This window comes from Aotus nancymaae, unplaced genomic scaffold (assembly GCF_030222135.1).
Source record: "Aotus nancymaae isolate 86718 unplaced genomic scaffold, 86718_ANA_hifiasm-v0.15.2.pri h1tg000210l, whole genome shotgun sequence".
NCBI classification, from domain to species: Eukaryota; Metazoa; Chordata; class Mammalia; order Primates; family Aotidae; genus Aotus; species Aotus nancymaae.
The window spans coordinates 91,093-211,966 of NW_026988625.1; the positions used below are offsets into that span (position 1 = coordinate 91,093).

The 120,874-nt window shown below is 53.8% G+C and overlaps 7 protein-coding genes across 23 annotated transcripts; 3 read left to right on the plus strand and 4 right to left on the minus strand.

Annotated features, from left to right (window-relative positions):
• Window positions 1-10,146: 10,146 nt before the first annotated feature.
• Window positions 10,147-26,327, minus strand: LRRC74B (leucine rich repeat containing 74B). Its single transcript, XM_012466532.3, has 9 exons — window positions 26,188-26,327; window positions 24,670-24,812; window positions 24,154-24,286; window positions 23,025-23,231; window positions 20,252-20,361; window positions 19,139-19,254; window positions 16,838-16,916; window positions 14,827-14,922; window positions 10,147-10,892 (listed from the first exon to the last, which is right to left on the minus strand). The coding sequence occupies exons 1-9, from the start codon at window positions 26,324-26,326 to the stop codon at window positions 10,737-10,739; spliced, it is 1,179 nt and encodes a 392-aa protein (XP_012321955.2). The 5' UTR covers window position 26,327; the 3' UTR covers window positions 10,147-10,736.
• An 856-nt stretch (window positions 26,328-27,183) lies between these two features.
• On the plus strand, window positions 27,184-38,962 carry LOC110567458 (P2X purinoceptor 6-like). The gene is made up of 3 exons (XM_064371912.1): window positions 27,184-27,400; window positions 27,976-28,126; window positions 38,781-38,962. Exons 1-3 carry the CDS (start codon window positions 27,237-27,239, stop codon window positions 38,835-38,837), a joined length of 372 nt encoding a protein of 123 aa, XP_064227982.1. The 5' UTR covers window positions 27,184-27,236; the 3' UTR covers window positions 38,838-38,962.
• Window positions 38,963-42,994: 4,032 nt separating this feature from the next.
• Window positions 42,995-48,207, plus strand: SLC7A4 (solute carrier family 7 member 4). 2 transcript variants are annotated; one of them, XM_012466528.3, is made up of 4 exons: window positions 43,289-44,372; window positions 44,845-45,485; window positions 45,747-45,855; window positions 45,961-48,207. In XM_012466528.3, exons 1-4 carry the CDS (start codon window positions 43,391-43,393, stop codon window positions 46,134-46,136), a joined length of 1,908 nt encoding a protein of 635 aa, XP_012321951.1. In that variant the 5' UTR covers window positions 43,289-43,390; the 3' UTR covers window positions 46,137-48,207. The 2 variants fall into 2 exon arrangements, with proteins under 2 accessions (XP_064227934.1, XP_012321951.1); XM_064371864.1 differs by lacking the exon at window positions 45,961-48,207 and adding an exon at window positions 42,995-43,089 and having other exon boundaries at window positions 43,351-44,372; window positions 44,845-45,840.
• On the minus strand, window positions 47,360-60,064 carry P2RX6 (purinergic receptor P2X 6). Of its 6 annotated transcripts, none has more exons than XM_064371867.1 (12): window positions 59,787-60,064; window positions 59,062-59,212; window positions 57,332-57,403; window positions 53,116-53,191; window positions 52,833-52,926; window positions 52,670-52,750; window positions 52,459-52,593; window positions 52,250-52,359; window positions 49,347-49,440; window positions 49,177-49,242; window positions 48,924-49,001; window positions 47,360-48,834 (listed from the first exon to the last, which is right to left on the minus strand). In XM_064371867.1, exons 1-12 carry the CDS (start codon window positions 59,948-59,950, stop codon window positions 48,528-48,530), a joined length of 1,428 nt encoding a protein of 475 aa, XP_064227937.1. In that variant the 5' UTR covers window positions 59,951-60,064; the 3' UTR covers window positions 47,360-48,527. The 6 variants fall into 6 exon arrangements, with proteins under 6 accessions (XP_064227937.1, XP_012321946.1, XP_012321947.1 ...); XM_012466523.2 differs by having other exon boundaries at window positions 49,177-49,253; window positions 52,452-52,593; XM_012466526.2 differs by having other exon boundaries at window positions 48,568-48,834; window positions 52,452-52,593.
• A 12,626-nt stretch (window positions 60,065-72,690) lies between these two features.
• THAP7 (THAP domain containing 7) lies at window positions 72,691-75,087 on the plus strand. The gene is made up of 4 exons (XM_012466522.2): window positions 72,691-72,987; window positions 73,410-73,565; window positions 74,072-74,212; window positions 74,423-75,087. Exons 1-4 carry the CDS (start codon window positions 72,908-72,910, stop codon window positions 74,973-74,975), a joined length of 930 nt encoding a protein of 309 aa, XP_012321945.1. The 5' UTR covers window positions 72,691-72,907; the 3' UTR covers window positions 74,976-75,087.
• A 1,688-nt stretch (window positions 75,088-76,775) lies between these two features.
• Window positions 76,776-92,575, minus strand: LZTR1 (leucine zipper like post translational regulator 1). Of its 2 annotated transcripts, none has more exons than XM_012466509.2 (21): window positions 92,376-92,575; window positions 91,861-91,923; window positions 88,860-88,916; window positions 87,132-87,211; window positions 86,569-86,677; window positions 85,858-85,941; window positions 85,048-85,105; window positions 84,308-84,447; window positions 83,021-83,222; window positions 82,482-82,637; window positions 81,946-82,056; window positions 81,176-81,268; window positions 80,911-81,006; window positions 80,661-80,826; window positions 80,204-80,373; window positions 79,905-80,061; window positions 79,070-79,196; window positions 78,832-78,981; window positions 78,105-78,210; window positions 77,938-78,018; window positions 76,776-77,671 (listed from the first exon to the last, which is right to left on the minus strand). In XM_012466509.2, the coding sequence occupies exons 1-21, from the start codon at window positions 92,573-92,575 to the stop codon at window positions 77,555-77,557; spliced, it is 2,523 nt and encodes an 840-aa protein (XP_012321932.1). In that variant the 3' UTR covers window positions 76,776-77,554. The 2 variants fall into 2 exon arrangements, with proteins under 2 accessions (XP_012321932.1, XP_012321933.1); XM_012466510.2 differs by lacking the exon at window positions 92,376-92,575 and adding an exon at window positions 90,543-90,655 and having other exon boundaries at window positions 91,861-91,880.
• An 886-nt stretch (window positions 92,576-93,461) lies between these two features.
• AIFM3 (apoptosis inducing factor mitochondria associated 3) lies at window positions 93,462-107,064 on the minus strand. 10 transcript variants are annotated; one of them, XM_012466518.2, is made up of 21 exons: window positions 106,957-107,064; window positions 101,391-101,604; window positions 101,058-101,167; window positions 100,753-100,862; window positions 100,630-100,674; window positions 100,305-100,401; window positions 100,110-100,222; window positions 99,183-99,269; window positions 98,666-98,757; window positions 98,431-98,561; window positions 98,199-98,314; window positions 98,028-98,099; window positions 97,872-97,935; window positions 97,190-97,266; window positions 96,962-97,079; window positions 95,542-95,640; window positions 95,211-95,286; window positions 94,794-94,898; window positions 94,163-94,183; window positions 93,880-93,944; window positions 93,464-93,825 (listed from the first exon to the last, which is right to left on the minus strand). In XM_012466518.2, the coding sequence occupies exons 1-20, from the start codon at window positions 106,985-106,987 to the stop codon at window positions 93,905-93,907; spliced, it is 1,818 nt and encodes a 605-aa protein (XP_012321941.1). In that variant the 5' UTR covers window positions 106,988-107,064; the 3' UTR covers window positions 93,464-93,825; window positions 93,880-93,904. The 10 variants fall into 10 exon arrangements, with proteins under 10 accessions (XP_064227956.1, XP_012321937.1, XP_012321941.1 ...); XM_012466515.2 differs by having other exon boundaries at window positions 93,880-94,183; XM_012466516.2 differs by having other exon boundaries at window positions 93,809-93,944.
• Window positions 107,065-120,874: the final 13,810 nt, after the last annotated feature.

Here is a 120,874-nt window from a genome sequence, read left to right on the forward strand (position 1 = left end):
AAGAAAGGAAATTCTGGCAGGAGTTTAGGGAGCAAGAAAAGCCAATGGAGGGACACCCTAGAGTGGAGACCTCCCTACTGCCCAGGCGGCTGCTCTGCAGCCCTCTCTAGTCCTGGCCTTTCCTGCAGAGGGCTCTCCCTGAGGCCAGCCCTCTATGATGGGCCAGAACACCAGGTTCCTGGCACAGCCCCCCACACCTGGCTGTGGGCCAGCCTCGGGGATGTGAGGCATGCTGGGCCCCGTGAACCAAAGGCATTGACGTGCCCACACCAGCTAGCTGCAGAGGTGTGCTGCTGCTTTTGTGTTAGTATCTTTCAATCCAGTCCCTTTCGAGAAGAGAGAGCTTATTCCAGGAACGTATCCGTTGTCTTCACCAGGAGTTGCCCCACTGTGTCCCATCTGAGCTCTCAGGAGCCAGAACCTACTGACTACGGTGTGTCCAGGTGGTGGTCCTATGGCCACTGTCCTCCCCAGCCACCTGCCCTCAGCAGTCAACAGGATGCAGTCTGGTGTCCACACTGCCCATCTGCTCTTGTTCTTTCCTTGTGGCAGCAAATTGGGTCCAAGAAAACAGATGGAGCTGAAAGAGTGGGAACGTACATGCCCCATGGGCTCTTCTCCAGAGGGCTAGCAGGGCTCAGGCTCCCTCCCCGGTCCTGACAGCCCGTGACTGCATCTTCCTGTTACAGTGGGCACACCTCACGGACTCAGGCTACCAGATCCAAGCAGGATTCTGTGCTGAGTGCATGCTGGACCACAGTGCCCAGCACAGTGTCCAGGGGGTGGCATAGCCCATGCCACAATGCTCCCTTGGCAGGTGTAAGCAGGCAGCGCCTTCCCCGCTCGGGGCTCGTCCTTTGACTGGAGAGGCACTGTTGCATTCTCCTTCCCTGCTCCAATCCCAGACCTGACACGAGCCCAAGGGCTGGAAGTTTCTTTCTTGCCTCTCTGGCTGCCTCCGTTGAGCCAGTTCTGTCTTCAGATGAGTCTGAGGGGCTGCTTCTCATCCCAGATGCTGGACTTGGACTGCCCTCCATTGACACCTGGGCACAGGGCCTGGTTTCCTGCTCTCATGGTCTTGGAAATGAAACGGTGCCCTTTGTTTTTCTTCCCACTAGAAGTCTCCCTGCCTCCCATCCTCAGGGCTCTGCTGGCTGCTGGGGCAGCTGAAGAGCTGAGATAGACCTAAGTGCTGGGTGGGTGCCTGGGGGCCCTGAGGGTGTGGCTGATGAGACTGCTGCTTCGAGCCCTGAGTGGGAGCTGGGCTTCCCGAGGTTCTAGTGATTCTCCTGCCTCAGCCTCCCGAGTAGCTAGGATTACAGGTGCCCACTACCATGCCCGGCTAATTTTTTGTATTTTTAGTAGAGACAGAGTTTCATCCTCTTAGCCAGGCTAGTCTCGAACTCCTGACCTCAGGTGATCTGCCCACCTCGGCCTCCCAGAGTGCTGGGATTACAGGTGTGAACCACCACGCTTGACCTGATGGTTTCTTTAAACCCAGACCAAGCCAGGCGTGGTGGCTCACGCCTGTGATTCCAGCACTCTGGGAGGCTGAGCGGGGAGGATAACTTGGAACCAGTTTGAGACCATCTTGGGCAATGTAGTGAGACCCCATCACTATAAAATCTTTAAAAGTTGGCCAAATGTGGGGGCATATGCCTGTATTCCCAGATACTCAGGAGGATGAGACAGGAGGATCACTGGAGCCCAGGTGTTCAAGGCTGTAGTGAGCTGTGATCCTGCAACTGCACTCCAGCCTGGGTGACAGAGCTGTTGCTGAGCCCCATCTCAAAAAAAAAAAAGAAAAAGGTAACTGACAAACCACAGCTATTAAGACTTGGGAATCTGTTATGTTAATGGGTTGCCTTTTTTTTCCTTAGATGAAGTTTTGCTCTTGTTGCCCAGGCTGGAGTGTAATGGCGTGATCTCGGCTCACCACAACCTCCGCCTTCCAGGTTCAAGCGATTCTGCTGCCTCAGCCTCCCGATTAGCTGGGATTATAGATATGCACCACCACGCCCAACTAATTTTGTATTTTTAGTTGAATGGGGTTTCTCCATGTTGTCCAGGTTGGTCTCGAACTGCCAACCTCAGGTGATCCGCCCGCCTCGGCCTCCCAAAGTGCTGTGAGCCACCACATTGGGCCTTTTTTTTTTTTTTTTTTGAAGCAGGGTCTCTCTGTCACCCAGGTTGAAATCCAGTGATGCAATCATGACTGGCTGCAGCCTAAAAGGCCTGCCCTCAGCTGTTTCTCCCACCTTAGCCTCCCAAGTAGCTGGAACCACAGGCGTGTGCCACCACACCCAGGTATTTTGTATTTTTTGTAGAGATGTGGTTTTGCCGCTTCACCCAAGCTTGTCTTGAACTCCTGAGCTCATGTGATCCACCCGCCTCCGCCTCCCCAAGGCCTACGATTCCAGGCGCAAGCTTCCGTGCCCAGCCTAATGTATCGCTTTTAGGTGAATGAGGTGATGCTTCAGTAGCATGTGAGCTTTGATTCCCAATCTGATGAATGTCCACAGCCACAGCCTCAGTCAGCCAAAGCTCCTGGGGCTCCTCAGTCGTTTCCAGCAGCACAGAGAGGTCTCAAGACCTATCAGCAACATAGCAAGATGCTGTCTGTCTCAAAAAAAAAAAAAAGTTAGTTGGGTGTGGTTGGGTGCACTTGTGGTCCCAGTTACTCAGGAGGCTGAGGCAAGAGGATCACCTGAGCCCGGGAGGTCGAGTCTGCAGTCAGCGAAGATCTCACCACTGCACTCCAGCCTGGGTGACAGAGTGAGACCCTTTCTCACAAATAAACACACCAAAGTCCACAAGAACTGAGACAGACTGAACAGGGCTCACAGCCTACATTTAAGGTGTCACCTATAAGGTGAAAGTGAAATGAGAACAGACCAGAATAAATGCTGCGGAACTATGATATTGCAAAAGAATTTAAAACATCTCTGTAGGCAACAAATAGCAGAAACAGGATAAAAAGAAAGAGCCAGACAAAAACTATAAATTATAAAATGATTAGTACTAATGATGATACAAACCAGACAGAATAGACAGAGAAAAGGCAGGTGAAACCATTAACTGAAAAACATAAAATGATTTATCTACAATCATAGAGGCTCACAGAAAATAGTTAAGATTAACTTTATAAATCACAGCAAGGAAAATAACATATAAAACTAAAAAATACACAAAGAAAGGATGCCATTGGTAACATGAGAACAGATCTGTTCTGCTGTGTTGACAGAAAAAAAAAAGGAGAATGAGAGCAGAGTATGTCTGCCTATTAGGGTGAAACCTATGAGGAAGACACTCTTAAAAGAGGAGAATAACAAACTAAGTAGAAGAGAGAAGGCTGAGTGAGGTGGCTCATGCCTGGAATCCCAGCCCTTTGGAAAGCCAAGGTGGGAGGATTGCTGGAGCCCAGGAGTTCAAAGCTGCAGTGAGCTGTAATTATGTCACTGCATTCCAGCCTGAGTGACAGAGCTCTTTAAATAAAAAAACAAAAAGTTTATTATTGCCACATTTGAGAACTTCAGCCTAGAAAGTTGGAGCATAGATTCAAGTTGTTTTAAATATACACTCTTGGCCTGGCGCGGTGGCTCATGCCTATAATCCCAGCACTTTGGGAGGCCGAGGTGGGTGGATCATGAGGTCAGGAGTTCAAGACCAGACTGGCCAACATGGTGAAACCCCATCTCTACTAAAAATACAAAAATTAGCTGGGCATGGTGGCTTGTGCCTGTAATCCCAGCTACTTGGGAGGCTGAGGTAGGAGAATTGCTTGAATCGGGACCCGGGAGGCGGAGGTTGTAGTGAGCCGAGATCTCACCACTGCACTCCAGCCTGGGCTACAGAGCAAGACTCCATTTCAAAAAGAAAAAAACACTCTTAGTTAGTGGCAGTTATAAAATGCTGTTTCTGTTATTTTATTATTTTTTGAAACAGGGCCTTTCTTGTTGCCCAGGCTAGAGTGCAGTGGTGAGATCACTGCTCACTACAGCCTCAAACCTCCTCAGGTTTGAGGAGGTTTGAATAGCTGAGACTACAGGCACGTGCCACCACGCCCAGCTAATTTTTTTGTATTTGTTGTAGACACAGGGTTTCGCCATGTTGTTAGGGTTGGTCTCGAACTCCTGGGCTTGGGCGACCTGCCTGCTTCAGCCTCCCAAAGGCTGGGATTAGGTGTGAACCACCACATCTGAGCAGAGATGCTGTTTTTAAGAGAAAAGAAGAGGCAGTTCCTAAATGGTTTACCAAGAATTGCTCCTTGTAAAAAAATTGAGATGGGTCTCACTGAGGCTGATCTTCAACTCCTGGCCTCAAACAATCCTATCACTTCGGCTTCCCTGGTCACAAGAATTTATATTAAAACAACATAAGCTATTGGCTGTCTATACATCATTCTTTGTATCATAAATTCAAGAAACAGGAATACAATGGGTTAAGCTAGTCAGAAACAAAATGCCTTTAAACAATTGCCCCCACGTATGGATACAAAGAGTGTTACTGAAGTCTCATATTCATTTTTCTTTTTTTCATTATTATAATTATCATTTTGTTTTTTGTTTTGTTTTGGTTTGGGTTTTTTTGAGATGGAGTCTTGCTCTGTCGTCCAGGCTGGAGTGCAGTGGCACAATCTCAGCGCACTGCAACTTCCACCTCCCGGGTTCAAGCAATTCTCCTGCCTCAGCCTCCCAAGTAATTGGGATTACAGGCATGCACCACCACACCTGGGTGCATTTTTGTATTTTTAGAAGAGACAGGGTTTTACTATGTTGGCCAGGCTGGTCTCGAACTCCTGACCTCAAGTTATCCACCCACTTTGGCCTCCCAAAGAGCTGAGATTACAGGCGTGAGCCACTGCACCTGGCATATTATTATTATTTTGAGACAGGGTCTTGCTCTGTACCCCAGGCTGGAATGTACTGGCAAGGTCATAGCTCACTCCAGCCTCAACCTCCTGGGCTCGGGAGTATAGGTGTGTGCCACCATGCCAGGTTTTTTTTTTTTTTTTTTAAGTTTTTGAAGAGACGAGGATCTCCTGATGTTGCCCAGTCTGGTCTCAAATCTCCTGGACTAAAGTGATCCTCCCACCTTGGCCTCCTGAGTCTGGGATTATAGACATGAGCCACCATGCCCTGCCTGAAGTCCCATATTCATGTCTCTGGGCCTGATAAATTCTGCATACCTCACATAGCTCAAAGTGCTCTGAGCTATTTTTATTCTTCTCACTTTTTTAGTGAGTGAGTTTCTGGCTCTTTCTCACTAAAGAAGGAAGAGGGCACATCCCTGTTCAGGAAAGTGCCAAGTTGGGACTCAATACTCATTTTGAAGGATTTGGAACAATGATCTGATTCTTCCTTTTTTTTTAAGGTAGGATCTCACTATGTTGTCCAGGCTGGACTCAAATTCCCAGGTTCAAATATCCTCTTACCTCAGTGTCCTTTGTAGGCTGAGCCTACAGGCAAGCATGCATCACCATACCCAGTTTGATCCTTCCATTCTTTTTTTCTTTTCTTTTTTTTTTTTTGAGACAAGTTCTCATTCTCTCAACCAGGCTGGAGTGCAGTGGTGCCATCATCACTCACTACAGCCTCAAACTCCCAGGTTCAAGTGATCCTCCTGCCTCAGCATCCCAGGTAGCTGGAATGACAGGCACATGCCACCATGCCCAGCCAATTTTTAAAAATGTTTTTTGTAGAAACAAGCGTCTCACTATGTTGCCCAGGCTGGTGTGGAACTCCCAGCTTCAAGTGATACCTTCATCTTGGCCTTCCAAATTTCTGCAAGCATCTGCCAGTGCACCAAGCCTGATTCTCCATTCTTTATTTTTATTTTTATTTATTTTTATTTTTATTTTTATTTTGAAACGGAGTCTTGCTCTCATCCAGGCTGGAGTGCAATGGTGTGAGCTCAGCTCACTGCAACCTCTACCTCCCAGGTTCAAGCAATTCTCCTGCCTCGGCCGCCTAAGTAGCTGGGATTATAGGCACCCACCACCCAGCTAATTTTTGTATTTTTAGTAGAGATAGGGTTTCACCATGTTGGCCAGACTGGGCTTAAACTCCTGACCACAAGTGATCTGCCCACCTCAGCATCCCAAAGTGCTGGGATTACAAGCACGAGCCACCATGCCTGACCTGATTCATCCATTCTTAAAGATAGTCTTTACTTTCTTGAATATCCACTGTGTATTCACTTCTGGGAAAAGTACAGGAGGAGACACGCAGTCTTACCCCCAGCTCATCACTGGAATCCAGCACCCCATTCTGGCATCTCCCTAGAGGGTAGTCAAGCAGGCCCTTAACTTTCCCCTCTGAGAGAAGAGCAGAGAAGAGAGAGGGAGCTCCCCTAGTGGGATAGGACACATGAGGTTCAGGAGTTGGGCCTTTTCTGTGGACTTTGGGGCCCTCTGAACAGTGCAATCAGGTCTGCCCTTAGAAGGATGCTTTGGCGCAAGGAGGAGAAGCAGGGAGGGAGTTCTGCAGAGAGCCAGGGAAACCAGAGGAGGCCACTGCCCTGACTGCCCCTTCTCCCCAGGAGGGTGAATCCTTTTGTATTAGTCAGCTCCAGGCACCATTTAAAAAAATACCATCGACTGAGCAGCTTAAACCACAGACATTTATTTTCTCACAGTTCTGGCGGCTAAAAGTCCCAGAGGCCTCTCTTCCTGGCTTGCACACAGCCACCTTTTCACCATGTCCTCCCACAGGGTTGGGGGAGATGGCACTCAAGCTCTCTGGTCTCTTATAAGGACGTTAATCCTATTGGATCAAGGCCCACCCTTACAGCCTCACTTAACCTTCATCATCTCCTTATAGGCCCTGGCCCCAAATACAGTCACACTGGGGATTAGAGCTTCAGCATCTAATATTGAGGGGGACACCATTCAGTCCATAGCCCTCCCCTTCCTCAGGGCTCCAACCACATCATGCACAGAGCTCAGCCATAGCCTGCATCACACAGCGCTCTTCAGTACAGTCAAGCATTGCTTAATGACTAGAATACATTCTCGGAAATGCATTATCAGGTGATTTTGTTGATGTGAGAACATCATAGATTGTGCTTAGAACAACCTAGATGGTGCCGCCTACTGCACACCCAGGCCACATGGTACAGCATATTGCCCCTTGGCTACAGACACGTACAGTAAGGATTTTTGTATCTAAACACAGAAAAGCTACGGGAAAAATATGGTAATCTTATGGGACCACTGTTGTATATGCTCTCTGTCTTTGATCAAAACATCATTCGATGCCGTGTGACTACAATATTTGTTTTTCCTTTTTTTTTTTTTTGAGACAGAGTCTCACTCTGTTGCCAGGCACCAGGCTGGAGTGCAGTGGCACAATCTCGGCTCACTGCAACCTCTGCTTCCCGGGTTCAAGTAATTCTCCTGCCTCAGCCTCCTGAGTAACTGGGACTACAGGCGCACGCCACCACGCCCAGCTAATTTTTGTATTTTTAGTAGAGACCGGGTTTCACCATGTTGACCAGGATGGTCTCGATCTCTTGACCTCGTGATCCGCCCTCCTCAGCCTCCCAAGCTGCTGGGATTAAGGCGTGAGCCACCGTGCACGGCCAATATTTGTTAGAATCTGATTATAAAAGTAACACATATTTTTACAATAGAAAGTGTGGAAAATCTAAAAATGAAAAGAATGTAAAATCATCTATAAACCCACAGCCTAGAGAGAAACATTATTAATATTTCAGCGGGGCTTTTTTGGTCTTTTTCTCTTATGTGTATATATTCATACTTTTTTTTTTTAGACAAGAGTCTCACTCTGTAACCCAGGCTCGAGTACAGTGATGCAGTCTCTGCTCACTGCAACCTCTGCCTCCCAGGTTCAAGTGATTTTTGTCCCTCAGCCTCCTGAGTAGCTACATCATATTCATACTTTTTTTTTTTTTTTGAGATGGAGCTTCGCTCTTGTTACCCAGATTGGAGTGCACTGGCACGATCTTGGCTCACCGCAACCTCCGCCTCTCAGGTTCAAGTGATTCTCCTGCCTCAGCCTCCTCAGTAGCTGGGACTACAGGCATGCACCACCATACTCAGTTAATTTTTGCATTTTTAGTAGAGACAGGGTTTCACCATGTTAGTCAGGCTAGTCTTGAACTCCTGACCCCAGCTGATCCACCCGCCTCGGCCTCCCAAAGTGCTGGGATTACAAGTGTGAGCCACCACGCCCAGCCTATATTCATACTTTTTAAAATACCACTAGGCTCAATCAGTGTGATATTTTTAACAGCTTTCTTGAGATATAATTCACATACCATACAAATCACCCATTTAAAATGTAAAATTGAGTGGTTTTTAGCATATTCATAGACTTGCAAATCACCACAATCAAGTTTAGAACAGTTTTATCACCCCCCTCAAAGAAATCCATATCCTTTAGCTGTCAACCTCCAATCCCCCTATTTCTCTACATCTAGGCAACCTATAATCTACTTTCTGCCTCTATAGATTTGCCTGTTCTAGATGTTTCATATAAATGCAATCATACATGTGGGCTTGTGACTGGCTTCTTTCATTTAGCATCATGTTTTCAAGTTTCATCCATTTTTAGCATGTTTCAGTATATTTCCTTGTTTTCAAAACAGTTTTATTGAGATGTCATTCACATACCATACTGCTCACCCATGAATAAAAGTATATCATTCGATTGCCTTTTGAATATGCACAATTATGTGGCCATCACCACAATACATTTTAGATCCTTTTTATCACCTCAAATTCTTTTTTATTGCCAAATAATATTCCATTGTATGGATATACCACATTGTATTTATCCACTGGTGGGCATTTTCACTCTTAGAATATTATAAATAATGCTGCTATGGATATTCATGTAGAAATTCTTATGGGGACAAATGTTTTCACTTCTCTTGAGTATATACCTAGGAATGAAATTAATGGGTTATGTGGTAATTCTATGATTAAGCTTTTGAGGAACTGTCAGATGAACCAAGTGATTTAGTTACTTATTTTTAAAAACAGGGCCTTATTGTAGTGCCACAGCTAGTCACCTACTCCTAAGCTTAAGCAGTCCTCCTACATCAGCCTCTGAATGGCTGGATAGCTGGGACTGCAGGCACGTGCCACTGCGTCCAGCTGCCAAGTGATTTTTTTCCTCCCAATTTTCTCACTTAACATTAATCATGTGTATTTTCATGAATTGTTAAGCGTTCTTTGACTATGTGGCTTTTAGCATTTAACTCCAAATTTGAGTTGGCCAATCCCCTATTATTGGGGGTGCTTCCAATTTTCATTATGAGAAACAGTATTTCCATGAGCATCTTTTTTTTTTTTTGAGACGGAGCTTCACTCTTGTTGCCCAGGCTAGAGTGCAATGGCACAACCTCGGCTCACCGCAACCTCCACCTCCCAGGTTCAAGCAATACCCCTGCCTCAGCCTCCCAAGTAGTTGAGATTACAAGCATGTGCCACCATGCCCGGCTAATTTTGTATTTTTAGTAGAGAAGGGGTTTCTCCATGTTGGTCAGGCTGGTCTCGAACTGCTGACCTCAGGTGATTTGCCCACCTTGGCCTCCCAAAGTGCTGGAATTACAAACGTGAGCTACCATGCCCAGCTTTTTTTTTTTTTTTTTCTTTTTTTTTTGAGACGGAGTTTCGCTCTTGTTACCCAGGCTGGAGTACAATGGCACGATCTCAGCTCACCGCAACCTCCGCCTCCTGGGTTCAAGCAATTCTCCTGCCTCAGCCTCCTGAGTAGCTGGGATTACAGGCACGTGCCACTATGCCCAGCTAATTTTTTGTATTTTTAGTAGAGACGGGGTTTCACCATGTTGACCAGGATGGTCTCGATCTCTTGACCTCGTGATCCACCCACCTCGGCTTCCCAAAGTGCTGGGATTACAGGCTTGAGCCACCACGCCCAGGCTTTTTCTTTTTTTTTTTTTTTTGAGACAGAGTTTTGTTCATTGCCCAGGCTAGAGTGCAATAGCGTGATCTCCACTCACTGCAATCTCACCTCCAGGGTTCAATGGATTCTCCTGCCTCAGCCTCCCAAGTAGCTGGGATTACAGGTGAGCGCCACCAAGCCTGGCTAATTTTGTATTTTTAGTAGAGATGGGGTTTCACCATGTTGGTCAGGCTGGTATCGAACTCCTGACCCCAAGTGATCCACCCACCTTGACTCCCCAAAGTGCTAGGATTATGGGTGTGACGCACTGCACCCGGCCCCATGAGCATCTTTAGGCATCAATCTTTTATGCATCCCTGGTTGTTTGTCTAGAGCACATTAGTGAAATGATTGGATCAAAGGGCACAGGCAGTTTTAAGTCTCTCAGTGCATAATGATAAACTGCCTTCCAAAAAGGCTGTGCCCATTTGCATTCTCAAAATAGAATGTGCACTCCTCCTTTTAATAGTTTCCTGAAGTCGCCAGAATATGAACATGGGGAAGGCAGGGACTTGCTTGGGCATCTCAGATACCATGCCCATCTCAATATGCCACACATAGTAGGGGTTTGTGTGACATGAATGAGTGAGAGCACAGGAAGGCCCAGATGAGTGCAGGGTCCATGGAGCCAGGGGAGGGTACAGGTGTGTGAGTCGTCGCGAAGGCCAGCTCATAGGACTTAGCACACAGCTGACATAGGGACTCAGTGCAGACACAAGTGGTAACAAGGTCTCGGGAGTCAAAGAGCTCCTGACCCTGGAGGTCGAAGCAGCTGATTGGAGATGAGGAAGCCACACTCCAAGATCACTTAGGGACAGATAATGGCAGGGCTGGTCTGAAGACTGGCAGCAACTCCTTTTTATACTCCACTTTGCGAGCACCAGTTTTTATGCAGAGCGCTGGAAGAATTCTCTTCACTGAGTTAGCAAGGTCATCAAACTCTGTGTTCACCTGGATATCCTGAAGAGAAACCCATGACAAGGATGAACTTTGCTACTGAGAACTTGACCATTTTTTATTCACACACACACAAGGTCTCAGAGAAGCTCCTTCAGGTGGCTTCTCTCCTGTGGATGACAATCTCATACTTGGAAACTAGTAAGATCCAGGAGGGAAGGAGACAATGGGGAACATTTAGGGGCCTGCTGTATTTATTTATTTAGAAATGGGATCGTATTCTGTCACCAGGCTGGAGTGCAGTGGCTCAATCATAGCTCACTTCATCCCTGAGCTCCTGGACTCAAGCTATCCTCTCGCTTAAGCCTCCAGAAGGGCAGGGTCTACAGGTGCCCACCACCATGCCCAGCTATGCTGTATTTTCAGATCTGGGTGCTGGTTACATAGACACCTATGCTCTGTGAAAATTCTCCAAGCTCTATGCTTAATCTTTGTGCATTTTTCAGCATAAATGTTGTTCCTCAATTAAAAACTAAAAACCTCCAGGCATGGTAGCTCACACCTGTAATCCCAGCACTTTGGGAGGCCGAGGTGGGCGAATCATGAGGTTGGGAGATCAAGACCATCCTGGCCAACATGATGAAACCCCATCTCTACTAAAAATACAAACAATTAGCCAGGTGTGGTGGTGGGTGCCTATAGTCCCAGCTACTCAGGAGACTGAGGAGGGAAATCATTTGAACCCAGGAGGTGGAGGTTGCAGCGAGCTGAGAGTGTGTCACTGCACTCGAGCCTTGCAACAGAGCAAGACTCCATCTCAAAACAAACAAACAAACAAACAAACAAACAAACAAACAAAAACTAAAATCCAAGGGATAGTGAAGAACAGAACTGGCACTGATTGAGTCTTTCTCTGTGCAAGCCCTTTCCCTTAGGTCTGTCGTCTCAGCTTATGTTCATGATGGCCCTGGGGGGTAGACGTTAGCCCCATTTCACAAAAACACAAGTCTGAGCCCAGGGAAAGATTTTCCTTGAACTATAAGTCTTCAAAACTATTTCCCAGAAAGCTCAGGATAAAACCTGGGCTAGTCAAATTATACTAGGAATAACAGACAACGGTTAAGTAATAGAAAATAGAATATTCGGCCAGCACTTTGGGAGGCCGAGGCGGGTGGATCACGAGGTCAAGAGATCAAGACCATCCTGGTCAACATGGTGAAACACCGTCTCTACTAAAAATACAAAAAATTAGCTGGGCATGGTGGCGCATACCTGTAATCCCAGCTACTCAGGAGGCTGAGGCAGGAGAATTGCCTGAACCCAGGAGGCGGAGGTTGCGGTGAGCCGAGATAGTGCCATTGCACTCCAGCCTGGGTAACAAGAGCGAAACTCCGTCTCAAAAAAAAAAAAAAAGAAAAGAAAATAGAATATTCAGTTCAGGCTAATTGTTTTCTTTGTTGTTTTGGTGGTTTTTTGTTGTTTGTTTTTTTTGAGACAAAGTCTCACTCTGTTGCCCAGGCTGGAGTGCAGCAGCATGGTCTCAACTCACTGCAACTTCTGCCTTCCGGTTCAAGCGATTCTCCTGCCTCAGCCTCCTGAGTAGCCAGGATTACAGGCACAAACCATCACATCTGGCTAACTTCTGTATTTTTTGTACAGACAGGATTTCACCATGATCTCGAACTCCTGACCTCAGGTGATCTGCCTGCCTCAGCCTCCCAAAGTTCTGGGATTACAAGCATGAGCCACCATGCCCAGCCCAGGCTAGTTATTGATTGATTGTTTATGATTCTTTGACTCAAAATCTTGTCCAGGATCCCACATTGATAGACACAGGATTTGTTCCCAAGCCTGAACTGATTCCAAAGCCCACGGCACTTCCATTAGACTAGGGGCTTCTGATAATGACTATACACTGTGTCAAGTAAGTGTATATTCTAGAAGGATAATGCCATATGTCATTCTGTTTCTTTTAGAATGACAGATCCGGTGCTCACAGGAATTCGCAGACGAACAGGCAGTTAGAAGGAAGTAGTAAGGGTGTTTGATACTGGTTGTCCCAAACCTGAAGAACTGGAACTGCGCACACAGTTGTTTCCTAATTTCTGGAAAGGCTTTGATTCAAGTCTGGGTTGAGAAAAATCAGAGTTAGAATCAGTACTGATTTGGCCAGGCGCGGTGGCTCACACCTGTAATCCTAGCACTTTGGGAGGCCGAGGAGGGTGGATCACCTGAGGTCAGGAGTTCAAGACCAGCCTGGTCATCATGGAGAAACCCCATCTTTAAAAAAAAAAAAAAAAAAGAATCAGTACTAATTTGTAACTCAACTTTTTTATTTTTTTGAGGCGGAGTCTCACTCTGTCACTCAGGCTGGAGTGCAGTGGTGCGATCTCAGCTCACTGCAACCTCTGCCTCTCGGGTTCAAGCAATTCTTCTACCTAAGCCTCCCAAGGAGCTGGGACTACAGATGAGTGCCACCACACCTGGCTAATTTTTTTATTTTTTTATTTTTTTATTTTTGGTAGAGACAGGTTTTCGCCGTTTTAGCCAGAATGGTCTTGATCTCCTGACCTCGTGATCCACCCACCTCGAGCTCCCAAAGTGCTGGGATTACAGGCGTAAGCCACCACGCCCAGCCTGTAACTCAACGTTTTTTGTTTCCTTTCTTTTTTGTTGTTTTTTAAGACAGAGTCTGGCTCTGTTGCCCAGGCTGGAATGCAGTGGCACAATCATAGCTCACGGAAGCCAAAAGTCCTGGGAACAGGTGATCCTCCTGTTTCAGTCTTCTGAGTACCTGAAACTACAGGTATATGCCACAGGCTGGGCTAATTTTTTAAAAAGGTTTTTGTAGAGATTGGGATCTTGCTGTGCTGCCCAGGATGGCCTTTAACTCTGGGCTTCAAGGGATCCTTCTACCTCAGCCTCCAAATGTGCTGAGATTATAGGTGTGAGCCACCTCACCTGGCACTTTTTCTACATTAAAAAATCCAAATTTGCCAGGTGCAATGGCTCACACCTGTAATCCCAGCACTTTAGGAGGCCGATGCAGGTGCATCACCTGAGGTCAGAAGTTCAAGACCAGCCTGGCCAACCTGGTGAAACCCCATCTCTACTAACAAAATACAAAAAAATTTTAGCCAGGTGTGGTGGTGCACACCTGTAATCCCAGCTACTTGGGAGTCTGAGGTAGGAGAATCATCTGAACCTGGAAGCCAGAAGTTGCAGTTAGCTGAGAAAGTGCCACTGCACTCCATCCTGGTGACAGAGTGAGACTGTCTCAAAAAAAAAAAAAATCAAAATTGACTTGAGACATGAGAGACCATGGCACAAGGATCATTTGAGTTCAGAAATTTGAAACCAGCCTGGGCAATGTAGCAAGCCCCCATCTTTACAAAAATAAAAATAAAAATAGCCAGGTATGGTGACTGGTACCTGGACTTCCAGCTACCTCAGGAGCTTAGGCAGGAGGAACACTTGAGCCAAGGCATTTGAGACTGCACTGAGCTATGATCACACCACTGCACTACAGCTGGGTGAAAGTGAGACCCCAACTCAAAAAAAGTGGCAAAATTGAATGAAAAGGGATCCTAATCTCTCTCACAGGCACTCAAGTGAACCTTCCATCACCACAGTCCACCTGCAGACAGTTGGGGGAGGGGGCAGAGGGCAGCCCTGCAGGTGCTGCACTTGCAAATCTAAACACCAGTGGACAGGGAGCATCGTGACCAGACACCCACTTATCCTCTCTCAGTTAATGAAGAACCCAGGCAGTGGCTCCAGGTGAGATCCCACGTGACCTCCAGTCCAGAGGGGGCAGAGCCGAGTGGCCCCATGCCCTGCATTCAGGTCCCTGTTGCAACTCTGCCTCTGCCACGCCGTGTATCTGGGCAGGGCTCTTGATTTCTCTAACTCTCACTTTATTCCTCTAAAATGGAGATGATGATACCTCACAGGAATGTTGGTAGGATCAGAAACCAGGTTTATAAAATGCTCTTACAGAGAAATCCAGCAGTTCCAGGGCAGAGGCTGGATTGTCCGGGACAGACTTGAGGAGACCAAAGCAGCCTTCACTTCGCATGGGATTCCTAGACACCTGAGAAACACACACACAAAGCTGCGAGAGGCCAGGTCCGGGGAAGCCAGAGAGCAACGTGAAAGGGAAGAGGGGGACTCCTCATCTCTGAGGACACAGCTAGGATGGCCCCACTGTCTCAGCTCAGAAGGTGTCTCTGTCAAACAGACAGAATGTTCTGGTGAGGCTGTGGGGCCAGGGGAGAGAGGAAAGGAGATGCCTCTGAGTGATACAGACATGCAAGACAAACCTTTGCCTTTAAGAAATTGCCTGCTGGGGAGAGGGGAGGGAAAGGAAGCATCATCAAATGCGGTGTGATCAGCACACTGAGCGAGTGTGCGCCAGCTCCCCTGGGAAGGAAAGGCTGGGAGGGGAGGAAACCCTTGAGCTGAGCTTCCCAAGTGAGGTGGGCAGAGCTGGACACTTCAGTAAGAACAGCAGAGGAGCAAAGGAGGGGGTGAAAAATAGTACTCTGTGTGTGTGTGTGCATGTATGTGTGTGTACTCTGAGCTTGGGGTGAGTGCACTGAACTTGGAAAAGAGGGGCTGGCAGAGCCCAGATCCCCCATGACATGCTATGTTACTTTTTTTTTTTTTGAGACCAAGTATTGCTCTGTCACCCAGACTGAAGTGCAGTAGTGAGATCTCAGCTCAGTGCAACCTCCGCCTCCTGGGTTCAAAGGATTCTCCTGACTCAGCCTCCGGAGTAGCTGAGATTAAAGGTGTGCGCCACCACATCTGACTAATTTTTTTGTGTTTTCAGTAGAGACAGGGTTTCACCATGTTGGCCGGTCTGGGCTCAAACTTCTGACCTCAGGTGATCTGCCTGCCTCAGCCTCCCAAAGTGCTGGGATTATTGGCGTGAACCACCACACCCAGCTCCCCATGACATGATGCTGCAATCAAAAACTAAGTTTATCCAGAGGGGATAAAACTCCAACCATTTTAAAGCAGGGCAATTTTCTGGTTTAGAAAGGTCGCAGCTGGGAAGGAAGGGGTAGCAGGTGGGAAGGAAGGACTGCAGCCAGGAATCCTGCAAGTTCACAGAAGCTGAGAGGGGAAGTGAGAAGAGGGAGGAGCCAGCAGGGTGAGCTCCTGCAGGAGGTGGGAGGAAGGGTGTGGGAAAGGGAGGGACAGTGGGCAGGCTCTGGGCCCCACCTAGTGACTTAGGAAGAAGGAGCCCCCACCAGGAGGCAGCCCTTAGAGGGGGGCGATATGTTCAGGTTGGACTGTCACATTGACTTTGGGACATTTAGAAGACTGTCTATGAGGCAGCTGGAAATACAGGTCTATGCTTCAGAGAGGTCTGGGTTCCTGTGGGGCAGGGAGCAGGGGAGGGGAGCTATGGGAGAAGACCAGGTAAGGCTGGGGTGGGGAGCTGAGGGATGGCAGAGCTGGATGTATGCACCCAGCTGGCGATACTGTCACTTAGCATGTACCTGATGTGGGCACAGTGGTCCCCTACAGACCTGCTCCCGCCTCAGCTGACTCCCTACCCTATCTTCTGCTCCCTGTCCTGCTCGGCACTCCTTTCTCATCTGCAAACCCGGGGGAAGGAACCCCAGCTGGGCGCACCAGGCTTCAGTTCAGCCTGAGCAGTGGCCAACAGAACACCTGGGTAGGGCCAGGGTCCCAGCAAGGCCAGGGAAAGGCAGGGAAGAAGATGAGGGAGACACAAGGGGTGCCCAGCCACCTTCAGCAGAGCAGCACCCCAGCCCGCAGAGTAGGAAGGGCAGCATTAAGGTGTGGGGGAGAAGCTGGGAGGGAAGGAAGAGGAGAGGAGGAGGGCCAGGCCTCAGATGCAGGGTGAGTGGCAAGAGAGGGAGCCTGTGTGCACCTGCTGGCTGCCCCTGGGTGGGGGCCATGACACAGGGATCTGTCTGGGTTGGTACAGGGCAGGTCTATGCTGGGATCTCAGCCATCAGGCTAGCACTCACTACCAGAATCCTCAGCGTCTGGTTGGCCCGGAGGCCCAGGCCCAGGCTCAGGGCTCCCATCGCAGAGATGCGGTTGTTGCTGCAACAAAGACAACAGACACCTGTGTTGTGCAAGCTTCCTAGCAGCTGTGCAGAGCTCACTGCCCTGGGTGCCCACTGGAGCTGCCATTGCAGCCACCAGGTTGGGTCTCTCAGTCCAGCCCTCCACTCACATGCCAGGAACCCTGGGCAGGTCAACGTGTAAAAGGTGGAGATGAAACCGTTCAGAGGGATCATGCAGCAAACACACCTACAGCATCCCTGTCCTGGTGGACACCAGCTGCCACTCCCTGGCCCTCTGAGCTCTGCAGGGGCTCCCATGTGTTCTGCCCAGCTGGCACTTCATACCTATCACCGTGACAATGTCTATTTCAAAAAGTCACCTAGCTTCTGTCCAAGGCCTCTCCACCTCCTGCTGTTCCCAAACTCCAGGCCTCAGCACCGCCCTGGGCTGCTTTGTCTCCAGAGCCAGTCCCATTTCTCTTTCACTTCTCAGACCCCAGCTCCGGCTGCACCTCCATTTTCAGCCTCTGGGGCTGCCCTTAGTCTTAGCTCCTCCCATGGGAGGAAAGGTGAGCAGGATTGAGTGGGGCCTCCTTGCCCACAGGGGACTGCCCCTGGGGAGGGTCTCAGCCACAGCAGCCCATGACCTCCTTGGCCTCTGGCCTATGACCTCTCTGGCATCCACCTCTTTTCTTCCCTCTGGGCTTATGCCACCCCACTAGGCTGGGACTCCACCTGGCCTGGAGGAGCCCTTCACACAGGGCATGCTCCAGTAACCACGTGCTGAACAAAACAGGCGCCGGGGCCCACTTGTCAGGCTCCTGCCTTGCCCCATCCAGACTAGGCTCATTTTTCTCACTCTGTCACTCAGGATGCAGTGCAGTGGCATGATGACAGCTCACTGCAGCCTTAACTCCAGACTCCTAGGATCAAGCAATCCTCTCACCTCCACCTCCCAAGTACTAGGAGTGATAGGTGCATGCCACCAGAAATTGACAATTTTCACATTTTGTGTAGAGATGGAGTCACGCTATATTGCCTAGCCTGGTCTCAAAATCCTGTCCTCAATGGATCCTCCCACCACAGCCTTTGGAAGTGCTGGGATTACGGTGCTGAGCCACAGAACTTGGCCTTGGCTCCTCTTCTACAAGGGAGAAAAGCTTCATTGGAACACCCGCCATGCACCAGGCTCTGCTGAAGATGCTTTATACACTGTGTGGAATTTGCAGCCATCTGCCTGTGCGTAGGAATCACAGGTCACTATGTAACAATGATGAACTCCCCATGACTGTAATTTCAGCACTTTCAGAGGCTGAGGTGGGAAGACTGCTTGAGCCCAAGAGTTCGAGGCCAGCAGGAGACTGTCTCTACAAAAAATAAAAAATTAGCCAGGCTTGGTGACATACTCCTGTGGTCCCAGCTACTTGGGAGGATGAGATGGCAGGATTGTTTGAGCCCGGGAGGTCAAGGGTACAGTGAGCCATGATCTCATCACTGCACTCCAGCCTGGGCAATAAAGCAAGACTCTGTTTTTTGTTTGTTTGTTTGTTTTTTGAGATGGAGTTTCGCTCTTGTTACCCAGGCTGGAGTGCAATGGCGCGATCTCGGCTCACCGCAACCTCCGCCTCCTGGGTTCAGGCAATTCTCCTCCCTTGGCCTCCTGAGTAGCTGAGATTACAGGCATGCGCCACCATGCCCAGCTAATTTTTTGTATTTTTAGTAGAGATGGGGTTTCACCATGTTGACCAGGATGATCTCTATCTCTTGACCTCGTGATCCACCCACCTCGGCCTCCCAAAGTGCTGGGATTACAGGCGTGAGCCACCGATCCACCCACCTCGGCCTCCCAAAGTGCTGGGATTACAGGCGTGAGCCACCACGCCCGGCCCGCAAGACTCTGTTTTAAACAAACAAACAAACAAATAATAAACTCCAGTGATAAGGATGACAGAGAGCCAGGTGCAGTGGCTCACACCTGTAATCCCAGCACTTTGAGAGGCAAGGCAGGTGGATCACAAGGTCAGGAGTTCAAGACCAGCCTGACCAAGATGGTGAAATGCCGTCTATACTAAAAATGCAAAAAATTAGCCGGGCATGGTGGCAGGCACCTATATTCCCAGCTACTCGGGAGGCTGAGGTAGAGAACTGCTTGAACCCTAGAGGTGAAGGTTTCAGTGAGCCGAGATCACGCCACTGCGTGGTTCAGCAGCAAGATCATGGAGCGCGTGATTCCTGGGGTGGCCCCTTGGGGATCCTCACCTCATGTTGAGTTCCTCCAACACGTTGTTGGTCTTGAGAGCCTCACCCACCGCAGAGGCTCCAGGATCCCCAAAGCCATTGTATGAGATGTCTAGAACTTTAAGGAAGATGTTTGCCTAGAACACCAAAGAGTGAAGTCAAGGGACCCTGTCTGACAGTGGAGCAAGCCACGGTGCCACAGCCTCAGAGACCAGGAGCCCTGAGGTGCAAAAATCAGGGACAAAGGGTAGAAGGGCAGAGGCTCCAAGGAAGGGTCAGGACGGTGACATCCAGGTTCCCGGTGGCTGCAGCTTGGATGATGGCGACCATCAGAGCCCAATGGCCCAGAACACAACAGGAAAGGGCCGGTGTAGATGTGAATAGCCCTCAGAGAGACTGGGAGGGGAGTATGCGGAGCAGCAGCAGGCCCCAGAAACATTGATCAGACTCCACACCCACTTAATGGCTCTGGAGGGCAGGGATCCCAAGCCCCAGTGAACGGCTGTCAGATGAAACCTGCCCAGGGTACTGTGATGGGGAGAAGGGTGGATGCTCTGGCAAGACAGTGTGACGTGCCATCTTGTGGGGCAGGACCTCAAGGTCAGCCCCTGTATCAGGGCAAGACAGCAACTGCCATGGCCTGAGGAGGACTCCACAGGGTATCTGGCACTGGGGACATTGCAGGTAGCTTGTGCCACCCTAGCATCAGCTTGAGCCCCACATTCCTGAGCCCTATGAACCACAACATGCAAGGGAGCAGGTGGATGTTCGAGAGGCTGTGCTGGCATCCACAGGTGCAAGGCGTCATCTCAGGAAAGCAACTGTGTAAGCCCAACAGTGAGCGTGCGTCACCGGACCGCATGGATGTCCCTTCCCAGCTGGTGTCTATGGTGTCTGGGGAAGGTGCAAGACATTCAGCAGTGACCCTTCAGGAAATGATGTGACAGTGAGCACAGCATATTGTAGTCACTAAGTGAAGCCAGGAAAATTAAAATCACCTAAAGAAACAATCTTTAAGCTGTGATTAGAAGATCCAAAGTTCATTTCCAAAGAGCTGCAGAGACAGAGAGCTGGTCCCTGGGAGACCGGCCCCAGCAGACAGGCTGCAGGGCTGGCTGGGTGGGGGCTCCGTACCTCCAGTCCCCTGGCAAATGCCACAGCTCCTGAGCCTCGGAGGTGATTCCAGCTCACGTTAAGCTCGGCGAGTCCTGTGTTTTCTGCCAGGGCTGGTCCGAGTGTCTCCCCTTCAGAAACACCAAGAGAGACCTTCTGACTCGCTCTCTTCACTCCTTCAAAAGATCACACTGATGCCCGCTGCGTGCCGAGCCTCTGCTGGGCAGGAGGGTCACAGACATGAAACCAACATGGCCTGCCATGCCCTTCAGGAACTCACATTTCATGGGGAGATACAAATCCAAATGAATGGGATGTGAGCCATTCATGTGGACTGCAAAGGGGGAGGCGTGGGAACACAGTGGTGGCTAACCTGTCTTGGGGGTAGTCAGGAAAGAGGACAGAGGAGATAACCCGGGACTGAGGAATTCCCAACGGGCGTCTGTGCACACACAGTGGAGAGGAGGCACAGGGACGTGCAAATGGCAGAGGCACCTGTGGAAATGCACTCAGGCCTGGAGCTGGGGCCGGGAACGGGGAAGCCAGTGAGGTGAGGCAGGAGTAACAGGCACTTGAGAGATACGGAGAGGCCTTGAGTGCCAGCCAAGGTAAGGGGCTTAGGCAACGCATCCAAGTGGCAAGGAGTCAGGGAGGGCCTTAGGAAGTGATGAGGCTAGATTAGCATTTCAGCAAGTTGCAGGTGTCCAGGATAGACTGGGCTGGGTGGGGGCAGAGGCAAGAGGTTGGGGGACCAGGTGGAAGGCTGGTGCCATAGGCTAGGCAAGAGGTGACAGGGCTGGCACAGTTGTGGTAGAGAGGAGATGGGGGTGGTAGAGAAAGGAAGGTGAAAGCCAGGCAGTGGTATGTGCCTGTGGTCCCAGCAACTCAGGAGGCTGAGGCAGGAGGATTTCTTGAGACCAGGAGTTCAAGACCAGCCTGGGCAAAAATATGGAGACCTGGAGATGAAGGTGGAGCAGCATAGTCAAACAGAACCCTCCAGCAGTCATCCCACAACCCTCACAGGAACACCAAAGCAAACAGTTATCACACAAGAAAGCATCTGCATAAGAAACAAAACCCAGCTGCACTCACAGTACCTGCTTTTAACATCAAAACAGGGAAACAGGCACTAAAGAGGGAAGAAAGTTAGTCTTTTTTTTTTTTTTTTTTTTGAGATGGAGTTTTGCTCTTGTTACCCAGGCTGGAGTGCAATGGCGCGATCTCGACTCACCGCAACCTCCGCCTCCTGGGTTCAGGCAATTCTCCTGCCTCAGCCTCCTGAGTAGCTGGGACTACAGGCACGCGCCACCATGCCCAGCTAATTTTTTGTATTTTTAGTAGAGACGGGGTTTCACCATGTTGACCAGGATGGTCTCGATCTCTTGACCTCGTGATCCACCCGCCTCGACCTCCCAAAGTGCTGGGATTACAGGTGTGAGCCACCGCGCCCAGCCCGAAAGTTAGTCTTTTTTGTTGTCTCACTCTGTTTCCCAACCTGGAGTGCAGTGGAGCAATCACGGCTCACTGCAGTCTTGATGTCTTGAGCTCAAGCGATTCTTTCACCTCAGCCTCCTGAGACTACAGGCACAAGCCACCACTTGGGGCTAATTTTTAAATTATTTTTTGTCACCACTGCGTCTCGCTATGTTGCCCAGTTTGGTTTCAAACTACTGGCCTCAAGCAATCCTCCCCCCTCAGCCTCCAGAAGTGTTGCTGGGGTTACAGCTAGCCACAGTGCCCTACCAAGCCTCACTTTTAATTTCACTGACTTCTGGCAATAATTTTCTTAGAAGGCAAACTGGTTCTCTGGAAGTTACATGCCATGGCCAATTCTCACAGGCCAAGGCTCATGTCACCCCACTTGCTCTAAACTGCTTGAGACAGAGCAGTGCTTCTGAAACGTTGCAGGAAAGACAATTCTCCTGGGGCATCCATTAAAATGCAGATTCGCCAGCATTCCCCTAAGAGTTTGGTTCAGCAGGTTCCAGGGTCAGCATCTGCATGCCTAACCCAGGGTCCCAGGTGGTCGTTACTATTATTGGACCATTTGAGGAGAGGCAGGTAGAAGTGCAAATTCCTGGCAAAACCGACAGCCCCTGCAAACGCTCAGGGACACGAGAAAGAGTGATGAGACCAAGGAATCCCAACCATATCTGCTACCTCATTTGGAATAAAATCTTCACCCTTTTTGCCATGACCTACAGCCCTGCAGACCCGTCTGCCCTCTCCACCCCGCAGCCTGGACACACTTTCCTGATGCCCTAGCCTAGTCACACTGCTGTCTGCCAGTCTGGGAAACAGGCCCACACGCTCACTATTCCTCTGCCTGAAATGCTCTCCCTCTGATCTTGCCATGGCTGTCTCTTTCCCACTCTGCACATTTCAGCTTAAATGTCACCTCACAGAGGCCTCCCCAGCCACCTCTTTAAAGCAGGGGGTCCCTGTTCTTCTCTAGAAGCATGCAGTATTTATTTTGCAGCACCAATAGTGACTGAGAATGTTGTTGTTAGCATGTGCTCCCTGAGGTCAGGAACTTGGTTTTGTTCAAGGTGGATCCCCGGTGGCTAAGTCAGTGCCCAATACATACAGCAGTGGGCAATGAGGTATTTGTGGAAGGAATGAAGAGTTCTGTGTGGCTGGAGTGGAAGGGGAGTGGGCCAAGGTGGCTGTGTGGGGAGCAGAAGTCAGAGCACATGCTCCCTGGTGATGTGCAGTGAGGTCCTGCCAAGCCCCACCCACCCCTGCCCCAGGAAGCTGAGCTTTCATGACCTATGGTGCCCTGGGCAGGTATTACCTGCTTGGTCATTCAGCTGGTTATAGCTCAGGTCCAGGGACTTCAGGTCTGGGTGGGCCAGCAGGAATTCGGCAAGGTGCTGGGCCGCCTGCTCCTCCAGACCATTCCCTGACAGTTGCATCTTCTGCATGGCCCGGTTCACGGTGAGGGCAGCACAGACGGCCTGCACTCCTGCCACTCCCAGCTGGTTCTCCGACAGGTCCAAATCTGGGGGACGAAACGGCTCCTTTATCAGTGGGATACAAAGCCAGGCACCCACCTCCTACCTCTTCTGCTATCCCCTAAACCTCCAGGTCTGAGGCAGAGGAAGGGGCCTTACAGGAGAACGGTCCTAGTGTTGTATGGTGGCTGCGGCTCCCAATGACTGGGTTCCCTCTGGCCCCTGACCTCCCCCCGCCGTGTGCGCATGAGCTTCTGTGTCAAGCGGTTAAAACCGCCTGTCTCCTGGTACTGTAGAGACAGCAATGGTGAAGGGGCAACCATCACATTGATGACTGTGTCTGGCAGTGATATCACCAGCCACTTCAAAAACCCTCACTGCCCCACTGCCAGGATTGGCAATAATAGCCCAGGTGGCAGTGCATGGAGCACTTACATAGGTCATACGCTGCCGACCACTTCAGGAGTGCATTTCACTTCATGCTTACCACAGCCCCGAGCCTATGAGGTACTGTTGGGGGCATTTCACAGATTGGAAAGCTGAAGCTCAGAGAGGTTAAGCTGCTTGCCCAGGTATCCAGCTCTTCAGTGGCAGAGCTGGCATTTTGGATCCAGCCCCACCAAACTCCCACATTACCTACCTGCTTCTTACAATGCCTAACCCCCAATCCCTGTGTGGATTCAGGTACTGAGAGTCTACCATGTGCTTGGTGAAGAGGAGATGCTGGCCAGCAAGGGAGGGGAGTAATGGGGTGGGGTGGGTGAGGAAGGGACTTGTATCCAGCATTGTCTGCACAGTAGAGGGTCTAGCTCCACCCCACATGTCCCCTCCTGTGATGAGACCTCTCCTCTATCCACCAGCAACACCAGCAGGCCCTAGGTGACACAGCCCAGCTTTCGGGGGTAGAGGCTCATCCCTGAAGAAACGGAGCACTCACACTTGCCCACCTGCCCCAGGCCCAGCACCTACCACAGATGCTGCTGCTTTTGCTCAGGGCAGCTGCCAGGGCCTCTGCACCCGCCCCACAGAGCCCATTGTCTCGAAGGTCCAGCCGCTTGACATATGGATTGGAGCTCAACGAGGAAGCCAGAGCACGGGCGCCCTGGGATAGACAGAGAAAACACACTGGCCAGTATTCTGGCTCATGCTCCAGGGCTCAGCTCATTCTGTATCCTCCACCTGGAAAGTCCTCCCCTTCCCACCTGCTTAAAGAACACTTGCTTCTCCTTTTAGGCTCTGCACAGATCTCCTCCCCACCCCCAGCTCTCCCTGACCCCCCAGCAGGTTAGGGGCCTGCAGGCTCCCCAACCCTTAATGTCACCTGTCACAGCCTCAATCCCATCTGTCTCCCAGATGTGGGGGATGGGGCATTTCTGGCACAGGCAGAAGCTGGGGAGTGTGGGACAGGCTCAGGAGCACTCCCATGGCTGCTGTCTTCCAGGGCCTCTCCCTGGAAGCCTGGACCTAGTGTCCCTCCAGTGGTACCTGGGGCCCCAGGCCACGGTGCCGGAGGTTCAGCTCTGGGGCGCTCCCTTGGCACAGAAAGCAGGAGACGGGCACAACGCTATGGATCTGGCAAGACCTCAGGTAGAGGGTGTCCCCAACCAGTTCTCCAAGCCCATGGGTGCCTGGTAGGAGACAGGGAGACAAATGTGAACCCCTGCATGGCTACAGCCACCTCCCTCCTCCCCTGCCCTGTGTCACTACCTGGCCTATGTTTTCCCTCCAGAAGCACTGCCTCCTCTGCTCCTTGGGACCACTGCCCCCATATGACAGATGAGGACATCAAGGCTCAGGCAACACAAATCTTTTCCTTAAAGTCATACAGCTATGAAAGAAAGCTGGACAACTTGGGCACAACAGTCAAACAAAAAAGTATTTAAATTAGCTGACATGGTGGCCCCCTGTAGTCCCAGCTACTCAGGAGTCTGAGGCAGAAGGCTCACTGGAGTGCAGAGTTCAAGGCTACCATGAGCTATCATCCTGCACTGAAGCCTGGGTGACAGAGCAAGACCCTGACTCTAATAAATAAATACATTATTTATTTATGTATTTATTTATTATTATTAAATATGAGCCCAGGCAACCCAGTGTTGCTGGTTGCTGTAGAAACCGTGGCTGGCCTGTGCTGAGAATCCCACAGCTAGTAGTAGCTAATCCTGCCAGAGTCAGGCCTCTGCCTGTCTGATGTCAAATTGCACGCTGTGTCTTTTAACCTGGATTGCAGACCACCAATGTTTTGTAAACATTTTACGGGAGAAAAAACTGAAATAGTTCTAAATTCTAAGCCGGGTGCAGTGGCTCACACCTGTAATCCCAGTACTTTAGGAGGCTGAGGTGGGCGGATCACCTGAGGTCAGGTGTTCGAGACCAGCCTGACCAAAATGGTGAAACCCCATCTTAAAAAAAAAAAAAAATTCTATTCATCTATTTGTTTGTTTGTTGACACGGAGTCTCGCTCTGTCGCCCAGGCTGCAGTGCAGTGGCACAATCTTGGCTCACTGCCACCTCCACCTCCCGGGTTCAAGCAATTTTCCTGCCTCAGCCTCCTGAGTAGCTGGGACTACAGGCTCGCACCACCACTCCCGGCTAATTTTTGTACTTTTAGTAGAGATGAGGTTTCACCATGTTGGCCAGGCTGGTCTTGAACTCCTGACCTCGTGATCCACCTGCCTCGGCCTCCCAAAGTGCTGGGATTACAGGCGTGAGCCACAGCGCCCGACAAGTCTATACATCTATTAGCTTAGTTTTTCCTGTGGACTGGGAAAACCCAGCTCTGGTCCCATTTCAGGGCAGACAGTCTGGTGCACTGTCTAGTGGTATTTTGCATTTTAACCTAATGCTTCTGGGAGCTCTGAAGGGAGGGCAGGGAGCTGGAGGCGCCCCGCAGAGGGGTACGTCTCCAGCTGGACAGGGGTGTCCTGCCCCCTTGACCCCAGCCCGCCTCCCCCACTCCTGCGGGAGAAGACCCCAAACGGGAGGAGTCGGGCCTGCCCCCAGCACCTTCCGTCTCCAGGTCGGAGTCCGAATCGGCCTCGGAACCCTGCTCCGCCTCAGGGACCCCTGAAAGACACCCACAGGCCGCTGTAGCCTCTTGCTTCTGCTCTTCATCCTCCCCAGATCTCTCGCAGGAACCCCTCATGGTTAAGACCCTTTCGCAGTCTCAGATGCTGAGGCGGCTACCTCCTGGCGCCTCACCCAGAGCGCTGCCCGGGGATTTCGGCGGAATCTGCGGCTGCGCTGACCAATCGACTGTGGCGTCCATCGACTGGCGTCCACCACGGCCAATAGCGATGCGCTCCCCCGCGGCGGTCGCCCCGGCAACCCGGTGTTGTTGGTTGCCGTAGAAACCGTGGCTGGCCTGCGCAGAGGCTCCCGGCCCTGGCGGATGACTGCCTGCTGCAAGGACCCTAGACGGGGTTAGGCGCTTTGCGGCGTTTATCTTCCCTGCCTCCCTAGGCGGTTCCAGCATCGCCCCCCTTTCACGGACTGGGAAACACGCCTGACTCCAGAGCTTGTGTTTTCCTCACTGCACTTGGGGACAGCGTTTCAGGAGGGCCTGGGGAACTGCGCAGAGCCAGGTCACCCCTCTCAGTCTGTGGCTCTTAATTGTCTTACATGCGCCTGGCCTTTGCATATGCTGTTCGCTCCCCTGGGAACCTCCATCCCCATCTTTGCCTGCTTGTTGAACTTCAGAATCTGCAGGTGTCAGCTCAGAGGTCACTTCTTCCTGAAGCGTTCCTCAACACCCTCCCAGCCCCTCTGCTGCTGCCCTCAGGCACTGATAACCTCTCACAGCACTGATAACAGCTGTCCTTGCCAGAGGACAGAGGACAGGGGCAGAGCTGCTGTTTTCTGTGTGTCAGGGCCCAGCAAAGGGAATGAAGGGAGGGTGGGAGGTGCAGGGCAGCTGGGGTTAGGGGCTGAGGACTGGGTGTTGGAGGCTGGATCCTACTCTAGTGGAAGTGTCCCTTTAAGAGCAGCTGGCCTGGCCTGGCTCGGGCCCTGCTTTGCCTCATGTTCAGCTTTGCCTGCAGCTGCCATGCCAACTCATGTGCCCGCAGCTAGCAGGAGCTGGCAGCATGGGCTCCCCAGGGGCCTCGGTAGGCTGGGGGCTTCTGGATTATAAGACGGAGAAGTGTGTAATGACCAGGAACTGGCGAGTGGGCGCCCTGCAGAGGCTGCTGCAGCTTGAGATCATGATCGATGTGGTGGGGTAAGAGAAAAGAGCTTTGCCAGGCTGGAGGGGCAGGGGAAGAGGTGGGGGTGAGGCTTGGTCCTGCTGGGTTGAGGGTGAGGACTGGGCTCTTTAGGGGCTGGAGGGGAGGGGGCCAGATTGGGATGGGGTGGGAGGTAGGTGATACAAGATGGGAGAACAAGAACAAGCTGTGAGTTTGTCCTGTGTGCCCACCTGCCTCCTTCCCAGACCCTCCCCAGAACCTCATCCAGGGGGCACAGGATATCGTCCTTAACATCTGTGAAAACTGGAGCACTAAGCCCCCAGAGAGACCACCAGCTGTAGCTCGGGTCAGGGGAGCTGGGTCTAGTGAGGCTGGGGTGGTGCTGGCTGGTGAAGGTGATTGAGGGCACTGGCTCTCTGGTGCATGGCTGGAGCTTCTGTCTTATTCAGGGGGTCTGGGGTGGGAAGTGAGGCCAGAGAGGAGGTGGGGCTCTCGATGCTAGGCTGGGAACCTGTAGGGTGTGGGGAGAGAACTGAGCATGTGGGACCCAGCTCTGCCCCTGTCACTACACGCTGGGGACACACCACACTGCCCATCTTCTCCTCTCCAGGTGGGCTCTCCTCACCAAAAAAGGCTACCAGGAGCGGGACCTGGACCCCCAGGTTTCCGTCATCACCAAACTCAAAGGGGTTTCTGTGACTCAGATCAAGGAGCTTGGAAACTGGCTGTGGGATGTGGCTGACTTCGTGAAGCCGCCTCAGGTAGGGGATCTGGTGCTGCTGACAGGGCTGCAAGTCCTTTGCCCACTGAGAGCTTGGACCCCTGCCATGCAGCCAGTGTGTGTGAGAGAGAAGCATGTGATGCCAGAGATGGCTGGGGGGGTGGGGGCGGTCTCAGGAAGGGCTTCATAGAGGAGTGGCACCTGGACAGGGCTTTCACGGATGTGTCAGAGGTTTTTCGATAGAAAAGGGGACAGATCGAGAAGCCAGGCCAGAGAAACTGCACTTCCGAAGGCTGCCAACAGAAAAGAAGTGGGTGTCCAGGACTAATGGCTTGAGCTTGAGAGTGGTGTGGGAGGGGCATGGTGGGGGGACTGGAGCCTGGAACTTCCTGCAGCCCTGCTCCCTCACCTGGGGCACCATGGTCAGGTGCTCCTCCTCTGCTCTTCTCGGCTGCGTTTCCCTCCTCCTTCCACCCAGCTCATCCACAGCCTCAACTTCCACCCCTGCTCTTCTGATGCCCAGGGTGTAGCCCCCGTGGCCACCTGCCCAGAGCACAGCTGTCTTCCAGATGCACACCCACATGTCCAAAGATCAGTTGTTTCCCTCTTCTGGCATGGTTTCTGTGACATCCCCTAGTCACGAGGGCTGTGACATCCACCAGTGCCTCAGCCAGACCCAGGACTCAGCCTCAACCCCTTCCTGTCCCTTCTCACATTTTTCACTGCTGCCCATGCCATGCCTGCATGAGTCTGGCCTCCTAGAGGGCCACTAGATGCCCTTCTCGCCCACTCCCTACTGCTCAGTGCACACCACGCAGCAGCCAGGCTGAGCTTTCACACTGGCCATCATCAGAGCCTGCAGCCCCTGATTCTACCCTCAGGAGGCGCCCTGCCAATGATGGTTGCCACCCATCCCTCCTAATCCTGATGGCTCCCACTCCCAGCACCCTCTGCACAGCCCTCACCTTCCCTTCCTGGGCATGCAGTCCCCAAATTCACAGTGCTCTCATGAACAGCACTGGAGGGTCAGCCTCCCCTTCCAACGTCCTTGGCCATCCTTTGACCACAGGTAGCTTTCTGTCTTCTCACCTGTGCTCTGCCATGCCAGTGCTGCCGTGTGTAGGATGGGAGACTCACCTCCTTTCCATCCTGGGTAGATGCCGGGCCCAGCTCTCCCCTGGATCTTCAGTATTAAGCAGCAGGCTGTTGGAATATTCTGGTTGAAGCCAGGTATGGTAGCTGGAGCCTGTAGTCCCAGCTACTTGGGAGGCTGAGGCAGGTGGATCTCTTGAGCCCAGGAGTTAGAGAATGCAGTAAGCACTGATGACACCACTGCACTCGAGCCTGGATGAGTAAAGTGAAATGCTGGGCACCTGTAATCCCAGATACTCGGGAGGCTGAAGCAGGAGAATCCCTTGAACCCAGGAGGCGGAGGTTGCAGTGAACCAAGATTGTGCCACTGCACTCCAGCCTGGGTGACAGAGTGAGACTCTGCCCCCCACCCCAAAAAAAGATATTTTGGTTGAGCAAATGAGAAAGAAACTTGTCTTAAGAGATGGACACAGGCACGAGGCTTCCTGGTTTCAGAAATGGCCAGAACCCCTGCTAGCCTCCCATCTCTGCTTCAATCTGCCTTATGGGGGGACAGCATTAATGACTTGATGGGGCCAAGATCCCTTCCCTCATAAACCAGGCTGTGGGCTGCCGGACTTTCCAGTCAATGCGAGCCCAGCCAGGCCAACCTTGAGACTTGCCTCCTGGAGAGAGAACGTGTTCTTCTTTGTGACGAACTTCCCTGTGACGCCAGCCCAAGTTCAAGGGCAGATGCTCAGAGGTGAGTTTGCCCAGGAGCCTCCCAGCAGCCCCTTGTTCCTCCATCGGCCCCGGGTGGCCACCCGTGTTTCCCTTTCTCCTTCCCAGGTGGCTGAAGGCTCAGCATGTGCTTCATGCTGGCTACATCTTCGTGTGAATCATTTCTTTCAGTCTTCACACATCACCTGCCTGGTAGGAATGCCCATGATCCCCATTTCAGAGGCGAAGACTGAGGCTCAGTGAGGTTGACTCACTTTCTCAAGGCCTCCCAGCCTGTGGGTAACAGGACAGCAGTTTCCGTGAGGTGTCCAGGCCCTCCCCATCCTGGTCCTGCCTCTGGGTACTCTCCAGGTTGTTAGTGTGTTACCCAGAGCTGGGCACATGCTCAGGGAGGCTCTAGTAGGAAGAGTAAGCAGTGGCATGATCGTGGCTCTCTGCAGCCTCAAACTCCCAACTGGTCTTCCTACCTCAGCCTCTGGAATAGCTGGGACAACAAGCATGCATGACCACGGCCAGATAATTTTATTATTTTATGTAGAGATGGGGTCTCACTATGCTGCCCAGGCTGCTCCCAAACTCCTGAGCTGATTCAATCCTCCTGCCTTAGCCTCCCAAAGTGCTGGGATTACAAGTGTGAGCCACCATGGCCAGTCTAGGACATGTTTCTTGAGAGACACAGATATCTTTTGTTCCTGTGTAGTAAGAAACCAAAGTTATAAGCTTATACTTATGTTCAGCAATTAGTGTTTCTGTGCTATATCTTATCTGGAAATGATCTAGATATTCAACAAATAACCATCTTTTTTTTTTTTGAGGCGGAGTTTCGCTGTTACCCAGACTGGAGTGCAATGACGTGACCTCGGCTCACTGCAACCTCTGCCTCCTGAGTTCAAGCAATTCTCCTGCCTCAGCATCCCGAGTAGCTGGGTTTACAGGCACGCACCACCATGCCCAGCTAATTTTGTTTTTGTATTTTTAGTAGAGACAGGGTTTCACCTTGTTGACCAGGATGGTCTCAATCTCTTGACCTCGTGATCCACCTGCCTCGGCCTCCCAAAGTGATAGGATTATAGGCAAGAGCCACCGTGCCCGGCCCAAATAACCATCTTTTAATTTAACTTAGTATAACTTTAAGGTTCTAAGTTACCAAAAAGATTTTGGAATATTTTTTTTTTTTTTTTTTTTTTGAGACTGAGTCTCAGTCTTATCGCCCAGGCTAGAGTGCAGTGGCGCAATCTCAGCTCACTGCAACCTCTGCCTCCAGGTTCAAACGATTCTCCTGCCTCAGCCTCCTGAGTAACTGGGATTACAGGTGCCTGCCACCACGCCAGTCTAATTTTTTATTTTTGGTAGAGACCAGGTTTCACCATGTTGGCCAGGCTGGTCTGAAACTCCTGACCTCAGGTGATCCACCCACCTCAGCCTCCCAAAGTGCTGGGATTACAGGCATGAGCCACTGCTCCCGGCCGAGAATTATTATTATTATTATTACTGAGACAAGGTCTCAATAATAGTGGGAGTTGGCTGGAGTGCAGAGCACAATCATGGCTCACTGTAGCATTGAACTCCTGGAAATTATTTTTAAGTAGACATATTTTATAAAATATAATCATTATTTAAATAGTATGTCTAGTAATGAGTCAAAAATTAAAATTAAAAAAATAAAAAGTTATTTATAGCTGGGCACAGTGGCTCCTGCCTGTAATCCCAGTACTTTGGGAGGCCAGGACAGAATTGCTTGAGGCCCAAAATTTGAGACCAACCTGGGCATCACAGCAAGACTCTGCTGTACAATAAAATTTTTCTAAAAATTAGCCAGGTATTGTGGTACACACCTATAGTCCCAGCTACTCAGGATACTGAGGCGAGAGAAGTTCAAGGCTGCAGTGAGCTAGTTAGTCCCCCTACTGTTCTTCAGCCTGGGCAACAGAGCCACACCCAGTCTCAAAAAATAATAACTTATTTACAGTTTTTTCCCATTTCCACTTATGTAAGTTTAGTTTGTTTAACTTTTTTTTTTTTTTTATGACAGAGTTTCACTCTTGTTACCCAGGCTGGAGTGCAATGGTGTGATCTCGGCTCACCGCAACCTCCGCCTCCTGGGTTCAGGCAATTCTCCTGCCTCAGCCTCCTGAGTAGCTGGGATTACAGGCATGCGCCACCATGCCCAGCTAATTTTTTGTATTTTTAGTAGAGACAGGGTTCACCATGTTGACCAGGATGGTCTCGATCTCTTGACCTCATGATCCACCCGCCTCGGCCTCCCAAAGTGCTGGGATTACAGGCATGAGCCACTGTGCCCGGCTGTTTAACAATTATATTTGAATTGTGAAAACTTCATGAAACATTATTAGACAAAGCTAATCATTATCTTAAGTTTTATTTTGCCAGCAATTTTTATGACATGCATATTAGGCAAATATCAAACATTATTGAAGTAAAGCACCTAAAATATTAAACATTCAACACTTTTTTAAAGCTCAGATGTACATACTAAGGGTTGTTCTAGTTAATACCTTAGATACCTTTTTTTTTGAGTCTGGCTCTATTGCCCAGGCTGGAGTGCAATGGCGCCATCTCAGCTTACTGCAACCTCCGCCTCCCAGGTTCCAGTGATTCTCCTGTCTCAGCCTCCCAAGTAGCTGGGATTATAGGCGCATGCCACCATACCCGGCTAATTTTTAAAAATATTTTTAGTAGAGACAGGGTTTCACCATGTTGGCCAGGCTGGTTTCAAACTTGTGACCTCAAGGGATCCACCTACTTGACCTCCCAAAGTGCTAGGATTACAGGCATGAGTCACCCAATCCAGCCCAATTCCTCAGATACTTAAGTTTTAAAGATATGATAAGATTTACACTTTCAAAGAACTGATAAAGAATGTAGATTTTCTCCAAGAAGGAGTTTAGGGGCATATTTTTTTGGTCTCAGAGATCTAGAATAGTGTTCATGATTTCTTTTTCCTAAGAGTACAAAAGTCCAATAGATTTGTTTGTGGTTGCAGCCTAAATATGGTAATGCCTGGAGTTGATGAGGTTTGATTACAGAGCCCCAGGAAGTGGGAGAATTATAAGGTACAGTGAAGCAAGCCTTGCTGCTCAGAGCCTTTGTTAGGTCTATTTCCTGGCTGTCATAATTTACATCTCACCTGTGTATCTTGCGCCTGGAGAACAGGCAGGTGTGCTTTCTGTAAATTTTTCAGGAAAAGGAAAGTTAAAGCAGGCAGCTGGGCATTGAAAGGATATTTGGAAAAGTTTTAGGTCAAAAATAAATTTGGGGCCGGATGTGGTGGCTCACACGTGTAATCCCAGCACTTTGGGAGGCTGAGGTAGGCAGATTGTGAGGTCAAGAGATTGAGACCATCCTGGCCAACATGATGAAACCCCATCTCTACTAAAAAAAAAAAAATACAAAAATTAGCTGGGCATGGTGGCACATGCCTGTAGTCCCAGCTACTGGAAAGGCTAAGGCAAGAGAGTTGCTTGCGGGAGATGGAGGTTGTAGTGAGGCAAGATTGTGCCACTGCACTCCAGCCAGGCGACAGAGCAAGACTCCGTCTCAAAAAGAAAGAAAGAAAGAAATTTGGGCTGGGTGCAGTGGCTCACACTTGTAATTCCAGCACTTTGGGAGGCCAAGGCGGCTGGATCTCAAGGTCAGGAGTTCGAGACCAGCCTGACCAACACTGTGAAACCCCATCTCTACTAAAAATACAAAAATTAGGGCTGGGCGCGGTGGCTCAAGCCTGTAATACCAGCACTTTGGGAGGCCGAGGCGGGTGGATCACGAGGTCAAGAGATCGAGACCATCCTGGTCAACATGGTGAAACCCAGTCTCTACTAAAAATACAAAAAATTAGCTGGGCACGGTGGCGCGTGCCTGTAATCCCAGCTACTCAGGAGGCTGAGGCGGGAGAATTGCCTGAACCCAGGAGGTGGAGGTTGCGGTGAGCCGAGATCGCGCTATTGCACTCCAGCCTGGGTAACAAGAGCGAAACTCCGTCTCAAAAAAAAAAAAAAAAAAAAACAAAGAAATTTGCTGAGCAGATAGGGCCAAGTTTTGAGGAGGGTAGGTTTAAGTCAGGGGCCCAGATATCCGAAAGCTCTTCTGGGGGATCAGGGACAGGAACTTAGAGGTTGAGTGGAGCACAGGTGGGTGAAGAAGGAGAATTTACAGAGGGTACGGATTTTAACTTTTTTTCTACATCTGATTTCTGTTCTTTAATCTTGAGGAAGATTAAATGAAGTCCCTAAAGCTAGCCTATATATATATATATATATTTTTTTTTTTTTTTTTTTTTTTTTTTTTTTTGAGACTGATCTTGCTCTGTGGCCCAGGCTGGAGTGCAGTGGTGCGATCTCGGCTCACTGCAAACTCTGCCTCCCAGATTCAAGCGATTCTTCTGACTCAGTCTCCCAAAAAGCTGGGACTATAGGCTCGTGACACCACACCCAGCTAATTTTTGTGTTTTTAGTAGAGATAGGGGTTTCGCTATATTGGCCAGGCTGGTCTCGAACTCCTGACCTCATGATCCGCCTCTCTCAGCCTCCCAAAGTGCTGGGATTACAGTCGTGAGCCACTGTGCCCAGCCCATTATATTTCTTTGTGACTTCTTTTTAATTTGATCTTTCTCTATTTACCAATAGGACAGTTTTTTAAGATGAAAGCACTTTTTTGTTTTTTTAGTTTAGAGATGGGGGTTTCGCTGTGTCGCCCAGGCTGGAGTGCAGGCAGGATCATAGCTCACTGAAGCCTCAACCTCCTGAGCTCAAGTGATCCTCCCGTCTTGGTCTCCCACAGTGTTGAGATTGCAGGTGTGAGCCACCACACCTGCCAATAGCACTCTTAAAAATACTTGTAGATTCGCCAGGCGCGGTGGCTCACGCCTATAATCCTAGCACTTTGGGAGGCCGAGGTGGGTGGATCACCTGAGGTCAGGAGTTCAAGACCAGCCTGGCCATCATGGAGAAACCCCATCTTTAAAAAAAAAAAAAAATACTTGTAGATTCAAAAGTCTAAATCTTCAATGTTATCTCTACTTTAATTGTGATTCAAAACCAATAAGTCTTTTTATGGCTTAAAATCAGTATGCCTTTTCTGGCTTAACTGTAGACACAGAAGAACATCCCAAACAGTCTGGAAAAGATGCAATCCCCCTCCAGCTCCAAAGTCTTTCTCAAGATAGCCTAAGCAAGCAAAGATCCTAATTGTTATCAAGACAATGAAAGCTGAGACAAGTAGGACAAACTCCTCGGAGAGCTGGAACCGTTGCACAGAGACAGTGTCTCTGATTCCTGGGCAGCTGGCTAGCAGCCTAGCAACGACTTGTCCCCCAACCCTTCCGGCTGGCAGAAACCAAAGAGAGTATTTTCACTGGTCACAGAGCTGTGTTCTCAATACATAAAATGAGATGAAAGGAGAATCTTATTTTCCTCCTCATGATGAACCACACAAAAGAGAGAGACATGGAAAACAAGCCTTTTTTTATGGGTCAACAGCCACTGTGTATGCAGAGCCAAATACCAAATTCAGAAGTGTGAAATCATCAAATAATTCTTTTTTTTCTTTCTTTCTTTTTTTGAGACAAGGTCTCCCTCTGTCACCCAGGCTGGAGTGCAGTACTGCAATCATGGCTCACTGCAGCCTCAAACTCCCAGGCTCAATCAATCCTCCCACCTCAGCCTCCTAAGTAACTGCGACTACAGGTGCCTGCAACCACACCGGGCTAATTTTTGTATATTTAGTAGAGACGGGGTTTTGCCATGTTGACCAGGCTGGTTTCGAACTCCTTTCCTCAAGTTATCCAGCCACCTCGGCCTCCCAAAGTGCTGGTATTACAGGCTGGAGCCACCTGTTGGAACTTTACATTATTCCAAGCCTTGGGAGGAATGTGGCCATGTGGCCTGAGGCATGGAGCATGCAGTTGCAACATCTGCTTTTTCCTCTAAATGGTTAGAAATGACTGAGCAGCATCAGATGTAAGATGCCCTTGAGGAGGGAGTCTTCTCCTAGAATATTGAAACAATTTTCCTTGGAATGTAGCAAGCTGTACTAATCAAATCTAACATACTGGATTTGTACAGAAGATGTTGCAATCCTGCTGACACCGTTTCTGCCTCTATGAGTGAAACCTTAGCTTCTCCATTTTGGAGCAATGATCTCTGCCCTTTGGAAGCTGTTTCCTGGGTGTCCATACTGGAGCTTTGCACTAGAATAAAAATTGTATTTCTTTTTCTTTTGTTTTTGTTTTTGTTTTTTGTTTTTTTGAGACTAAGTCTCACTCTGTCACCCAAACTGGAGTGCAGTGATGCAATTATAGCTCACTGTAGCCTCAAACTCCTGGGCTCAAGTGATCCTCCCACCTTGGCCTCCCAAAGTGCTGGGATTACAAGGATGAGCCAATGTGCCTAGCTGATATTTTCTGAATCTCATCATTTAAGGTTGACACAAGAGTCACAACTCAAAGAATCAATTCTTACAAGTGGTTTTCTCCTGCCAGTTTGAATTTGGAAAGGAACAAGGAAAAATTTTACCCTCCACTTTTAACCAAGTACTACAGACAGAGATTCCAGAGAGTTCACTTGGGTAAAAATTCCTACCTTCTGTGAGCTTTTATTTCTTCTTCAAGGATCCCATCTTCAGGCTTGAGAGGATCCCATCCTTGTCACCAGAAACCATAGGGGTGGCAAAACTCCACTTTTATCCCCAGAGTCTCAGCTGAGCCCAAGAATCAAATTGACACAGGGCAGGTTAACAGGAGAAAAGCATACACATTTATTTATATGCTATTCTACATCTGATTTCTGTTCTTTAATCTTGCTAACAGAGTCCCTAAGGCTAGCCATTATATTTATTTATAAATAAGGGGTGCTGGATCAGGCTCAGTGTAATCCCAGCACTTTGGGAGGCCAAGGTGGGCAGATCATGAGGTCAGGAATTCGAGACCAGCCTGGCCAACATAATGAAACCCCGTCTCAACCAAAAATACAAAAAATTAGCCAGACGTGGTGGCTGGCACCTATAATCTCAGCTACTTGGGAGGCTAAGGCAAGAGAATCACTTAAACCCAGGAGGCGGAGGTTGCAGTGAGCTGAGATTACGCCATTGCACTCTAGCCCGGGCAACAGTGAGAGACTCCATCTCAAAAAAATAAAAATAAATAAACAAATAAATAAATAAATAAAGGGTGTTGGAGTGCAGTGGTGAGATCATAGCTCACTGCAGCCTCAAACTCCTGGGCTCAAGCTATCCTCCTACCTCAGGCTCTCAAGTAGCTGGGACTACAGGCACATGCCACACACCCTGCCAATCTAATTTAAAAAGTTGTTGAACCAGGGTCTCACTATATTGCCCAGGCTGGTCTTGAACTCCTGGACTCAAGCAAACCCCATCTCGGCCTCCCAAAGCACTGGGATTACAGGAGTGAGCCACCACACTCAGTCCCACAAATTTATTACAAGTTTTTTACATGGCTTGTGAGCCCTCATAAGAACATATGAAGACCCAAAGAAGCAGTTAGAGTTTGTTGCTTATATACTGAATTGGACAAAGAATAATAAGTTATGAAGAAGCAACTAAATTATGTGGAGAGGCTTAAAAGATAAGAGTATTTTAACGAGGTCTGTACAGAATTCTCTCATTTCAACTTCTCATCCTTGAGGATAAGAATGTTGCATTTTTTTTTTGTTTTTTTTCCGAGATGGAGTTTCGCTCTTGTTACCCAGGCTGGAGTGCAATGGCGCGATCTCGGCTCACCACAACCTCCGCCTCCTGGGTTCAGGCAATTCTCCTGCCTCGGCCTCCTGAGTAGCTGGGATTACAGGCACGCGCCACCGTGCCCAGCTAATTTTTTGTATTTTTAGTAGAGACGGGGTTTCACCATGTTGACCAGGATGGTCTCGATCTCTGGACCTCGTGATCCACCCGCCTCAGCCTCCCAAAGTGCTGGGATTACAGGCGTGAGCCACCGCGCCCAGCCCAAATGTTGCATCTTTCACATGACAACTTTGTCTCCTGCATTTAACAAATAGCACAGGCCAGGTGGGGTGGCTCGCACTTGTAGGGGTGGCTCCCAGCATACTGGGGTGGCTCCCAGCACACTGGGGAGGCTGAGGCAGGTGGATCACTTGAGGAAATGAATTTGAGACCAGCCTGGCCAACATGGCAAAACCCCGTTTCTACTAAAAATACAAAAATTAGCCTGGTGTGGTGGTGCACACCTGTAGTCCCAGCTATTTGGGAGGCTAAGGCATGAAAATCACTTGAACCCAGGAGGTAGAGGCTGCAGTAAGCTGAGATCACACTACTTCACTCCAGCCTGGGTGACAGAGCAAGAATCTGTCTCAAAAATAAAAATTAAATTAAAATGAGCTGTTGAGCCATGAAAAGCCATAGAGGAATCTCAAATGCTATTAAGGGAAAAAGCCAGTCTGAAAAGGTTATATACTCTATAATCTCAACTATATAAGATTCTGCAAAAGTAAGACTAGACTATGAAGACAGGAGAAAGATCGGTGGTTGCCAGGTGTTAGCAGGAAGGGATAGGCAGAGCACAGAGGTTAATGAAACTTTAGGGCAATGAAACTACTCTGGTGTGATACAATAATGGCATGTATATATGTCATTACACATTTATCTAAGCCCATAGAATGTCCAACCAGAAGAGTGAACCCTTATGTAAACTATGGACTTTGGGTGATAATGATGTGTCAATGTAGGTTAATCGATTGTAACAAATAAACCCCTCTGGTGCTGGATGTCAGTACAGGGAGAGGCTACACACGTGTGGGGGCAGGAAGTGTATGGGAACTCTGTACTTTCTGCTCTATATTGCTGTGAACCTAAAACTGCTCTGAAAACTTTTTTTTTTTTTTTTTTTTTTTTAGATACAGGGTCTTGCTATGTTGCCCACGCTGGAGTGCAGAGGCTATTCACAGGTATGATCAAGCACACTACAGCCTTGAGCCTTCTAGGTTCAAGCCATCCTCCCAACTCAGCTTCCTGAGTGGCTGGGTCTACAGGCATGTACCACCATGCCCAGCTAATAAAGTCTATTTTTTAAAAATCACTGTATCATAAATGTAAGTGTTTGTGGACTCTCAATTCTCTTCCATTCATCTCTGTGTCTACTCTTATGTCAGCACCACCATCTTGATTACAGTCATTTCATAGTCAGTTTAGAAATCAAAAACTATAAGTCATCCAAATCTTTTTCAAAAGTATTTTGGCTATTCTGGATCCCTTGCATTTGCATGTGAATTTTGATAATTTTTGCAAAATAGGCAGCTGGGATTTCAGTAGGAATTGCACTGAATCTATGCAGTTCCTGAATCTATAGACCAGTTTGGGGAATACTGCTATTTTTTTTTTTTTTTTTTTGAGACAGTGTCATACTCTGTCACCCAGGCTGGAGTGTAGTGGCACAAACATGGCTCACTGCAGCCTCAACCTCCCAGGTTCAAGTGATCCTCCCACGTCAACACCACCCCTCTCTCCCAGGAGCTGGGACCACAGGCACATGCCACCATGCTGAGATAATTTTTTAACTTTTCATGGAGCTAAGGTCTCCCTATGTTGCCCAAGCAAAATACTCAAGTATTTTGACTATTCTGGATCCATTTTCATATGAATTTTTTTTTTTTTTTTGAGACAGAGTCTCACTCTGTCACCCAGGCTGGAGTGCAGTTGTTCGAGCTTGGCTCACTGCAACCTCTGCCTCCCAGGTTCAAATTATTCGATCTGCCTCAGCCTCCTGAGTAGCTGGGACGATAGGCACATGCCACCACACCTGGCTAATTTTTGTTTGTTTTTTTTTTTTTTTGAGACGGAGTTTTGCTCTTGTTACCCAGGCTGGAGTGCAATGGCGCGATCTCGGCTCACCGCAACCTCCGCCTCCTGGGTTCAGGCAATTCTCCTGCCTCAGCCTCCTCAGTAGCTGGGATTACAGGCACGCGCCACCATGCCCAGCTAATTTTTTGTATTAGTAGAGGGTTGACCAGGATGGTCTTGATCTCTTGACCTCGTGATCCACCCGCCTCGGCCTCCCAAAGTGCTGGGATTACAGGCTTGAGCCACCGCGCCCAGCCTAATTTTTGTATTTTTAATAGAGATGAGGTTTCGCCATGTTGGCCAGGCTGGTGATTTTTATATATTAATCTTATATCCTGCATCTTTGCTGAATTGTTTATTAGTTCTAATAGCTTTTTTCTTTTTGTGGATTTCTTAGGATTTTCTATACATAAGATCATGTCACTGGAACTAGATACAGTTTTACTCCTTCCTTTCCAGTCTGGATTCCCTATATTTCATTTTCTTGCTGACTTGCCCTGGCTAGAACCTCCAATACAATGTTAAAATATTGTATTGGTGGTGAGAGTGAACATCCGATGTTAATCCTGATCTCAGGGAAAAGGTTTCAGTCTTTTACTATTTGGTATATTTGCCATGGATTTTTCATACATGGTTTTCATTGGGTTAAGGAAGTTTCCTTCTATTCCTGCTTTGTTGAGTGCTTTTTATCTGTCAATTGTGATGATCATGTAGGTTTTGTCCTTTATTCTACTAGTATGGTGTATTATACATTGATTTTCTTCGTTTTTTCTTTTTTTGAGACAAAGTTTCACTCTTGTTGCCCAGGCTGGAGTGCAATGCTGCGATCTTAGCTCACTGCAACCTCTGCCTCCCAGGTTCAAGTGATTCTCCTGCTTCAGCCTCCTGATTAGCTGGGATTACAGGCATGCCACCAGGCCCAGCTAATTTTGTATTTTCAGTAGAGACGGGGTTTCTCCATCTTGGTCAGGCTAGTCTCAAACTCCCAACCTCAGGTGATCCGCCCACCTCAGCCTCCCAAAGTGCTGGGATTACAGGTATGAGCCACATTTGGTTGAAAAATATCTGTATTGGTAAACCTGTGTTGTTCAAGAGTCCACTGTGTTTTGCTGGGGATTTCTACATCTATATTCATTTGGTCTGTACCTTTCTTTTTTTTTTTTAAATATGGGGTTTTACCATATTGGTCAGGCTGGTCTCGAACTCCTGACCTCAGGTGATCTGCCCACCTCAGCCTCTCAAAGTGCTGGGATTACAGGCGTGAGCCACCGCGCCTGGCTGTACCTTTCTTTTCTTGTGATGTCTTTGCCGAGTTTGGTGTCAGTGCAATCCTAGCCTTGTAGAATGAGTTAGAAAGTATTCCCTCCTCTTTTTTTTCCTGGTGGTTTATCTTCACTGCATCACTGTGGGGTTCCTCTGTGTAACTGCCTCACTCAGTAGTGGGTGAAATATGCAAACTGGAAGTGTACAATTTACTGCATCCACCATACTTAGTCTCGCTTATCCATTGTATGCTGGTGCCTGTGACAGAGGATGTGGTGTCACACCTTCTCCAGGTAGATAAAAAGTCAAAATTCCAAAACACTGGACACCAGCAATAAGGTGGTCATTGGTAAGGCCTTAGGAGAGCTTCCATTACAAAACTGCCTAAGCCTCCAGCCAGAAGTGCCTAGATTTTTGTGGCAACATTTCAGGACAAGGGACTTCTGCTCAGGCAACACAGGGATGGGGTAAGGGAGATATCATCCCACAGGAAGTGGGAGCCGTCTGAGAAGTTCTTCAAGACAATACCAGCCAAATATTAGGAGATATTGGCATTCTAGCTGAGGCAGAATGTTCCAGGTTGGCACCATCTTGTCTGAGTGTCCATCATCCTGTCTGTCAGCAACCCAACAGGCTGGAGAGGCTACAGGTGCCCCTAAGATCCTATTTCACAAACTGTAGAAGGCTGAAAACACCTCTAGTATAGAGCGTTCTGGGGAGGCTAGGAGCCGTGGTTCATGAATGTAATTACAAGGCAAGAAAAACGCTTGAGTCCAGGAGTTTGAGTTCACCCTTGGCAACAGTGAGACTCAGTCTCTAAAAATAATAAAATTTAAAAAATAGCCAGGTGTGTTGGTGCATAGCTGCCTGCTTGGGGCCTGGGGCACTGGAATGCAGTACTCAGGACACAGTGGCTCCGCTGATTAACACAAGTGGGGATTTGCTATTGAGGTCCTGTAGGGCCCTCCCGGCCTGCCAGAGGCGCCTAGGCTACCAGGGGCTACCACTGGCGTCTGCGGAGCCCTAGTACCCCACGGGAGGGCTGCAGGCTGGCCCCTGAAGCTGCTTGCTCCCTTGCAGAACGAGGTAGCTGCAGGCTCAAAACAGCGAGTGTGTGTTCCCCCAATTCACAGAACTCTCTCAAAAGGCTGCAGTCTCTTGCCAACCTGTGAAGGTGGCTGACTGCCACCCATTGTAAGAGAGAGGTCAGGGACTGCCCCAGGCCGCTCTGCCAGACCCGTGTCTTTAACTCACTGTGCCTGAAGCTGTAGCCCCCACATCATGGTGCTGTAGGGCCTGGCTGGGGCCTAGCTGGGTGGGGTTCATGTGCTGGCGTGAGGAATCAAGAAGGGTGTCTGCTGCAGTGGAAAGAGGGTGGGCTGCGGACTTTCAGACGTGCCCCTTAGCCTCCCTCAGGTGACCTAGGCTAGTCACTTAGCTGGCCGTCTGACCTTCTCCATCTGTGCACGAGTCACAGTCACAGGGCTTCCCCAGATCCCGGTGAGCTCCGGTCATTTCCTTGCGAGGTCGGGACAGGGTGGGTAGGGTAAAATATTTGAGTGTGTGGCGGCGGGTGGGGCCGCGCGCCGAATGGGACGCCTGGGGGTGGGAGTGAGGGCGGGCCCTGCGCTCCGCGCCGGCGAACTGGGCGGGCTCAGAGCTCAGAGCTGAGGCAGCGGCGGCAGCAGCAGGTGAGTTGCGGCGGATCCTACCGAGACGGAGATGGGCTCAAGCCCAAGAGCAGGGGAAGGCGCGGGTGTTTGGGGACGGGGGCGCCGCGGAAATGGCTCCGGCAGCAGCGGCGTGTCTGGCATGGGGAGGTGCGCGGGCCCAGGGCACCCCTGCATTCCACCCGGCGTGCGGATACCCCAGCCTGGCCGCGGCGGGGAGCGAGGGCGGGTGGGGGTGGGGTGGCCGCCACTGTCTGCGTCCAGGTGGCTGCCGGGGCCACGCCCGCCCCGACGCAGAGCGGCAGCTCCTGTTCCGGGTCCGACTCTGGGGAAGCCTCGGGATTCATCTGGCTCTGGGACCCCACCACTGATCCCTTCCCAGCCTCTCGCTTCCTCGAGCTGCTCCTTCCCTACCCTCAGGGCTGCTCAGCAGGTGAGCAGGTGGGGCCCCACCAGTCCTCCTCTGCTGCCTGGGATGCAGACAGGGCCTCCAGGCTTCCTATGACTCCCTGCCCACAGGCCCTGTCCTGTCCTATTCCAGGCCTCCAGCAGGCCCCCGGTGCAGGTGTCCAGGTCCCAGGTCCAGGTCCCCAGAGCTGGGACGGAGAGAGGACTAGGGGTGAACAAACCAGGAAGGATGGAAGTCTGACCAGGCCACGGCCTGGCATCCTGTCATTCCCTCTGGCCCTAGCAGGTTCCAGTAGCTGGCTCGGTGTTCTTCTCAGCCACCTGCCATGGCCCGGGGGCTGCCCAGCATTGCCAGCCTGGCACGCTTATGCCAGAAGCTGAACCGCCTGAAGCCACTGGAAGACTCCACCATGGACACGTCACTGCGGCGCTGCCTGTCCACGCTGGACCTGACTCTTCTGGGCGTGGGTGGCATGGTGGGCTCGGGCCTCTACGTGCTCACAGGCACCGTGGCCAAGGACATGACTGGCCCTGCTGTGCTCTTGTCCTTCGGTGTGGCCGCTGTGGCTTCCCTGCTGGCTGCTCTATGCTATGCAGAATTCGGGGCACGTGTGCCACGCACAGGCTCTGCCTACCTGTTCACCTACGTATCCATGGGTGAGCTGTGGGCCTTCCTCATTGGCTGGAATGTGCTCCTTGAATACATCATTGGTGGCGCCGCAGTGGCCCGTGCCTGGAGTGGCTACCTAGATGCTATGTTCAGCCACAGAATCCGAAACTTCACTGAGACCCACGTGGGTTCCTGGGAGATGCCCCTCCTGGCCCAGTACCCGGACTTCCTGGCTGCTGGCATCATCCTCCTGGCCTCTGCCTTTGTCTCCTGTGGAGCCCGCGTCTCCTCCTGGCTCAACCACACCTTCTCGACCATCAGCCTGCTTGTCATTCTCTTCATTATCATCCTGGGCTTCATCCTGGCCCAGCCCCACAACTGGAGCGCTGAGGAAGGCGGCTTTGCCCCCTTTGGCTTCTCTGGCATCATGGCCGGCACTGCCTCCTGCTTCTATGCTTTTGTGGGCTTCGACGTCATTGCCGCCTCCAGCGAGGAAGCCCAGAACCCACGGCGGTCTGTGCCTGTGGCCATTGCCATCTCGCTCGCCCTTGCAGCTGGTGCCTACATCCTTGTCTCCACCGTGCTAACCCTCATGGTGCCCTGGCACAGCCTGGACCCTGACTCAGCACTCGCAGATGCCTTCTACCGGCGGGGCTACAGGTGGGCTGGCTTCATCGTGGCAGCTGGCTCCATCTGCGGTAAGGGACCCTTCCTGGGCAGAGTGGCAGGGAAAAGATTAGGGGGACCCTGTCCTGAGACTCGGAGAATCCACCTTCACCTGCGGCTGTTTTACCAGTGCATAATGGGGCAAGGAAAGTGCTAATTACTAGAAACTCTTCACTTCAAATGTTTCTTCAGAAACTTTTTGGAAGAGACCTCCCCACAGATGGTCCATGGTATATTAGTTCTGGGCATATCCTTATAGATTATTTCCTAGGCAAAGGGTGTCAGCCCTCATTAGATGCTCCAGTGGGCCTGTGACCTAACCCAGACATCTTGTTTCTGGGCAGAGCGCTGACAATCTATTACCCCTACACACACTCATGCTCACTCTGAGAGCCCAGACAAGCTCACGCCATGTTCCCAAGGTGCTGCCATGCACTGGCCCCCAGCAGAGGCCCCTGGTGGGCTTCTCCGCCACGCTGACCCTCCCCACTCTCTCTGCTACAGCCATGAACACCGTCCTGCTCAGCCTCCTCTTCTCTCTGCCACGCATTGTCTATGCCATGGCCGTTGATGGGCTCTTCTTCCAGGTGTTTGCCCATGTGCACCCCCGGACACAGGTGCCTGTGGTGGGCACCCTGGTGTTCGGGCTCCTCACAGCCTTCCTGGCACTGCTGCTGGACCTGGAGTCACTGGTTCAGTTCCTGTCCATTGGCACACTCCTGGCCTACACCTTCGTGGCCATCAGCATCATTGTGCTGCGCTACCAGAAGTCTTCCCCGCCCAGCTCCCCAGGCCCAGCCAGCCCTGGCCTCCTGACCAAGCAGCACAGCTCCTTCTCAGACCGCCTACAGCTGGTGGGTGCTGCACAGGCCTCCGTCCCTGAGCCAGGGGAGCTGCTGCCAGCCCTGAGGCCCTACCTGGGCTTCTTGGATGAGTACAGCCCTGGAGCAGTGGTGACTTGGGCACTTGGTGTTATGTTGGCCTCAGTCATCACCTTAGGCTGCGTGCTCATCTTTGGGAACTCAGCCCTGCACCTCCCGCACTGGGGTTATATCCTGCTGCTCCTGGTCACCAGTTTCATGTTTCTGCTCAGCCTCCTGGTCCTGGGGGCTCACCAGCAACAGTATCGGGAAGACTTGTTTCAGGTACCTCCCCCAGCCAACACCTGCTTGCACTTGGCCCAGGCAGCTCCCTCCCCTTCCCTCACTGCCATCCCAGAATGAAAAAGTCTCACGGGCCTGGGGAGGACGGCATACCCATCTCGCTCCCCTTTCTGCATGGTGAGTGAGCACATGTCTCCAGAATCTCCAGAGAGGGAGAAAGGCTCTGTGGATTCCTGGGAAAGCGGGCCCTTGGCTGGCGGATCTTTCCTGCAGCCCAGCCCTGCCCTGCCCCTGCCTCCTCAGATCCCCATGGTGCCCCTGATCCCAGCCCTGAGCATCCTCCTCAACATCTGCCTCATGCTGAAGCTGAGCTATCTGACCTGGGTGCGCTTCTCCATCTGGCTGCTGACGGGTGAGTGGGGGCCAGGCCGGGACTGGGGTCAGGAGGAGGGCAAGGAGGACAGGAAGGGCTGGAAGCTGCACCTCGGGCTCATGACCTACCTCCTGCCCTGTGCAGGACTTGCAGTGTATTTCGGCTACGGCATCTGGCACAGCAAGGAGAACCAGCGGGAGCCACCGGGGGCAAACACCACAAGCTACGTGGTATTCCCCAGGGGCAGCCTGGAGGAGACGGTGCAGGCTGTGCAGCCCCCCAGCCAGGTGCCAGCCCACGAGCCTGGCCATATGGAGTAGCTGGTTGGTCCACGCTTGCCCTGTCCTCCCCCATCTGGTCAGGAGACCATAGGGGTCCGACAAGCCAGGGGACCCTTTCTGTTGTGGGTGACCTGGGTTTGCAGGCTTGCCCAGGCTGGGAAGTTCGCAGGACCTTAGGACCTTCGCCCAGGGGCTGAACTTCAGGCCTTCAGAAGCGGGCCTTGGCTGGCACTGCTGCCGTGGACTCTGCCCAGAGCCTTCTTGTTTATGATCAACTCCAGCTACCTGAGCAGGTGCGGTGGGGTGGATGGGAAGGCCCACAGCCCCAGGGATCCATAATAATAATTGCTTGGCCAGCCATGTGGCCTACTGGCATATCCACTGTGGCATTCTTTGTGGCACTGAGTCTTCACCTGCTCCAGGGAACCAGGCGATTGTCTCCAATCCACATCAAAGCTGCTGGGGCTCTGCAAAGAATAGGTGCCAGCCCTGGGAGCACCCTGAGTCACGGGCACAGGTGGGCCTGGATCCAGCTAAGAGGGGAGCTATACACACCGGGCAAGAAGGGTTCCATGACAGGCATGGGGTCAGGCTCCCCACGTCTGCTGGGTGGCAGATACAGGGAGCAGAGCTTGGGCCCCAAGGAGCCTGCCTGAAAAGGGGAGCAGGATTCAGAGCGTGGCATGCGCCTGAGGCCTCCCGGGGGATGTAGAGGCACACAGGCACGCCCACAGGGACACACACACCCCTGCAGGCACTACCGTTGGGTGCACACCTGTGTGCAGACTGAGGGGACAGCTGTTTCTGAGCTCGGCCCCAGGCTGCGGCTCTCCTGCTATCTTTGCCCACTCTTCAGGGGCTTTGAGGAGAGTGTGGCCCTCATGCTTCTACATGGGTGCACAAGTGTCTGGGCCTGCTCCAACTACCTTCTAGCACACCTAGAAGCTGCAGGGCCTCAGTCTTCAGGGGTGTGGTCCCCAGGTCCACCCTGCACCGCCCCTCTGGTCTCCCCATGGCTGTGCCGTGTCTACCATAGACAGCCCCCAACTTCCCAGTCCTGCCTGTAAGGACTGCACAGGAAGAGAGTAGCTTTGCTGGCTTTACTCCGTGACTTTCTCTAGCCATGACATCAGCTTTCTCTGGGCCCCAAGGAGGATCAGGTGCATGTGACCCACCTTGGATAACTGGGCCTCAGGGGCCACCCTCTCCCACCCTAGCCCTTCAGAGCCCACCTCCCCATGGACATGACTCGGAGATTGAGAGGCAGCAGGGACCCCATGCATTTTACTGAGGCTCCAGATGGCAGATGATTCCAGATGTCAGCACAGCCTCAGCCCCACCCCAGCCCTCCACAGCATGTCCTGATCACCAGGTACCCACAATTGAAAGCAGCCCCTTGGCTCCCTGGGACTTGAAATTCCCTGCCCTACCCTGGGACAAGAGGGGAAGACTTGTCTCCTGCAACCCTGCCCCCTCCCATCAGGATCATGAGCCCTGGAGCATGGGGAAATTCTCTATGGAAAGGCTCAGGCCCAGGGGGATTCCAGATGCAAAACCTGGCCAGCCTGAGGGAGACCTGGCTCCCTTTGTTTGGAACCATTCCTTCCAGCCATTCCACCCAGCCTTGGATCAGAGTCAGGGCCTCCCTCAAGCAGCTACCCAGACAGGTATGACTTGAACTGAAGTGAATTTCAGATGTACAGCCTGCCACCTCCAGGGCTCTCAGGAAGCCTGGAGAAAAGCTTCCAAGGGGTTGGGCTTGGGGGTCACCTAGGAGGGATATAGAAGGTCCTGAAGGACACAGTGATCACCAACTCAACCCTGCCACCCTCTGTTCCCTGTCCCAGCCTTCCGTAGCCAGAGGGCTACCACAGGAAAGCGGCTGGTCCTCCAAGCTGAGCAAATGTGGGCCAAGACACATGCTACACCATCGCCTGGGGGATAGAGCTGTGGATTATCTGCCTACTCCACCCCATTCCCTAGATAAGGACCCACCTCCAGCATCACAGCACCAGACAAGCTGAGACAGTCCCCGTACCCCATCACTCGTCTTTCTACCTTGCCCTTTTGGCTCCAGCCGCACAGCCGCATGCAGGACAGATGGGAGGGTGGGTTCTCTACCTATGATGGGGTGCAGATGGGGGAGGAGGGCTAGGGGTCAGGCAGCAGGAGGGTCTGTGCTGACAGCTGGTGAGCAGACCTCTGCTAGGAACACTGGGGACAGAGCCTGGGAGAGAGACCTCTAGGCCCAGATGCAGCAAAAGCCCCTGCCATGTGCAGTCGGAGCCCTGCAATACAGGTGCCTGCTGGGCTCTCCCAGTCTCCATGGGCCAGGTTCTGTTGCCGTCTCTACACAAAGCTGGCTTCTGTGGCTCCCCAAGGCAGCACCCTGCCAAGGTGGAAGTCAGGGGAGGGACTGTCTGCTGGGGTTCAAGGGCAGAATTCTCCCCCAACCCCCACATGCTGGGGCTTCATCCTTGAGGTCCCCAGGCAGGGCCCCACCCTTCCCAACCCCCAACTCTCAACCAGCAGGGAACAGCTATAGGCTTCTGGAATGGGCTGGCAAGTGGGTGTCAGAACTTTGACAGCGCCGCCCTGGTGTCTGTGTCTGACTCCCAGCAGCAGTGGCCGTGGGTGCAGATGCTGAGCTCTGGCCAAGGCACTTCGGCAGTCGGGCTTGGGATGCAAGGGCCAGCTCGCTCCACACAGAGTTGGTGGTTGCCTTCGGGGCCTTGGCCTGCAGATGAGGACAGCAGGTCAGGGATCCAGCCACATCTTCCTAAGTGTGGCAGAACCCAGCGTCCAAGCAGAGTGACCTCAACTCACCTCCTCATACTTTGTCCTCCAGTAGAAATGGGCTTCTCTGTCCACGTACAGCAGCAGCAGGTCACAGAAGAAGGTGACCTGGGAGAGGCAGGGCCAACCCGTGTTCCAGTCCCCCAGCCTGCCCTCCTGCCACCTCCCCAGCCTGCACCCTGAGACTCAGTGGAAAGGCACAGGAGGCTCCAGCATGCATCAGGCACACCCTGGTCAGTGGCGCTCACTGCAGCCTGTGGGCGCCCAAGGTACTCGCACTCACCACGCCCAGCCAAGCTGCCCCGGTGCCCAGTGTGACGGCCGTGGGGATGAGCCCAAACTTCCCTGCCTGAGAGAAATCTGAGCTGAACCTCTCAGCCCATGACTGTCGGCCTCATGCCTCCTCCCTGCCGGCCCCCTCCCATCCCAGCCCTGACCCCTACCTGTGCCTACCTGCCCGGTGACAAGGATGTCGAAGCGGATTCCGTAGAGCTTGAGCAGGCTGCGGGCCTCCACACCCGGTTGCTCCCACCAGTGAGTGGCTGTCCTGGGGGCAGGAGAGATGGCTCTGGTGGCCTGCTTTGCCCACCCCCAGGTGGGGCTGGCCCTGCCAAGCCTCTGTCTCACTTGTCCATTGACTCCATAAACCCCCAGCCCAAGCCCGAGTCCTGGGTCTCAGCCCTGTGTAATTGGTGAGAAAACATAAAAAAAACAAACCAAGACCTGTCCCTTAGAAGTTCCCTGCCTGCTGAGGGGACAGGGGGACAGAAGAGTCCCTAAACAGACCCAGCAGTAGGCAATGGGAAGGGGCAGGCTCAGGGCCAAGGGATTTCAGAGATGGGAACTCACTCTTCCCTGGGTACTAGGGTAGGCTTCCTGGAGGGGACGCGAGGCTGGTCCTGGAGGAACATGCACAGGTGCCTGTGGTGGTTTGCCAGCACAGAGGTCAGGGAAACAGGATGTGGGTGGGGGCCAGGCCCACATGGTTCCAAGGGTTGGGGAGGTCAGGGAGGCCAGACCAGACAGGGTGCAGTGAGCTATGTTGAGGGGCATCATCCCAGGCCTGGTGGCCGTGTGTGCCTGTCTGCATGACAAGGTGACACTCTGTGGCGGAAGGATCCCGTAGATCTGCTTAGGAGACTCAAAGACATGATAACAAATGCAATTTAAGATCCTTGAGGCTGGGTGGAGTGCCTCATGCCTATAATCCCAGCACTTTGGGAGGCCAAGGCGGGTGGGTCACCTGAGGTCAGGAGTTCAAGACCAGCCTGGCAAACATGGTGAAACCCTATCTCTACTAGAAATACAAAAATTAGCTGGGTATGATGGCATGTGCCTGTAATCCCAGCTACTCGAGAGGCTAAGGCAGGAGAATCACTTGAACCCAGGAGGCAGAGGTTGCAGTGAGCCGAGATCGGGCCACTGCACTCCAGCCTGGGCGTCAAAAGAGTAACTTCATCTCAAAAAAAAAAGGCCAGATGTGATGGCTCATGCCTGTAATCCCAGTACTTTGGGAGGCCAAGGCTGGTGGGTCACCAGAAGTTCAAGACCAGCCTGCACAACATGGAAAAACCCCATCTCTACTAAAAATACAAAAATTATCTAGGCATGGTGGCGTGCACCTATAATCCCAGCTATTCCAGAGGCTGAGGCTGGAGAATCGCTTGAACCCTGGAGGTAGAGGTTGGAGTGAGGCAAGATTGCGCCATTGCACTCCAGCATGGGCAACAAGAGCAAAAACTCCATCTCAAAACAAAACAAAACAAAAAAGATCCTTGAGTGCATCCTAGATTGGGAAGTATAAAGGTTTAGGGTCACTGTTGTCACAGCTGGGGAATGTTAAGTATGAGATTTATTCTGCCAGCCAAGAGCAGTGGGTCATACCTGTAATCTCAGCACTTTGAGAGGCTGAGGTAGGAGGATCGCTTGAGGCCAGGCGTTCAAGACCAGCCTGGTCCACATAGTGAGACCTCCATCTCTATATTATTTCTTAAAAATTAAAAAAGACTTACTCTGCTAAATGTCAATTGCCTTCTTTCTTTCTTTCTTTCTTTACTTTCTTTCTTTTCTTTCTTTATTTCTTTCTCTTTCTTTCTCTCTTTCTTTCTTCTTTCCTTTCTTTATATCTCACTCTGTCATCCTGACTGGAGTGCAGTGGCATGCTCATGGCTCACTGTAGCCTCAGTCTTCCTGGGTTAAGCGATCCTCCCACCTCAGCCTCCTGAGTAGCTGGGACCATAGGTGTCTGCCATCATGCCCAACTAATTTTTAAAAGTATTTTTTGTAGACATGGGGGTCTCCCTATCTTGCCCAAGTTGGTCTCAAACTCCTGGGCTCAGGTGATCCTCCTCCCTCAGCCTCCCAAAGTGTTGGGATTACAGGCATGACCCACTGCACCCAAAGATCAATTTCTTAGGAAAACAATAAGACAGTGGTTACATGGGGAAGGCCCCTGTTCTGATGACAATGTTGAAAGGATGAGAGTCTGAATGTCTGCCACCTACTTTCAAACAGTTCTATTTGAAATCTATCTAAATATATCCAGTTCACTCTAGATAGGGAGAGAGAAAGAAAATGTGACCAGATGGTAAAATAAAGAACTGGTAAACCCAGGTGACGGTATATGGGTGTTCATGGTACCAATCTTTAAGTTTGTTTAGAGTTTTTTGAAAATTTGTAGGTAAAAGCTGAAGGGAGGCCGGGCACGGTGCCTCACATCTGTAATCCCAGCACTTTGGGAGACTGAGGTTGGTGGATCACCTGAGGTCAGGGGCTTAAGACAGGCCAACATCATGAAATCCTGTCTCTACCAAAATACAAAAATTTAGCTGGGAGTGGTGGCAGGCACCCATAATTCCAGCTACTCAGGAGGCTGAGGCAGGAGAATCAGTTGAACCCGGGAAGCGGAGGTTGCAATGAGCCAAGATCAGGCCACTGCACTCCAGCCTGGGTGACAGAATGAGATTCTGTCTAAAAACAAACAAACAAACAAACCTGAAGGGGAAAGTAAAAATGAAAGACCCCATTGCCATGGAAGGGAGATGCTAGAGGCAAGGAGGGGTGTGGGGTGGAGAAAGAGCTGGCAGTGAGGAGGCTGAGCTGGGCAGGGGCCTGGGACAGATGGGGTAGAGGGCTCAGGACTTGGGGGAGCAAGATGGAGCCTGTGCTGGAGGATGTGGGGTTGAGAACAGCTCTCTCCTGCTCCTGGGACTCCCTTGCACACGCAGTGGAATATCCAAAGGGCTGTGCCCAGGTGTGGTCTGTCCTGGCCGCCACAGGGAGAGGGGATGCTGGCCTCTCCAGGGAGAGGGGATGCAAGGCACAGCAGCTGCGCACTGGGAGCAGTGGGGCCGCACCTGAAGTTGTAGCTCCTCTCCTGCAGCTGGAAGGAGTAGTGAGGCCGGCAGCCGAAGTCCCCGATGTCCAGGTCACAATCCCAGTGAACCCGGATGCCCACAGAGCCACCCTGCACACAGCACATAGCAGTTCCACAGGTGGGTGGGCCCGGGACCCTCTCCCAGAGCCCTACAGGAACCCTGCCCCCAACTCAGGACCCACCAGTGACGCCAGGTCCTTGAAGGTCCCTCCAGCCTCGGCCACAAGGTCCCCAATGCGGAACACGGGACAGTAGGGGCTGAATCGTGGTTCATAGCGGCAGCGCTTAAAATAGGTGGGGTCCCAGGTCTCCAAGGCATTGGACCTGGGAGGGGTGGGGGAGGTCAGAAGAGGTAGGGGACAAGGAGGATCTTGGGCCAGATGAGACCCACTCTGCTTACTTGGAGAAGTTGAACTTGCTGAAGGTGACGGTGTTTTTGATGAACAGTGTGAAGTTCTGGGCCTGGGCCAGCAGGGGCCTCCTGCAGGTGAAGGGAAGGTGAGGCCCTCTGCCAGGCCTGGGACCCTGCACAGGCAAGGTTGGGGGATTGTGGGGACACTTACAAGGGCACAGCAGCATTCTCCACTGGGCACCAACTCCAGATCTCACAGGTCCTGTGGGTCCCATTGAAAGCCACACACTGGCCTGTTTTTATGCCTTGAAAACACAAGATGAACTCCAGACCCTTAAATCTCCACAGGGCTGGGAAGGGTGTCAGCCAGGGGGTTGTTGGCAGAGTGAGAGATGCAGGGACAGAGGCGAGTGGGGCCTGCACTCAGGAGTCACCCAGGATCCCAGCCCGGCCCCCACCCTGGCGGGGCACTGGAAGACCGACCCCACAGTTACCGTGACTGTGCGTGCCTCTCTCCCCTTCGGGGCAGTCCTCGTCAGCCCAGCAGTTAGCCAGTGGGACGGAAGGGTGCTGAGGTGGGCAAGAGAGCAGTCACCGATGGCACAGGGGATGTCTCCCCTCCACAACCCAGTCTCAAAGGCAGGGAGGTTCAAGATGGGAAGGATAGGCCCCCTTCCCACCTTAGACCTCCCCACCACCTGGCTGCCAGAGTACCCTGAGTGTGGGGCCACACAGGAAAGCTGGAGGGTGCAAATAAAAGGAGGTGGTCAGCTGGGCCTGGTGGCTCACACCTGTAATCCCAGCACCTTGGGAGGCCAAGGCAGGAGGATCACTAGGTCAGGAGTTCAAGAGCAGCCTGACCACTTGGTGAAATCCCATCTCTATTAAAAATACAAAAATTAGCCAAGCGTGGTGGTGTGTGCCTATAATCTCAGCTACTCAGGAGACTGAGACAAGAGAATTGCTTGAACTCAGGAGGTAGAGGTTGCACTGAGCTGAGATCACGCCATTGCACTCCAGCCTGGGCAACAGAGCCAGACTCCATCTCAAAAAAAAAAGGAGGTGGTCACAGGAGGGAGCGGAGCAATGCCCTGGCCAGAAGAGGGTAGAGTGCTGTATTTCAAAGACAAAGGGAGACCCTTTTCCTCCTTTTTAAAAACATTTATTTTTATTTTTATTTTTTATTTTATTTTATTTTTTCAAAAAAAATTTTTTTTTTTTTTAAAGATGGGGTTTCACCATGTTGGCCAGGCTGGTCTTGAGCTCCTGACCTCAGGTGATCCACCCACCTCGGCCTCCCAAAGTGCTAGGATTACAGGCCTGAGCCACCGTTCCCGGCCCAAAACATGTATTTTTAGTGATGAGGTCTCACTCTGTTGCCCAGGCTGGAGTGCAGTGATACGATCATAGCTCACTGCAGCCTCACCCTCTTGGGCTTAAGCAATCCTCTCACCTCAGCTTTCCCAGTAGCTGGGACTACAGACGCATACCACTGTGGCTGGCTGATTTTTTAATATTTCTTTTGTAGAGATAGAGTCTCTGCTGTTTTGACCAGGCTGGTTTTAAACTCCTGGCCTCAAGCAATCCTTCGGTCTTGGCCTCCCAGAGTGCTGGGATTACAGGCGTGAGACAACGCACCCAGCCCCTTCCCTCCTGACAGTTCTGTCCTTGGTGGACACGGAAGCGATTCTTCCAGGTCTAGCTCCTCTTGTCCAATTTGGATGACAGAGCAGGGAAGGTGAAGATACCTTGGGAGGGCAAGTTCTTGATGGCTGGCATGGGGGCATGGCTGACAAAGATCAGGACCCTAGAGTCACAGGGGCTTGGGTATTGAAGCAGGACCCCACGCCCTTGCTGAGGCGCCACAGGCTACTCCTTCCTGCTTGCTCTTCTGTAACTCAGGGACATTAATGCCTGCACAGAGGCACAGATCTATGAGGCTCTGGCAGAAGGGGAGGACGGGTGAGCTTCCTGGGCTCCCAGACTCAGAGAGGAAGGCACCCTTGAGCGTTGGGCACTCTCCCAGGCACAGTCCTACCCCAGATGAGGATGGACACTGCTGCCCAGGGCACTCAGCTCAGGGACAGCAGAAGGAATACAGCACCAGGGGTGCAAGAAAGGCTGAGGGCCTCTGAGAAGCCAGAATGAGGCGGTGGGACTTTCTGAAAGACAGGGCCATCGTGATCGGGTGGAGGGCTGAGTGGAGCCACGTGCTCTGCTTCCTTGTCCCTACCTATGTTCTGTTCTGCTCATCCTCCCCACCCCAGCTGGGCCACTATCTCCTCCAACTGGACCCCACAGTGACCACCAATGGGGCCCCCTAGTCTCTCCCTGCCCTCATCCACCTCCCCCCAGCAGTCCAAGTGGTGCACCCCAATGTGCAGGGGATTGAGCACCCCTCCTCTGAGCCCATGCATGGCTCCCTTCTGCTCCTCTAATCAAGTTGAGCTCCTGCCAGGCATGGTGGCTCACGCCTGTAATCCTGGCACTTTGAGAGGCCAAGGTGGGAGGACTGCCTGAGTCCAGGAGTTTGACACCAGCCTGGGCAACAAATCAAGACTTCATCGCTACAGGAAAAAAAAAGAAAGTTTAATAAGTAGCCGGGTATGGTGGCGCCCACCTGTAATCCCAGCTACTTAGGAGACTGAGGTGGAAAAGTTGCTTGAGCCCAGGATGTCAAGGCTGCAGTGAGCTGTGATCACACCACTGCATTCTAGCCTGGGCGAGAGAGCAAGACCCTGCCTCAAAAAATAAAAAGTCCAGCTCCTTAGTTGGGCTTACAGGGACCCCTGAGATCCTGAACTACCTTTTTCCCCTCTAGTCCAAATCTCCACTTCAGCTCCACTGTGTGGCAGGTAGTCCTAAAGATGCCTCACCTCACACAGCTCGGGGCCTTTGCCCACCAAGTTCCCACTGCCTGCACGTCCAGCTCCAGCCAAATCCATCGGCTCACCAGCCAAATCCACCTTCTCACCCTTTAAGATTCTGCTCAGCTGGCCATAGTGGCTTACACCTGTAATCCCAGCACTCTGGGAGGCCAAGGTGGGCAGCTCACCTGAGGTCAGGAGTTCGAGGCCATCCTGGCCAACATGGTGATACCCTGTCTCTACTAAAAATACAAAAATTAGCTGGGCATGGTGACATGTGCCTGTAATTCCAGCTACTCCAGAGGCTGAGGCAGGAGAATAGCTTGAACCCAGGAGGTGGAGGTTTCAGTGAGCCGAGATCGGGCCACTGAACTCCAGTCTGGGTGACAAGAGTGAAATCTCTGTGTCAAACAAACAAACAAACAAAAAGATTCTGCTCAAGTGCAGCCCTGGGTCCCCTAGCTACAGCCTCTGTCGCATCATAGGACCTGCCACTTTGGCTGCGCTTCCATGCAGGTGGCCCTTGAGATATGGGAGATGGAGATGGAGTTTTGTGAATTCAGCATAGCTAGCCCCCTGGCCCAGTGGGGAGGCTCAGCGGTGTCTGCTGACGGAGGTGATACTGTAGGGAGCACAGTGCACGTGTGGGAGAGACCAGGTGCAAGGATCCCGAAAGGAGCTGGCGGAACTCTGGTCTTCCAGGGAAGTCAGGTTGTCAGATCTGATTAATGATGGCCCAGCCCTGGCATTTCGTGGGAAGAGTCAGAAATGTGGTTACAGCAAAGAGGAATTGCGCAGGTTCTAAAAAACATAGATCCGTGGGTCCAGCAAAATTTCCGAACAGTCTACAAACTGAACACTAATAGACACCTGAGCATTAAGAAAGGGAAGGACATCATGTGGGTTCACTAAGAGTAAGCACATCCTTTGTGCACATTTCCAACAACGGACATGGGACATCTCCAGCAACTGTGCTAGGACCAACCACCAGGGCTCAGGGGACAGGTGTCTGCACAATGACCCTCCAGCCCAGCAAGCAGGGAACTGTTGGACTTGCTTAAAGATAGACATCACCATGGAGGTAGATTTTTCAGGACTATGTCCTGAGTCCCAACAGTTCAAACAAAATCCACAGCTGGAGAGGAGAATGAGTGTGCTTTGTGACAGATGCTGGATTCCAGAAACATTTCCAGGCAAGGGGAAAAGGTGAGATGTCAGGAGGAGAATGAGCATTTCTGGATCAGAAATGAAGAAGAACAAGGTGGGCAACTCTGGCTTGACTATGGTCGATGTGAAAACTATCCAGAGGTCATAAGCAACTCTGAAGTCAGCTTGAGCAAGAGTGCGTTGTGTTGGCCCACAAAGATGCTAACTGTCTCAGGACGCATTAATAGAGGCTGGACACAGAGAAGGGGAGGTGATATTCCACCTTGGCTCTTCCTACTAGAGCCTCCTTGAGCATGTGCCCAGCTCTGGGTGTCACACTAACAACCTGGAGAGTACCCAGAGGCGGGACGAGGATGCAGAAGGCCTGGACACCTCACGGAAACTGCTGCTGCCCAGAGCTCGGAGTCCTGTCACCTACAGCTGGGAGGCCTTGAGAAAGTGAGTCAAACTCACTGAGCCTCAGTCTCTGAAATGGGGATCACAGGAATTCCTACCAGGTAGGGGATATGTGAAGACTGAACGAAATGATTCACACAAAGATGTAGTTCAGCGCCTGGGGGACACCAAGCACATGCTGAGCCTTCAGCCACCTGAGAAGGAGAAAGGGAAACACGGGTGGCCACCCGGGGCCGGCGGAGGAACGAGGGCCCACTGGGAGGGTCCTGGGCAAACTCACCTCTGGGCATCTGCCCTGAACTTGGGCTGGCGTCACAAGGAAATTAGTCACCAAGAAGAACATGTTTTCTCCCTAGGAGGCAAGTCTTAAGGTTGGCCTGGCCAGGCTCGCATTGACTGGAAAGGCCAGAAGCCAGCAGCCTGGTTTATGAGGGAAGGGATCTTGGCCCCATCAAGTCATTAACGCTGTTCCCCCGCAAGGCAGATTGAAGCAGAGATGGGAGGCTGGCAGGGGTGGCCATTTCTGAGACCAGGAAGCCTTGTGCCTGTGTCCATCTCTCAAGACAAGTATCGTTCTCATTTGCTCAACCAAAATTTATGTGTGTGAGTGTGTTTGTGTGTGTGTGTATGTGTGTGTGAGTGTGTATGTGTGTGTGTGTATTTAGAGATAGGGTTTCACTTAGTCACCCAGTCTGGAGTGCAGTGGTATGATCAGTGCTCACTGCAACCTCTAACTCCTGGGCTCAAGGAGGAAGACACCCTTGATCCTCCTGCCTCAGCCTCCCAAGTAGCTGGGACTACAGGCTCCAGCTACCATACCTGGCTTCAACCAGAATATTCCAACAGCCTGCTGCTTAATACTGAAGATCCAGGGGAGAGCTGGGCCTGGCATCTGCCCAGGATAGAAAGGAGGTGAGTCTCCCATCCTACACACGGCAGCACTGGCATGGCAGAGCACAGGTGAGAAGACAGAAAGCTATCTGTGGTCAAAGGATGGCCAAGGACGTTGGAAGGGGAGGCTGACCCTCCAGTGCTGTTCATGAGAGCACTGTGAATTTGGGGACTGCATGCCCAGGAAGGGAAGGTGAGGGCTGTGCAGAGGGTGCTGGGAGTGGGAGGCATCAGGATTAGGAGGGATGGGTGGCAACCATCATTGGCAGGGCGCCTCCTGAGGGTAGAATCAGGGGCTGCAGGCTCTGATGATGGCCAGTGTGAAAGCTCAGCCTGGCTGCTGCGTGGTGTGCACTGAGCAGTAGGGAGTGGGCGAGAAGGGCATCTAGTGGCCCTCTAGGAGGCCAGACTCATGCAGGCATGGCATGGGCAGCAGTGAAAAATGTGAGAAGGGACAGGAAGGGGTTGAGGCTGAGTCCTGGGTCTGGCTGAGGCACTGGTGGATGTCACAGCCCTCATGACTAGGGGATGTCACAGAAACCATGCCAGGAGAGGGAAACAATTGATCTTTGGACATGTGGGTGTGCATCTGGAAGACAGCTGTGCTCTGGGCAGGTGGCCACGGGGGCTACACCCTGGGCATCAGAAGAGCAGGGGTGGAAGTTGAGGCTGTGGATGAGCTGGGTGGAAGGAGGAGGGAAACGCAGCCGAGAAGAGCAGAGGAGGAGCACCTGACCATGGTGCCCCAGGTGAGGGAGCAGGGCTGCAGGAAGTTCCAGGCTCCAGCCCCACCACCATGCCCCTCCCACACCACTCTCAAGCTCAAGCCATTAGTCCTGGACACCCACTTCTTTTCTGTTGGCAGCCTCCGGAAGTGCAGTTTCTCTGGCCTGGCTTCTCGATCTGTCCCTTTTTCTATCAAAAAACCTCTGACACATCCGTGAAAGCCCTGTCCAGGTGCCACTCCTCTATGAAGCCCTTCTTGAGACCCCCCTCCACCCCCCCAGCCATCTCTGGCATCACATGCTTCTCTCTCACACACACTGGCTGCATGGCAGGGGTCCAAGCTCTCAGTGGGCAAAGGACTTGCAGCCCTGTCAGCAGCACCGGAGCCCCCACCTGAGGCGGCTTCACAAAGTCAGCCACATCCCACAGCCGATTTCCAAGCTCCTTGATCTGAGTCACGGAAACCCCTTTGAGTTTGGTGATGATGGAAACCTGGGGGTCCAGGTCCCGCTCCTGGTAGCCTTTTTTGGTGAGGAGAGCCCACCTGGAGAGGAGAAGATGGGCAGTGTGGTGTGTCCCCAGCGTGTAGTGATGGGGCAGAGCTGGGCCCCACATGCTCAGTTCTCTCCCCACACCCTATAGGCTCCCAGCCTAGCATCGAGAGCCCCACCTCCTCTCTGGCCTCACTTCCCACCCCAGACCCCCTGAATAAGACAGAAGCTCCAGCCATGCACCAGAGAGCCAGTGCCCTCAATCACCTTCACCAGCCAGCACCACCCCAGCCTCACTAGACCCAGCTCCCCTGACCCGAGCTACAGCTGGTGGTCTCTCTGGGGGCTTAGTGCTCCAGCTCTCACAGATGTTAAGGACGATGTCCTGTGCCCCCTGGGTGGGGTTCTGGGGAGGGTCTGGGAAGGAGGCAGGTGGGCACACAGGACAAACTCACAGCTTGTTCTTGTTCTCCCGTCTTGTATCACCTACCTCCCACCCCATCCCAATCTGGCCCCCTCCCCTCCAGCTCCTAAAGAGCCCAGCCCTCAACCTCAACCCAGCAGGACCAAGCCTCACCCCCACCTCTTCCCCTGCCCCTCCAGCCTGGCAAAGCTCTTCTCTCTTACCCCACCACATAGATCACGATACCAAGCTGCAGCAGCCTCTGCAGGGCGCCCACTCGCCAGTTCCTGGTCATCACATACTTCTCTGTCTTATAATCCAGAAGCCCCCAGCCTACCGTGGCCCCTGGGGAGCCCATGCTGCCAGCTCCTGCTAGCTGCGGGCACATGAGTCAGCATGGCAGCTGCAGGCACAGCTGAACAGGAGGCAAAGCAGGGCCCGGGCCAGGCCAGGCAGCTGCTGTTAAAGGGACACTTCCACTAGAGCAGGATCCAGCCTCCAACACCCAGCCCTCAGCCCCTAAGCCCAGCTGCCCTGCACCTCCCACCCTCCCTACATTCCTTTTACTGGGCCGTGGCACACAGAGAACAGCAGCTCTGTCCCTGTCCTCTGTCCTCTGGCAAGGGCAGCTGTTATCAGTGCTGTGAGAGGGCCTCCTGAGGGCAGCAGCAGAGGGGCTGGGAGGGTGTTGCAGAAAGCTTCAGGAAGAAGTGACCTCTGAGCTGACACTTGCAGATTTCTGAAGTTCAAAAGCAGACAAAGATGGGGATGGAGGTTCCTGGTGCAGGGAGCAGCATATGCAAAGACCAGAGCATGCAAGAGAACTGAGAGCCACAGAATCAGAGGGTGACCTGGCTCTGCACAGTTCCCTAGGCCCTACTGAAGAGCTGTCCCCACCACTTTCCCCAGGGCAGTGAGGAAAACACAAGTCCTGGACTTAGGTGTGTTTCCCAGTCCGTGAAAGTGGGGCGATGCTGGAACCCCCTAGGGAAGCAGGGAAGATAAACGCCCACAAGGGCCCGTGGCGCGTGCAGTTTATCCTCACAGTCCCGCCGCGGTTTCTACGGCAACCAACAACACCGGGTTGCCCGGGCGACCGCCGCGGGGGAGGGCGTCGCTATTGGCCGTGGCGGACGCCAGTCGATGGACACCACATTCCATTGGTCATCGCAGCCTCAGACTCCGCCCACATCCCGGGCCGTGCTCTGGGTGAGACGGCAAGCGGTCGCCTCCTCGGTGTTTGAGAGTGCGGCCGGGCGAGGTGGCTCACGTCTATAATCCCAGCACTTTGGGAGGTCGAGGCGGGTGGATCACGAGGTCAAGAGATCGAGACCATCCTGGTCAACAAGGTGAAACTCCGTCTCTACTAAAAATGCAAAAATTAGCTGGGCGTGGTGGCGCGCGCCTGTAGTCCCAGCTACTCAGGAGGCTGAGGCAGGAGAATTGCTTGAACTCAGGAGGCGGAGGTTGCGGTGAGCCGAGATCGCGCCATTGCACTCCAGTCTGGGTAACAAGAGCGAAACTCCGTCTCAAAAAAAAAAAAAAAAAAAAAAAAGAGCGCGAAAGGGGCGTAACCATGAAGGATCCCTGCGAGAGATCTGGGGAGGATGAAGAGCAGGAGAAAGAATCGACGGCGGCCTGTGGACGTCTTGCAGGGGTCCCCGAGGCTGAGCACGGTCCAGAGGCCGATTCAGACTCCAACCTGGAGATAGAAGGTGCTGGGGCAGGGATTAGGCCTGTCTCCTCCCTTTGGGGTCTTCTCCCTCAGGGATTGGGGGAGGCGGGCTGGGGCTGAGGAGGCAGGAGACGCAGACCAGCAGGGCACGTACCCCTCTGCGGGGCGCCTCCAGCCCCCTGCCCTCCCCTCAGCGCTTCTGGCAGTATCAGGAACTTTACCATAAGAAGGAGGTTAAAATGCAAAATTCCGCCGGACTGTGCACCAAGGGCTGTCCCGCCCTCAAATGCAATCAGAGCTGGGTTTTCCCAGACCACAGGAAAAACTAAGCTAATGGATGTATAGAAATTAGAATTATTTCTGGTTTCCCCAGGGAAAATGTTCACAAAACATGGCATCAGACAGGCAGAGGCCTTACTCTGGCAGGATTAGCTACCACTAGCTGTGGGACTTTATTTATGTATTTATTTATTAGAGCCAGGGTCTTGCTCTGTCACCCAGGCTTCAGTGCAGTGGCAGGATCGTAGCTCACAGCAGTCTTGAACTCTGCACTCCAATGAGCCTCCTTCCTCAGCCTCCTGAGTCACTGAGACTACAGGGGGCCACCACATCTGACTAATTTAAATAATTTTTTATCTGGCTATGTTGCCCAGGTTATCCAGCTTTCTTTCTTTCTTTTTTTTTTTGAGACAGCGTTTGGTGCTTGTTGCCCAGGCTGCAGTGCAATGGCACCATCTTGGCTCACCACAACATCTGCCTCCTGGCTTCAAGTGATCCTCCTGCCTCAGCCTCCCGAGTAGTGGGATTACAGGCATGTGCCACCACGCCTGGCTAATTTTGTATTTTTAGTAGAAACGGGGGTTTCTCCATGTTGGTCAGGTTGGTCTTGAACTCCCAACCTCAGGTGATCTGCCTGCCTCGGCCTCCCAAAGTGCTGGGATTACAGGTGTGAGCCACCGCACCCGGTCAGCTTTCTTTCATAGCTGTATGACTTTAAGGAAAAGATTTGTGTTGCTTGAGCCTTGATGTCCTCATCTGTCATGGGGGGCAGTGGTCCCAAGGAGCAGAGGAGGCAGTGCCTTTAGAGGCCAGGTAGTGATGCAGGGCAGAGGAGGAGGCAAGTGGCTGTACCCGTGCAGGAGTTCACATTTGTCCCCCTGTCTCCTACCAGGCACCCATGGGCTTGGAGAACTGGTCAGGGACACCGTCTACCTGAGGTCTTAACAGGTCCATAGGGTTGTGCTAATCTCCTGCTCTCTGTGCCAAGGGAGCACCTGAGAGCTGAACCTCTGGCACCATGGCCTGGGGCCCCAAGTACCAATGGAGGGACACTAGGTCCAGGCTTCCAGGGAGAGGCCCTGGGAGACAGCAGCCATGGGAGTGCTCCTGAGTCTGTCCCACACTCCACAGCTTCTGCCTGTGCCAGAAATGCCCCATGCCCCACATCTGGGAGACAGATGGGATTGAGGCTGTGACAGGTGGCATTAAGGGTTGGAAAGCCTGCAGGCCCCTAACCTGCTGGGGGGTCAGGGAGAGCTGGGGGTGGGGAGGAGATCTGGGCGGAGCCTAAAAGGAGAAGCAAGTGTTCCTTAAGCAGGTGGGAAGGGGAGGGCTTTCCAAGTGAAGGATGCAGAATGAGCTGAGCCCTGGAGCATGAGCCAGGATACTGGCCAGTGTGTTTTCTCTGTCTGTCCCAGGGCGCCTGGGCTCTGGCTTCCTCATTGAGCTCCAGTCTATCGGTCAAGTGGCTGGACCTTCAAGACAATGGGCTCTGTGGGGCGGGTGCAGAGGCCCTGGCAGCTGCCCTGAGCAAAAGCAGCAGCATCTGTGGTAGGTGCTGGGCCTGGGGCAGGTGGGCAAGCGTGTGAATGCTCCCTTTCCTCAGGGATGAGCCTCTACCCCTGACAGTGTCACCTGGGGCCTGCTGGTGTTGCTGGTGAATAGAGGAGGGGTCTCATCACAGGAGGGGCATGAAGGGTGAAGCTAGACCCTCTGCTGTGCAGACAATGCTGGATACAAGTCCCTTCCTCACCCACCCCACCCCACCCCACCACTCTCCTTTGCGGGCTGGTACCCATTCCCCTGACCTGCCATGCACATGGTAGACTCCCAATGCCTGAATGCAGGGTGGAGAGTCCTTCAACAGAAAGAGTTGGGGGCTGGGAATTCAAGAAAGGGGTGGGCAAGGTGAGAGTTCAGTGGAGCTCCTGCTCCCCACACAGCCACCTTCGCCCACTCCCCTTCCACTCCAGCCACACAGAACTCTTCATTCCTTCCACAAATACCTCATTGCCCACTGCTGTATGTGCTGGGCACTGACTTAGCCACCGGGGATCCACCTTGAACAAAACCAAGTTCCTGACCTCAAGGAGCACATGCTAACAACATTCTCAGTCACTATTGGTGCTGCAAAATAAATACTGCATGCTTCTAGAGAAGAACAGGGACCCCCTGCTTTAAAGAGGTGGCTGGGGAGGTCTCTGTGAGGTGACATTTAAGCTGAAATGTGCAGGGTGGGAAAGAGAGAGCCATGGCAAGATCAGAGGGAGAGCATTTCAGGCAGAGGAATAGTAAGGGTGTGGGCCTGTTTCCCAGACTGGCAGACAGCAGTGTGACTAGGCTAGGGAGTCAGGAAAGTGTGTCCAGGCTGCGGGGTGGAGAGGGCAGAGGGGTCTGCAGGGCTGTAGGTCATGGCAAAAAGGGTGAAGATTTTATTCCAAGTGAGGTAGTAGACATGGTTGGGATTCCTTCATCTCATCACTCTCTCTCATGCCCCTGAGTGTTTGTTTGCCAGGAATATGCACTTTTACCTGCCTCTCCTCAAATGGTTCAATAATAGTAACAATTGCCTGGGACCCTGGGTTAGGCATACAGATCCTGGCCCTGGACCTGCTGGTAGGGGAATGCCCGTGAATCTGCATTTTGTTGGATGTCCCTGGAGAATTGTCTTTTCTGCAATATTTCAGAAGCACTGCTGTGTCTCAAGCAGCTTAGAGGGAGTGGGGTGGCACCAGCCTTGACCTTTGAGAATTGATTGGCCCTTCAGTGTAACCGCCAGAGAACAGTTTGCCTTCTAAAAAAAAAAATTACTACTGGGGCCGGGTACAGTGGCTCACACTTGTAATCCTAGCACTTTGGGAGGCCGAGGCAGACAGATCACCTAAGGTCAGGAGTTGAAGACCAGCCTGACCAACATGGTGAAACCTGTCTCTACTAAAAATACAAAAATTAGCTGGGTGAGGTGGCACACACCTGTAATCCCAGCTAGTTGGGAGGCTGAGGCAGGAGAATTGTTTGAACCTGGGAGGTGGAGGTTGCAGTGAGCTGAGATCACGCCACTGCACTCCAGCAGCCCGGGCAACAGAGCAAGATTCTGTCTCAAAAATAAATAAATAAATAAATAAATAATAAAAATAAAATTACTACTGAGAGTCAGCAAAATTAAAAGACAGGCTTATTTCAGACTTTGACAAACAGTATAGATGTCTCTCTGGACCTGCAGAGTCAAATAGCAAGTGCCAGAGAGGCAGCCGGGATGGAGAGCCTGGAAGCGAAGGTGCTGTAAAGGCTTCACAAACAGACACCTGTATGTGAGGGAGGTAGGTGGGGCCTGGAAATGGACAGGCCCAGCAAGGCCATTTTTTTCTCCAAGTAGAGGTCTGTGGGTGGGCCCAGCTCCCTTGAGAGGTGAAGGAGCTTGGATCTCTGCCTCCCCACTTGATTCATGGCAATGGTAGCACCTATGGCACAGGACGGCTGCAAGGGTCACACAGAACAAGCACTGGCCGTTGCAGGGGTATGTAGAAGAAAGAATCTTCCCACCCTCGAGCTGTCCAGCAAAAATGGGGCCTCCGCACAAAGTGGGGGATTACTGATGACCCTCTCAGCCCTAGAAGTATTTGAGGAAAGAGAAAAGCGCATGTAACTGAGTACCTGTATTATCAAATACAGTGCCGGGCAGAGTCTAGTTCTCAGGTAGAGAGGGGGCAATGCCCTGGAGTCCTTGCTTCTGTGCAGGGAGCTCTCCATGGTGCTAAACAAAAGTGTCTGTAGCCAAGGGTGCCAGTTCAGCAGTCTGGCTGAGCCTCTGGTTAGTCCATTCATTTTTCTTCTGTGCATTTCCTCAAACCAGCCTTCCTAGACCTATGCTGGGTGGGGATCATGGAGAGAGGTCAACTTCAGATCTTCAACGAACTCTCAGACTAGGAGGAAAGACTCACTAGGCGGAGAGAGTTCTAATGGCCAAGCCTTGGAAGGACATGGGCTCGAGGACATCCAGTAAGCTCAGCCAGGCAGGCAAGGCTTCCTGATGCTATGAACCCAGATTAGAAGGATAAGGAGGCTCATGCCTGTAATCTCAGCACTTAGGGAGGCCGAGGCGTGAGGATCACTTGAGCTATGGAGTTTGAGACCAGCCTGGGCAATGTAGTAAGATGACCTTGTCTCTACTAAAAATAAAAACAACAACAACAAAAAAAAATAGCTGGGCACAGTGGCACATACCTGTAGTCCTAGCTACTCAGGAGGCTGAAGCAGGTGGATCACTTGAGGCCAGGAGGTCAAGGCTGCAGTGAGCTATGATTACACCACTGCACACCAGCCTGGGTGACATAATGAGATCCTGTCTCAAAAAAAAGGGAGGATGAGCAGCTGTTAGCCAGGTGGAGAAGGGGCTTTCAACTGGAAGACAGCCCGTGGACATGCCAGTGCTGGTGCTTTTGCAAACTGGAAAAAGGTCAGGGCCAGGCACAGTGGCCCATGCCTGTAATCCCAGCACTTTGGAGGGGCCGAGGCAAGTGGATCACCTGAGGTCAGGAGTTTGAGACCAGCCTGGCCAACCTGGTGAAACCTGTCTCTACTAAAAATACAAAAATTAGCTGAGTGTGGTGGTGGGCACCTGTAATCCCAGCTACTCAGGAGGCTGAGGCAGGAGAATCACTTGAACCCAGGAGGCAGAGGCTGCAGTGAGCCAAGATCGTGTCATTGCACTCCAGTGTGGGCGACAGAGCAAGACTCTGTCTCAAAAAAAAAGTCAGACTGGCTAAGTGCTGACAGAGAGCGGATAGTGGGATGGGTGGGTGTTGTTACGCTCATTTTACTTTCTCAATATCCCTCAGGGTTTCTTCCCCACACTGCCTACCTTCCTTTCTCTATTTTGTTTTCTTATTTTTTCTCTATTTCTTAATTTTTAATTTTTTTTTGTTTGTTTGCAATGTCCATACTATCAACTATGCATCCAGATCAGAATTAATTTTTAATTTTTATGGGTACATAGTAGGTATATATATTTATGGAGTACATAAGATTTTTTTTTTTTTTTGAGACCACGTTCCACTCTTGTTACCCAGACTGGAGTGCAATGGAGCAATCTCAGCTCATCGCAACCTCTGCCTCCTGGGTTCAAGCAATTCTTCTGCCTCAGCCTCCTGAGTAGCTGGGACTACAGGCGTGCGCCACCATGCCCAGATAATTTTTGTATTTTTAGTAGAGACGGGGTTTCACCATGTTGACCAGGATGGTCTCAATCTCTTGACCTCATGATCCACCCGCCTCAGCCTCCCAAAGTGCTGGGATTATAGGCGTGAGCCACCGAGCCCGGCCAGGATATTTTGATACAAGAATATAGGGTGTAATAATCACATCAGGGTAAGTGGGGTAACTATCACCTCAAGCATTCATCACTTGTGTTATGAATATTCCATTTGTACTTCCTCAGTTATTCTAAAATGTACAATAGGCCAGGTGTGGTGGCTCACACCTGTAATCCCAGCACTTTGGGAGACCGAAACAGGAGGGTCACCTGAGGTCAGGAGTTTGAGAGCAGCCTGGCTAACATGGTGAAACCCTGTTCTCTACTAAAAATGCAAAAATTAGCCTGATGTGGTGGCGGCCCCAGAGGCTGAAAATGGAGGTGCAGCCGGAGCTGGGGTCTGAGAAGTGAAAGAGAAATGGGACTGGCTCTGGAGACAAAGCAGCCCAGGGCGGTGCTGAGGCCTGGAGTTTGGGAACAGCAGGAGGTGGAGAGGCCTTGGACAGAAGCTAGGTGATTTTTTGAAATAGACATTGTCACAGTGATAAGTATGAAGTGCCAGCTGGGGCAGAACACATGGGAGCCCCTGCAGAGCTCAGAGGGCCAGGGAGCGGCAGCTGGTGTCCACCAGGACAGGGACGCTGTAGGTGTGTTTGCTGCATGATCCCTCTGAACAGTGTCATATCCAAGTTGACCTGTCCAGGGTTCCTGGCGTGTGAGTGGAGGGCTGGAATGAGAGACCCAACCTGGTGGCTGCAATGGCAGCTCCAGTGGGCACCCAGGGCAGTGAGCTCTGCACAGCTGCTAGGAAGCTTGCACAATGCAAGTGTCTGTTGTCTTTGTTGCAGCAACAACCGCATCTCTGCGATGGGAGCCCTGAGCCTGGGCCTGGGCCTCCGGGCCAACCAGACGCTGAGGATTCTGGTAGTGAGTGCTAGCCTGATGGCTAAGATCCCAGCATAGACCTGCCCTGTACCAACCCACACAGATCCCTGCGTCGTGGCCCCCACCCAAGGGCAGCCAGCAGGTGCACACAGGCTCCCTCTCTTGCCACTCACCCTGCATCTGAGGCCTGGCCCTCCTCCTCTCCCCTTCCTTCCCTCCCAGCTTCTCCCCCACACCTTAATGCTGCCCTTCCTACTCTGTGGGCTGGGGTGCTGCTCTGCTGAAGGTGGCTAGGCACCCCTTGTGTCTCCCTCATCTTCTTCCCTGCCTTTCCCTGGCCTTGCTGGGACCCTGGCCCTACCCAGGTGTTCTGTTGGCCACTGCTCAGGCTGAACTGAAGCCTGGTGCGCCCAGCTGGGGTTCCTTCCCCCAGGTTTGCAGATGGGGAGAGAATGCTGAGCAGGACAGGGAGCAGAAGATAAACAGGGGAGGGAGCCAGGCGAGGCAGGAGCAGATCCCCAGGGGACCACTGTGCCCACATCTGGTACGTGCTAAGGGATAGTATCACCAGCTGGGTGCATACATCCAGCTCTGCCATCCCTTCCCCACCCCATCCTTTCCTGGGCTTCTCCCATAGCTCTCCTCCCCTGCTCCCTGCCCCACAGGAACCCAGACCTCTCTGAAGCATAGTCCTGTGTTTCCAGCTGCCTGGTAGACATTCCTCTAAATATCCCAAAGTCATGTGTCACCTCCCTCTAAGGGTTGTCTCCTGGTTGGGGGGGGCCTTTTCCCCAAGTCACTGGCTGCGGCCCAGAGCCTGCCCAACCCTCCCTTTCCCACACCTTCCCTCCCACCCACTGCAGGAGCTCACCCTGCGGGCTCCTCCCTCTTCTCACTTCCCCTCTCAGCTTCTGTGAACTTGCAGGATTCCTGGCTGCAGTCCTTCCTTCCCACCTGCTACCCGGTGACCTTTCTAAACCAGAAACATGCCCTGCCTTAAAACTGTTGGAGTTTTATCCCCTCAGGATAAACTCAAGCTTTGAGTGCATCACCACAGCATGTCATGGGGGATTGGGCTCCTCTCTTCCCAGATTCAGTGCTCTCACCCCAAGCTCGGAGTATACACACACACACACACACAGAGTACTATTTTTCACCCTCTCCTTTGCTCCTCTGCTGTTCTTGCTGAAGTGTCCAGCTCCGCCCACCTCACTTGGGAAGCTCCCCTTGGGGTTTCCTCCCCTCCCAGGGGAGCTGGAGCACACTTGCTCACTGTGCTGATCACACTGCATTTCATGATGCTTCCTTTCCCTCCTATCTCCCCAGCAGGCAAGCTCTTGAAGGGATGGTGTCTTGTGTGTCTGTATCTGTCAGCGGCCTCTCCCTTCTTCTGCTCTCCCCTGGCCCAGCAGCCTCGCCAGGGCATTCATTCTGTCTGACGGATACACCTTCTGAGCTGACAGGGGGGTCATAGTAGCTGTGTCCTCAGAGATAAGGAGCTCTTCCTTCCCTTTCACATTGCTCTCCAGCTTCCCCGGATTCGGCTTCTCACAGCTGTGTGTGTGTGTTTCTCAGGTGTCCAGGAATTTCATGCTAAATGAAGGCTGCTTTGGTCTCAATTCTGTCTAGGACAATCAGCTTCTATGCTGGAACTGCTGGATTTCTCTGTAAAAGCATTCTATAAACCTAGTTTCTGATCCTCCCAACAGCCCCTGACGTATTGTAATCTCCATTTCTTTTTTTTTCTTTTTTTTTTTTGAGACAGAGTCTCACTCTGTCATTCAGGCTGCAGTGCAATGGCCTGATCTCAGCTCACTGCAACCTCCATCTCCCAGGTTCAAGCAATTCTCCTGCTTGAGTAGCTCCTGAGTAGCTGAAATTATAGGTGCCTGCCAGTATGCCCAGATAATTTTTGCATTTTTAGTAGAAACGGGGTTTCTCCACGTTGGTCAGGCTGGTCTCAAACTCCCGACCTCAGGTGATCCGCCCGCCAAAGTGCCTGGATTACAGGCATGAGCCACTGTGCCCAGCCAACTTTGCTTCTTTTTTGAGTTGGGGTCTCACTTTCACCCAGCTGCAGTGCAGTGGTGTGATCATAGCTCAGTGCAGTCTCAAATGCCTTGGCTAAAGTGGTCCTCCTGCCTAAGTTCCTGAAGTAGCTGGAAGTACAGGTGTACTTCATCATACCTGGCTAAGTTTTTTATTTTAGAGATGGGGTCTTGCTATGTTGCTCAGGCTGCTTTCAAACTTCTGGACTCAAGTGATCTTCCTGCCATGGTCTCTCATGTCTCGGGTCAATTTTTTTCTTTTTTAATATAGGAAAAGGGCCAGGTGTGGTGGCTCACACTTGTAATCCCAACACATTGGGAGGCTTAGGTGGGAGGATCACTTGAGCTTAGGAAGCAGAGGTTGCAGTGAGCCAAGATTGCACCAGTGCACTCCAGACTGGATGACTGAGTGAGACCCTTTCTCAAACAAACAAAAAAAAAAAACTGGACAAGGCCCAGGTGAGTGAGTTCAGTGCTTGAGTCCAGGAGTTCAGGATCAGTCGGGTTAACATGGTGAAACCCCATCTCTACACAAAATACAAAAAAATTAGCCAGGTGTGATGGCATGCACATATAGTTCCCACTACTTGTGAAGCTGAGGTGGGAGGATCACCTGAGGCTGGGAGGCAGATGTTGCAGTCATTCCATGATCACACCTCTGCACTCCAGCCTGGGTGACAGAGCAAGACCCTGTCTTAGAAAAAAAAAGTTAAAACATGGGTTTTTCATTGTAAAAATACTTACGTTGTCCAGCTACAGCGTCTCACACCTGTAATCCCAGCACTTTGTAACCCCAGTGGGTGGATGGCTTGAGCCCAGGACTTTGAGACCAACCTGGGCAACATGGCAAAACCCTGTCTCTACAAAAAATAAAAAATTAGCTGGGCATGGTAGTACATTTCCTGTAGTCCCAGCTACTCAGGAGGCTGAGATAGGAGGATTGCTTAAGCCTCGAGGTTAAGGCTGCAGTGAGCCAAGATGGCACCATTATACTTCACTCTAACCCTATCCCTCTTCACTCCAACCCTAGAGCAACAGAGCAAGTCCCTAGCTCCAAAAAAAAAAAAGGTGAGTGTGGTTGGTGGCTCATGCCTATAATCCCAGCATTTTGAGAGGCCAAGGTGGGTGGATCACCTGAGGTCAGGAGTTCAAGACCAGCCTGGCCAACATAGTGAAACCCTGTCTCTACTAAAAATACAAAAATTAGCCAAGTGTGGTGTCAGGTGCCTGTAATTCCAGCTACTTGGGAGGCTGAGGCAGGAGAATCGCTTGAACCTGGGAGGTGGAGGCTGCAGCCTAGAACCAATTATTAAAACGGTGTTTGAACTGGTCCACAGCTCTAATTTTTCATGAGCTATCATTTGAGGCCAATATAAACTTCATTCTATGTTCTCCATCTCCAACAGGCGGGCATTAACTACCAGCACCCCACAGTGGTCGCTGGGAGAGATCTGGCCAACATGCAGCGGGCTGTGTGAATGCTGAGCAACACCGTGGCCATCACGGAGGCCTGGGCCTGCCTGGACCATAAGTTCGGCCATGCGTACCTTTGCGGACTGGTACGTTGGGGAGGGCATGGCAGAAGGCAGAAGGGGAGTTCTTTGAGGCCATTGAGGATCTGGCAGCACTGGATAAGGATTATGAAGAGGTGGGCGTGGATTCCGTAGAAGCTGAGGCTGAAGAAGGCAAACAGTGAGGGGAGGGTGCGGCAGGCAACCATCCCTTTGTATTCCCCACCATAACCTTAGGAGAGCTAATTACCTATTAAAATTTCTGTATTGCGATATTGTTTTTCTCCTGTGTTGTACTTTGACAGATTCCTCCTCCAGATAACCTTCCTTTTCCAAGTACGTTTCTACGGGAAAAATTAAAGATCTGTTTTCTTGCAAAAATTATTAAGCATGTCGGTATGTTTGGTAATTGCTTTACTCCCCTAATGGAGATTTCAAACCACTTGACTGAGGGAATTAGGTAAAAATGCTTAATTTTACCTTTTTTTCTTTTGAGACAGAGTCTCACTCTGTCGCGCAGGCGGGAGTGCAGTGACGTAATCTAGGCTCACTGCAGCCTCTGCCTCCCGGGTTCAAGCGATTCTCCTGCCTCAGCCTCCGGAGTGGCTGGAACTACAGGCACATGCCACCACACCCGATTATTACTATTATTATTATTATTGTATTTTTAGCAGAGATGGGGTTTCACCATGTTGGCCAGGATGGTCTCGATCTCCTGACCTCGTGATGCGCCCGCCTCAGCCTCCCGAAATGCTGGGATTAAGAGGCGTGAGGCACAGCGCCTGGCCTATTATTTTACATTTAAACCTTCTGAAGTCCTTAAATGGAGTGGCTATTTTCACTGAGTCTTAGGGGAAGAGGTGAGGGCTCAGGTGAGGTAGCCTGCCGGGTCATGTGTCCAAGGACTCCGCAGGCTGAGCACCGTAGTTCCCGACGCTGCTTTTTCACCCGCATCCTCAGCTTCTTCCCGACTCCGTCACGCCCCGAAGGTGGCCACAATGAAACCTGCCCAGCCCACGTCCCCAGTGTAATCAGGGGCATTCCTCGCCCTCCCTCAAGTCCCCCCGTACTCGGCAGTGAGCGCAGGCTCTGGTTTCTGTCGGGTTCTCTTGGGCAAGCGTCCCAGGCCCGGTTTTCTTTCTTCAGTCAAGTCTTTCCGAGGCGAGCTGTCGCCCCCGCGGCTTTCGAGGCTTCCAGGGCACTGCCGCCTTTCGCTCCCGGGCCGACCCGTACACTGGGGCCGCTCCATCGTGCCGGGGTGTTTACAGAGAAGAGTGAGCCCTGAACGGACGAAAGAGAAGCCCACGTGTGTGACACCACTGGTAGTCTGGGAACGGAGACGACGCAGGCGCAACTAGAACTCGCACGCTCGCACCGCTTCCGAATCCAGCTAAGACTTCACCCTGCCCCGCCCTACGGGCGGAGCACCGCCGACTTTCCAGTCTCTATGGTACCAACTTCCGGCGCGCGCCACCCCTCGCGAGACTTCGGCGGCGCAGCAATGGCCAGATCGTGAGTGCCGCAGACGGGAGTCTATAGAGAACCGGCTGGGACGGGGTCGGGCGAGAACAGGCCGGGAGCTGGGGGAGACTCGACGGGTCAGACCCCCTCCTGGGGAAGAGCGGCGGCTGAAGGCGAGAGGCTGCTTTGGATCCCCAGACAGCCGCTCGCGACTTAACTCCCGCCTCTTCCCTAGATGCCGCGTCACTGCTCCGCCGCCGGCTGCTGCACACGGGACACGCGCGAGACGCGCAGCCGCGGCATCTCCTTCCACAGGTCGGCGCGCGTGCGCGGGCTGACGTGCGCATGCGCTGGTTGCTGTTCGCCTCGTTGGGCCGCAACTGCGTAGACGCTTCGCGCCTTTCTCGGGTCCTAAGGAACCTGGAACCTGTGGGTGGGAAGTGAAGCAGGATGGTCCCGGCGGGACCGAGTGCTGTCGGGAAGGGGAGAACGGGAAGTCTAGCCTTGGACCTGCCCCGCTCTGACTCTTACTTGCCAGATGACGCTGAGCAAACTGCTTTTCTTCTCTAGGCCTCCATTGCCTCGTCTGTGCCCGGGCGGGTGGTGCTTACCCGGCGGGGTCGCAGGGAGGTCTCGTGGCGGCGCGTGTTGGGTCTGCTTTTCCCCAGCGGGGAGCTTGGGCAGCATGAGCCCAGGGCTGCGGACAGTCTACTGCTCACGGGTTTGTGGCTCCACAGACTTCCCAAGAAGGACAACCCGAGGCGAGGCTTGTGGCTGGCCAACTGCCAGCGGCTGGACCCCAGCGGCCAGGGCCTGTGGGACCCAGCATCCGAGTACATCTACTTCTGCTCCAAACACTTTGAGGAGAACTGCTTTGAGCTGGTGGGAATCAGGTGGGCCTCCCTGCCAGCCAACGTTGGGGTAGGATGTGGGGCTTCAGGCCGGATTGGGACAGCTGCAGGTCCTGGAAGTCCCTTGAGCAGCCTGCCAGGCAGGCCGACCTGCTTCCAAGGGGGCTGTTTCCTCTTCCCAGCTCTGTACAATGAAACCCACCCCCAGGATCACTGCCAGTGACACAAGGGAAAAACATGAGCCTTTCCAGAGAGTGTTCTTCAGAGCCCCAGCCCTGCCAGCGAGTCCACAAATCAAAGAATTCCTTTTTGGAGGTCAGCCCAGCTCTGCTTGTGCAGGCTTTCCACACACCTCGACTTAGAGGAGTACTGCAGGGAAGCGATTGGTGTAGTTCTAACTTGGCATCCCCGAGACTTACCGTTTGCACAGTGCTTTCCAGCCTCCCACGGCGCTAGTGCTGGGGAAGCTGTTCCGGGGTGCTGGGGGCAGATTGGCTTGGGGAGGCAGCCCTTGCTCTCCAGCTCATCTGAGGTGCTTTTCCCCACAGCGGGTATCACAGGCTAAAGGAGGGAGCAGTCCCCACCATATTTGAGTCTTTCTCCAAGTTGCGCCGGACATCCAAGACCAAAGGGCACAGTTATCCATCTGGCCTCCCTGAAGTCACCCGTCTCAGGCGATGCAGGAAGCGGTATGTGGTACTGGTGGGGAAAGCCCCACTCCCACCCCTAGGCCGAGGGACTGGTCTCTGGGTCATCTGTCAGCAGTCTAGCCAGACAGGGTTCTTGCTGCACAGAACCTGTGGATCAGGTTTGGGTGTTGGGGGGTTAGGTGGCCTGGTGGCGTGGGGTCTGGCAGGCCCTCAGCCTAGCCCATCAGTCTCTCTCTTCCCCCTTACCAGCTGCTCGGAGAGCCGAGGGCCCACAACTCCATTTTCTCCACCTCCACCTGCTGATGTCACCTGCTTTCCTGTGGAAGAGGCCTCAGCACCTGCCACTTTGCCAGCCTCCCCAGCTGGGAGGCTGGAGCCTGGACTTAGCAGCCCCTTTTCAGACCTTTTGGGTCCCCTGGGTGCCCAGGCAGATGAAGCAGGCTGCAGTGCCCAGCCTTCACCAGAGCCACAGCCCTCCCCTCTCGAGCCACGGCCAGTCTCCCCATCAGCCTACATGCTGCGCCTGCCGCCACCTGCGGGAGCCTACATCCAGAATGAACACAGCTACCAGGTGGGCAGCGCCTTGCTCTGGAAGCGGCGAGCTGAGGCAGCTCTTGATGCCCTTGACAAGGCCCAGCGCCAGCTGCAGGCCTGCAAGCGGCGGGAGCAGCGGCTGCGGCTGAGACTGACCAAGCTGCAGCAGGAGCGGGCACGGGAGAAGCGGGCACAGGCAGATGCCCGCCAGACTCTGAAGGAGCATGTGCAGGACTTTGCCATGCAGCTGAGCAACAGCATGGCCTGAGGGAGGGGCCACTGGACTGACGGAGGGGCTGCCCAGCAAGGCTGCAGCCTCCTTCTCCCTCAGAATCCACCATACCCACCAGGTGCCATAATAAAGTGGATTCTAGAAGGAGGCACTACTGTCTGGCTCAGCTGGGGGCTGGAACCCCTCTGGGTACTAAGCTTGCTGCCCCCAGACAGTGGCTGCAGCTCCCAGAGGGCTCAGTCCAAGCTCTTCGCCAGGGAGACCAGAGAGCCTGGCTTTCACCCCTCAGAGCTACTGGTAGACCGGTAGCAGCCAGCCAGTGCAGCTTCTGCCCCACAGGGTTTTCTGAAGGGGCAGGATGTTGTGAGTAGGGGCCAGGAAGGCAGTTCAAGGCACCCTTTCCATGGGATCTGAAACAGCCCCAACTTAAGCCAGCCAGCCCCTTTGAGAACACTCCTAAAACCCAGTCCGGATTCAGTTCTCAAACAGGTGCATGACAAGCTTCTGTCCAGAGGCCTCATCTGCCTGGTGGGTAAGCAGGGCAACCCCCTCACTGCTCCCTTCAGTGCTGTCTCTATCTGAAAAACAGACAATGACAATGATCAGCCTCCTGGGGCACACCAGCAAGTAGTGAAGCCCCAACAAGTGACATTTCCAGTCCCTGGAAGTCTGGGAAGAGGTGGCTAGAACTTGGAGACAAGCACTCGGGTCCTGGCCTCAGCATCCTTTTCCTTCAACTCCCAGAAACCTGGAAGGCCTTGCCGCAGCTGAGATTCTCAAACAGCTCCATGCATGGGATGATTCTCACTGTGAGTTTGGCCTCTCCCTGCCAAGGAGCACAACTGAATTCATTTCAGTCCCAGAAACTGCCACAAAAATTTTGTAAAATTTGCTTTTTAGGACCCTTGGCATGTAATTTCATTTATTCACATGTCTAGAAAAGACAATTGAGGGTTCAGTGATGGGGTCAGCATAGAGCAGGGTTTGCAGACTAGTTCAAGGAGGCTTCTGGGCTGGCCCCTCCAGGCGGGGTTTGGAGGAGGCTGCCCTGTGGGAGTGGCAAGAGCCACATCTTGTGGAAACTGGGTAGGTGGTTCTGTGGCCCCACTGAGTGACTCACACCTGGCCCACTTGGCTGGCTGCCCTGGCCTGCACTCCACTTCGACTTGTTGACATATCCTCGCCAGCCATAGCCCTGGGCTTCTGTGTCCTCACCACAGGGCCTTTTGGCTCAGCCTCTGCCCCTGCTCCTGCTCTCCCTTGTTTCCCAGCTCATCTTGCACCAGGCCACTTCCTAGCTTGCGGGCTGCGTATGGCTTTCTCCTGTCAGCTAAGCAACTTGCCACTCAGGGCCCCCCATCCACGTGCACACAGCCACAGGCAGAGGAGGAAAATGAACTCTAAAGCCAGAAAAGAGCAGGTCACTTCTCCAAGGTGAGCTGTGGCTTCATGGCAGCCATGACAAGAAAAGGGGTCCTGGAATCCTGTTCCCAGTAAGGCAACACTGGTTCCCCGGCATCAGAGTGGACTCGCATGTGGCCCTCACTAGGGCAAGAGGGCAGCCCACCTTCCACAGCAGCCAAGAGCACGGTACAGGGGCAAGACAGGGCAGGAGCCCACTCCAGGCCTCCAGGATTCCCCTGGGAGGGGCCAGCCTGGAGGCCTCCACAGCTCTCCCCAGTGTGACCAGTTCACCCCAGGTTGGGGAAGGAGTTGACAGCATGGCTAGAGACAGGTTAAGACCAACTAACCTACGTCTGGGGGTCTGCCAAGCCATGGGCCACACAGCAAGTTTTGGCTACAGGAGGGCTGAGGGGCTGAGGCCAGCAAGGTGTATGTGGTAGGTAGCACTTCTGTGGCTTTAATGAAGGCTTAACTATGACAGAATACTCAGTGAGGGACACGGGACTTTGCTGGCTTCTTCCCAGCCCAGCCCTGAGCCCTGACATGCACACAGGTGGGCTGGGATCCTTCGGCCCCTGTGAAAATCAGGCCCAGCCCAGCCCAGTCAACCTGGGAGCTGACCTCAGGGCCCTTCACTCCAAGATTCACCTCAAGTCATGTGAGACCCACATATCATGGTCCCCACTCAAGTTCCGGTGGGAGGAGGAGCCCCTTACATGGATCTCAGTGAGGGTGGGCAGGGCAGGAGTAGCCCAGACAGATTCCCTGGTGCAGGGGCAATTCTGCCAAGCCTCCTTCCACACATTGGAGGGGCCTTGGTGACAGGCCCCAGTGCCTGGGTCCACAACACGCCCAAGCTTCGGACGCCAGGCCGAGCTCCACAGGGTGGGAAGCCCATCTCTCCCCACTTCTGGTTGGTGTCCCCATCACTGAGCCGTGACCTTGCACCCACACTACACCAGGAGAGGGTGCCAGCAGGGGAGGGGGTCTGCTTCATCATCCGCTCCCTGTGGGACCTGTGTCCTCAGTGAATTGAGGCATCTGGGGCCACACATCCCCTCAGCTCTCTTTGGAGGCTCTGGGCACCCTGAGCCTTGGCCTGGCAGATGCACCCACTCTGCCATAGGTACGTGTGTGGCCAGTACAGTCTTCTCAGTGGGCAGGGCAAGCAGGCACGGCAATTCTTCACACTGGGTAGGCGCCACAGGGTCTCAGATGTCGGCGCCCAGCTCCGCACACTGCTTGTCGGAGATGTGGGAGGCCAGGGAGTCTATGATATCCAGCAGCAGCTGCTGGCTCAGCAACCGCAGCGTGGGCAGCTTGGAGACCTGCAAGGCAACCAGGCCAGAAGGAGATGGTACCAGATCCACATAAAGGCCAGGGTGGGCAGCAGAGCCCTCTATGGCCCACCCTGCTCAGGGCTCAGGCTGGTCCCGAGGACGGGGCTAAGTGCGGCCAGTTGTGAGCTACTCTATTTCGCTCACCCTCAGGGCCCACAACTGCAGGAGACCACAGAGCCTGGGCACCCCTCCCTGCCCAGGCATGGTCACTGCCAAGGGGAAGCAAGTCCTGAAGGGGAGGCTAGAGCCCTGACCTTGGTGAACTGGTGCACAATGATGTGCAGGCAGTGCCGCTTCATGTCCAGCGCCTGGGTTTTGTCAGCTGCCTCCAGGATCTGCAACGGCAGGGACCTTGAGGCGCTGCCCCTTTCACCCCGGCTCAGTAGCAGCTGCAGCCATAGGCACGGGGCTGGGGGGCTACCTGCAGCACGTTCTGCACTGTCACGTTCATCTCTAGGTTTTGCTTGCAGTACGCTTGCAGCCGGTTGTTGTAGAAGCCGTAATAGTAGGGGGCCGCAAACAGGTACCTGGGTCCTGGTTAAGGAGCTGACCAAAGAAAGCTGGTCCACCCACATCACCCACACCCTCCCAGGGAAGGACAGGGAGGCACGCAGCTGGAGTCCCAAGCTCACCAGAGGCCAGGCTCCAATCCAGCCCAGACGCCAGCGGGCTCTCTAAATGGATTCTGAACTACTTAGTGGGTCAAAGGTCCCATTCAAGATCCAAAGAAAATCATAAATCCCCTCCCCAGAAAAATACTGTCTGCACATCTGCAGTGCTGTTCCATGGCCTTGCAGGCCTAACAAGCATCCTGACCCCCCATGTTCAGACCCCTACTGAAGTGACATAAGAGGAGTAGCACCACATCCATGCTCAACTGTCACACAAAGCAATGACCAACCCCATCCTCTGGGTGACTGTGAGGGTCAGGAACCCACTGGTTCCTCCTGGCTGCAAACCCCTCCCTGCCAGCTGCCACCTGCTTCAGAGAGCACCAGGTCCAGCCCCAGGCACCAACAAATCTTCTGGAGGGAGGTGGTGGGCCCAGATCACCCAGCCCAGGCAGGACAGCGGGCCTCAAAGCTGCCCAAGGCAGGTGCTGGGACCCGTCAGTGGGGACCTGGGAGTTCCCTGGGGCATGAGGATGCAGCGAGTCCTCAGGCGGCATGTTGACCTCGCCGTAGTAGATGTAGCGCAGCATGGACTCGAAGGCCTGCCTGCTGGGCACCATCTCCCCGATGGAGATGTTCACCTGCCCATCCTCGGGCATGAAGGACCGGAACATGGCTTCAAAGTAGCTGCAGACAGCGAGTGGAAGACACCCAGCTCTCAGTGAAATGAAGACACCATTCAGGCCCACCTCCCCTCCTATCCAGCCCTACCCACCTGGAGCGGGCGGCCAGGATGGCCTTGTGGGCCGGCCGTGGGTGCCCATCCAGCAACAATGTGATGTCACAGAACTCTGCACCTGCCCCCTCTAGGTATGCCTTCATGTCCTGGATGAGAGACGTGCCTGGGGGTGGGAGGGACCCTGAGCAGGTACAGCCTGGGATTCTGGCCTTGAGGCCCCACAGCACTACCTTCCTGCACATCTGCCCATGTTGCTTCCCTAAACAAAACTTCACCCAGGCAGGAGGCTTCACTCTGGCCCTGAGGCACCATCAGCCACATTCTGTCCTCCCTTGGCACCCTGGCTGACTCAAGCACTGCAACCCACACACAGTCCACCCCCCAGCGTCTCATCTTCCACCCAGCCTGCTGTGCCCCCTTGCTTCCCTCATGATCAAGCCCCCTCCAGGTCCACCACATGGCCTCTGGTAACTGCAGATGTCACCAAGAGCCAGCAACTGGGGTCAGCACAGGCCCCAGGGAGAGCTGGGGGAATGAAGGGGCCTGTGACATTACAAGCAAAGAGAAGTCCAGAGATTGATCACTGTGATTCTGGGCCATCACACCTGACATCCCAGTCCGAAAGAGGTGCCCCATGTCCACCCCCAGAAATCAGCTCAGGAAATTCCAGTTCACCAGGACACAGTCCACTGTGGCAAGCCCCATGGGTTGGGGACTTCTGCATCTGTTTCTGCCCTATACCCAGGAGAGCACTCTGGGGTCCCATGGCACCCACCCCAAGGGCCTGGCAGGTGCTATGGCTCCCAAGTCTCCTGCCACAGATGAACACCATCGCTCCCAGCCCCCAGGGAAGGGGAATGGGGCTTCCTACCAATGTCCACCGGCTGGTCCGAGGGAGTACGAGGGGGCGGCTGCTGCTTCCGCCGCACAATCTCCACAATCAGTGGGGAGGAAAGGCGTTCGAACTCTTTCATCATGATCACCTGGTTGAAGTGGGACTCCTTCACCACGAAGTTCAGACAGTGCTCCTGGGGCAGACAGGCACAGGCAGGCAGGCGGGGTCAAGCCAGGGCTTCAGGCAGGGTGAGGGACTCGCAGTGGTGGGCAGGGAGGGGGCCTAGACCTGAGCACACCCCACCCAGCCCTGGTCACGCTGACCCCACCCCACACCTTGAGCTGGCTCAGCTGCAGCCGGGCGGCACTCTCGCACACGACCAGCACGTTCTGCAGGTCCACGGAGGCCTCGATGTACTGGCGGCACAGCTGCTCCAGGCGGCACAACTGGAAGCTCAGCGCCAATTTGTACACATCCATGATGAGCAGCACGTCCTCCACGTGGCCTGCGCCCCAGAGCCCCCGAGTCTCAGGGAGCCGGGGAGGGAAGGGCGGGGCACAGGGCCCAGGGCTCCCCCCATGGAAGAGTGTGGGTTGGGGCCACCAGGTGGGAACAAGGTCTCAGGGGCCTCAGATGGCATCCAGCTGCAGTGATCATGAGTGATGAGGGTGACCGCAACCTACGAGTCTCAGGGGCCCCATCGGTAAGACAGGGTTGGCAGCACCCACCTCCTGGCTCTGCTGCCCGCATCCCAAGCCACACCAATCCTGCTCCACCCCCACCCAGGCGGACCTTTCCGTGGGTATTTGATCTTGTCGGTGTAGAGGAACTGCATGAGCACCTCGAAGGGCCGGGCCTCGGCCTCCCGGATGGTCACGTGCAGCAGGGGCGGCCGGGCCCCACCCACAGCCATGCTGGGGGCCTCCCTGGGTACTGGGGCAGCCTCCTGCTCCAGCTTCTGTGGGGAGAAGGGAGCTCAAGGGCACCCCAGTGGACATCAGGCATGGCTGTCAGGTCAGGACAGCGCAGGTAAGCACCTCACCTGGGCCAGCCGCTCCCGCGCCTGCGTGATCTTCCTGCGAAGCCAGCGGCTCCGCGCTGTGACAATGGCTACATGGCCCTGCACACACTCCTCCTTCTGCACAAAGAATGATGCATGGGCAGAAGGCAGGGGACCCTCACCCCAGAGAACAGAGACCCAGCTGACCAGGGTCGGCACCACTGGGCCAGCAGCTGTTCTTCTGAGGGCCAAAGTTCCCACTGCCTGGGCACAGCAGGCAGAGCAGGGCACAAGGACAGGCACCCACCTCACCCAGCACGAACTCCACGTCGCAGAACTGACGGCTCTCCCACAGCCGCCCATAGTCCTCATGCAGCGTGCATTTAGGATAACAGGAGAACTGCAGGAGGGGCCCAGTGAGGCCAGATGTTGAGGACGGCAGAGTGGCCTCAGTACAGCCACGCAGGCTGACCCTGAGGTCCCTACCTGGCCCATGCTGACCCTCAGGGCCCAGGAGGCAGGTGCGCCTTGAGGAGAGGAAGCAGCCGCCACCCCACTCTGAAGCGATGGCCTGGGTTCAGCCTGGGCACCTGCAACTGTCCATGGCCCCATAGCAGTAAGGGCTCCCCCACCAGTCCCGCCTTCAGTTGGGCCGAAGAGTTCTGCTGCCTCCACTCTGCCTGGACCCGCGTCCACACGCTGGCCCCCACTGTGAGTCCCTGCCCTGACCACTTGCTCCTCCAGGCCTGGGAAGGGGCTGTCAACACAAGCCACTGTCAGCCCTGGGCCAGGCTGTGATGCCTGTGAGGCTCCAGTGCTGAGCCCAGCTTGGCCCGGCTCCCTCCACTGCCTCTGCCATGAACCCCAGCACCACCCACCTGCCCCACTCTGCACAGAGGCTGCCCACTCTAGTGCCACCTCAGCCTGCCCTCAGCCCAGAGGGGTCCTCCCAAGGCTTCCATCCTGCCAGGTATGGCTCTGGCAACAGCCTGGGTAAGCCCCGCCCCCCACTTGGCCTGTTTCCCATCTTGGGGACCTGTCCACCCAGCTGGCCCTACAGGCCCACGGGCCCCACACCTGGAACCTGTACATCTCCCCGCTGCGGATATTGTTGTCCACCGTGCCCCCGAAGATGTACATGGCATCCGAGATGACAGCAGCCGCGTGAAAGAGCCTCCCGCTGGGTAGCTGGGGGACAACAAGGCAAGGTGGGATGGGGGCGGAGCCTCCACAGTGGAGTTGGTGCAGCCAGGCAAGGGCAAGGATGTGGTACTTCATGGCCATGAAGGGCCAGGGGGCAGGATTCCCAAGGAAGGAGGGCCCTGGGTACAGCTACAGACACAGGCAGGAGCTGGTGCCCATGCGGGCGAGTGGGGCATGATGGGCCATGGAGACCCTCAGAGTGGGCAGGGCACTCGGGCCAGTGTGTGGCACCGACCCCAGAAAGCTGCAGCCTGGCCAGCTGGGCGAGGGCTCCCAGCCCTGCACCTCCTTTGTGGCGTGACCCTAAGCAAGTATTTCTCTGGGCCTCAGTCTCCCCATGTGTGAGAGGGGCTGATCACAGGACCTGCTTCAGAGGGTGATGAAGTCTTAATGAAGGTCCTGGCCTGTACCTCCGATGCGGGCTGGGTGGGCTGCTTAGCTGAGGTGGTGCCAAAGTCCAGGCCAAACACGTCTCGGGACTTCTTGAAGCCACCCCGCTCCTCGGAGGTCAGGGTGGGCACCTCCTCAGAAGCACAGGCTCGCTCGGGCACTTCAGCCCCACCAACCTGAAGAGGAAAGACACTTGGGCATGAGATTAGTCGGCAAGAGCAGGTAGGTGCCCAGAGACCCCCACCATCCTGGCCTCGATGGTGTGCTGCAGACCTTTCCCGGCCAGGGTGGGCTTCCCGGGAAAGGTCTACAGCACAGCAGCCCCATGCAGCCATGGCGGGGTGTGGAGCGTTAACCCCCTGCAGACTGTGGGGCGAAGCTGGGGCTGGAGGCTGGGGAAGGTGTCCGGGGCTGAGACCCAGGTGTCCTGGCCTGGCTCCTGGGAGCTGTCTGGAACCCCAGGGGGCCCCAAGGCTGTGAGGAGCTGGGGAGAGGGTAGGAGCAGGGTAGGAGCCACTGGTGTCCAGCCAGCAGTCAGGACCCCCTTGGGAACTGTCACCTCGCTGTCAGAGCTGGGCTGGACAACCTCCCAGGTCTGGAAGTCCACATCATAGCAGTGCAGCTCGTTGGGCAGGGTGTTGTCGGCTGCACCCCCAAACACATAGAGGTGGCGGTCAAAGGCCACCATGGTATGCCCATAGCGCCGCTGCGGGGGTGGTGGGGAGCCCCGGAGCAGGTGTTCAGTTGGGATGCGTGTCCACCTGGGGGTACACAATGAACCAGTGCTGGGCCAGGAGCTCCTGCTCACCCTCTGGGTCTCCCCATCACCCTCACTGGGAGGTCCTCACTGGGAGGTCCCCCTGCAGCCCCTACAGTGACTAGCCCGGGTCCAGAGGGAGGGCCTAGACACCTGCACTGAGCACCCCTCACCCCATCCAGCGCTGGCACCAGCCCTGCCTGGCTCCATGCAGCCTACCTCGGGATCCTGCCACAGTTCCCCCACCCCCCATGAGCAGGCAGCAGTGACAGACAGGAGGGTGGCATCTGACCTTCCAGGCAGTCCTGCTCTCTGGGGAGTGAAGTTGTGCAGAGACCATCGCAGGTCACTGCCTTCACGCTGCCCCGTCAGACCGTCCCCATCCTGGGAGCTGCCTGCACCCCATATCCCGATGCTGCTACAGCACCTTCTACCTTCCGGGATTCCCAGCACCTCCCACAAGTCCTCTCTTTTGCTATGTTAGCTGAAGACTTCAGAACACATCCTGGCCTGGCAAGGCTATGCCATCTGGCTTCATGCTGAGCCCCAGGCCCCTGACAGGTTCCCTCATCCTGGGGTGCCCTGCCCTTCCTCCCACACACCCCTGGCCTCCAGGGAAGCTCCCAAGTCCCTTCCCAAGCCCCCTGCACCTGCAGCTCACACTCCTTGCGCCCTCTCCTCCAGCCCTGTTGCAGGGGTCAAGGGCTGGCCGACAGCCAGGGGCAGCACAGGCCACAGCTCTCAGGGCTTGCAGGCCCCTCTGAGCTTCTGTCATCATTTGAGATCTATGCGGGCCACGTTTGTTACTGGTGGCACTGACTAAGTCATTCACAGGGAAAGGGATGTCCTTCACATTCAGAGGGAAGCCTAGCCAGGGGCTTCCTCACCAGGCCTTGCTGAGCTGTAGCCATATCCTGGGGGCCTGCCAGGGGCACCACACATCCTTGCTCTGGGCTGTAACCTCCTGTTGTTTGCAGAGCTCAAAAGGACAGTTACCGTGGCCACCAGGTGCAGGGGGCATCCTTCATATTCAGAAGGATTCAGGAGCACTGACCATCCTCCCCCAGCCCTGCTGGCCAGAGGACTCACGTCTTGTCCTTGAATTCAAACTGGAAAAGGTTGTTGGTTATCTTGGCTCCGCTTTGCCCGGAGAACACAAACATCTTGTCCCGGCACACGGCCACAGGGAAGTTGCAGCAAGACGGGGGGATCTCACCACTCTGGGCCACCTGCAGAGGGAGAGGACAGCTCAGCCCTGGCCTCACAGGGCCCACTCGCATTTCACCACACTCAAGACTGCTGAGATGGCACTGCTTTTATTCTTGAAACTTCTGCAGATGAAGGTTCACAGATTCATTTGTTTTGGAACAGCTCATAGCCACCTCAAGGGGCCCAGCTGTGGACAGCTGAGGCTACAGTCATCAGGGTTAAATCATCAGGGGCTAAACTCATGTTTTTCATGTCTGGAAGACTGAGAAAAAAAAAATTATGAATAAATAAATAAATTCCATGTTTCTAAAGGGCAAAGCAAGCCCAGGGGGAGCTCCAGAGAGCAGGACACTGGATAGCAGGCTGCCCTTGCTGCACTGAAATAAAGGGTGGATTAAAGCAAAATCACATCCCTCACACGTGGCACTCTGCCCATCCAAAGCCTTAAGTCACTATGCAGCCACAGTGAGGAACTGGTCGTGAAGGCCTGCAGGTCGCCAGGAAGGAGAGTGAGGCTCAGGTCAAGGCTGGGCTTTGCAAGGGGATGAAAGCAGCCTCGACCCCCAGCCTGGTTCCCGCTGCCTCCCACCTCCCTCCACCTGCACCTTGGCTCCCCTCACCTCCTCCCAGCAGGTGAGCTCTCGGTCCTGGAGGCCAATTGTCCACATGTCATTCAACCTGCATTAGGACAGACCAGTGAGGACCCCTTGGGTTTAGCTGTCACGGTGGGTCTGGTCCTGGCTGGAAGGGATGGCTACATGGAAGAGCCCTACCCCCACACAGGATAGGAGACTTGTGTGGCGATGAGGCAGGAACTCCCGTGTGGGGTGGCAAACACTGCCTCAAATCCCTGCCATGCCGGGCCCCTGCCCAGCCCAGACAGAGCAAGTACTCTCATGCCTGACATCGGTGCAGTGTGGCGGGGCCAGCTCCTCACTCGATGTCCCTCCTGGGTGGGAGAGGACACAGATATTGCAGACACCACCACCACCACCACTGCACTGTTAGGAGTTTCTGTGACGCTGAAGCTTTGGGAAACAACCACATGCTACTTTTGTAATCAGAAAAAGAGAGCAAAACCAACTTTCTAAAATAAGGAGGAAAAGGCCTTTGGCCTGGGCAAGTACCAGGGCTGGGCCTGAGCCTAGGCACCGCCCACCCACCCACTGACTTAGCCCCCAAGGGCGATTCCTGGCTGAGGACCCTCACCCGAGAAACTCAGGTAGCCACAGGGATCCACCCAGTGGCCCTCACCTCCATCTGCCCATCCTCCTCTTCCCCCATCCCCCTCCCAAGAAATCCCCAGACAGAATGGCACTCAAAATCCACCAGGCAGAGCTCTCCCAGCCTGAGTCCTCAAATGCCAGGACGGTCTGCTCCAGGTCTCTGTGCAGTTGGAGGTGGGGTGCACAGGCCGGACCACCACCCACCTGGCATTGCCATCATAACCAGCAAAGATCCACAGCTTGTCACTATACACCGTGGCCCCGTGGGCTGACCTAGCGACTGGCAACCTGAAACGCAAGGGAAGAGGGGAGGGAATGAGGCTGCCCAGTGCAGATCTGAGCCTCCCAGCACGTGGCCAGTGCAGGGGCCACAGCATGGCCACATCTGCCTGACACTGGGGCTTCAGGGCCTCCACAAAGCACTGGGAATAAGCAACAGCAGCAGGCAGCTACAGAGGCACAGAACCTTCTCCTTGGTGCCACCAAAATATCAAAGGAGGTGCTTGAAAAGCAGGACCCCAGAAACGCTATCAGCAGTATATTGGGTCTTTTTTTTAATTTTTTTTTGTGACAGGGTCTTGCTCTGTCTCCCAGGCTGGAGTGCAGTGGGGCATTCATAGTTCACTGCAGCCTTGAACTCCTGGGCTCAAGTGATCCTCCCACCTCGGCTTCCCAAAGTGCTAGGACTACAAATATGCACCACCACGCCCAACCCATTTGGGTCTCTTCTGAAAGGAGGGAATCTAAGGGCTGGGAGCAGGCCATGTACAGCTGCCCCCGGGGGATCCCACCAACCCCAAGCTCCCTGCTACTGCATGCCTTCAGGGCCCTCATCTGGGAGGCGACAGGGGGCAGACCCCAGGTCTACTGCTACCCAGGACCCAGCCTGTCCCAAATGTTTCTGCAGTTTCTCACCGTCCTTCAATTTTCCACTCCGTCCACTGGCCAGTTGCAAACTTGTATTCAAAGAGGTCATTTTTATTCTTCAAGTTAGAATTGGAATAAATGTCCCCAGTGTAGCCCCCTGGGTAAAGAGAATAAGGAACCATCAAACCCAAAGGCAGGATTTAAGGTTTCAAACTTAAAAGGAACCCTCAAACCCAAAGGCAGGATTTAAGGTTTCAAACGCTGGGAGATGGAGCAGAATCTGGCCCCATTGAAAATTCATAAGCCAGGATTCCCTCCACAAGCACCTACTGCCCGCCTGCCTCTGTGCTGGGCTCTGAGGACACACAGAAATGAGCAAGACACTATTTCCAGTCATAGCCCAGAAAGACACCCAACCCTGTGAGCTCAGGGCCATTAGGGCAAGGGGCCCCAGATCCAGCACAGAATTCAGAAGACTGGCAGACAAAGCCAAGGGTGGACAGAGCCCCTGCTGTGCACAGCACGAGCACAAAAGGTCCAAGCTTGCAGAAGGGCAGGGTATCTGTGGGCCTCAGGGCAACACAGCCGCTGGGAGGCAAAAGGGTACTTACCAAAGACAAACATGCTGCTCCCGTAGACAACAGCCGAGTGGTGGTAACGGGGGGCCGGTGGGGTCCCAGTGGTAAAGGCCCTGAAGTGGGCACAGGGGTGGTGAGGGTCAGCAGGGCTCACCCATGAGGCATGAGGTCCACACTCCCACAGGGTGGCCCTGCCACCCCTGTGCTGCCTTTCTTTTTTTTTGAGACAGTTTCCCTCTCTCACCCAGGCTGGAGTGGAGTCGTGTGATCTCGGCTCGACCTCCACCTCCCAGGTTCAATTGATTGTCCCGCCTCAGCCTCCTGAGTAGCTGGGATTACAGGCACCCACCACCATGCCTGGCTACTTTTTTGTATTTCTGTAGAGGTGGGGTTTCACCATGTTGGCCAGGCTGCTCTTGAACTTCTGACCTCAGATGATCCACCCACCTCAGCCTCCCAAGGTGCTGGGATTACAGGTGTGAGCCATAGCGCCCGGCTACCTTTCATTTTTGTATTTTGAAGGTAATACCTGTCTCATTATAGAAACTTTAAAAAAAAATCACCAATAAGGAAAAAACAAAATAGGCACTAAAACTCATGCAAATTCCCATTACAAGAAAACCTCTGGCAACACCTTGAGGTCTTCCCTAAACACCTCTCCGGTGCATATTTATGTTTCCATGGAATTTTTTTTTTTTTTTTTTTTGTAAAGACGGGGTTTCACCATGTTGGTCAGGCTGGTCTTGAACTCCTGACCTCAGGTGATCCACCCACCTTGGCCTCCAAAGTGCTTGGATTACAGGCGTGAGCCACCACGCCCAGCCTCCATGGAATTTTTAAAAATGGAATCACAAAATATATTTTGTGAACTGCTTATTCAACTCACAGAATGTGACCAGGTCCTTACGCTACTCTAGGACCATCCACATTCCTGCTCTCAGCAGCAGTGTGGCATCCTACAGCACGGGGTCCATCAATTTCATTTAATACCTATCTATCTAACCATCATCTATCTATCTACCTACCTATCATCTCATCTATCATCTAATCTATCACCTATCTATCTATATGATCTACCTATCCATCATCTATCTACCTATCATCTATCAATCTATCTATCACCTATTGTCTATCATCTGCCTATCTATCTATCATCTATCTTTCTTTCTTTCTTTCTTTCACCTATCTATCTATCTTTGTTACCTGGGCTGGTCTTGAACTCCTAGCCTCAAGGGAGCTTCCCTCCTCAGCTTCTCAAAGCACTGGGATTACAGGCATGAGTCACTGCGCCTTGCCTTTACATTTTATGTACTGAATCCATTTACACTACTTACATGCGGCTACTCCTTTTCTGAGTTTTATACTTAAGCAATTTCTGACAAATAATTGTGAAACCTTCAGAATGATTTTTAAAATTAATTTGTAACTATTAGCCATGTTACAAAATCAAGTGTGAGAGAAATGACACAGCAATTTCTGTACCCATACTAGCGCCAGCCTCGGGGCAGAGGTGGGCAGCCCAGAAGGGTGCCACCCTGTGTGCCCAGCTTGGCAGCTGAAGGTGGTAGGCAGTCACTTGATCTCCTCAGCCCTGATGGGGTGGCTCTGGGTGTGGCATCCCTGGGACTGTTGCTTATCTCCTCCTGGAAGCTTCTTTCTAGTTTCCCATGATGAGTGAGACTCTGCTAGCAACCGGGACCCAGCACCGTGCCACTGTGTTCTAGGAGGAAAGGAAGGGCCCTAGAGTACGGGGCCACCTACCTGCACCAGGAGCAGTCTTTCACATCAAACCGCAGGAGGTCATTGAGCATGGTCTTCCTGAAAGGCAGCCAGAAGGAGGGTGGCATTAGTCAGGTCTGCTCTGCAGGGACCCCAGAGATGGGAACTGCATGTAGCCAGGGTGGAGTAGGGGGCTGTTTTGGGCTGCATCACTAACCCAGCCAGGCAACCAGCTGATGCCCAAGAACAAGAGTGGTGATCACAAAGGAGGCTCCCCAACTAATGTGGGCACCAGGGCTGCCACACAGGCAGCCACCAGCCTGCCTGGCTTAGGACCAAAGCCTGAACGTGGCCACCTGGAACCCAACCAGCAGCTGATGTGAGGGCATGAAATGGCCCAAAGGCCAGAGTCACCCTCATACCTCACCCCAGCCTCCAGAACCCCTATTTACACACCCCAATCCCCTTCCTCTGCGGCTGTACCCCACAATGCAAGTGCTTGCCCATGCCTGAGGGGAGGCCCTTTGCATCTCTCTGATCTTCCTGTCACTTCTTTAAAAAAAACTTTTTTAAAAGGCTGGGCATAGTGGCTCATGCCTATAATCCCAGCACTTTGGGAGGCCAAAATAGGCAGATTACCTGAGGTCAGGGGTTCAAGACCAGCCTGACCAACATGGTGAAACCCCGTCTCTACTAAATATACAAAAATTAGCTGGGTGTGATGGCACACGCTTGTAATCCCAGCTACTCAGGAGGCTGAGGCAGAAGAATTGCTTGAGCCCAGGAGACAGAGGTTGCAGTGAGCCAAGATTGTGCCACTGCACTCCAGCCTGGCAGACGGAGTGAAACTCTGTCTCAAAAAGAGAGAGAAAGAGAGAGAGAGAGAGAGAAAGAGAGAGAGAGAATGGGCTGAGCTAGGTGGCTGACACCTGTAATCCCAGCACTACTTTGGGAGGCTGAGGAGGGTGGATCACTTGAGGTCAGGAGTTCAAGACCAGCCTGGCCAACATGGTGAAACCCCATCTCTACTAAAAATACAAAAATTAGCTGGGCATGGTGACAGGCACCTATAATACCAGCTACTCGGGAGGCTGAAGCAGGAGAATTGCTTGAGCCTGGGAGATGAAGTCTTGCTTTACTGCCCAGGCTGGTCTTGAACGCCTGGCCTCAAGCAATCTTCCAACTTCAGCCTCCCAAAGTGCTGGGATTACAGGTGTCAGCCACCGCACCTGGCCCCTGCCACTTCTTTATTGCAAAAGCCAATGTAATAATCATGGTAAAGATACAATTAAATAGAAAAACAAATCCACTGGCCATTGCACCACCTAACATGACCGGCTGGCATGTTACTACCCAGCCCTTGGGAAGAAGGGCAAACTGACAGGAGCCCAGTGCCCCCTCACGCCCAGCCTATGCTGGATGCCCCCTCACTGTCTCAGTCTGCCCCACTGGGTGTGCTCCCACCTCCATTTCACAGATGGCGACAAAGCCTAGTGGTTCAAAGGCTGTGTCTGAGGCTATGCAGCCAGGAAGCCAGGAGCCTAGAAGCTAGTGGTGTGACTATGATACTTCCCCTCCCTCTCTCACTTGCCCCACGTGCCGCAGGCCATCCTTCTTTGTACTAAGACAGTCTTTACAAAGTGAGACAAATTTGTATCCTATTTCTTTGTCACATTCCAGCAAAAATGTTTCTGCTTATTGCTACACAGTTGTCATAGAAACTACCTGCTCAGGACACTCTTGAGGATGAAGGTCCCCCATTTCCCACTTGCTGCCCTGCACTGGACACCAAAGCCTTTTCTGGTTTGGAGGGTTCTCATTAAGGCTCCAGTAAACACCTGTGGGTAGATGCCTCTTCTTTATTTCATTCCTTCATTTGACAAACATGTATTAAGTTTTCTAGATGCTAGGATACAGTGGTAAAAGGAGCACAGGCCCTGCCTTGACTGAAGAGTTGGATAATAACCAACATCTGTATGCCTCAGGAACAAATGAAGATGGTAAGAGGCATGAAGGGGAGGCAATGGTTTCCGGTGGTCCAGATGGCCAAGGAAGGCCTCAGTCACAAGAAGCATCAGAGGAGAGGCAGGAAGGTGAGGGGAGAACGGGTAGTGCACAGGCCTAAGCAGGGGGGCACTTGGTACAATCCAAACATAACAAGGCAACCTGTGCAGTCCCAATGCAGTGAGACACTGAGGGCAGAGGAGCAGCAGACTCTCATGAGGTTGGGCTTTTACTCAGAGAGGCAGAGAGGCATCACAGGAGGATAAGCCAAGGAGGGACATGCTCTGACTTGCACTTTTAAATGGGTTCCACCGGCTACAACTGGGGAAAGAGAGTGGGAAGAAGACAGGCTTGAAGCTGGGGCCATGCCCAGGGAGGCTCTTCTGCCCAGTCTGCAGACCCTGGTGGGGTCCTGACTACCCCACCATCTTCAAGCCAGCCCCCCAGGGAGGCCTGCAGAGGACCAAAGCTGAAGAACCAGTAAGAGGCCAGCCCTTCCAGGGCTTCGCACAACTGGTCATGTGCAAATACTCCACCCTCTGCATAAGGAAACCAGCCACAACTTAACTGGAGACAGTTCATGTGAAAGGAGGAGTGCCCACCAATAAACATCAGGTTGTTGCCTGATGTTTGCAGCAATGTGGGAAAACCTTCACAAAAAAATGAAAACTGCATGAAATAAAAAAAACTGTGTCCTCCATACCAGATGAAGCCCAGGGAAAGAAAAGTGCCTCGCAGGGCTGGCCGCAAAGAGGGTTGTGTTTCTTTCAAGGCTGCGTCTACTCAGAACAAGAGGGACGTTTCCACATACTGAGCATGTGCCACCCACTGGAAGCTGTGCTGAGGACCATGAGTGCAGGATCTCATTTAATCCTCACCACCAGGGAGGTGAGTGCAAGGAACCTCACAGACAGGGAAACTGAGGCTTAGAGGCACTAGCTAACATCTGAAAGGACAGTAATGGAGCTGGACAGGCCCAGTCCCTGACCGCAGTACTTCTCCCTACCTGGTCCAAACACTGATGCTCAGACTCACTCACCCATTGTCTCCACCAAATACATAAATGGCATCTTTATAGGCCACCACTGTGTGCTTGCTGCGCCTGGAAAGAAAGGAGTGCAGGGAGGTGAGGACAGGACCCTCCTGGGGGGCACCCAAGGAATGGGACTAAGCAGGAAAGCTGCCACAGAAGTTAGATATCATCTCTCAACTGCTAAGATCCATAACTGCTAAGGTAACACCAATTATCCTGCAAGTGAGGACCCCTGACACGGCTCCAGGACTCTCTGGACTCCTCACCCCAGCTCAGAGCACCTGGGACCCCAGCCCAATATCCACAAACACAACTTAGTTCTAGTACCCTGACCGGGTCATCGGGCTCTGGAACTCCCTCAGAACCCTCTCCTCTGCCCTGAACAGAGTCCTGTACAGCACCACCCCCCGTTACCAGAACCCACCCCAGAACACTACGCCCCGGCCCCACCCCTGGACCACGCCCTGTGACTCTTGCAGGTCGCCCCTCCTGCCCTCAGGACCCACTGAAGCCCACCGTACCGGGCACCCACGAATTCGTCGCAGGGCGGGAGGCGCCGCCAGCGATGCACTGTTTCGAAGGGCCCGAAGTTGAGCGTCAGGTACTCCACACTGTCCGAGCAGCTGTGGTCGAAGTCCACGCTCGGGGCTACCTTAGACCGCGCACCGCCTGCCAGGCCCCCAGCCCCGATCTGGCCCCCAGTGCTGCCCGGTCCAGCCATCCCGGGTCCACGCCGGATCCGCCGCGCTGTCTGCAGAACTTGCGGCCACCGCCCCGTGCCGCCTACAGGAACCACATTTCCCGGCGAGCCCTGCGCTGACGGCGCGGCACTTCCGGCCAGCGCCGCACTTGCGGCCTTTAGCTCTTCCCGACAACCCTAGAGCTGGCCAACAGACCGCGGGCGAGTGCGGGGTCGTGTTGCCGCGTGGCGAGCGTGGGACTTTTTGGGGACTGGTGCTGGGCTGTCCCTTCTAGTGAATGCGGTGTCCCGTCCCCAACGCCTCGGAACTGCCCTTCCCCGGTGCCTCCCAGGCCCACACCGCCCGAATACCCTCGGTGGGCTCGCAGTTCCCGGCATGCCCTGTGTCTGGGCGTGACTCTGGCCTGGATTGTCCGCCGCTTTTGGGATCTCACATACAGGGTTCCGGGCTCGCAGCGGCCTCTGCAGGCGGCTCAACGCTCCCTTTCCTGCTAGCGCCCCCAGCCCTGACCCCCCGCATTTCCCCTCATTCCTTGGCGTTCTTATTGACTGGGAGGCAACGCGGCGAGGAGCCTCTGGATTCTTATTCCTACTTAGCAGGGCCTCAGCTGCTTCACCTCCAACATGGGAATTGAGAATGCTCCGGCTATGAAAGGCACGGGGTCTGTCTCAGGACACAGCTCCCATAGCCCTAAGTGGTCAAATGCCCCAAAGTGTCAAGCAGGAGCCACCTCTGAAGGAGCATTTACTATCTCAAGACCATTGGGCGTGTTGTCCCTTCTACCTGTAGTACTCTCCCTTCAAAATTCAGAGCCAAAAGCAAAAAACTTTCCCTGATCGCAGAGAGGAGAGAGATGTGGGAGGGCAGGGGGCGCAGAATCAGTTGCTACCTTCTCTGGGCGTTCACAGGCCAAATTTCCTTGGTGTGGCACCTAGTATTGTATGATTGTGCCTGTTCCCTGTGGTCTGGCCCTATGCCTGCTGGCCCAATTACACTGGGAGTCATACAGATCTGCAAATGTGTGCGTTTTAATTTTACAGTAACGTCTAACATGTTGCTGGGTCCTTCAGGGGACCAGTCCCAACAGAAGGAGAAGAGACAGGGCCTGTCCTGCCTCTAGTGCCAGCTGTCAGTGGCAGCAGAGGCCTTGAGGGTTGAGCATCTTCTGGAGACTGCAGAGGCCTCCCTGGAGGGGAGTCAGGTGGCTGAAGGCAAGCACTGGGAGGGCTCAGGTTCTGACCTGGGGGATCCTGGGACTGGAGATTGGCACCTGCCCCCAAGGCTTGGCCTCTGCCCCTGGTGCTCCCCTGCCCCCACCCCGTGCCTGCCCAAGTCTACTGCATGTGAGCTCAGGATCCTTTCCCCGTAAGCCAAGACATGTCGCCAGTCCTGCAAGAATGAGGGGAAGAGGGGTCAGGACAGAAGAAAGCCTCTCCACTCTGGGCACCCAGAGCAGCTGGCCCTTGAGGACAGCAGGGGGTCTGTTCTGTGCCAGGCCCTGGTGCCCAGCAGGGAGGTGTACTTGGATAGATGGAGATAGTCCATTGAGTGGAGGGTCTGGGCTGAGATGGGAAAGGCTCAGAACGGTCAACATGAGGGACACGTACTTGCTGTGCAGCACAAACAGCCTTCACGAAGGCAAGAGAGAGAAACAGAAGGCCACGGAGAGAGCATGTCATTTATCATGTCCCCTTCTGGTCCTCCATTGTTTCCAGCTTGAAACCTGCCCCTGTCTCAAAGCCCCCCAGTGGCCTCCAGGCTGTCCCCAGTCCCTCCCAGAGGGTGAATCTCATTGGCACCATGCCAGGATAAGGGAACTAGCTGGTGTTGAGTGAGCCCTAGAACCACCCCAACATCTCTATGAAGGGTATACCCAGGGCATCACTAGCTGTGTTTCTCATCTAGCTTCTATCAGGCTTAGCACAAACACGTCCAGTTAGGTGTCCCAGGCCTGGTGATCGCCCATGCATTGGGCCCTGACCCCTCCCCACAGCACTGGCCCTGCTGGGGGATACACACCCCTATCCCTTCCATCCACTGTAAGCACATAACCAGCCTACTCCCAAACCATAATCCTTGCCCCATACCTCCCTGTAGTCCTGGAAGCCTCAGGTGATGCAAACCAACAGTGAAGGGAAAAGCCCTGGAAGGCTGTCGGGGTAGCTGGCTGTCATGGGCAGCTTAGCCAGTCCTCCAGGGAACTACTCCCCCGTCCAGGCCTCCCACACCCACACTCACTCCACTTCCCGCTTCCGGATGGCACGGCCTGAGGCCAGCACCTCAGCAACCTTGGACACGATAGGATCGTAGTTCATGCTGGCCACGGCGATCACCTCGTCACCTCTGCAGGGAGAAGATGGCCAAGCCTGAGGACTGCCAGGCAGTAGCCCCTTTTTGAAAACCCTGATGCACTGCTGTCCATCTGGGGCCCAGGGAAGGACCTAGCCCAGGGCAACAGGAAATGCACCCAGCCCGTCCTGCTTTGCACATTGCGGCTTGACCATGCACAAGCTTCAGGCTTTCCTAGGGAAGCTCCAGCAGTCTTCAGCGGGGCTCAGGGCTGGGTCGTTTTTCTGGGATTTTGCCTGGGATGAATCCCCCTTCCCGACTGAGCTCCCGCTGCTTCGCGCCCACACTGCATCCTGATGCTCTCACTTAGTGTAAAAAGCCACAAACTTCAGCTCCTCCAGATCTCCCTGGATGATGACGTCGTCGAAGCCTTCTCCGTAGCCTGTGGGCCGGGCAGGTGGGTGGCACCCACGTGAGCCGGGGAAGGGAAGGAGACTTCACAGGATCCCCTCCTAACCCCACCAGGCCCTGCTCCATACGTCCTTTTAGGTAGTTCCTAACCTCGCCCCTAGCGATTTCTTACCGGCCTCTCCTTAGTGCGGTCATAGCACTGCCCCTAGGTTTCCAGCCCCGCCCCACATCCAAGCCCCGCCCCTAATACCCTCGGTCCCACCCCCTTCCGAGGCCACGGGGTTACCCGTGTAGCGCAGACTCTTGCCAAACATGGCGGTCCAGAGGTAGGGCACGGTGCTGATCTCCGCCTCCTGCGCCAGCATGTTCTGGGCTGCCACGCGCCCTGCGGGACCCAGGGCCATGAAAACCCCGACTCTCGCCCTTACCACTCCCACAATACCTGCTCCTGATGCTGTGGAGACCCCTGACACGTGTGGCTCCTCCTCCTGGTCTCCCCAGAGGTCAAGAGACATCATTGTTCAGCCCACTGCCCACTTGCTCCTGCAGCTGACTGGTGCAGGGGAACACCTGACTCAGAGCTAGCCACTTGATTGCTTCCCTACAGAATCTGAATAAAGTGCCCTGCCTCTGGAAGGTCTGTTTCTTGGGGTTGGGGGACTACTCCACCATTTCAGCTGTGCACAGAGACACCTAATCAGACACATCAGGTCTGAAGAGGGAGGAGAATGGGACATAAGTATGCAGGGAGGCACAGATGACAGCCATGCACAAGGCCTCAACAAGACCAGCGTGGGTGGTCCCCACTGGAAGCCTCAGGTGATGCAAGCCAACAGTGAGGGAAAAGGCCCGGAAGGGCTGTGGGGGTGGCTGTCTGTCATGGGCAGCCTATGAGGCCCCAGTAGACCCCTGTATTGGATGTACTTCAAAGTGTCCTAAACTCTCCCGGTTAAATCCTAATTATACTTGGCTGATAAGTAGCCTTGGTTACTTACAACCTAGCAACAACTTTAGACTTTGAACTTGAACAGAAATTGGTACCAGGAGTAGGGTTTCAAGCTGCAAACCCTCAAGTGTACAGGCAGAGGGAAGGGAAGGTGGGTGCAGAGAAGTCCCTTGTCCCAGGCTGCAAGTCTGGCAGTCCTCTCTCTGAGGAAGTGGGGCAGCTAATGTGATGGCATCTGCAGCTTAGGGTCCCAGACCAGGTGTGCACTGTGGGCAAGGCTTGGGGGACTTAGTGGACAGCAAACATGAGGAGGAGAAAGCTATTCTTCAGAAAGCACAGTGTCTCCACTGAGCCCAGGTTTCTGGGCTTAGATGCCACCTTGGGGACCTACGTGAAGCAACTGAGTTCACAGAGACAGTTGAGTGGCCCGAGGGAAACAGAGGCATGAAGTATGAAGATGACCCATTCAATCCCTCCCTCCTTCCCCAGGTTGATTAGGAATTCTGCAGAATATATGTCCTTGGGGACAAAAAGGGAGTGACTAGCAGAAGGAAAACTGAGGTTGAGAAGCTGTGGCTGGCTCAATGGGGTGTCACTCTGTGTGCTGGCTGGATCGCCAGGATGAGGTTGGCCAGAGAACCCACATCAGAGCTTTGATGCCTAACACAGTGTCCAGGACCCAAGGTCAGCAACTGAGGCGTGGGCATGGGGACACTGAGACTCCCTCCCACCCCTCCATGTGCCTCGGGACTGGCCATACCCTGAGCATGAGCCATCTGCCAGTGTGGAATGTTCACTCTCCGGTTGTTCCTCCAGGCAAGGGGGAAGGTGACGGCATCACCAGCTGCAAACACGCCTGGGACATTGGTCTGCATCATCTGTAGAGAGAGGGCCCAGGGCTCCACGGGTGCGACAGGGGCCCTGACCTGAACCTCCTGACACACCCAGCCAAGACCAGGCCCTCCCCACCCAGCGCCATCCACCTCACCTTGTTGACAGGGATGAAGCCTCGGGAATCCAGACCGATGCCGCTCTGCCTCAGGAAGCCCGTGGCGGGCACCGCACCTGACCACACGGAGGCCTGTGTCCACTCCCTGGTCCTTCCCTTCTGCATAGTCACTCTCCAAGGGCACACCCCACACCCTGCATGTGGTGTACCAGCCCCAGACTGATCATCCAGGGGCTGCCCACCTGGGGCTTTCATGCACCCTGGCACACTACCCGGGCTTCCACAGACCCCAGTGCCTCCCACAAGACCTCGGGTATTGCCTCCTCCCAGAAGTGTTCCACGATGCCCTTAAGTGGGGGGCAGCATGCCATACCTCCTCAGCCCCTGCAGGTGTTAACACCTCCCAGGTCAGCCCCTCCCCAGATTGGCACCTCAGCTGGAGCAGGAGCCAATTCAAGGCTTGTCTATCAGCTCTCGCAGGGCATGGAGAGGAGTGTTACTGGGCTGCAGGCACTGGGAGCATCCTCTGTGCCAGGCCTGGGCTGAGCCCGGAACACACCTTCCCCAACAGCTCTGTGAAGTGGGGGCTGTTGGGGTCCCCATTTGACAGATGTGGTGGAAACTGAGGCTCTGGGAGGGGAAGGGACTAACGCAAGGTCACATGTGAGCATGTGCAGACGACTGCGCTGGTTCACGCCTGCCCGCCCGCACAGCCACTCACCAATGCCCACCACGCAGACATCAGCCCGCACGACCTTGCTGCTCTTCAACACAACCTCCTTCAGCTGTGGGGAGTTGGTGGGTGAACAGGTGGGCCCAGCTCCCAGGCTAGGAGACAGAGGACAGAAAGCAGCAGGGAGAAGGGAGAAGGGCCCACCTTTCCCTCCTGGGCCCGCAGCTCCGACACCTCCGTCTGCATGTAGAATTTCACCCGGTTGTTCTCAAACATCTGTCAGGCAAATGGGCAGGTGGGTGGTGGATGAGAGCGCAGCCAGGGGCCGGGCTGGGCCCCAGGGCTCTGAGGCACTGGGTACTGGGGTGGGCTCACCTTCATGAGGGCACGACCTACGCGCTCCCCCAGGAACCTCCTGAAGGGCGTCTCCTCCAGCTCCACCACAGACACAGAGTGGGCCTTCTCTGTCAGGTAAGCGGCCACCTCCATCCCTGATGGTGGGCAGGGGATGGCAGACTGGTACCCTGCACCTCCCTGGGCCAGAACTTCCCTGGAACTGTCCATGATGACCTGACCATCACCATCCCCACCGCCCACTACCTCTCACCCAGGAAGCCGGCTCCTACGACGACTACATTGCGGCCTCGGGCCAGCCTCACCACGCGATTGGCATCCTCTGGCGTCCGGATGGTGAACACGTTCTCCACCTCTTTGCCTTTGCAGCTCAGAGTCTTGGGGCTGAGACATGGCAGCATCAGTGAAGGCCTTCTGGCAGCCCCAGCCCTGTCCAGGCCAGTGGCCTGCCCAGTATCCAATGAAGGGTAAGAGGGAGACCCTCCTACCTGCTCCCTGGTGCCAGCAGTAGCTTGCTATACTCCAGCTTGAAGCCATCCTTGAACACGACCTTCTTGTTTCTCACGTCCACTGTGACCACCTGTAACCCCCGCCAGGCAGAGCATAAGCTTGGGCATGGGCCTGGACCTCGCTGCCCGCTCCTGGGTCCTGGCATACACCCAGAGCCCAGCCACAGCTTCTGAGAAGCCCCACTGGAGCAGATCCTGCCACCTGGACTTTGTTCTTTAAGCTTCGGACATCACCTTCCCTTCAAACCCGCCTTGCCCTCCCAAGTCCCACTAGGCTCTCCTATCCAGCCCTGATCATTCATTTCTGGACACCCTGGGGCTCTGTGTGCGCCCATGACCCACTGAGAAGAAGCTCATTGCTGTCTCCCAAGTCTGGGGCACCTCCCAGGTGCCTGGGCAGTGGGGCCAGGAAGAGCACCGACCCCCCGCCCCAGGGGCCCACACAACCTCAGGGTTCCTGCCTTCCCTCCCTGGGGCCTGTTTCCTGACCCTGTACCTGAGCCTCGGTGAGCACCTCGATGCCATAGGCTCGGAAAAACTCCTTGGGCCTCAGGGCCAGCTGCTCAGGCTGTGTGTCCAGGGACTGCGGGAGACAGCCAGCTTGAGAGGAGTCAGTTTACAGCAGAAGACCCTGGCACCCAGGGAAGGTGGGGCCAGCCCCAGCCACAGGGGCTGCAGAACAGAACTCAGCAAACCCAGATCTGGCCAGGCACAGTGACTCACGCTTGTAATCCCAACACTTTGGGAGTCTCAGGCAGGAGGATCGCTTGAGCCCAGGAGTTCAAGGCCAGCCTGGGCAACATGACAAAACCTCGTCTCTACAAAACATACAAAATATTAGCCAGGATGGTGGTGCACGCCTGTAGTCTCAGCTACCCGGGAGGCTGAGGTGGGAGGATGCTGCAGTGAGCTGTGAGACAGGCACTGTACTGCAGCCTGGGCGACACAGCAAGACCCTGTCTCAAAAAAAGAAAAGCCAGGCCAGGTGGCTCACGCCTGTAATTCTAGCACTTTGGGAGACTGAGGCAGGTGGATTGCCTGAACTCAGGAGTTCAAGACCGGTCTGGGCAACATGGCAAAACCCTGTCTCTACTAAAAATACAAAACATTAGCCAGATGTGGTGGTGCACACCTGTAATCCCAGCTACTCTAGAGGCTGAAGCATGAAAATTGTTTGAACCCAGAAGGTGGAAGTTGCAGTAAGCTAAGATGGAGCCACTGCACTCCAGCCCAGGTGACAGAGCGAGACCCTGTCTCAAAAAACAACAACAACGAAAAAAAAAACTTAGATTTTTGGGGGGGCACCTGCACAGGCCTAGCATAAGCAGAGAGGGCATCTGGCCAGACCCCCATGGGGTGACAAGCAAGGCTCAAAGTGGGCTTGACTGAGAGGGATAAGGTCCCTACTTGCCCCACCCGCTACCTTGCTGAGCTTGGGACGGTCATAGGGAAGATGCCGGTCTAGCGTGCACAGGACGATCCGGTCGGAGAAGCCCTCCTGCCGCAGTGTCTCTGCACACACCAGGCCAGCTGCACCTGAGGGGAGGGGCCCATGGGCCAGGGACCACGTCTCTCCAGCCCCATCTCCCACCCTGCCCCTCATAACTCCACTACCAACCTGCACCCACAATGAGCACATTGGTGCTACCGCTGTACCCAGCACTTGGAGAGATACACTTGGCCATCACCTTGGTCCTTCGCTGCAGCTGCAGGGCCTGTGGGTGGCAGGAGGGTGGAGAGTCATTGCCATCCTCCACGTGCCGTCATCCTGGCAGGCAAGTCCTGGAGTCCAGCCCAGCCTCATCCCCACCACAACCCCTCACTCTGCTCCAGTGATACGTGCCAAGCTCCTCCCACCACAGGGTCTTTGCCTGTGGTGTTCTCTGGGCCAAGATGCCCTCCCCACTCCTTCCTTCTACCTGAGGCCTGAGCCACCCCCTCACCTGCTTGCTGGCCCGGACATACACCTTCTCCTTCTCAATCTTCACCTGCAAGGGCTGCATTGCTCAGGACCAGCCCTGAACCCTACACCCCAGATTCCCACCCCACTGCACTCCTGGCCCCACCTGGAACTTGTGCAGACTGTCCAGGCCGGGGAAGTCCTCCAGGTCCCCAGTGCTGATGTTGAAGCAGGCGCCATGCCAGGGGCAGCGCACCCGACCACGGGACAGAACTCCTGGGAAGGGGAGGTGCCAGGCTGGGGCCACCAGCAGGGGTTGCTTCCCAAGGATCCTTGTGCCCTGGCAACTGCGGGCCCCTCCCCACAGCCCAGGAGGCTTCTCTGATAGAGGAAGATCCTGGAGCCTGGAGAGGAGCCAAGCTGGCATGGGGCCTGGAAGGTCCCCTTCATGCCTCCCACCTGACAGCTCACCTTTCACCAGGGGTGCTCCGTAGTGTGGACACTTGTGGCCCAGGGCGTGGAACTCCCCATTGTCCTTCACCAGCAACACCTTCCCCCAGCCCAGCTCCACTTCCCGCATCCTGGGGAACCGCAACACTCAGAGGACAGGTCAGACCCCAGGCACAACCTCCTGGCAGCTCCTCCCAGTGCTGAGCCTTCTGGGGAGCAGCCCCAGACCGGTAGAGGCCACAGAGGCAGTGACCAGGAGTCTTCAGGCCACCCCCTGCCCCCGGGCTATGGCCTGTGCCTCACCCTCCCACTTTCGGATCCCTGATCCCACGCCCAGGCAGGCCCAGAACCCACTGGCCATTCTCAAGGTCCTTGACGTGGCAAACAGCAGCCTCCACACAGTCCTGAGGGCTGGGGTAGGGGTGAGGGGTGGGCAGGCGCTCCTCCGTGTGGAAGTGGCGGGCCGTGCCGTTGCCCTGGTAGGCCCGGGGGCTGCCCTTCCCACTGGCCGACAGCTCCTCCTTGCCTCTCTCCTTCTCAGGCAGCACCACCTCGATCTTGAGCTCCACTGTGGGCAGGGCAGCGCCTTGAGTCCCCCAGCTCAGCCCACTTCCTCCCCCATCCCACAAGCTGGATGCAGAGTCCAGCTCCTCAGGGTGCTGGGAGGCTCAGTCCTGCCTGGCAACCTCCCCAGAATGCCCTCTGCACCACCAGCAAAGAGCATTAAACCTGGCATAAAGCAGAGGAGGGGCATGGATGGGTGGGGGTGCACCCGGGTCTGCATGAATTCCTTTCTGTATGTCTGTTTTTATTTATTTTTTTTTTTTTGAGACAGGGTCTCGGTCTGTCGCCCAGCTGCAGTGCAGTCGGGCAATCTCGGCTCACTGCAGCCTCTGCCTCCTGAGTTCAAGCGCTTCTCCCACCTCAGCCTCCCCAGTAGCTGGGACTACTGAATGCCACCACACCAGGCTAATTTTTGTATTTTTTGGTAGAGACGGGGTTTCAACATGTTGGCCAGGCAGCCCTCAAACTCCTGACCCCAAGCGATCTGCCCACCTTAGTCTCCCAAAGTGCTGGGATTACAGGCGTGAGCCACCACACCTGGCTTCCTTTTTCACTTGCAGTATTAGTGAAGGGGGGTACAGAGCTAAGTTCCTCCAACCCTGCAACTCTCCTGGCTGCAGAAATCTCTGCAGCAGAAAGAACCCTGAGGCCCGAAAGTCCTGGATCTTCCAATGGACAATGACTACATCCCTGACAGCTCAGGGACACATTTAGGGTATGACTCATGTGCATTCAGGGATTCAAAAGTGGCAGCAGCTCAGTTCCCAGCTAGTGAATCTGGATGACAGGAAGTCAAGGGTTCATTGTCTATTCTTACAACTTTCCCATACATTTAAATTTTTTTCAAAAATTAAAAAAAAAATGTACACAGAATAATTTCAACTTCTTCTTCTTCTTCTTTTTTTTTTTTTGGACAGAGTTTCACTCTTGTTGCCCAGGCTGAAGTCCAATGGCACCATCTCAGCTCACTGCAACCTCTGCCTCCCGGGTTCAAGCTATTCTCCTGTCAGCCTCTCAAGTAGCTGGGATTACAGGCATGCGCCACCACGCCCAGCTAATTTTGTATTTTTAGTAGAAATGGGATTTCTCCATGTTGGTCAGCCTGATCTTGAACTTCCAACCTCAGGTAATTTACCCGCCTCAGCCTCCCACAGTGCTGGGATTACAGGCATGAGCTACCACGCCCTGCCCAATTTCAACTTCTTAAAATAGCTCTTCTCACCAATTTGAGAATCCTTCATCACTGACCAGGTGCTGGGTTTTCAGTGTCCTTGTGTGTCCTGGGTGTGAACCCCAGCATGGGAATGCATGTGGATGGCACAGAGGGGGCACAAACCCCCTACAGCCTCCATACAGAGGCCCCCACCCCAGCATGCCCACGGGGCCAGCTATAGTGGGGAGTGAGCCAGAGATTGCCATTTTCTTCTTTCTACTTTTCCACATTCTCCAAATTCCCTATGATGTTCCTGGGATATTTTTCTAATTAGAAGAGAACAATAAACAGAATTTTTAGCAGCAATAATCCGGCCCCGCAGGCTGCTGCTGTAGGGAGGATGCTGAGTGGTGGACGCTAAGCCTCTGGCACAGCATGGGCCCGATGCCGGAGCAGGAGGTACCTCTCTCACCTCCCAAGGCACCAGCGCCTCCAGGCTTCACCTCTTATCCCCACCACCTCATTCAGACCTGACACTCCAGAAACCAAGAACCCAGAGAGTCTGCTGAGCTGCACCTCCAGCCCTTTACCTGAGCTGTCCCCTGGGCTGGGGCACCATCCTTCCCATCTACCCAGACAAAGCTCAGGAGTTGCCTCTCCTGGCTGCCTGGCCCCTGCATATCCCTCATCTCATGTTCTGCTAATCCCCCACCCTGGCCAGGCCCCCTCCCCAACCCCAAGTCCCAGCCCCCAGCTCAGGCCCAGGCATAGCAGGGGACAGGGGCAAAGGTCAGTTCCTTGACTCCAGCCTGGCAGGGAGGGGGCAGAGCACATAACCACACTGAGCCAGTCATATCAGGTGGGGGGTTATGGGTGGGGTTTTTCATTCCATTTGCTATACTTTATGTAATAGTGTTAAAATGTTTTTGGAAGAATTAAAAAGAGAAATACTGTGGACTTAGCTGACACCAGCTCTGGAAGCTGTGGGAGCTCACAAATAGCCTGGCAGGGGGGCCAGATAATGCCAAGCCAGGCCACTCTCATCCTCCACCTCCCAGAAGGCTCTGAGCCTGCTCACTGATACAGTCTAACGGAAGCCATTAAGTCAGGGGCCCTTTGGAAAGGTGGATGGGAGGGGCGTATCTGCTCACCCACAAAATGGGATCAGCCCCAGCTCCATGACTTCTGGCTGCCCATAGTCCTGCCTTAGCCTCTTTGGACCTCAAGATGCCTTTATTATAAAATGGAGAGAAGGCCAGGTGCAGTGGTTCATGCCTGTAATCCCGACACTTTGGGAGGCCAAGGCAGGAGGATCACTTGAGGTCAGGAGTTCAAGACCAGCCTGGGCAACAGGGCGAGACCTAGTCTCTACAAAAAAATTTAAAATGTGCCAGCTGGCTGGGAATGATAGCTCACTCCTGAAATCCCAGCACTTTGAGAGGCCGAGGCAGGCAGATCACTTGAAGTCAGGAGTTTGAGACCAGCCTGGCCAACATGGCAAAACTCCGTCTCTACTAAAAATATAAAAATTAGCTGGTCATGGTGGCATAGGCTTGTAATCCCAGCTACTTAGGAGGCTGAGGCAGGAGAATCACTTGAATCTGGGAGGCAGAGGTTGCAGTGAGCTGAGATCGTGCCACTGCACTCCAGCCTGGGTGAAAGAGTGAGACTGTCTCAAAAAAAAAAAAAAAAAAAATTGCCAGTCATGGTAGTGCAGGCCTATAGTCCCTATTACTTAGGAGGCTGAGGTGGGAGGATCACTTGAGCCCAAGAGTTCCAGGCTGCTGTGAGCTATGATTGTGCAACTTTACTCCAGCCTGGGCAACAGAATGAGACCTCATCTCAAAAACCAAAAATAAAACAGAGAGAAGAGCAAATGCCTGCCTCGTTGGTGATAGTGAATGCTGAAGGAAATAATGTATGTAACCCAGAGTAGAAGCTCAAAAGATGGAGTTGGGCGGCAGTGTTTTACCAGTTAGCTCTGAGCCTAGCAGCCATGATGAGGATGGAAAGCCTTTAGGTAGCAGCTGTGGCCTAATAAAAGGCAGATTAACAGATGCTAAGAGAGCTGCACTTCCTCCTAGCTCTGAGCTAGGTGAGGGAGTGGCCTGATATCTTCCTATCCTATCCTTGTGTGATTTTTTTTTTTTTTTTGGAGATGGAGTCTCGCTGTCTTGCCCAGGCTGGAGTGCAGTGGTGCAATCTCAGCTCAATGCAACCTCTGCCTCCTGAGGTCAAGCGATTCTCCCACCTCAGTCTCCTGAGTAGCTGGGATTACAGGCATCGGCCACCATGCCCAGCTAATTTTTTGTATTTTAGTAGAGATGGGGTTTCACTGTGTTGCCCAGGCTGGTCTCGAACTCCTGACCTCGCAATCCACCTGCCTTGGCCTCCCAAAGTGCTGGGATTAGAGGTGTGAGCCACTGTGCCCGGCCGATATCTTCTTATCAAGAACTCAGACAGAACACGTAGGAGCACAGAGGGAGCCCAGGAAGCCAGGTACTGATCCACACAGAACCACAGAACTGAGTGGAGTCAGATAGAAAGTGAAGGATTTGCATAGAGATCTTCTGCTTGCTCTGGTCTCTCTGTGGCCCCTGAACCCTCACTCCCCAAACACTGTTACTCCCATATCTGGAAATTGTCTAAGCCTCATGCCTGACCTGCCCAGCATGGGCATCTGGGCCCTGAGCCTCTGGCTCCAGCCCCGCAGGGGAGTCCTGGCGGCACAGAGCCCAGCTCAGGGAAGAAGGGATAACAATACTCCACAAGTGCTTCTTGTGTGCAGGCCTCATGCTAGGCACAACAGCCCCACTTTACAATGAGGACGCAGAGGCTCAGAAGGGTGAGATTACCTGCCCAAGGCCACACAGCCGGGAAAGGACAGGGCTGGATTTGCCTAAGGTCTTAGTGCTACCTTTGGTGAGAGTGCTCCCCCCCCAACAATGACAGTCCTGGGGCCACGAGTCCTGGGGCCACGGGTCCCAGGCAGGCCAGCCCTTTGGGGTCCTTTAAAAGAGCCTGCAGGTGGCATCTTCTGCCAGAGCCTCCTGCCAGCCCAGCAGTGCCACAGATGCCTGGTATGAGGCCAGCTGGCATCATCCCATCCACTTCTAAGGGGAGACAATGGACGTCATCTGCCCAAGGCACATTTTGAGGCAGGGAGGGATCCAGGGCAGGCCTGGGTGTCCAAAGCACAGGAGCCGGGGGAGGAAAAGTGGTTTCCTGGAGCAGGGGCAGGTGGGTCCCTCTGCCCGGTGGGTCATCACAGCTCTCCTCCCTCCCCCAAGTTCTCCCTTAGACCCAGGAAAAGGAGAAAAGGCTCACAAGTTCCAAGGTAATGGAGCCGATGGGTATCAGGTAAGGGGAGCTGGGGTGAGCTGGCCGGGCGGACTGGCGGGGTGAGTGGAGCACTGGCTGGGCTCTTGAGGCCTCGCTAAACCTCAGTTTCTCCATCTGTGACAAAGCTGCACAGTCCTGCCTCCCTAGGTGTTGTGAGGAGAGAAGAGGGAAAGTGGGGAGCCAGAGGGAGAGCTCCATAGACAGGAGTCTTCAGTGGGGAACAGACCTAGGCCTCCCCAGCGCCCCAGGACACTCCCACATCTGGCTGGAGCCGCACAGGCTAGGTTGGGTGGCAATTTCCTGTATAAATGGGGAAGTGTGTCCAGAAAGGCCAAGAAGGCAGCCCAAGACCACACAGGGGGTCAGAGGAGAGGGAGTGGGCCAGGATCTGCCCACTACACTCTCACAGCAACACTGAGAGGTCAAGGTGGCCAGCCCTTCTCTTTTGCAGAGAGAAAAACTGAGGCTCAGAGAGGTAAGTTGCATGCCCCAGGTCACAGAGTGTCTGAGGTTATCCCCAGACACCCCCTTCCCTGGCCCTGGGGGCATAGCCCCTTCCCCAACGCAACAGGAGGAACCCTGCCTTTCCTTTTCCAAGAAGGGTCCTGCTGTTATTTCCACCACCACCACCACTCAAAGCCCCAAGGAAAAAGGGGCACCCACTGGAGCGGGGGCCAGCCCGGGGAACTGCTCCAGGCCCCCTACCCCCTCCTGGCCGCGCGTATTAACATTCCGAGCGGGCTCCTGCCTAGCCTGACCTACTTCAGAGGCCTGCCGAGCTCAGAGAGGGAGGGGGGGAAGAGGAGGGAGGAGGAGGCAGGGAGGGAGGAGTAAGGACAGAGGCAGGAAGACAGGAGGTACCTGGTTTGGGCTTGGAGAAGCAGCCGCCCATGGCGAGTGGCCTGAGGATGGCCGGCAGGCAGGAGCACAGATGGGGAGCTGTCGGAGGCCTAGGGCGCCCCCCATGGGGCTGGACCCCCTGCAGGCCTTAGAGATGCTGGAGCCGCCATCCTGCTGGAGCTGCTCTGGGACCTGCAGGGGAGACTGGGGCTGTCAGGACCGGGGCATGCGTGCGGGCAGAGGTAGAGAGAGACTGTGGGAGCTTCGGAAAGAGTCTTACATTTGAGCTGGGAACCATGGCGTGTAGGGGAGTCTGGTCCCAGAGCAGGGTGCCCTGGAGGGCACCTCCCCTTTGAAGCCCTCCAAGCTCAGCTCCCTCACTCCCCCAGTGGAGTTCCTCTGCCCCAACCTCGGCCACCCTCAGTCCAGCCCCGAAGCTCCCTTGCCCAGGAAATCCTCCCTGATTCCTGCTACCTCCTCATGCCCTCCCTTCCCCTCTCCAAATCCCACAGCCTGGGAGTTCTGGGACCCTCCGTTCTCCTGGGAGACCACTGTAGCTAGTCTCCAGCAGTGGGTCACCGTGGGCAAGCTGAAGCCCTCCTCGTCCTTGGTCTTCTCCCTCCTAAAATGGGGGTGACATCAGACTCCCCCTGGTCCAGCCCCATCCTGTCTAGCACTCTGGACACCCACCTCCTCACAGGACAGCCACTGCTCTGTGTTCCAGGCCCAGCAGTGGACTGAGGCTGCCGGGCCTTGGAAGGCAGGGCAGGGAGGGAGGGGGTCCAGGAGGCGGCCCAGCCTCCATCCTCCTCCCAGCTCAAGCTGTGGCCAGGAGGGGCTGGGGAGCGGTGTGGGGCTAGGCTAGTCCACTGGTCCCCAGGGAAACCCAGCTCTGTGGTGAACAGAAGTGGGCGGCCAGCCCAGGCCTGATGGGGTTAGGGGAAAGCAAAGCCAGGCACACAGCCCTGCCACGCCGGTGCCCAGCAGCCAAAGCTCCCCCTACCCCTGACTCCAGCCCAGGTCTGTTGTGCTGAGGTCATGCCCAACAGCAGATGGGGAAAGCAAGCGGCCAAGGTCTCATCAAGGTCAAGCAGCAGGTAGGGGTATCCATGTGGCCTCCCACCCTCCCTACTTTAGTCAGTTTTACGATGGGCAGGGGCCCAGAAAGCCCCCATATCACCCTAAGGCCTGGCAAGGTGCCCTGGGGGAGGGAGGGAGCACCTGCAAGGTAGGGAGATCACTGTAGTCCAGGTGCCTTCCAGGCCACAGGGTGGGCCTTCCGGAAGATGCAGCCTACAGGTGGACTTTGGAAGGCCCAGGGCACAGGCATAGCTGCCTTGTTTACAAATGACCTCCCCACAGTCCATCCCACTGCCATCCTCCTGTTTCCCCTGGAAGTTCTTCCTGAAGTCTCACTTGAGGTGGGACTGAGGGCCCCTGGTCTGGCCCAGATCCCAGGAAGGGACATGGGTGGGTGCCTGAGAGTGAGGGGTGGAAATGAAAGGACAGGTTGGAGAGGGACCATTGTTCCTGTTGGCCCTCAAGGTGCCCATTACAGGGGAGCAGGCGGTGGCTCCCATAACCACTGGAGTGTACCCTGGCTCTTTCCCCCACTTGTCAGGAAGGTCTATAAAACTCAGTTGCCACCAGCCCCACCTGCCCCCTCCCTGGGCACTAGGTGGCCCCTCCCCAGGTCCTGGATTCACCCCTGGCTCAGCCCTGCCCACTTCCTTCCTGCCTGACCTCAGTCCTCAGCTGCTAAGCCACAGATCCCAGGAAAGGTCAGACCTGGTCTTGCCACTGGGGACCTGCCCCAGGCTGTGCCGTCCCTTCTCGAGTTCTCCTGGGGCCTGAATCCCCCAGGGCCTAGACCAGGAAGGAGACTAGGTGGGGCCCCTGTGCCTTCAGCCTACTGTGTGCTAAATCAGCTTGAAGCCTGGTGACCGCACTCAAAGGCAAAGGTCCTTGCCAGGGGCAGGGCAGGAGGGCCCTCTGGTTTGTGCCGAGGGCCAGAGTGTCTGCTGTTCCTTGCCCACAAGCTGCCCACTGCGGAAAAGTTCCAGCAGAGCGCAGTGCTAATCACCCAGGAGGAGTCTGTGTCTGTCCTAGGGGCCCTGGGACCTGTGAAGTGGGACTGGATTACCCCCACCTCACAGAGTGGCCTCTGGTCCCCTCCACCCTCCCAGGGCTCCTGGCGCCCCCGGGCCAAGGCTGGGCAGGGTCCTCTTCCGACTCCTCCACCTCTCGCCCACCTGCCCCCACCGCTTCATCCCAAGGGCTCCAGCCCAGATCGGGCTCCCAGTAGTCTCCAGGCGTCCTAGGGATGGCATCTGATCCCAGTCCCGCCTTAGAGTGTGGGGGCTCCGCGCTCTCCCCTCCCCCGGAGCTCAGGTGCAAGCCTCTGTCCACTCTCCCCGCCTTTGCACGTGCAGTTCCCTCTCTCTGGGAAGCCGGTCCCAGCAGCCAGCTCTGTCCCGGTGACCCCGCCAGACCTTGCAGCCCGGGAAGGGGGGCTGGCACACCGTGGGGCCCCGCGGCAAGCCACGAAGGGGCCGTTGTGGGACTAGAGAAGGACGCGGGGCGCTCCGGCCCGTGGCCAGTGTCTCTGGCCCCAGTTGCCGACCCCCAGCCCCTAACGCGCCAGCCCCGGGTACGAGACCCGCGAGCGCAAGCGCTGGCCCGCGGCGCCCGCCGGGGCGAAGGAGCCGGGGCGGCGGGCGGGGACCGGGGTCGCAGGGGCCAGGGTACCCGGGGCGGGCGCTCACCTGGGCTCCGCGCGGGCCTGGGCTCGGGAAACGCTCGGGACCGCGGGCGCGGGGGGGTGGCGGGGAGGCGCGGGCGGGGCGGGGCTGGCGCTGCGGCTGCACTGCGGCCGGGGAGCCCGCGGAGCCCAGCACCGCCCCGCGGGGCCGGAGCAGGTGTGGGGCGGCCGGGGAACACGGGACGGGCCCGGGCCCTTGACGTCCGGACCGGAGTTGCGGGGCGTGGGGAGGCAGCCGGGGACCGCTCTGGCCTGGGGAGCCCCGGGCCGGGGTCTGGGTCTCCGGGGATCCTCGCGACCTCCTAGGGATGCCCAGCTGGGGCGAGCAAAGGGTACGGTTCTTTTTTTCTTTCCTTTCTTTCCTAAGTCTCGGAACCATCTGTGAGCGGAGTGGGGAACTTGAATCAGTCGGAGTAGCCTCCTCAAGAAGGAAAACCCCAATCAAACCTTGCTGCCCATAGCTCCCTTCACTGGCTGGGGGTTTCAGGTTCCCGTCTCCTAGGTTCCTCCTGGCGCTCCCTCCACACATACCAGGGTCTGTTTTCAATTATATTTTATTACATTTTCTTTTTTTCCCCTGTCATTTACCAGAACTCTTGGGATCTCCAGAAATCACAGTGCACCCTGGTGTTGTGCCTCCTCCTTCAGGAAGCGCTCCCTGACTAGCCTCCCCTGTATTAGGGCTGATTATTCTGGCTGCTAACACTTGGGTGTTTCATTGTCCTTAATGTGTTGATCTCTGCATTGTAGAACTTGTCCTCCAGCAGGCTGGAGCACAGAGGCTGTGTAGGTCCCTCCCTTGTCTGGGCCTTGCTCTCCTCTCCTGTAAGGAGGGCAATAATGACAGCAGTAATAGTTCCCTGTGCCAGACCCAGCCGGCCTTTTCAGGCCATCCTTTGGGACTATTTGTGCCCCACCCCACCCAGGGGGCAAATTCAAGCCCCTCATCCCACCACCCTCCTACAATTTTACAGATAGGAAAGGCAGCCCAGGGAGTCCTAGTCTTGCTCAGGGTCAGGAGCAGGCCCTGCATGGGTCACGCTGGGGGCAGGTGGTGTGGTGCCCAGGCCCAGAGGGCACATGTGGCTCAATTCAGGTTAAGTCCTCTCAGCTCATGTGTTGTTTCCACAGCAGGACCATTGCCACCGCCACAGGAGGGTCCCATCGCAGGGCAGATGGCAGTGTTTGAGCCTGGTGCCCTCTGTCTCGAACCAGCCTGCCTGGAGAGTTCATACACGTGGTGATCTTACTGCCCCAGCCCCCACCCCCCACCCACAGAATCTCTAGCTAGGAAGACCATGTGTCCCATAATAATTATGGCTGTGATTTTGCATGCATTTATTTCCTTACCCATCACAATAGCTGAGGAGGAAGGTTCTCTTTGTACAATCTCCATTTCAAAAACAGAAAAACTGAGGTTCAGTGAGGTTAGGGATTCTCCAGGCCCACACAACTGCTAAGTGGCAGAGCAGCCCTGGGCAGGCTGGCCTCCAGGATGGAGGGGTGGAAGCAGGAGGGGAGAGGCCTTCTAGGCTCATGCAAGGCCACAGGGCCTTTAGTGCACAATTCAAGTCTGTGACTGCGCCAATCAGTGAGTGGACCCCTCTGCTCCAGCCTCCCCAGGAAACAGTGGGTAATTGAAGTGCTCTCCCAGACTGCTGCCAGGACAACACCACAGGCACAGAGCCAGGCACAGGGGTGCCTGGGAAATGGGGTCGGGGCTGCTGAGTTTGGGGTGTCAGAGATAAAGCTGGGGAAACAGGTCAGTGTGGGGGCTGTGAGGAGGCCAGCAACCTGGGGAGATACCCTGACACAAGGCAAGTGCAGGCCTGACCTGGGGCAAGTCCCTTATGGCCTCCTTAGTCCCAGGCTCTGTGCTTGAGGTTCCTGCTGCCCCATGCTGGGGCAGAAATCACAAGATCTTCATGGAACAAAGCTAAAACCAAGGGCAGGCTAGAAGTGCTGCCTCTCAAAGGGCCTTCAGACTTAGGGAATATGCATGTGGCCCCGGGGCCCCAGGAAGACCCAGGAGGGCTCTGAGCCCCAGGCAGCCTGAGGTCCTTATCTTGCCCCAAGGATGGTTCTGGAAAGACAATAATATTCCAGCAACCTTAACAATACCAAATGGAGCACATGGCTGCGGTTAGATGACCTAGAGCAGCTGGGAGGTCCCCCAGGCCCATCAGACACCCCAAAGGCAGGAGGAGATAGCCAAGGTTAGAGAAGCAGTGAGTGTGGGGAGGATAATTTCACAGCCTGGGAGAGAGGCGGATCCCTAGGCACCCCCAGCCCTGGAACACCCCATCACCCAGCAAGCTTGTGCCTCTTCCTTACATCCACCCTCTACTGTCAGGTTCTCCTGTTCCCCACTCCCCTCACCCTAGGGTCTCCAAGCAGGGGGTGCAGGTATTCAGGTAAGAAACTGGCCAGGCATGGCAGCTCACGCCTGTAATCCTAACACTTTAGGGGGCTGAAGCAGGAGGATCTCTGCCTGGGCAACATGGCAAAACTGTCTCTACAAAAAACAAACAAAACAACACATTAGCTTGGTGTGGTGGTGCAAGCCTGTAGTCCCAGCCACTTGGGAGGCTGAGGTGGGAGGATGCCTTGGACCCGGCAGTCAAGGCTGCAGTGAGCCATGATTCTGCCACTACATACCTGTAATCTCAGCATTTTGGGAGACCAAGGCGGGCAGATTACTTGAGGTCAGGGGTTTGAGACCAGCCTGGCCAACATGGTGAAACCCCAACTCTACTAAAAATACAAAAATTAGCTGGGTGTGGTGGCGTGCACCTGTAATCACAGCTACTCAGGAGCCTGAGACAGGAGACTCGCTTGAACCCGGGAGGCAGAAATTGCAGTGAGCAGAGATTGCGCCCCTTCACTCCAGTCTGGATGGCAGAGCGAGACTCCATCTCCAAAAATAAAAATAAATTAAGAACTGAGCCAGCTTCAGTATCTAACATTGTGGTTGACACTGTCGCCCCCTGGAGGCCAATCTGATAATCAGCAGGATTCGCCTTGAGTCTTGGAGTTCTGAAGACAAGAGACCGAGACTAGGGGCCTTTTCCCTGAAGGCTGAGGTGGATTTCCAGATGCAGAGACCTCGACTTAATTAACTGATCCCCAGGAAATGCTGAAGGACTGATATAGCATAACCAACATGAGCCAAGGGCAGCTGTGTGGAGGGGCAAGCTGAGGCAGTGGTGCCTGCAGCTGCACAGTGATTCTTTCATATGGAAGCATAGGTCGGGGGATTCCCCAGGTTGAAGAACCAGGGTCCAAACCCATCCCTACTCCTGTCCCTGCCTCTCTGCCTTGCCCTGGCCACTGCAGCCCAGCCTCTCCTCAGCCTAGGTCTGTCTACACAGGCCTGATCACTGTATGCCCAGCACCCACTGGATTCTCTGGGGTTCTCTGGATTCTCAAGTCTATGTCTAAAGCCAGCTCCAGCCCATTGACCTATTCAGTTCAGACTAGGCCCACCTCAAATGGCTGTCTCTGCAGCCCACACTGTACTGTCCCCAGCCTCTGGGATAGCCAGTCCTAATCCCTGTTCTCACGGAGGGAGGTGGCAGGAGCTGAGGGCAGATGCCTGTAGGAGTTCATAGGAGAGGAAAAGGGCATTCACCCAGAAGAAACAGTGTGGGCAAGCAGGTAAGATGGTAAATTCTGGAGAACTCAGGATATGTTAGTCCAGTACAGTGTGGCACAAAGTTCTGGGCAGGGGCCTGGCATGGAGCTTGGCTGGTTTGGAGGAACCAGGGGAGCTGGGTAAGGGGTCTCCGTCACCTGTGTCTTGTTTTGTTTTGTTTTGTTTTTGAGATGGGGTTTCTCTCTGTCACCCAGGCTGGAATTCAGGAGTTTATAGCTTACTGCAGCCTTGAACTCCTAGGCTCAAAAGATTCTCCTGCCTCATCCTCCCACATAGATGAGACAACAGGCATACACCACTGTGCCCAGTTCCATGTGTCTTCAGGAAAGAAATTTAGGAATGGTGTTGGACTGGAAGGAGGCAAGAGATCGGCAGAAGAGGTCAGAGGACTCCTAGAGTGAAGGCTGGGCAAGAGCAAGCCCACAGGGCTGCAGGGTGGCTCTGTCCCTGCGGCCCTTAATTAGACCCCTGAGAAATTCCTATCATCAATTTGGCAACAGGCCAGGAGCATGGCTCACACCTGTAATCCCAGTACTTTGGGAAGCCAAGGTAGGAGGATCACTGGAGCCTGGGAGTTCGAGACCAGCCTGGGCAACATGGCAAAACCCCGTCTCTAAACACACACACACACACACAGACAAAATTGGCAATAATCTCCACACTCCCAGTGACTAATGGGCTGGTATAAGCTGTCTCAGTCTGGCCGTGGTGGCTCATGCCTGTAATCCCAGCCCTTTGGGAGGCCAAGCCAGGTCATCACCTGAGGTCAGGAGTTCGAGACCAGGCTGGCCAACGTGGTGAAACCCAGCCTGTAATCCCAGCTACTTAGGAGGCTGAGGCAGGAGAATTGCTTGAACCTAGAAGGTGGAGGCTGCAGTGAGCTGAGATCGCACCACTGCACTGCAGTCTGGGCAACAGAGCAAGACTCCGTCTCAAAAAAAAAAAAAAAAAGCTGTCTCAGCCAGAGTGGAATATTGTTCTGCCGTGAAAAGTTTTTTTTTTTTATTACAAATGCCCTATTGTTTTTAATTATAAACAGTGTTTTGTAATTGTGTTAAAAATACATTTTTTTAAATATAGGGTCCTGCTCTGTGGCCCAGGCTGGAGTACAGTGGCATGATGTCAACTCATCACCTCCCATCTTGGCCTCCTGAGTAGCTGGGACTAAAGGCATTCACCACCATGCCCAGCTAATTTTTGTATTTTCTTGGTAGAGACAGGGTTTCAACCATGTTGCCCAGGCTGGTTTTGAACTCCTGAGCTCAAGCAATCCACCTGCCTTAGCCTCCCAAAGTGCTGGGTTTACAACCATAAGCCACCGTGCTGGGCCTAAATATTTTAAATATCTTCTTTTTTTTTTTTTTTTTGTCTTTTGAGACAGGGTCTCACTCTGTTGCCCAGGCTGGAGTGCAGAGGTGCGATTATGGCTCACTGCAACCTTCACTTCCTGCTCCCATCTTATCCTCCCGAGTACCTGGGAATACAGGAGTGTGCCACCATGGCCAGCTAATTTTTAAAAATTTTTTTGTAGAGGCAGGTTTTCGGCAGGTTTTCACCATGTTGCCCAGCTTGGTCTTGAACTCCTAGACTCAAGCAATCTGCCCATCTCAGCCTCCCAAATTGCTGGGATTACAGGAGTGAGGCACCATGCTCAGCCCTAACTATTTTCTTATACATCACTGGTGAAAGTGTGAATTAAGAAAATCCCCACAGAGAACAATTTGACACCAGCTCTCAAAATTGCAAATGCCCAGAGTTTTTGACCTAGAAATCACTTGGGAACACATTTTAACACATCTGAACAGCTGAGATTGGAAAGGACCTAAATGTCCATCAATAGGAGATTAAATGAGTGACAGTACATCTGTCTCATGGAATATTTTCAGTGGTGAAAAGGAACAAAGACATTCAATATGCTGATTCATAACAATCTCTAAAATGGTCCGGGGGGATATGGCAAGGCATAAGACAGTAAGTAATCTATGCTACCTTTGTGTAAAGAAAAAAATTGAAAAAAAAATTGCAGATGTATCTGCTTGTATGTTATGGAATAACTCTGGAAAGATACATAACAAACTGGAAACAGGGCAACTTGAGAATGTTAATGTACAGAGTGGAGATAAATCTTTCATTATATAACTGTCTTTTTGAGACAGGATCTTATTCTGTCTCCCAGGCTGGAGTTCAATAGTGCCATCTTGGCTCACTGCAGCCTCAACTCCCAGGTTCTTTTTTTTTTTTTTTTTTTTCCCCAAGACATAGTCTCACTCTGTCGCTCAGCCTGGAGTGCAGTGGCACGATCTTGGCTCACTGCAAGCAATCCTCAAGCAATTCTCTGCCTCAGCATCCCGAGTAGCTGAGATAACAGGCACCTAACACCACACCCGGCTAATTTTCTTTTCTTTTCTATTTTTAGTAGAGATGGGGTTTCACCATCTTGGCCAGGCTGGTCTTGAACTCCTGACCTCATGATCCACCTGCCTCGGCCTCCCAAAGTGCTGAGATTACAGGTGTGAGCCACGGTGCCAAGGCTTTTTTCCTTTTTCAGACAGAGTTTCGCTCTTGTCGCCCAGGCTGGAGTGCAATGGTGCAATCCTGGCTCACTACAACCTCCACCTCCCAGGTTCAAGCGATTCTCCTGCCTCAGCCTCCCAAGTAGCTGGGGTTACAGGCACCTACCACCACGCACGGCTAATTTTTGTAATTTTAGTAGAGACAGGGTTACTTACACCATGTTGGGCAAGCTGGTCTCGAACTCCTAACCTCAGGTGATTTGCCCACCTCGGCCTCCCAAAGTGCTGGGATTACAGGCATGAGCCACTGCACCCGGCCGAGTCTTGCTTTGTTGCCCAGGCTGGAGAGCAATGGCAGGATCTCGGCTCACTGCAACCTCTGCCTCCCAGTTCAAGTGATTCTCCTGCCTTAGCCTCCTGAGTAGCTGGGATTACAGGTGTGTGCCACTAGGCCCAGCTAATTTTTTTATTTTTAGTAGAGATGGGGTTTCACCATGATTAGCCAGGCTGGTCTCAAACTCCTGACCTCAAGTAATCTGCCCGCCTTGGCCTCCCAAAGTGCTGGGATTACAGGTGTGAGCCACTGCAGCCAGCTGCCAACCCCCAGGTTCAAGCCATCCTCCCACTTCAGCATGTAGTACTACATGTACATGGTGGCATACAGGTATAGCACCACGGCCGGCTAATTTTTTTTATTTTTTATTTTTGTAGCTATTTACTATATTGCCCAGATTGGTTTTGAACCCCTGGCTGGGCTCAAGTGATTCTCCAGTCTCAGCCTCTCCAATTGCTGGGGGTTAGAGGTGTGAGCCACCCCTGCCTTCAGCTCTTTTGAATGCTGCATCCTATAGATGTTTTTTTCCTTCAACCCAGAAGCCAAAGCATAATTCCCTAAATTCTTAGAGCTGTCTTGGTGAGCTCAGGTAGTCTGCAAACCGCTATTTCCAGAGGGCTGGCATGGGGCCCTGTGTCCTCCTCCTCGCAGCCCTGTCCAGGCCCCTCCTCCTCTCGGCTCCCACCGTCTAGGCAGTTACTGGTTACCTGCTTTCTCCTTCCCGAACTTGAGTGTTGGGCATCTCGTTGCACATCTCAAGGGCTCTCCCCTTGCTAGTCTTCTCTTCCTCAGACCCCTGAGCCTGAAAGTGCGTTCGCCAGAGCTTTCCTTGGCGGGCGGGCGGGGCTGTCCTCCCGGGGCCCCTACCCTGGCCACCCCATAGAGCAGTCCCTCCTCTCCCCGACCCTGCTTCCATCTTAACGAGGGCAGAGCTCAGTGATCCTGCGCCTCCCTTTGGGGACTTAGGGACACAGGTTACTTAGGGCCGGAGCCCAGGAAGCCCTCAGAGGGCAAATGCGACGGCCTGGAGGAGCCATCCGGAGAAGGGCGGAGCTGCCGGCCGTTCAGCCCCATGCCCCGCCTTCCGCACCAGGCCACCCAACCCCACCACACGCCACCCTCCGCCCCGCAGCTGCCCCGGCCCACAACCCCCAGTCTCTGCAGCCGCTGAATGCGCCCCCGCCATCCGTGGACGCCAGAAGCCATGGGCATTGGAGAACGTCGGGGAAAGGTCAAGCTCTTCCTTGGGATCCGAGGGCGAGGACAAAGCTCTCGGAAGCACCGGGGGTGCCCAGAGTTCGGCCGCCCCCCCAATACCCACCCCGCGCGAGGTCCGCCACCCTCTACGCCCACCCATCCCAAGTCGGGGTCCTCCCTGCCCTTCACCCGCTCCTGTGCGATGTCCGCCTTCCTGGATTGGGCGCTGGAGATCCCCCACCTCGGCTGCAGCGGATGGGGACCGAAGGTGCAGCTCGGTCTGGGGACGCGGGGCCAAGAGTAAAGGTCTGGAGGATGCAGAGCTGGCCAGGGTCCGGGGTGCAGGCCACGCGGCCACGCCGGAGTCGGCGCTGCAGCGGAGGTCCGAGCCCGCCTTCAGAGTACAGGAGCGTGGCGGCCTGCGCGCAGTGCCCCCGATGGCGCCCGGTCCTGTCCCCCCACCAGTAAGGGCGCGCGAGGAAGGATGGGGAGAGCGCCGGACAGGAAGCCCAGACTGAGCGCGGGGGGCTGGGATCCACACGCGGTGGCCGCTGGCCCGCTCTGGGGCAGACTCCAGCTCTGCTCTCACATCACGAGGTAGATGGGCAGCTCCTTGTCCGAGAGCTTCCGGGAGCCCGAGCCGCACAGAATGAAGGGGTTCACTGGTAGTGGTTCCCACACTTCGTTGCATATTAAACCCCCCTGAAGACCTTAAACTCCAGTACCCAGTCCTATGAAATCAGACCCCGGGTCTCCACTGTGCAGTGCCCGTGGAGAGCCAGTGATGTTGAGGGTCAAGGTCTCTCAGTTCTTTTTTTAGGGACAGGGTCTCACTGCCACCTAGGCTGGAGTCCAGCGGTGCAATCACGGCTCACTGCAGTCTTCGACCTTCAGGGTTCAAATGATCCTCCAGCCTCAGCCTTCCAAGCAGCGGGGAACACAGGTGGGTACCACTACACATGGCTTTTTTTGAGAGGAGGTCTTGCCATGTTTCCCAGGCTAGTCTCGAACATCTGGGCTCAAGTGACCCTCCCGCCTGAGGCCTTCCAAAGTGCTGAGATTACAGGTGTGAGCCACTGTCCCTGGACCCATCAGCTCCTTCTGCCTCGATTACCAGTATTTTCCCTCCTCTGGGAAGCTAGGAAGGCTTCCTAAACCGGCCTGGGCTCCACAGCGCCCCTCGTCCTCAGTACCCCTCATCTTCAGAGCACTGGTCAGGACATATGCTGCCTGAGCTTACCAGTGCAGGGAAGGGACCCCACTGCGCTCCCACTCTGCTTGCTACCAGGATAGTCCTGCTTGCTGCCCTTGAAGAACCAGAGTGTCCACTAGGACTGCAAGAGCAGGGTCCAGCCATAATAGTGCGCTGGGAAGTCACCAATTTGGCCAGAGAAGACACCCACAGAATGACCAGCCTGGAGATGTCAAGTTTTTGTTGCAGGATAAGGTTTCGAGACTGGCTGGGCCAGCTGTACTGTTAACCCAGCAGGGAAGCAGGCAGAGGGGTAGCCCTGACTGGGTCCCATGTTGAAGCGTTTCCCTCACCTCAAAGCCAGTCCAGCATTGCTGGCCAAGATATACCTTTTCAAAATGAAGTTATTTTTTAGTTATCTATTAAAAATTTAGATGCTGGCTGGGCACAGTGGCTCACGTCCGTAATCCCAGCACTCTGGGAGGCCGAGGACAGGAGTTCAACAGCAGCCTGGTCAACATGGTGAAACCCCCCTGTACTAAAAAATAGAAAAAGTAGCTAGGCGTGGTGGCACACACTTGTCCCAGCTACTGGGGAGGCTGAGGCAGGATAATCATTTGAGCCTGGGAGGCAGAGGTTGCAGTGAGCTGAGAATATGCCACTGAACTCCAGCTTGGGCAACCACCCCTCTCCAAAAGAAAAACTGAGATGCTGTCTCAATAGGGATCACTATGTTGACCAGGCTGGAGTGCAGTGGCTATTCACAGGTACAATCATAACTCACTGCAGTATGGAACTCCTAGGCTCAAGCAATCCTCCAGCCTCAGCTCCTGAGTAGCTGGGACTACAGGAATGCACCACTATACCAGGCTCTAAAGGTATTTTTCAAAGATGTCTCTGGAATATTGTTTCTTCCAGAACGATGTGACAGTTTTGATATTTCAAGACAGACTTCTCTCAAATTCAGCAGAAACCTGAAAGTAGGAGCCAGGGACAATTTAGCATCATAGTTCTATACAAATATATATCCTGGGCCAGGCACAGAGGCTCATGCCTATAATCCCAGCTACTGGGAGGCCAAGTTGGGAGGATCACTTGAGCCCAGGAGTTGGAAGCTGCAGTGAGCTATCATCTTGCTCAGTACCCTGAGCAAGACACTGTCTCAAATAGATATTTTAAAATATTTATTTAGAGATGGAGTCTCACTCACTGTCACCCAGGCTGGAGTGCAGTGGCACAATTTCAGCTCACTGCAATCTCTGCCTCCCAGATTCAAGCAATTCTCCTGCCTCAGCCTCCTGAGTGATTACAAGCGCCCACCACCACGCCAGGTTAATTTTTGTATTTTTAATAGAGACAGGATTTCACCATCTTGGCCAGGCTGCTCTTGAACTATTGACTTTGTGATCCACTTGCTTTGACCTCTCAAAGTGCTGGTAAATTCTTCTGAGATGGAGTCTCACTCTTGATACCCAGGTTGGAGTGCAATGGTGCAATCTCAACTCACTGGAACCTCTGCCTCCCGAATGGCTGGGATTACAGGCACCCACCGCCACGCCCGGCTAGTTTTGTATTTTTAGTAAAGACTGGCTTTCTCCATGTTGATCAGGCTGGTCTCGAACTCCCAACCTCTGCCTCGGCCTCCCAAAGTGCTGGGATTACAGGCATGAGCCACCGCACCTGGCCGTAAATTTATTTTTAAGAAAGGGTCTCGGCTGGGTATGGTGGCTCATGCCTGTAATCCCAGCACTTTGAGAAGCTGAGGCGGGCAGATCATGAGGTCAGTTCAAGACCAACCTGGCTAACAAGGTGAAAACTTGTCTTCACTAAAAATACAAGAGTTAGCCAGGCATGGTGCCGTGCACCTGTAATCCCAGCTACTCAAGAGGCTGAGGCAGGAGAATTGCTTGAACCTGGAAAGCGGAGGTTGCAGTGAGCCAAGGTCGCACCATTGCACTCCAGCTCTGGGCGACAGAGCAAGACTCTGTCTCGGGGCAAAAAAAAAAAAAAAAGAAAAAGAAAAAACACAGGGTCTCCCTCTGTTACCCAGGCTTGAGTGCAATGGTGTGATCTCTGTTCACTGCAACCTCTGCTTCCCAAGCTCGACCTTGCCCCCAACCCCCACCCCCACAGTAGCTGGGACTACAGGCATGCACCACCACACCTGGCTAATTTTTACATTTTTTGTAGAGACAAGATTTCACCATGTTGGCCAGGCTGGTCCTGAACTCCAGACCTGCCCACCTTGTCCTCTGAAAGTGCTGAGATTACAGGCATAAGCCACCAT

Excerpts from the sequence above, each read along its gene's own strand:
- THAP7 (XM_012466522.2), top strand. The coding sequence starts at position 72,908 with ATGCCGCGTCACTGCTCCGCCGCCGGCTGCTGCACACGGGACACGCGC. Across the intron at positions 72,988-73,409 it reads CGCGGCATCTCCTTCCACAG|ACTTCCCAAGAAGGACAACC; the intron begins GTCGGCGCGCGT and ends GTGGCTCCACAG. Across the intron at positions 74,213-74,422 it reads CTCAGGCGATGCAGGAAGCG|CTGCTCGGAGAGCCGAGGGC; the intron begins GTATGTGGTACT and ends CCCCCTTACCAG.
- SLC7A4 (XM_012466528.3), top strand. The coding sequence starts at position 43,391 with ATGGCCCGGGGGCTGCCCAGCATTGCCAGCCTGGCACGCTTATGCCAG. Across the intron at positions 44,373-44,844 it reads GGCAGCTGGCTCCATCTGCG|CCATGAACACCGTCCTGCTC; the intron begins GTAAGGGACCCT and ends TCTCTGCTACAG. Across the intron at positions 45,486-45,746 it reads ATCGGGAAGACTTGTTTCAG|ATCCCCATGGTGCCCCTGAT; the intron begins GTACCTCCCCCA and ends CTGCCTCCTCAG.
- AIFM3 (XM_012466513.3), bottom strand. The coding sequence starts at position 106,987 with ATGGGCGGCTGCTTCTCCAAGCCCAAACCAG. Across the intron at positions 100,863-101,057 it reads CGGAGCACCCCTGGTGAAAG|GAGTTCTGTCCCGTGGTCGG; the intron begins GTGAGCTGTCAG and ends TCCCCTTCCCAG. Across the intron at positions 100,223-100,304 it reads TGTGCTCATTGTGGGTGCAG|GTGCAGCTGGCCTGGTGTGT; the intron begins GTTGGTAGTGGA and ends CCCTCCCCTCAG.
- LRRC74B (XM_012466532.3), bottom strand. The coding sequence starts at position 26,326 with ATGAGGGGTTCCTGCGAGAGATCTGGGGAGGATGAAGAGCAGAAGCAA. Across the intron at positions 23,232-24,153 it reads CAAAAGCAGCAGCATCTGTG|ATTTGGACCTGTCGGAGAAC; the intron begins GTAGGTGCTGGG and ends TTCGTCCCCCAG. Across the intron at positions 20,362-23,024 it reads CCAGCTGAATGACCAAGCAG|GGGAGACACTCGGACCAGCC; the intron begins GTAATACCTGCC and ends GTGTTTCTGAAG.
- LOC110567458 (XM_064371912.1), top strand. The coding sequence starts at position 27,237 with ATGTGCCCGCAGCTAGCAGGAGCTGGCAGCATGGGCTCCCCAGGGGCC. Across the intron at positions 27,401-27,975 it reads ATCATGATCGATGTGGTGGG|GTGGGCTCTCCTCACCAAAA; the intron begins GTAAGAGAAAAG and ends TCTCCTCTCCAG. Across the intron at positions 28,127-38,780 it reads ACTTCGTGAAGCCGCCTCAG|ATACAGGGTCTTGCTATGTT; the intron begins GTAGGGGATCTG and ends TTTTTTTTTTAG.
- P2RX6 (XM_012466523.2), bottom strand. The coding sequence starts at position 59,950 with ATGTGCCCGCAGCTAGCAGGAGCTGGCAGCATGGGCTCCCCAGGGGCC. Across the intron at positions 53,192-57,331 it reads TTCAGGGCAGATGCCCAGAG|CACCCTTCCGTCCCACTGGC; the intron begins GTGAGTTTGCCC and ends TGCCCACCTCAG. Across the intron at positions 49,002-49,176 it reads GGGCAGCTTGGCTGGGCGTG|GTCACCTTCTTCTGTGACCT; the intron begins GTGAGTGCGAGT and ends TGCCTCTCCCAG.
- LZTR1 (XM_012466509.2), bottom strand. The coding sequence starts at position 92,575 with ATGGCTGGACCGGGCAGCACTGGGGGCCAGATCGGGGCTGGGGGCCTG. Across the intron at positions 86,678-87,131 it reads GAGCAGCATGTTTGTCTTTG|GGGGCTACACTGGGGACATT; the intron begins GTAAGTACCCTT and ends CTCTTTACCCAG. Across the intron at positions 80,827-80,910 it reads CGCGGGAGCGGCTGGCCCAG|AAGCTGGAGCAGGAGGCTGC; the intron begins GTGAGGTGCTTA and ends TTCTCCCCACAG.